The sequence below is a fragment of the Ranitomeya variabilis genome, chromosome 3 (genome assembly GCF_051348905.1).
Source record: "Ranitomeya variabilis isolate aRanVar5 chromosome 3, aRanVar5.hap1, whole genome shotgun sequence".
NCBI lineage: Eukaryota > Metazoa > Chordata > Amphibia > Anura > Dendrobatidae > Ranitomeya > Ranitomeya variabilis.
This window is the reverse complement of record NC_135234.1, coordinates 234308375-234452553: the sequence shown is the minus strand read 5'-3', so window position 1 is coordinate 234452553 and position 144179 is coordinate 234308375. Positions and strand designations below refer to the sequence as shown.

General features: G+C 43.3%; 1 protein-coding gene across 7 annotated transcripts; it reads left to right on the top strand.

The window, feature by feature from the left end:
* Positions 1–40996: 40996 nt before the first annotated feature.
* On the top strand, positions 40997–127914 carry FOXP4 (forkhead box P4). 7 transcript variants are annotated; one of them, XM_077295265.1, is made up of 18 exons: positions 41302–41440; positions 96085–96270; positions 96879–96968; positions 97053–97175; positions 103118–103204; positions 108368–108518; positions 108875–109067; positions 109750–109857; positions 110974–111061; positions 111187–111270; positions 111359–111560; positions 112426–112503; positions 112922–112998; positions 113100–113201; positions 115278–115399; positions 121275–121341; positions 124934–125088; positions 125200–127914. In XM_077295265.1, the coding sequence occupies exons 2-18, from the start codon at positions 96100–96102 to the stop codon at positions 125333–125335; spliced, it is 2034 nt and encodes a 677-aa protein (XP_077151380.1). In that variant the 5' UTR covers positions 41302–41440; positions 96085–96099; the 3' UTR covers positions 125336–127914. The 7 variants fall into 7 exon arrangements, with proteins under 7 accessions (XP_077151383.1, XP_077151381.1, XP_077151380.1 ...); XM_077295263.1 differs by having other exon boundaries at positions 108353–108518; XM_077295264.1 differs by lacking the exon at positions 41302–41440 and adding an exon at positions 91687–91824 and having other exon boundaries at positions 108353–108518.
* The last annotated feature ends 16265 nt before the right edge of the window (positions 127915–144179 follow it).

The following is a 144179-nucleotide window of genomic DNA, read 5'->3' as shown; positions in this document are numbered from 1 at the left end:
GGAACGCACATCCCGCGACAAGGAAGGCCACCAAAAAGACCTGGCCACCAAGTCTCTGGTACCAAATATTCCAGGATGGCCCGCCAACACCGAAGAATGAACCTTGGAGATGACTCTGTTGGTCCATCTATCCGGGACAAACAGTCTCTCCGGTGGACAGCGGTCAGGTCTATCCGCCTGAAACTCTTGCAGCACACGTCGCAAATCTGGGGAGATGGCAGACAAAATCACCCCTTCTCTAAGGATACCAGCCGGCTCTGAATCTCCAGGAGAATCAGGCACAAAACTCCTAGAAAGAGCATCAGCCTTCACATTCTTCGAACCCGGCAGGTACGAGACCATGAAATCAAAACGAGAGAAAAACAACGACCAACGAGCCTGTCTGGGATTCAGCCGCTTGGCCGACTCGAGATAAATCAAATTCTTGTGGTCAGTCAAGACCACCACACGATGTTTAGCTCCCTCGAGCCAATGTCGCCACTCCTCAAATGCCCACTTCATAGCCAACAGCTCCCGATTACCGACATCATAATTCCGCTCGGCAGGTGAAAACTTTCTTGAAAAGAAAGCACATGGCTTCATCACAGAGCCATCGGGGCTTCTCTGCGACAAAACAGCCCCCGCTCCAATCTCGGAAGCATCAACCTCCACCTGGAAGGGAAGTGAGACATCTGGCTGACATAAGACCGGAGCCGAAGAAAACCGACGCTTCAGCTCCCGAAAGGCCTCCACAGCCGCAGAAGACCAATTAGTCACATCAGAACCCTTCTTGGTCAAATCCGTCAAAGGCTTAACAACGCCAGAAAAATTAGCTATGAAGCGACGGTAAAAATTAGCAAAACCCAAGAACTTCTGAAGACTCTTAACAGATGTAGGCTGCGTCCAGTCATGAATAGCCTGAACCTTGACTGGGTCCATCTCAATAGTAGAAGGAGAAAAAATGAAACCCAAAAAAGAAATCTTCTGGACTCCAAAAAGACATTTTGAGCCCTTCACAAATAAAGCATTGTCACGTAGGACCTGAAAGACCATCCTGACCTGCTTAACATGAGACTCCCAATCATCCGAAAAAAACAGAATATCATCCAGATACACAATCATAAACTTATCCAGATATTCACGGAAGATGTCATGCATAAAGGACTGAAAGACTGAAGGAGCATTAGAAAGTCCAAAAGGCATCACCAAGTACTCAAAATGGCCTTCAGGCGTATTAAATGCAGTTTTCCATTCATCACCCTGTTTTATACGCACAAGGTTATACGCACCACGAAGATCTATCTTGGTGAACCAACTAGACCCCCTAATGCAAGCAAACAAATCAGTTAGCAATGGCAAAGGATACTGAAATTTGACCGTGATTTTATTCAAAAGGCGATAATCAATACAGGGTCTCAGGGAACCATCCTTTTTAGCCACAAAAAAGAATCCTGCACCAAGAGGGGATGAGGACGGGCGAATATGTCCCTTCTCTAAAGACTCCTTTATATAACTCCGCATGGCAGCATGCTCCGGCACAGATAAATTGAAAAGTCGTCCCATAGGAAACTTATTACCATGAATCAAATTTATAGCACAATCACAGTCCCTATGAGGAGGTAGAGAATTGAGTTTGGGCTCCTCAAATACATCCTGGTAGTCTGACAAAAATGTAGGGACTTCAGAAGGAGTGGACGAAGCAATTGACACCACAGGAGCGTCACCATGAATTCCCTGACAACCCCAACTTGACACCGACATAGCTTTCCAATCCAGGACTGGATTATGAGTCTGCAACCATGGTAGACCCAAGACGACGACATCATGCAAATTATGCAGTACAAGAAAGCGAATCACCTCCTGATGAACAGGAGTCATGCACATGGTCACTTGTGTCCAGTACTGAGGTCTATTCGTAGCTAATGGTGTAGAATCAATTCCCCTTAGTGGAATAGGGAATTTTAAAGGCTCCAAATCAAAACCACAGCGCCTGGCAAATGACCAATCCATCAGACTCAGGGCGGCACCTGAATCTACAAAAGCATTAACCGGGTAAGATGACAGGGAACAAATCAGGGTAACAGACAAAATGAAAAAAAAAAATATGGACACCCAGGGATACGTGGATATGTGCTTGACCATCGTGTCGGATAGGGATTCATATGAGATTCTTAGATGTGATCCAACTCGGGTACTTTTACAGGAGCTCTCAGGTATTTTGACATCAGCATTAGAACAGAGATTAATCTCCAGGAGTGAGTTTGACTTTCTTTTACCTAAATCACCCACTATTGCTACATTTTATGCTCTCCCAAAGGTGCATAAGGGCACCACCCCCTTGAGGGGTCGCCCTATTGTATCGGGGGTGGGTGCTTTGGCACAAAATTGTAGCATCTACCTGGATAAACTTTTGCGCCCCTTTGTGTTGGCCCTTCCCTCGTACATCAGGGACACAGGTGACCTCCTTACAAAATTGGAGGGGATTACAATTGATGATGACACCATCATTGCCTCGATTGATGTCGAGGCACTGTACAGTAGCATCAGACATCAAGATGGTTTAAGAGCTGTAAAACTCTTCCTAAGTGAGAGGGGTGTACATCTTGGGCCACACAATGGATTCCTGATGGAGCTCCTTAACTTTGTGCTGAAGCGGAATTTTTTTCTTTTTAATGGGAAGTTTTACCACCAGCTCAGGGGCACAGCAATGGGGAGCCCTTGTGCCCCCACGTATGCTAACTTGCTCCTGGGCTGGTGGGAGGACACTTTTGTCTTTCGAGATGAGGATGATCTATGGGGCCCCAGAATAGTTTTCTGGGGCCGTTACATAGATGATATTTTGTTTTTTTGGAAGGGGGACATTGAGTCCTTTAAAGGATTTATGCAGTACCTCAATACCAACATCAAAGGTATGGTGTTTACATACGAGATTGGGGTGGATAAGATCACCTTTCTTGATGTTCTCATCTCAAGACAGAGTGATGGCCTCTTGAGTACCACCATATTTAGGAAACCAACGGCGACTAATAGCCTCTTAAGATGGGAGAGTCATCACCCATGCCCCCTTAAGAGAGGGATTCCTAAGGGGCAGTTTCTTAGACTGCGTAGAAACTGCTCTAGGATGGGTGACTTTGAAACTAAATCCCTGGACCTTAGACATCGGTTTGAGGATAGGGGTTATCCCAGGGATATTGTTAATTCCGCTTACCATGTCGCACAAAATACTGACCGGACCTCTCTGTTGGTACGGAGAAGAAACGAGAATGTGGCACCGATTACACGTTTAATTGGTACCTATGATGACCAATCTGGTCGGATTTCTCAGATTTTGAGGAAGTATTGGCGTATTTTGAAATCCGACCCTGATATTGGCGAGCACATATCTTCCTATCCCTCGGTTACATACAGACGTGGTAGGTCAATTAGGGATATAGTGGTACGTAGCCATTTTGAACCCCCTAAGAGGCCAGGCACTTGGCTGGAGAACAGGTCCCTTGGAACATTCAGATGTGGACACTGTTCCTACTGTAAACACATTAGAGTTACAAATACATTCAGGAGTTCAGCAACTGGTAGAATTTTTCGGACCAGACAATTTGCTAACTGTAGAACGAAGGGGGTGGTGTATCTCTGTACGTGTGGGTGTCCCAAAGATTACGTGGGAAAAACTAAACGCGAATTTCGCATCCGTATTGGAGAACATTTGGGGGATATTAGACACAAAAGAGAAACCCCCCCTGGCTCGACATGTGAATACGGTGCATGGTGGTGACCCTGGGTGCCTGACTTTTATGGTCATGGAAGTCATCTCTCCGTCCATTAGATTGGGGGACTGGGATCAAAGAATTGTTCAACGAGAGACAAGGTGGATCTATCTGATGGGGTCGGTGAGCCCCTCTGGCCTCAATGAACAGCTGTCCTTTGTGAGTTTTATTTAACACGGTTTAAGTTATGTATTGGTAACTGCCAGGGTTAATTGTGGCCCTTTTCTCTGTTATTATTTATAATGTGAAGTATTTATAATTGGTATATTATAGTTCTTTTTTGTTTTTATGCTTTAGATTTGGTTCTCATCCACTTCATATATTGCGAGGGTATTTATATTTGGCTTTAGGTACTGCCTTTAGTATTATTTCCTGGGTGGTCAAATCCTGTTTGTACCAACTTAGGATTATTTTAAGTAACATCCTGGTATGTATATTTTTGGTGCATTCTTCAAAACCGGCACAGTTTGTATATTTGGTAGGCGAGGTTCTTCGGCTCCTTTTGGGTGCCGACCTCCGGGTTTTGTTGATTTCAGCAATCTAGCAGTTATATATGCTATACATTACATACTGGTTTAGGAGGGCCAAAATATGTTTAAGTATTCTTCGGTAGATGTAGTAAGATCGCCTCTCGGTTTTTCTGTTGAAGCGCAGATGCGGTCCATATGACGCATGCGCTGTCTGATATATTATCGTAGGACATGGATTCTTCACGGCGCTCTAACTTGAGGCAGGATGGTGCACGCCCTGGGGGGCGGAGCCTATTTTCAAACCAACTCTGATGGCTTTTACGTCATCTATGTGGACTGGAGCGCATTTGCGTTCCACTTGAATGTGCGGCGGTGAGCGCATACATCGGTGGGTGGAGACTTCTCCACGTGTAGTTGTAACCGGTATGAGGCTATTTATAGGAAGTGGCTGTGAATAGTATGGTTATCATCTTTGCACCACTTGGACGGTCGTACCCCCTGATGAACCCCCGGTCTTTCCACGGGGGGGAAACGTGTTGGGTACTATAGGGAAGCTTTCCCATGTGGAGATGTTTGCCAGTGGCCGGATCAATACTTGCAGTACGGCTGAAGGACTTTTGTACATCAGATGAACAGTGGATATGGCCGAGTGACTATCTTATGGAGAGGCCGACTGGTGGCTGAATGGATCTGAAATGCTACTGGAGGACTTCGACTAAGCAGATGAGTAAAAACGTTTGTTGCGGCATAATGAATATTGTAGCTGCATGGATTATGGCTGCCAGAGGATCTGGTTTTTGAAACTATTATTGAACGGATATCTCTAGTGCTTGTGATTAACCTATGAATGCCTTAGTTGCTGGGATGTGAATATCCTGAGGACGATTGGATTGATATCCACAACGGCACTGAAGGACTTTTTTGGACCAGAAGGCCATATTTTCATCTTCTCTCTCGGCGGACAAGTGCTCTATGTGGCTGAATAACTGTTTGAACTGCATAAGTTGAGGCCATCTAAATGACTATTAGTTATACATCTCCCTGGGATAAGAGATTTTTTTCTCTTTTTCATTACACTGTGGGGTTTCCACCCTATATAAACATAAATTAGCCAGTCTATTAAATTGGCTTTGAGTATCTAATTTTGGCTGACATCACCATTGTGTGAGATCTATATATCAACACTGCTGTCATTTGAGTGGCTCCCCACAACTGAGATTTATGCATAAATGGGACATTAATTTCTTTTTCTCTTTATTTGCCCTAAACAATATTTTTGAGTTCCTGACTAAGGACACAAAGGCTGTGGCTTATAAGACTATTTAGTTTTTTTGCTTGGTTTTGTTTTTTTCATTTTTTCATCTATGTTTTTCATACAGTTTTTTGCTAATTTTTTATGATATGTTATTTTTTCTGGATAAAAATTAGTAGGCCACCAAATTAACAGAGGTGGTTTGCATTGTGTTCTGAGTGGCTCTACTCGATGGATTTACTCTGTGTAAATGAGAGAATATCTTCCTTTTCTATATCTTAAATACTTAACATCTACAACTATCCTGGGCTTGTAGCCTCTTGGCTACATAATATATATCTTTTGTTTTTTGTTTCGTTTATTTTTTCATTTTTTCTGTATTGGTTTAAACTATTCTGCTGATTTTTTATAATATGTTGATTATGATAGTACTGGGATTTGCCCTTACGGATCTGTATGGATAGGATAATGATGATCTATCTTTGAAAACTATATATGATACATCAATTACTATATATGAATAGGATAATGATTTTGTTCTCTGTGTAACCATTTATTGTATATTAATACCCTATCAAGGGTCCTCAGCCTTTGGCTATACTACTATTTTTGTGTTTTTTTGTTTAGTTTGTTTTTTCTATTTTTTTCTTATCCTTTATACGAACTATTTTGCTAATTTTTTATGATTATTTTGGTTTTGGGTCAAATTATATCTATGAGACTACCTTAGAGGGACTGTAGGCTATCTGTAGGGCTAATAGGGCCAGTCTTCGTGGAACGGGGGCGCCAACCGCAGTAACTTAGGGTGCCTACCCCCGTAAGTAGGTAGTGGACAAGAGTAGGGTATTTGGTAGGGGTTATTTGTTCCCCCTGCTGGTTGTTTATTTGTATTGTGCTGTCCTCAATTTTAGAACTTTGTTATTTTAACTTTATACATTAAAAGTTATATTTTAGGAATCCTTGTGTCGTGGTTTGGTTTTGTAGTCTAGGATTCCGTTTATATTTGCTTTTGGTCTTAACAGACAAAATGAACTTAGGCTGTAAAGTACCAATGGTGATAGATTTATCAACCTTTTTTTTGCGCTTAGAGCATGCTGAGATAACATGAGCTGAGTCACCACAGTAAAAGCACAACCCATTTTGCTGTCTATAATTTTGCCGTTCACTTCTGGTCAGAATTCTGTCACATTGCATAGATTCAGGTGTCTGTTCAGAAGACACCGCCAAATGGTGCACAGGTTTGCGCTCCCGCAAACGCCGATCAATCTGAATGGCCAGAGTCATTGACTCATTCAGACCTGGAGGCGTAGGGAACCCCACCATGACATTCTTAATGGCTTCAGAAAGACGTTCTCTGAAATTTGCAGCCAGGGCACACTCATTCCACTGAGTAAGCACCGACCATTTCCGAAATTTCTGGCAGTACACCTCTGCTTCATCTTGCCCCTGCGAGAGGGCCAACAACGTTTTTTCAGCCTGGTTCTCAAGATTAGGTTCCTCATAGAGCAATCCAAGGGCTAGAAAAAACGCATCTACACTAAGCAATGCAGGATCCCCTGGCGCCAATGCGAAGGCCCAATCTTGGGGGTCACCACGCAAAAAGGAAATGATAATCTTAACTTGCTGAACGGCATCACCAGAGGAACGAGGTTTCAAAGAAAGAAACAACTTACAATTGTTCCTAAAATTCAGGAACCTAGATCTATCTCCAGAAAACAACTCCGGAATAGATATTCTAGGCTCTGACATAGGACTGTGAACAACAAAATCCTGAATACTTTGAACCCTAGCAGCAAGATGATCCAGACTGGAAGCCAAGCTCTGGACATCCATGTCAGCAGCTGAACTCAGAGCCACACTAAGATTAAGAGGAGGAGAGAAGCTAGCCACAGCAGCAAGACACACGGCAACAACAAACAAAAACAAAAAAAAATTTCTCAAGGCTTCTTTTCTCCTGCTTCTGCCATGCAATTAACACTTTAATGGCCGGCTGTACTGTTATGATCCTAGTGGCTGAGGATCACGAATAGACCAGCAAGTGAATAAACTAAGGACAAGCTCTAGGGAGATGGTAACTGGACTGATCGCAAATCTGAACCTATCCAAAACAACTAGAGGTAGCCGGTGAACGTGCCTAAGAAATTCCTAGACGTCTCGAGCCAGCCTGAGGAACTAGCTACCCCTAAAGAGAAAGAAAGACCTCGCTTGCCTCCAGAGAAATAATCCCCAAAGATATAGAAGCCCCCAACAAATATTAACGGTGAAGTAAGGAGAAGGCACATACGTAGGGATGAAATCAGATTCAGCAAAAGAGGCCCATTAGTACTAGAAAGCAGAAAATAGAGCAGGGGTCTATGCGATCAATAAAAAACTCTTACAAAAAAAAAACATCCTGAGATTTCAAGAACCCACACACCAACTAATGGTGTGTGGGGAGAAAATCAGTCCACTAGAGCATCCAGCAAGCGAGGGAATCACATTTTAGCAAGCTGGACAAGAAAACATGATAAACACTGCTGATCAAAAAAAATGAGCAAACAAAACTTAGCTTGTCCTGGATGGACTGGGAGCAAGGTAGTCAGAAGGAATCTGAGTAGCACTGATTACATCGACAGCCGGCAACAAGTGGAAGTAAAACAGAGCTATATAGGAACCTCCCAGAGGATAACGAACCAGCTGATAGCCAGAGACCAGCAGGATAACAAACAAAGCCACCAGGGGGCGCCCAAAGCAAAAGTCACACCATACCACCAGTGACCACAAGAGGGAGCCCGAAAACAGAGTTCACAACAGTCCTCGTTATTTACTGCGACCTGCACCGCACCACAACCTCATCACCATCCATACCCTTCATTGGACGCCCCTCAGCAGGGTCACGGACCGGGTCTAGCCACCGTGACAACCCCAGAACAGAGACTCAGAGGCCCGGTACCGGGTACCCCTCGGCCCTGCGGCAGTGGGGGCGCTCCAATGTCACCACTCGGCGCCCGCTGTCCGGAGATGAGCAGGAGCCTGGAGAAGCACAGGAACCAGGAGGAAGAGAGGTGAGTATTTATTATTTTTTAATGGGGCTGCATTATATTATAGAGGCTGCCTATGGGGGTACATTATAATACAGAGGCTGCCTATGGGGGTACTTTATAATTCAGAGGCTGCCTATGGGAGTACATTATGATACAGAGGCTGCCTATGGGGGTACATTATAATACAGAGGCTGCCTATTGGGGTACATTATAATACAGAGGCTGCCTAGGGGGGTTCATTATAATACAGAGGCTACTTATGGGGGTACATTATAATTCAGAGGCTGCCTATGGGGGATACATTATAACACAGAGGCTGCCTATGGGGGTTCATTATAATACAGAGGCTGCCTATGGGGGTACAGTATAATTCAGAGGCTGCCTATGGGAGTACATTCTAACACAGAGGCTGCCTATGGGGGTACAGTATAATTCAGAGGCTGCCTATGGGAGTACATTCTAATACAGAGGCTGCCGATGGGGGTGCATTATAATACAGAGGCTGCCTAGGGGGTACATTATAATACAGAGGCTACCTATGGGGGTACATTATAATACAGAGGCTGCCTATAGGGGTACATTATAATTCAGAGGCTGCTTATGGGAGTACATTATAATACAGAGGCTGCCTATGGGGGTTCATTATAATACAGAGGCTACTTAAGGGGGTGCATTATAATTCAGAGGCTGCCTATGGGGGTTCATTATAATACAAAGGCTGCCTATGGGGGTACAGTATAATTCAAAGGCTGCTTATGGGGGTACATTATAATACAGAGGCTGCCTATGGGGGTGCATTATAATACAGAGATTGCCTATGGGTGTACATTATAATACAGAGGCTGCCTATGGGAAGTGCAGTATACTATATGGAGACCTATGGGGAGTGTATTATACTATACTAGATTGTAGCCCGATTCTAACGCATCGGGTATTCTAGAATATGCATGTCCCTGTAGTAGATGGACAATGATGATTCCAGAATTCGCGGCAGACTGTGCCCGTCGCTGATTGGTCGAGGCAACCTTCATGACATCATCGTCGCCATGGCAACTATTATGACATCTACGTCGATACTGTGCCCGTCGCTGATTGGTCGAGGCCTGGCGGCCTCGACCAATCAGAGACGCGGGATTTCCAGGACAGACAGACAGACAGACAGACAGACAGACAGACGGAAAAACCCTTAGACAATTATATATATAGATATATATATACTAGACTGTGGCCCGATTCTAACGCATCGGGTATTCTAGAATATGCATGTCCCCGTAGTATATGGACAATGATGATTCCAGAATTCGCGACAGACTGTGCCCGTCGCTGATTGGTTGAGGCAACCTTTATGACATCATCGTTGCCATGGCAACCATTATGACATCTACGTCGATACTGTGCCCGTCGCTGAATCAGAGACGGGGGATGTCTACGTCCTTTATGACATCATCGTCGCCATGCTATGCCCGTCGCTGATTGGTCGAGGCCTGGCGGCCTCGACCAATCAGAGACTCGGGATTTCCAGGACAGACAGACAGACAGACAGACAGACAGAAAGACAGACAGACAGACAGAAAGACAGACAGACAGACAGACAGACAGACAGACAGAAAAACCCTTAGACAATTATATATATAGATATACTAGACTGTGGCCCGATTCTAAAGCATCGGGTATTCTAGAATATGCATGTCCCCGTAGTATATGGACAATGATGATTCCAGAATTCGCGACAGACTGTGCCCGTCGCTGATTGGTCGAGGCAACCTTTATGACATCATCGTTGCCATGGCAACCATTATGACATCTACGTCGATACTGTGCCCGTCGCTGATTGGTCGAGGCCTGGCGGCCTCGACCAATCAGAGACGTGGGATTTCCATTATGACATCATCGTCGCCATGCTGTGCCCGTCTCTGATTGGTCGAGGCCGCCACGCCAGGATTTCCAGGACAGACAGACAGACAGACAGACAGAAAGACAGACAGACAGACAGACAGACAGACGGAAAAACCCTTAGACAATTATATATATAGATTTAGACCTATGAGGAGTGCATTATACTATATAGAGGCCTATGGGGAGTGCATTATACTATATGGAGACCTATGGGGAATGCATTATACAATATAGAGTCTGCCTATGGGGAGTGCATTATACTATAGTGAGAACTATGGAGAGTGCATTATACTATATTGAGGACTATCTGGTGTATTATGCTATATGGAGGCTATGTAGGGGCCATCATACAGTGTGGAGATTACAGGGACGGGACCATCATACAGTGTTGGAGCCATTAAATAGTTTGGGGGATATTAAGGGGTCAGTATACTGTGTATAAGAGAGCATCATACTGTGTATGAGGGAGCTGTACAGGGGAGAGACTCGGGACATTATTAAATGTAAAGTGGGCACATATTGTTAAAGGGGAACTCAGGTTACTGTGACTGTCAAAGGGGCACACAGAGGGCATTATTGTTTTTTATGGGACAAAATGTGGGCAATGTTTTCTAGGGCACTTGCACACAGCATTACTATATTCTAGAGGGTTGCTTTAGAATTTAGAGGGCACATAGTACCACACAATAGGTGCAGTAATAGGGACATATATGGCAGCAGCGGCTCAGTATTGGGGTATCAGCAGGTTGAGAAATTTGTGCAGGTTGGGAATAGTCCCATTGGGGACAGTGCTGAAAATGTGAGATGTAAAATGTCTTTGTTGTAATCTCTGCAGCCGAGTCCTGGGTGAAAGAAGTTGTCATGTTAGTCTGGGCCAGATGGAAAAGACGGGAAAAGTGAACGACTCCATAAGAAAGAACGTCAGCGGTAAGTCATTACCTGTAACTGTGCTGTAATCTCTTATATGTTCTGTAGGACTGGTATCTACCACTGACCATATGGCAGTAATATCAATAGTGGTCTTTATATAGAGATTATTTTCAGCAACAACGCAGTCATCTGCTGAGGTTCTCCTCCACTATTAGGCCGCCGTCACACATGCGAGTTTTACGGACGTAAGAGCGCAGAAACCACGCGCGTAAAACTCGCATAACATACGGCACAATGCTTCTCAATGGGTCTCGTCCTATCAGCCGTATATTACGGATCCGTAATATACGGCGTTCTACGGCCGTACAAAATCGCAGCATGCTGCGTTTGTCAGCGTATTGCGCAAAAAAATCGCCAATGAAAGTCTATGGGGGCGAGAAAAATACGGATTCCGCACGGACCAGCAGTGTGACTTGCGAGAAATACGCAGCGGTGTTAGTGAAAAGTCGGTAATTCAATTGCCGGCTTTTCATTTCTCCTGCCTAAACCCGACAGGATATGAGACATGGTTTACATACAGTAAACCATCTCATATCCCCTTTTTTTTTGCATATTCCACACTACTAATGTTAGTAGTGTGTATGTGCAAAATTTCAGCGCTGTAGCTGCTGAAATAAAGGGTTAAATGGTGGAAAAAAATTGGCGTGGGCTCCCGCGCAATTTTCTCCGCCAGAGTGGTAAAGCCAGTGACTGAGGGCAGATATTAATAGCCAGGAGAGGATCCATGGTTATTGGCCCCCCCGTGGCTAAAAACATCTGCCCCCAGCCACCCCAGAAAAGGCACATCTGGAAGATGCGCCTATTCTGGCACTTGGCCATTCTCTTCCCACTCCCGTGTAGCGGTGGGATATGGGGTAATGAAGGGTTAATGCCACCTTGCTATTGTAAGGTGACATTAAGCCAGATTAATAATGGAGAGGCGTCAATTATGACACCTATCCATTATTAATCCAATTGTTTGAAAGGGTTAAAAAACACACACACACACACAAATGATTTAAAAGTATTTTAATGAAATAAACACAGCGGTTGTTTTAATATTTTATTGCTCTCTCAATCCATTTGCAGACCCTCGCTTGGCAAAACAATAAACCCACAATGTACATACCTTCTGCTGACCCGTCACGTCACACGAGGTAATCCATCTGAAGGGGTTAAAATAATTTACAAGCAGGAGCCCTGCAAATGCAGCTGTGCTCGTGCTTGTAATTCCCCGGCGAATGAAGGAAATGTAGGTCATTGACCTACATTTCCTTCAGTCGCGGTGATGCGCCCCCTGGTGGATGTCCTCATATGACCTGGAGCGTGGGAAAAAGTTCCCAGGCTGCAGTTCATGAGAACATCCATTGACATTGAGAGAGCAATAAAATATTAAAACAACCGCTGTGATTATTTCATTAAAATACTTTTAAATCATGTGTGTGTGTTTTTTAACCCTTTCAGACAATTGGATTAATAATGGATAGGTGACATAATTGACGCCTCTCCATTATTAATCTGGCTTAATGTCACCTTACAATAGCAAGGTGGCATTAACCCTTCATTACCCCATATCCCACCGCTACAGGGAGTGGGAAGAGAGTGGCCAAGTGCCAGAATAGGCGCATCTTCCAGATGTGCCTTTTCTGGGGTGGCTGGGGGCAGATGTTTTTAGCCACGGGGGGGGCCAATAACCATGGACCCTCTCCAGGCTATTAATATTTGCCGTCAGTCACTGGCTTTACCACTCTAACGGAGAAATTTGCGCGGCAGCCCACGCCGATTTTTTCCGCCATTTAACCCTTTATTTTAGCAGCTACAGCGCCCAAATTTTGCACATACACACTACTAACATTAGTAGTGTGGAATATGCAAAAAAAATGGGGATATGAGATGGTTTACTGTATATAAACCATGTCTCATATCCTGTCGGGTTTGGGAAGGAGAAAGGAAAAGCCGGCAATTGAATTACCGGCTGTTCACAGATATCGCGCTGTAGTAAATATAAATACAGACTATATATATATATATATATGTGTCTCAATGACATATATATATATGTATATATACTGTATATATGCTTTACCGAACATTTGAGCACATAAATCCATTAGATGTCGGTTTTGCAAGCCTGCGAGAAAATATCGCAGTACGGATGCCATAGGGATTACATACGGAGGATGCCATGCGCAAAATACGCTGACACACCCTGCCTACGGATCACTATTTTGGGAACATTTCTCCGTATTACGGCCGTAAAATACGGACCGTATTGTCTTACGCCGAGTGTGACGCCAGCCTCAGGGTGCGTAATCCAGTTATAATCAAGGTTACCTGGTTAGGGGCCCACTCAGAAGTTTCGCCCCCTCTGAACCAAAACCATAGCTATGCCGTTTTGCATGCTTCAAGTCCAGGATGAAATTTTTCTAACATGTAATTGAGATTTTGACAAAAATACAGGTACTGATTAAAGTGTTTTAGAATTAATTTGCATTTCACATATATTTTCACCACTGTAATGTAGAAGATCAGTTTAGTTAATTACATTATAGAAGGCAAACTTTGTGGCCACAGCTGGATCAGGGGTGGCGGGATAGTTAGTGTAGGTGTGTGTTTGTGTATATATATATATATATATATATATATATATATATATATATATATATATATATATATATATATATATAAATAAAATAATAATAATAATGGAAAAAGGAAAAAATAAATAAATAAATACTAAATTGAAAAAAAAAATGTTAATTTTGTACACTGTATTGTATTTAGGTTTGTTGTAGGGTGAATGTGGTGGTGTAAGGGGGTGGCTGCAAGGTAAGGCAGTGGGACCAGTAGGGTTTTGTTGTGTTTGCGGTGTTGTATAAATCGGTTTAGTGTAATATGTTTATAGTGTATATATTGTATATAGGACGGTGTGAATGTAGTTGGGGTTGTATATAGTAGTATGAATGAAGCTGGGCCGGGGGTCTTACATGGTTTTATACTATTTATTATTTATAATTTTACGGGGGTATTCATGTAAGTTATGAGTATCTTGTTTGTTGTCTTTTAGTTTTGTTTTATTTTATTGGATTTTTTCTTTCTTGTCCCTGATTTGTAGGTCATGAACTTTCTCCATTTTGGTTCCATTTCTGGTTTATTTCTTTGTGATTTTTGTCCTTTGTTGTCGCCTGATTGGAGCTTTGTTCTTATGTTTTGTTCTGTTGTGTTTTATTTGTAATGTATCATAGTTAGTGTCACATGAAGTTTTTTTTATTTAATAAAAGACCTACATTATATAAGGCAAAAGTGTATCAAATTACATTATTAGGGTGTAAGGAAAGACAAGTAAGATGACACACATAATTAATCCCTAACAGAGTGTCTGAAAGCGAACACCACCATCTGCTGGTCAATGGAGAAAGTGAAAGCAGGAAGAATTGCATTAGCAGGAACTCAAGGGTGACTTGCATGTTCCCTCGGGGAAAAAATTAAAGGACACACCAGGTCATGTGATAGCTGTGGCGCAGTTAGTAATTATAAAACGCCAAGGAGGGCATTGAAGGGCAGGAGCAGGCCTGTACCTGTAGCAGGACAGACGGGCAGCACAGCTGGCTTATAGCTGCCATTACGATACACCAGACCCGAGTATAGGAATTGAGAGACCAGACCTGAGTGAAGACCCAACAGAGACCGGAGCTGATTGAAGAATCAAGAGAGACCAGACCCAAATGAAGACCCGAGAAAGACCAGAGAAGTGAAAACCTGAAATAGACCAGAGCTGGGAGAGCTGAGCCAAGTGAGCAGAGTCAGTGCCGACAGATGACTACACTCCAGCAGAGGGACCTTTTGTGAGCCGATGCTTACAGTAGACGGTACAAAATGAGGACTGGGGCCGTGTTTCAGGAAATGAAGGCGGCCAGTGTGATAATGATAGCGTGTAGTATCATCAACCCCCGTTTGAGCCTGTGTGACATTTTGTGTTGCCTACAGAGTGATGATGGTGACAGGCCCAGTAGTGACAGTTATGCCCTATGGGTTGTGGTATTAGGACTAAGACGTGACTGACGATAAAAGTTATTTAATGGTAACAAATCTGGTATACGAGGTTTGACCTGCAGTACCAAGAGAAGCGACAGTACCACTCCAGGCTGATCCAGAGAATAGGTCAGAGGCTGAACCAGCAAGAGGATTACCAGAAGGCCTGAGCATTCCTGAAGAAAAAAAACAAGAGAGGCCTCACAGAACTGAGCATGCCACTGCCAACATTGGTGTTCCACCCACAAGGTGCGCGGAGGATGACTTTATTTGACCATAAATAATGCCAGGAAAGACAAGAATGTGCTTGGATACTAGCAACACTGAGACCACTCCTAAGAAGCATCTAGAGTTAAAGTGATCTTTCTTACCCAAGGACTGGCGACTTTAACGAGTGGAGGAATGTAAGAAGATAGACAAATGAGAAGATGCATAACAGAGTGTCTGCAAATGATCACCACCAACAGCTGGTCAAAGATGATAAAGAAAGTGAAAGCAAAAAGAATTGCATTAGCAAGAACTCAAGGGTTAAGGTAAAGTTACACTAAACGACTTACCAACGATCACGACCAGCGATACGACCTGGCCGTGATCGTTGGTAAGTCGTTGTGTGGTCGCTGGGGAGCTGTCACACAGACAGCTCTCTGCAGCGACCAACGATCAGGGGAATGACTTCGGCATCGTTGAAACTGTCTTCAACGATGCCGAAGTCCCCCTGCAGCACCCGGGTAACCAGGGTAAACATTGGGTTACTAAGTGCAGGGCCGCGCTTAGTAACCCGATATTTACCCTGGTTACCACTGTAAAAGTTTAAAAAAAAAAAAAACACTACATACATTCCGATGTCTGTCACACGTCCCCCGCCGTCAGCTTCCCGCACTGACTATGTCAGCGCCGGCCGTAAAGCAGAGCACAGCGGTGACGTCACCGCTGTGCTCTTCTTTACGGCCGGCACTGACAGTCAGTGCGGGAAGCTGACGGCGGGGGACGTGACAGACATCGGAATGTGAGTATGTAGTGTTTTTTTTTTTTACTTTTACAATGGTAACCAGGGTAAATATCGGGTTACTAAGCGCGGCCCTACGCTTAGTAACCCGATGTTTACCCTGGTTACAAGTGAACACATCGCTGGATCGGCGTCACACATGCTGATCCAGCGATGACAGCGGGTGATCAGCGACCAAAAAAAGGTCCTGATCATTCCCTATGACCAACGATCTCCCAGCAGGGGCCTGATCATTGGTCGCTGTCACACATAACGAGATCGTTAGCGGGATCGTTGCTACGTCACAAAAAAGCGTGACGTTGCAACGATATCGTTAACGAAATCGTTGTGTGAAGGTACCTTTAGGTGCATGTTCCCTCGGCGAAGAGATTGGAGTAGACACCAGGTCATGTGATAGCTGTGGCGATGTTATATAATACACTCAGGACTGCAGTGAAGGAGAGGAGTTGGCGCCTAAACCTATAGAAGGACAGACGTGTGTTACAGCAAGCTGGCTTATAGCTATCATTATGAGAGATCAGAACCGAGAAAAGGAATCGAGATACCAGACCCGAGTGAAGACCCAAGAGAGACCAGACCCAAGCCAAGACCCAAGAGAGACCAGACCCAAGTGAAGATCTGACAGAGACCAGACCTGAGTGAAGACCCTAGAAAGACCAGATCTGAGTGAAGACCTGAGAGATCAGAGTCGAGAGAAAGACAACTAGGGAACAGCGGAGGGATGTTTGTGAGAGCCGTCGCTTTCAGTGTATATGTACAGTACAAAGTGGACACCGGCGCTGTATTTCAGGGAACAAAGGTGGCCAGTACTTCAGGGAACAAAGGTGGCCAGTGTGACATGTGGGCTGAGTAAATCACCAACCTGGGACTCGCGGCCTAGCATGTATTATTGTTGACCCCCGTTAGGGCTTGTGTGACATTTTCTGTTGCCTAGACAGTGACAAAGGTGACAGGCCCAGTATTGACAGTGACGCTTTGAGAGTTGGAGTATTAGGACTAAGATATCACTGGCAATAATAGTTATTTAATGGTAATAATAGAACGATAGTGTGTAAATAGCATTGTGTCAATATCCTGTTCATCTGAATAACTGCAATTTTTCTTGTAACATAGCTTGCTTTATTTTCACCATTTGCGCTGTTCCCTGATATTGTGCTGAAGGCACCCCTTTGATTGTGCTAATCGAATAAATAGTTGTTGGTTTAAGTACCACAGTCTCCTCATTGTCTGCACAATTGCATCCGTGTACCTGTTAACAGAGGATCATGCATGGGATTGTGTTATTGCTCCATACAATCTATGTGTTTGTATAAGCTGAACAAAGCTGCAAACTTGGGCTCACAAGTCACAAAACTGGAAGCTTGGGCACCATATCTCAGGCATATTTTCTCTTAGTAGAAAGATATACCTTGTGTATGGTGACATATGACAGTGGCATATTGTGCTATGGCTTCCATACTGATATTGTGCACAGCAATCTGCCATGTAGCATACTCCATCAAAATCCTTGTAGATTGTGAGCCCTCGCGGGCAGGGTCTTCTCTCCTCCTGTACCAGTTGTGACTTGTATTGTTCAAGATTATTGTACCTGTTTTTATTATGTATACCCCTCCTCACACGTAAAGCGCTATGGAATAAATGGCGCTATAATAATAAATAATAAATAAATAAAATACTGTGCTGAAAATTATTGAGGTATTCTCCCTTCAATTCATTATCACAATATCATACCATATGGAGTACCATACAATGGCTTTTAGCTCCCTAGTAAAAATATAGAAATTGAAAATACAATGACTTGAGGAGATACTGAATTGGTACGTTAAAAACCTGGATAACGGACAAATCACAGGCTAACTGTAAACTGTATCAATGTAAAATGGACCATTATTAGAACTAGTAAACTAGCATCCACTGACTGTTCTTCTCTTCCTTAATCCCAACAAAGATTTCCAAACGCCCGTGTCCTTCATTCACACCCTGAGCTGTCATCAGGAATTTTTAGGCTGCATAGTGTCAAGGAATCTTGGTACCAAGTAGGGTATGTGCACAGAACATCTTTTAGATACATTGGGTATGGAAAGTATTTAGACCCCCTTACATTTTTCATTCTTTCTTTCATTGCAGCCATTTGATAAATTCAAAAAAGTTCATTTTTTTCTCATACTTTTTTCTGAATACTTATGACCATGTGATATTTCAGTTTTTCTTTTTTAATAAATTTGCAAAAATTACTACATTTCTGTCTTTTTATGTCAAGATGGGGTGCAGAGTGTACATTAATGAGAAAACAATCAACTTTTTTGAATTTAACAAATGGCTGCAATGAAACAAAGAATGAAAAATTTAACCCCTTCCCGACATTTGACGTACTATCCCGTCGAGGTGGGGTGGGCCCGTATGACCGCCGACGGGATAGTACGTCATACGCGATCGGCCGCGCTCACGGGGGGAGCTCGGCCGATCGCGGCCGGGTGTCAGCTGCATATCGCAGCTGACATCCGGCACTATGTGCCAGGAGCGGTCACGGACCGCCCCCGGCACATTAACCCCCGGCACACCGCGATCAAACATGATCGCAGTGTACCGGCGGTATAGGGAAGCATCGCGCAGGGAGGGGGCTCCCTGCGGGCTTCCCTGAGACCCCCGGAGCAACGCGATGTGATCGCGTTGCTGCGAGGGTCTCCTACCTCCTTCCTGGCTGCAGGTCCCGGATCCAAGATGGCCGCGGCATCCGGGTCCTGCAGGGAAGGAGGTGGCTTACCGAGTGTCTGCTCAGAGCAGACACTTGGTAAGCCTGCAGCCCTGCACAGCAGATCGTCGATCTGGCAGAGTGCTGTGCACACTGCCAGATCAATGATCTGTGATGTCCCCCCCTGGGACAAAGTAAAAAAGTAAAAAAAAAAATTTTCCACATGTGTAAAAAAAAAAAAAAAAAAAAAATTCCTAAATAAATAATAAAAAAAATATATATATTATTCCCATAAATACATTTCTTTATCTAAATAAAAAAAAACAATAAAAGTACACATATTTAGTATCGCCGCGTCCGTAACGACCCAACCTATAAAACTGCCCCACTAGTTAACCCCTTCAGTAAACACCGTAAGAAAAAAAAAAAAAAAAAACGAGGCAAAAAACAACGCTTTATTACCATACCGCCGAACAAAAAGTGGAATAACACGCGATCAAAAAGCCTGATATAAATATCCATGGTACCGCTGAAAACGACATCTTGTCCCGCAAAAAACAAGCCGCCATACAGCGTCATCAGCAAAAAAATAAAAAAGTTATAGCCCTGAGAATAAAGCGATACCAAAATAATTATTTTTTCTATAAAATAGTTTTTATCGTATAAAAGCGCCAAAACATAAAAAAATTATATAAATGAGGTATCGCTGTAATCGTACTGGCCCGAAGAATAAAACTGCTTTATCAATTTTACCAAACGCGGAACGGTATAAACGCCTCTCCCAAAAGAAATTCATGAATAGCAGGTTTTTGGTCATTCTGCCTCACAAAAATCGGAATAAAAAGCGATCAAAAACGGTCACGTGTCCGAAAATGTTACCAATAAAAACGTCAACTCGTCCCGCAAAAAACAAGACCTCACATGACTCTGTGGAGCAAAATGTGGAAAAATTATAGGTCTCAAAATGTGGAGACGCAAAAACTTTTTTGCTATAAAAAGCGTTGCTGGTTTCACACTTGCGTTTTTGTCTGCAGCGTTTTTTGCACAAAAAAACGCATGCGTTTTTTCCCTATATTTAACATTGAAAACGCATGCGGTTTTTTTGTACGCGTTTGGTCGCGTTTTCAAACGCATGCGGTTTTTTTCTGCATGCGTTCATTTTCAGAAATACAATCTGCAGTATTTTCTTGCGTTTTTAAGCACATGCGTTTGTTTGCGTTAAAAACGCATGCATTTTTATCGAAAAAAAACAGAAAACACACTGAAGCGCCACTCACCACCATCAAGGTGATAAAGGGATCCAAACCCTAACCCTAACTCTACCCTTAACCTCACCCCTAACCGTTTAATGAACATTTTCTGACAGTCATAGTGCCACGTATTTCAGTGCCACGTATTTCAGTGCCATGTATTTCAGTGCCACGTATCACGTATTTCAGTGCCACGTGTTTCAGTGCCACGTATTTCAGTGCCACGTATCACGTATTTCAGTGCCACGTATCACGTATTTCAGTGCCACATATTTTAGTACCACGTATTTCAGTTGCACGTATTTCAGTGCCACGTATTTCAGTGCCACGTATTTCAGTGCCACGTATTTCAGTGCCACGTATTTCAGTGCCACGTATCACGTATTTCAGTGCCACGTGTTTCAGTGCCACGTATTTAAGTGCCACGTATTTCAGTGCCACGTATCACATATTTCAGTGCCACGTATTTAAGTGCCACGTATTTAAGTGCCACGTATTTAAGTGCCACGTATTTAAGTGCCACGTATTTCAGTGCCACGTATTTCAGTGCCACATATCACGTATTTCAGTGCCACGTGTTTCAGTGCCACGTATTTAAGTGTCATGTATCACGTATTTCAGTGCCACGTATTTCAGTGCCACGTATTTCAGTGCCACGTATTTCAGTGCCACGTATCACGTATTTCAGTGCCACGTATTTCAGTGCCACGTATTTCAGTGCCACGTATTTCAGTGCCACGTATCACATATTTCAGTGCCACGTATTTAAGTGCCACGTATTTAAGTGCCACGTATTTAAGTGCCACGTATTTCAGTGCCACGTATTTCAGTGCCACGTATTTCAGTGCCACATATCACGTATTTCAGTGCCACGTGTTTCAGTGCCACGTATTTAAGTGTCACGTATCACGTATTTCAGTGCCACGTATTTCAGTGCCACGTATTTCAGTGCCACGTATTTCAGTCACGTTTAGGGTTAGGGTTAGGGGTAGGGTTAGGGTTAGGGCTAGGGTTGGAGGTAAAGTTAGGGTTGGGGCTAAAGTTAGGGTTGGGGCTAAAGTTAGGGTTAGGGTTTGGATTACATTTACGTTTGGATTAGGGTTGGGATTAGAATTATGGGTGTGTCAGGGCTAGGGGTGTGGTTAGGGTTACCGTTGGGATTAGGGTTAGGGGTGTGTTTGGGTTAGGGTTTCAGGTAGAATTGGGGAGTTTCCACTGTCCAGGCACATCAGGGGCTCTCCAAGCGCGACATGGCGTCCAATCTCAATTCCAGCCAATTCTGCGTTGAAAAAGTAAAACAGTGCTCCTTCCCTTCCGAGCTCTCCCGTGCGCCCAAAAAGGGGTTTACCCCAACATATGTGTTATCAGCGTACTCGGGACAAATTGAACAACAACTTCTGGGGTCCAAGTTCTCTTGTTATCCTTAGGAAAATAAAAATTTGGGGGGCTAAAAATCATTTTTGTGGGAAAAAAAAGATGTTTTATTTTCACGGCTCTGCGTTATAAACTGTAGTGAAACACTTGGGGGTTCAAAGTTCTCACAACACATCTAGATAAGTTCCTTGGGAGGTCTAGTTTCCAATATGGGGTCACTTGTGGGGGGTTTGTACTGTTTGGATACATCAGGGGCTCTGCAAATGCAACGTGACGCCTGCAGACCAATCCATTTAAGGCTGCATTCCAAATGGCGCTCCTTCCCTTCCGAGCTCTGTCATGCACCCAAACAGTGGTTCCCCCCTACATATGGGGTATCAGCGTACTCAGGACAAATTGGACAACAACTTTTGGGGTCTAATTTATCCTGTTACCCTTGTGAAAATACAAAACTGGGGGCTAAAAAATCATTTTTGTGAAAAAAAAAAAAGAATTTTTATTTTCACGGCTTTGCGCTATAAACTTTAGTGAAACACTTGGGGGTTCAAAGTTCTCAAAACACATCTAGATAAGTTCCTTGGGAGGTCTAGTTTCCAATATGGGGTCACTTGTGGGGGGTTTGTACTGTTTGGGTACATCAGGGGCTCTGCAAATGCAACGTGACGGCTGCTGACCAATCCATTTAAGTCTGCATTCCAAATGGCGCTCCTTCCCTTCCGAGCTCTGTCATGCGCCCAAACAGTGGTTCCCCCCCACATATGGGGTATCAGCATACTCAGGACAAATTGGACAACAACTTTTGGGGTCCAATTTATTCTGTTACCCTTGTAAAAATACAAAGCTGGGGGCTAAAAAATCATTTTTGAGAAAAAAAAAAAATTATTTTCATGGCTCTGCGTTATAATCTGTAGTGAAACACTTGGGGGTTCAAAGCTCTCAAAACACATCTAGATAAGTTCCTTAGGGGGTCTACTTTCCAAAATGGTGTCACTTGTAGGGAGTTTCAATGTTTAGGCACATCAGGGGCTCTCCAAACGCAACATGGCGTCCCATCTCAATTCCAGTCAATTTTGCATTGAAAAGTCAAATGGCGCTCCTTCCCTTCCAAGCTCTGCCATGCGCCCAAACAATGGTTTACACCCACATATGGGGTATCAGCGTACTCAGGACAAATTGCACAACATTTTTTGGGGTCCAATTTATTCTCTTACCCTTGGGAAAATAAAAAATTGGGGGCGAAAAGATCATTTTTGTGAAAAAATATAATTTTTTATTTTTACGGCTCTGCATTATAAACTTCTGTGAAGCACTTGGTGGGTCAAAGTGCTCACCACACATCAAGATAAGTTCCTTAGGGGGTCTACTTTCCAAAATGGTGTCACTTGTAGGGGGTTTCAGTGTTTAGGCACATCAGGGGCTCTCCAAACGCAACATGGCGTCCCATCTCAATTCCAGTCAATTTTGCATTGAAAAGTCAAATGGCGCTCCTTTCCTTCCGAGCTCTGCCATACGCCCAAACAGTGGTTTACCCCCACATATGGGGTATCAGCGTACTCAGGACAAATTGTACAACAACTTTGGGGGTCCATTTTCTCCTGTTACCCTTGGTAAAATAAAACAAATTGGAGCTGAAATAAATTTTGTGTGAAAAAAAGTTAAATGTTCATTTTTATTTAAACATTCCAAAAATTCCTGTGAAACACCTGAAGGGTTAATAAACTTCTTGAATGTGGTTTTGAGCACCTTGAGGGGTGCAGTTTTTAGAATGGTGTCACACTTGAGTATTTTCTATCATATAGACCCCTCAAAATGACTTCAAATGAGATGTGGTCCCTAAAAAAAAATGGTGTTGTAAAAATGAGAAATTGCTGGTCAACTTTTAACCCTTATAACTCCGTCACAAAAAAAAATTTTGGTTCCAAAATTGTACTGATGTAAAGTAGACATGTGGGAAATGTTACTTATTAAGTATTTTGCGTGACATATGTCTGTGATTTAAGGGCATAAAAATTCAAAGTTGGAAAATTGCAAAATTTTCAAAATTTTCGCCAAATTTCCATTTTTTTCACAAATAAACGCAAGTTATATCGAATAAATTTTACCACTAACATGAAGTACAATATGTCACGAGAAAACAATGTCAGAATCGCCAAGATCCGTCAAAGCGTTCCAGAGTTATAGCCTCATAAAGGGACAGTGGTCAGAATTGTAAAAATTGGCCCGGTCATTAACGTGCAAACCACCCTTGGTGGTGAAGGGGTTAAAGAGGTCTGAATACTTTCTGCACCCAATGTATGTGCAAACCCGACATACTGGTGTATTTTGTCCTTAAACATCTTTTTTTCTATAGTTCTGGTATACTGTAGAGATTGGATTCTAGATTTTCTAGATTCTTTTTATTTCCAGATGTATATTGACAGCTGTTAAGAAAAATCTTCTTTTAAGCAGTTTCATAAAACAGATTTCCCTCTATTCCCTCTAACATATAATGTCTTCAATGTATATTAGTAATTATATATATTTTGTCCATTGGCGCTCATAACAATATAGAGCTACAAAACTTGTATCACCTACAGCGGAATAGTATTTCCATTCCACAAGAATTGCAAAAAATATACAGTTAAAAGACTATTTGCACAAAAGGACATTACAGGCTAATACAATGTTAAGCACATAAGGTTAATAAACAGATTAAACCAAGGATTAACCAACCTGTTCACAGCCACAGATGTACCCTAGCTGTTGTGAGGTCACACAGGAACCTACAACTTCATTTTTGAAAGGACAATATTTGTGGAAGTGTTACTGGCCGGAGCGCCATCGGCAAACATTCTGTGGACTTCTAAGGCTGATTTCAAACTTTGGATACTATCACCAACCATACCATAATTCCTTTGGACACTTATTGGCTGTGAACAGCTTGGCTAATCCTTGGTTTAAGTGTTTATTAACTGTATGTGCATACCATTATTTTAGCCTGTATTATCATTTTGCACATGTAGTCTTTTAACTATATATTATAAATTAGTGTCCTCATTTTTATGCATTCTATTGACTGATCTGTCTTCTTCTTGTAAGATAAAAGTCTTTATATCGTTGTTTGTCTTTTTCATCAGCAGGACTAAATCTAGAAAGTGAGCAGAGTTCTGGGAACATCAGGCTGCCTGAATGACATGGTGGGATCTGTTTCCAGTAAGGATTTCCGCTGAATACGGCTCAGGGCAATTTAAATTACTTGCTAATTAAGGTAAGTGTGAGGCATGTTATTGAAGCCCCCGGTGCTCAACAAAGGATGCACAATGACTGGTTTCTCCAGGACTTCTTTTTGGCATCACATATTTTAGGGTGGACATTTCTTGCAAGACCTCTAATTCACCTCTCCAAATCTTATTTGAGGGAGCATGTGTTAGTAGCATGTTCATTGGCCGTACAGCTTTACTAAAGCAACTTCTTCAGTGTCACATAACCACAGCACTCCCCATTGGCTGCTCTTGACTCTGTGCGGTACCATCTCTCCTCACCACTTAAAAGACTCCTGAACCCCCTCGACTTCTGCTCCATCATTACACTTCTCATCTATGGTGAGTTCTTTGTTGTGTTGTTAGAAATGCAAATGATGCATTGTTTAGGCTAAATCATACCCATTAAATTTATTATGTGAGTTCTCATTAGTCTTTCACCTTCATCTAGTGTGGTTCTACCTGTATGTAAAACATCATAAATCATAAACTAGGCTTCAAATCATCAAAGGACTCCTAGCTAAGCATTTATATTAAGCTACAATATATAATAAATATTCAAATAACATAATAATAAACATCAGTGCTTAATCCAACAAGCAATACTGTTAGGTGATGATATAAATGACTTTTACAGGAGAACTTGTGCTTTCTTACAGTAGACAATTAGACTTATAATCATAATCCAGGTTTCTACTTCTCACACTGCTTCCAAAGAAATAAAGACGCTCTAACAATGCCTGCGGCTGCTCCCCATTACTTTGGGGTTCTGGCTGCTATAAGACTTTACTCATACAAAACCTGAGTGAAAACAAAACAACAAGCAGAAACTTTCTCCCACTCTCCCCCTTCTCTTCTCTTTTAAATGTGGAGCAGTAGGAGGCCAAGACACAAGAAAGGAGCACAAGAAGAAAAGCGGGAGAAGAGCCTTCCACAGGATCTAGCTGTGAATTTGCTGAAGTTGGTTTCTTATTCCGCCAAATTTTTTATTCACAAAACTTTTAACTTACTGTGGTTTAGGAAATGATGACACTGGGATTCGATAAAACAAGCAAGAAAGTATAACCAACCTGGCTTAAAGTGGTATTAGTAAAAAAATGGACAACAGATTAGGTTTTAGCATGATTGTAAAGGCATACGTGGTGAACACACCATATAAACATGTATAGGGAATGCAAATATACATTTCTGTTTATTACAGGCTGTCCTAAAGTAATTCTGCTCTATCAAATTAGTAGCAAAAGGGTTAGATGGGGCATTTTCAGTGATGTATTCAAAGGGTTAAACAATTTTGGACTACTAACCTCAAAATTCATACATACAGAACATTTGAGGATTTTGCATAGAATTTAGTAGGCTCTAGTATAAACCTTATTGATTCTTGTCTATTAATTTGGTATTAAGGTAGCATCTGCCATTGTACCTGGTCTTTTCAAAGGTTTGCATGGTGCTTTGTGCTGAATTCTCACTCTGTGAAGGGTAGACTTGTCATTGTCATTGCTCCCGGATCATCAAATGTTCACCATGCATCATTGTCATGATACACCTGAGATTAATGTTCTCTCTCCCTCTAACACTACTTTTCTGCATTAGGGTATCATACTAATGCAACAGAGTTTAGAATAATTTAATCATGCACCACATAGTCCCTGGTGGAAAGTGGGGACATATGCTGTATAGGTACCTTCACATTAAGCGACGCTGCAGCGATAGCGACAACGATGCCGATCGCTGCAGCGTCGCTGTTTGATCGCTGGAGAGCTGTCACACAGACCGCTCTCCAGCGACCAACGATACCGAGGTCCCCGGGTAACCAGGGTAAACATCGGGTTACTAAGCACAGGGCCGCGCTTAGTAACCCGATGTTTACCCTGGTTACCAGCGTAAAATGTAAAAAAAACAAACAGTACATACTTACATTCGCGTCCCCCGGCGTCCGCTTCCTGCACTGACTGAGCGCCGGCCCTAACAGCAGAGCGGTGACGTCACCGCTGTGCTGTACCTTCACTTTCACTTTACGGCGCTCAGTCAGTGTGGGAAGCGGACGCCGGGGGACGCGAAGGTGAGTATGTACTGTTTGTTTTTTTACATTTTACACTGGTAACCAGGGTAAACATCGGGTTACTAAGCGCGGCCCTGCGTTTAGTAACCCGATGTTTACCCTGGTTACCAGTGTAAAACATCGCTGGCATCGTTGCTTTTGGTGTCAAACACGACGATACACGCCGGTCTGATGACCAAATAAAGTTCTGAACTTTATTCAACGACCAGCGATATCACAGCAGGATCCTGATCGCTGCTGCGTGTCAAACTAAACGATATTGCTAGCCAGGACGCTGCAACGTCACGGATCGCTAGCGATATCGTTTAGTGTGAAGGTACCTTTAGTCTGATTTTATAAACACCCATAATTTGCCTATCAAATATACACCAATAGCACCCTGGAGTACTATCTTATAATATACAAGGATAAGCTTATATACTACTTAGTATTCTCATTAATTAATACTATTAAAGGGAACCTGTCAGCAAGATTGTGCACAATAGCCTACACACACTGTCAGGTCGGTGCCGTTATCCTGATTAAAATGATACCTTGTTTGGCCCTCAGTGACCTAATAATGAATATTATATATATATATAATTTTTTTAAATATCCTCCTGCAGCCAGGCACCTACGCTGCACCATGATCGCATATATAATGTGCATATACAGTGGGGAAAAAAGTATTTAGTCAGCCACCACAAGGAAAAAAAGCGCTATATAATGTACACATGAAATATTTATCTGCAAAAATTGCTATGAAAAAAGGAAGGTGCATCGCACATAAATTGTCCAATCTATGTGAGCCTAATTGCCACTTCAAGGCGTCCTTCATAATTGGGTCCCTGTCCTGTTTTGTCACCTCTCCTGGGCAAAACAGCCTACAATTTATGGGTCAGGAGTGGACCAGCTAATTAAAATCACCTGTGGCTATTGGGAGTGGGAGTGCACATGTCCAAAAAGGCTTAATACAAATAGAGAACAAGACCAGCACATCCAAGCTAGTGTGAATGCATTGGCCAATTTATGGCGAGGTACCTTCCTTTTTTCATAGCAATTTTTGCAGATACATATTTCATGTGTACATTATATAGCGCTTTTTTCCTATTTTCTATGGCAGTGATGCATTTTCAATGTTCTAGAGTAATCATTCTTGGTAAATCATAGTGCAACCTTTATCGTTTTTCAACTCATATGTTTTTTTGGTTGGCACCTGTTCACTCTAGCTTGGATGTTTTCAGTTTGTCTGATTTTTCTCTTTATAGGTATATTTTTTAGTAAAATGTAAATTGTTATTTTATTCTATAAACTACTGACAACATGTCTTCGAATTTCCAAGCACTAAATTTTGTATTTATTTTCATAAAATGAGAAATGGTCAAAATAACAAAAAAATGCAGTGCTTGCAGACCTCAAATAATGCTAAGAAAATAAGTTCATAATCATTCAGAAACAACAATACTAATGTTTTAACTCAGGAAGAGTTCATAAATCAATGTGTTGCGGAATAACCATGATTTTTAATCACATCTTTCATGCGTCTTGGCATGCTTTCCACCAGTCTTTCACACTGCTTTTGGGTGACCTTATGCCACTCCTGGTACAAAAATTTAAGCAGTTCTTCTTTGATGGCTTGTGACTATCCATCTTCCTCTTGATTACATTCCAGAGGTTTTCAATGGGGTTCAGGTCTGGAGATTGGGCTGGCCATGACAGGGATTTGATGTGGTGGCCCTTCATTCACACCTTGATTGACCTAGCTATGTGGCATGGCGCATTGTCCTGCTGGAAAAAACAGACCTCAGAGTTGGGGAGCATTGCCTGAGCAGAAGGAATCAACTGTTTTTCCAGGATAACCTTGTATGCGGCTTGATTCATACGCCCTTCGCAAAGATTAACCTGCCCAATTCCAGCCATGCTGAAGCATCCCCAGATCATCACCGATCCTCTACCAAATTTCACAGTGGGTGCAAGACACTGTGCCTTGTATGCCTCTCCAGGTCCCCGTATGAACTGTTCTTGCCGTGCACTTCACCCCAGCAGCCATTTGCCATTCCTTTTGTAGGTCACTTGATGTCAACCTGCAGTTGCTGAGTGATATTCGAATAAGATGACGGTCATCCTGGTCAGTGAAGTCGTTTTCGCCCTCTGACGGCTTGTAGCTTCGTTGTCCCCAATGTCTGCTGCTTGACCTTGTTGTAATGGACTAACATCTTAGAAATTTTAGGGATGGAGGCAACATGATGCTCACTGTATCTCTCTGCTAGTAAAGCCAGAATTGAGCCCTTCTTTTCCTCACTCAAGACTTTTCTTTTCAACTCCTTTGGCATGGTTAAAAGTTATTTTTTCATTCCTATTACTTTTGGGATATTACTAGCACTTGTTTTGCCATCCAGCTTGTCCTATTGCAAGAGGATTGTATACACCACAGCAGGGTTTTTTTATACTTTCCTTCGTTAAATAAGATTTGGTTCAGGTGATCACCTAATCAGAAGCACATTAAGTAGAATGAGGTGTCCTCTGGTTGGAATTCAACTGACACTGGAATGCAATGGCTGTCAGACATGTAGTGAAGCTGATTTTTAACAACTGTGCAGTGGCCTCTTAATTTTTGTCAGAGCTGTACATTCCTGGGTGTAACCACCGATATCCTTGTATTTCTGGCTGTTGCTTTATTACTTTTTAACATATTTTTATATGTATTTCTTCTAGTAAAAATTAAATATTTTCATTGATATATAGCTATCTGTAAAGCTTTTTTTCTGGGTGCTATGTTAAAACCTAGGTTAACAGCAAGGGGAAAAAATGCAATACATGTGAAGGCGACGACCATTTCGCACTAGTGCTTCTATTGGCCTGAATCTATATACATATACGATATAGCATCCAGTGTAAAAATATATAGATGGCCTAGTATCCAGTAGAAAGATATATAGATGACCTAGTATCCAGTGTAAGGATATATCGATGACCTAGCATCCAGAGTGAGGATATATCGATGACCTAGTTTCCAGTGGAAGGATGTATAGATGATCTGGTTTCCAGTTGAAGGATATATGTAATGCACTACAATTCGATTAATCCCCAATACCCACAGTTTTAAGCGTGCCCTAAAACCGCATTTCTTCAGACTGGTCTACTACCTCAACATATTTATCTAACTATCCCTGTATTGCCCATATAAAATTTTCTTGAAAACCTGGACCCTTGTATCATCTGTTCTCATGTTTTCACACTGTTAATGCAATTAATAGCCCTCTGTTTCTGTACTTTAACACATACTGGTAGGTTACCGGTACATATGCATTACATGAACACCCGATTTATTACACTGATGGCAAGGCAAGACAATACAAGCAATTGTTACCATCCACCTTTCGTGTCTCCCCTATTTCCTCATAGATTGTAAGCTTGCGAGCAGGGCCCTCATTCCTCTTGGAATCTGTTGTTTTAAGTAATTATTGTTATTCTGTAATGTCTTTTATTGTCTGTACAAGTCTCATCTAAAATGCAAAGAGCTACAGAATATGTTGGCGCTATAGAAATAAAACTATTATTATATGTATCATCTAGAATATATGTATCATCTAGCAAAAATATATATAATCTACAGTCCAGTTGAAGGTATAGAGATGACCTACTGTAGTATCCAGTGGAAGGATATATAGATGATCTGGTATCCAGTGCAAAGATAGTTAACTTAATCTACAGTGGAAGGGTATATAGATGACCTAGTATCCAGTGGAAGGGTATATAGATGACCTAGTATCCAGTAGAAGGTTGTATAGATGACCTAGTATCCAGTGGAAGGGTATATAGATGACATAGTATCTAGTGGAAGGGTATATAGATGACTTAGTATCCAGTGGAAGGGTATATAGATGACCTAGTATTCAGTGGAAGGGTATATAGATGACCTAGCATCCAGTGGGAGGGTATATAGATGACCTAGCATCCAGTGGGAGGGTATATAGATGACCTAGCATCCAGTGGAAGGACATATACTGTAGATGGCCTAGTATCCAGTGGAAGGGTATATAGATGACCTAGTATTCAGTGGAAGGGTATATAGATGACCTAGCATCCAGTGGGAGGGTATATAGATGACCTAGCATCCAGTGGGAGGGTATATAGATGACCTAGCATCCAGTGGAAGGACATATACTGTAGATGGCCTAGTATCCAGTGGAAGGGTATATAGATGACCTACTATCCAGTGGAAGGGCACATAGATGACCTAGTATCCAGTGGAAGGGTATATAGATGACCTAGCATCCAGTGAAAGGATATATAGATGACCTAGTAATCAGTGGAAAGATATATACATGCTTTTGGCAGACAATGTAAGTTTTGACAAAACATAGCCAGGCTTGGATATTTTTCTTTGTAAGAAAAGGTTTTTCGCCTTACCACCCCATGTAATAGGCCAGACATATGAAGAATATGGGTAACTGCTGTCACATGCAGTACACAAGCCGTACTTTGACATAAATTTCTGCAGCTCCTTCAGTGTTGCTCTCAACCTCTTGAAAGCTTCCTGGTCAATTGCTTTTCTCATGTTTTTTTTTTCAATTTTTGACTTATGCAACCACACTATTTTAGTTTTCCCATTTTTATTCTCCCCCCTCAAAATGATTTGTTTGTTTCTCAATGGATTTGTACAGATTATGGGTAAAATATAAGGTGGAAAAAAGTTTGGAAATTATTTTTCTTGGTTTCATTTTTTTATATGACAAAAACTTGGCATTTTGACAGGGTTGACTTTCTATATCTACTCTAATTATACAGGGGTTCGCTGTCAGCAGTGTGGTATCAGTAGTTTATACAAAAACTGTTGTAAATCAAACAACGACCTCTTTGCCAACTTATGAGACGGTTTAGGCTGAATTCACACACTGGTCAAGTTCCAGCTGAAAAACACTGACGCTTTCTGCCACAGGAGCATTATTACTGTCCCCTAAACAATCACTTAATTTTGCAGAGAAAAGCTGTTTCACCTGTAAGACTACACGGTTGGAAAATGCTGTGAGGTTTGTGGAGGAACAGTGAAAAGCACCCACTGCCACAAGGCTGATGCAGTTTTTGGCCTCACTGTGACTTCTGCATGTTATTGCAGCCTAAAAGACCACAATCACTTTGGTCCCATTTCATGTGTACTCAACTACATTCTGGGTGTCAAATCATGACTCATTTCACTGGATCTACTGTGGGCAAGCTGGAGTCCGAGCACCCTCCTATGTGTTCTTGCCATGTGAGGTCAGTGGACTAAAGCCATCCATACCAGGAGCCAGTTTGGTGCCAATTTTATGCCAGGAGTTAGTGATGACATTTGCTTGTTTCTTGAAATGTGCTGTCATTTTTCCAGTGTATTTGCGAGAAAGCAGCAGAGACTTTAGTTGTGCAGACTAATGAGGACCAGATTGTGAGACTTGTGGTGTACTTGTGAAGGGCAGAAAGTGAGACTTGTGGTGTACTTGTGACTGGCAGAAAATGTGTCTTGTGGTGTACTTGTGAGGGGCAGAGAGTGAGACTTGGGGTGTACTTGTGAGGGGCAGAAAGTGAGACTTGTGTACTTGTGAGGGGCAGAGAGTGAGACTTGTGGTGTACTTGTAATGGGCAGAAAGTGAGACTTGTGGTGTACTTGTGAGGGCCAAGAGAGTGAGACTTGTGGTGTATTTGTGAGGGGCAAGAGAGTGAGACTTGTGGTGTACTTGTGAGGGGCAGAAAGTGTGACTTGTGGTGTACTTGTGACGGGCAGAAAGTGTGACTTGTGGTGTACTTGTGAAGAGCAGAAAGTGAGACTTGTGGTGTACTTGTAAGGGGCAGAAAGTGAGACTTGTGGTGTACTTGTGAGGGGCATAAAGTGAGTCTTGTGGTGTACTTGTGAGGGGCAAGAGAGTGAGACTTGTGGTGTACTTGTGAGGGGCAGAGAGTGAGACTTGTTGTGTACTTGTGAGGGGCAGAAAGTGTGACTTGTGGTGTACTTGTGAACGGCAGAAAGTGAGACTTGCGGTGTACTTGTGAAGGGCAAGAGAGTGAGACTTGTGGTGTACTTGTGAGGGGCAAGAGGGTGAAACTTGTGGTGTACTTTTGAGGGGCAGAAAGTGTCACTTGTCGTGTACTTGTGAGGGACAGAGTGTGAGACTTGTGATGTGGTTGTGAGGGGCAGAATGTGAGACTTGTGGTGTACTTGTGAGGGGCAGAAAGTGGAACTTGTCTAGTTGTGAGAAGAAGAGAGACTTGTGGTGTACTTGTGAGGGGCAGAGTGTGAGACTTGTGGTGTACTTGTCAGGGGCAGAGAGTGAGACTTGTGGTGAACTTTTGAGGGGCAGAAAGTGAGACTTGTGGTGTAGTTGTGAGAAGCAGAGAGTGAGACTTGTGCTGCAGTTGTGAGGGGCAGAGTGTGAGACTTGTGGTGTGCTTGTGAAGGGCAGAGAGTGAGACTTGTGATGTAGCTGTGAGGAGTAGAGTGTGAGACTTGATGTAGTTGTGAGGGGCAGAGTGTGAGACTTGTGGTGTACTTGTAAGGGGCAGAGTGTGAGACTTGTGATGTAGTTCTGAGGGGCAGAACATGAGACATGTGGTGTACTTGTGAGGAGCAGAGTGTGAGACTTGTGGTGTACTTGTGAGGAGCAGAGCGTGAGACTTGTGGTGTACTTGTGAAGAAGGGCAGAGAGTGAGACTTGTGGTGTACTTGTGAGGGACAGAGTGAGACATGTGGTATACTTGTAAGGGGCAGAGAGTGAGACTTGACGTGTGCTTATGAGGGGTAGGGAGAGAGTGAGACTTGTCGTGTACTTATGAGGGGTAGTGAGTGAGACTTGTTAGAGGAAGTATGAGGGGCAGAGTGTGAGACTTGACGTATGCTTATGAGGGGTAGTGAGAGAGTGAGACTTGCCGTGTACTTATGAGGGGTAGTGAGTGAGACTTGTTAGAGGAAGTATGAGGTTTGTGAGAGGGAAGATTGTGGGAAGTGAGGGGCAGCGTGTGAGAGACTTGCCAGGGTTAGAGTGTGAGGCTGCCGTCACACTACCAGTATTTGGTCAGTATTTTACATCAGTATTTGTAAGCCAAAACCAGGAGTGGGTGATAAATGCAGAAGTGGTGCATGTTTCTATTATACTTTTCCTCTAATGGTTCCACTCCTGGTTTTGGCTTACAAGTACTGATGTAAAATACTGACCAAATACTGCTTGTCTGACGGCAGCCTGAGACTTGTGAATGGCAGTGTAAGATTCACACATTCAGTATTTTACCTCAGTATTTGTAAGCCAAAACCAGGAGTGGGTGAAAAATACAGAAGTGGTGACATTCTATTATACTTTTTTCGATTACTCCACACCTGGTTTTGGTTTATAAATACTGACTAAATACTGAACGTGTGAACGTGACCTAAGAGCTGTGATAGGCAGTGTGAGATTTTTAACTAGGAGCAGTGTCAGAAACTTGTGAGTGGCATTACGAGAAACTTGTCAGATGTGTGAGTCTCGTGTGGGGCAGAGTGTGTGAGACTGGTGAGTGGCAGTGTGAGATTTGTGATGTGCAGTTGGAGACTTGCCAAGGAAAAATTGTGAGACTCGTGGGGCAGAGCATGAGATCTGTGAGGGGCAGAGTGTGAGGCCTTTGAGGGGCAGAGCATGAGGACTGTGAGGGGTAGAGCTGAGGACTGTGAGGGGCAGTGTGTGAGGACTGTGAGGGGCAGAGTGTGAGGCCTGTGAGGGGCACAGTGTGAGGGGTACAGTGTGAGACCTGTTAGGGGCAGAGAGTGAGACCTGTGACGGGCAGAGTGAGACCTGTGAGGCGCAGAGTGAACCTTGTGAGGAGCAGAGTGTGAGACCTGTGAGGGGCAGAGTGAGAGACCTGCGAGGGGCAGAGTGAGAGACCTGCGAGGGGCAGAGTGTGAGGCCTGCGAGGGGCAGAGTGTGAGGCCTGCGAGGGGCAGAGTGTGAGGCCTGCGAGGGGCAGAGTGTGAGGCCTGCGAGGGGCAGAGTGTGAGGCCTGCGAGGGGCAGAGTGTGAGGCCTGCGAGGGGCAGAGTGTGAGGCCTGCGAGGGGCAGAGTGTGACGCCTGTGAGGGGCAGAATGTGATGCCTGTGAGGGGCAGAGTGTGGGACATGTAAGGGGCTGTGTGACACATCTAAGGGGCAGAGTGTGAAACCTGTGAGGGGGCAGTGTGAGACCTGTGAGGGGCTGTGTGAGACCTGTGAGGGGCACAGTGTGGGACCTGTGAGGGGCACAGTGTGGGACCTGTGAGTGGCACAGTGTGGGACCTGTGAGTGGCACAGTGTGTGGATAGTGTGGGGCTGTGTGAGACCTGTGAGTGGCAGACTCATGTGGGACCTGTGAGGGGCAGTGTGGGACCTGTGAAGGGCAGTGTTGGACCTGTGAGGGACACAGCGTGAGACCTGTGAGTGGCAGAGTGTGGTACCTGTGAGGGGCAGAGTGTGGGACCTGTGAGGGGCAGAGTGTGGGACCTGTGAGGGGCAGAGTGTGGGACCTGTGAGGGGCAGTGTGGGACCTGTGAGAAGCAGAGTGTGAGACCTGTGAAGGGCAGTGTGAGACCTGTGAGGGGCACAGCGTGAGACCTGTGAGGGGCAGAGTGTGGGACCTGTGAGGGGCAGAGTGTGGGACCTGTGAGAGGCAGTGTGAGACCCGTGAAGGGCAGTGTGAGACCTGTGAGGGGCAGAGTCAGAGTGTGAGACCTGTGAGGGGCAGTGTGAGACCTGTGAGGGGCACAACGTGAGACCTGTGAGTGTCAAGAGTGTTGGACCTGTGAGGGGCAGCGTGAGACCTGTGAGTGGCCGAGTGTGGGACCCGTGGGAGGCAGAATGTGGGAGCGCTGGTGAGGGGTACAATGTGAGACCTGTGAGAGGCAGTGTGAGACCTGTTGAGGGGTACAGCGTGAGACCTGTGAGTGGCAGAGTGTGTGAGCTGTGAGGGGCAGTGTGGGACCTGTGAGTGGCAGAGCGTGGGACCTGTGAGGGGCAGAATGTGGGAGCTGTGAGGGGTACAGTGTGGGACCTGTGAGGGGCAGTGTGAGACCTGTGAGGGGTACAGCGTGAGACCTGTGAGTGGCAGAGTGTTCGACCTGTGAGGGGCTGTGTAGGACCTGTGAGGGGCACAGCGTGAGACCTGTGAGTGGCAGAGTGGGACCTGTGAGTGGCAGAGTGTGGGACCTGTGAGGGGCAGAATGTGGGAGCTGTGAGGGGTACAGTGTGGGACCTGTGAGGGGCAGTGTGAGACCTGTGAGGGGTACAGCGTGAGACGTGTGAGTGGCAGAGTGTTCGACCTGTGAGGGGCACAGCGTGAGACCTGTGAGTGGCAGAGTGTGGGACCTGTGAGTGGCAGAGTGTGGGACCTGTGAGTGGCAGAGTGTGTGAGCTGTGAGGGGCAGTGTGGGACCTGTGAGTGGCAGAGTGTGTGAGCTGTGAGGAGCAGAGTGTGGGACCTGTGAGTGGCAGAGTGTGTGAGCTGTGAGGGGCAGTGTGGGACCTGAGTGGCAGAGTGTGTGAGCTGTGAGGGGCAGTGTGGGACCTGTGAGGGGCAGAGTGTGTGAGCTGTGAGGAGCAGAGTGTGGGACCTGTGAGTGGCAGAGTGTGTGAGCTGTGAGGAGCAGAGTGTGGGACCTGTGAGTGGCAGAGTGTGTGAGCTGTGAGCAGAGTGTGGGACCTGTGAGTGGCAGAGTGTGTGAGCTGTGAGGGGCAGTGTGGGACCTGTGAGGGGCAGAGTGTGTGACCTGTGAGTGGCAGAGTGTGTGAGCTGTGAGTGGCAGAGTGTGGGACCTGTGAGTGGCAGAGTGTGGGACCTGTGAGTGGCAGAGTGTGGGACCTGTGAGGGGCAGTGTGAGACCTGTGAGGGGCAGAGTGTGTGACCTGTGAGTGGCAGTGTGTGTGAGCTGTGAGTGGCAGAGTGTGGGACCTGTGAGTGGCAGAGTGTGTGAGCTGTGAGGAGCAGAGTTTGGGACCTGTGAGTGGCAGAGTGTGGGACCTGTGAGTGGCAGAGTGTGGGACTTGTGAGGGGCAGTGTGGGACCTGTGAGTGGCAGAGTGTGTGAGCTGTGAGTGGCAGAGTGTGGGACCTGTGAGTGGCAGAGTGTGGGACCTGTGAGTGGCAGAGTGTGGGACCTGTGAGGGGCAGTGTGAGACCTGTGAGGGGCAGAGTGTGTGACCTGTGAGTGGCAGTGTGTGTGAGCTGTGAGTGGCAGAGTGTGGGACCTGTGAGTGGCAGAGTGTGTGAGCTGTGAGGAGCAGAGTGTGGGACCTGTGAGTGGCAGAGTGTGGGACCTGTGAGGGGCAGTGTGGGACCTGTGAGTGGCAGAGTGTGTGAGCTGTGAGGGGCAGTGTGGGACCTGTGAGGGGCAGAGTGTGTGACCTGTGAGTGGCAGAGTGTGTGAGCTGTGAGTGGCAGAGTGTGGGACCTGTGAGGGGCAGTGTGAGACCTGTGAGGGGCAGAGTGTGGGACCTGTGAGTGGCAGAGTGTGGGACCTGTGAGGGGCAGTGTGAGACCTGTGAGTGGCAGAGTGTGGGACCTGTGAGTGGCAGAGTGTGGGACCTGTGAGTGGCAGTGTGTGTGAGCTGTGAGTGGCAGAGTGTGGGACCTGTGAGTGGCAGAGTGTGTGAGCTTTGAGGAGCAGAGTGTGAGACCTGTGAGTGGCAGAGTGTGAGACCTGTGAGTGGCAGAGTGTGTGAGCTGTGAGGGGCAGTGTGGGACCTGTGAGTGGCAGAGTGTGTGAGCTGTGAGGGGCAGTGTGGGACCTGTGAGTGGCAGAGTGTGTGAGCTGTGAGGGGCAGTGTGGGACCTGTGAGGGGCAAAGTGTGTGACCTGTGAGTGGCAGAGTGTGTGAGCTGTGAGTGGCAGAGTGTGGGACCTGTGAGTGGCAGAGTGTGGGACCTGTGAGGGGCAGTGTGAGACCTGTGAGGGGCAGAGTGTGGGACCTGTGAGTGGCAGAGTGTGTGAGCTGTGAGGGGCAGTGTGGGACCTGTGAGTGGCAGAGTGTGTGAGCTGTGAGGGGCAGTGTGGGACCTGTGAGTGGCAGAGTGTGTGAGCTGTGAGGGGCAGTGTGGGACCTGTGAGTGGCAGAGTGTGTGAGCTGTGAGGGGCAGAGTGTGTGAGCTGTGAGGGGCAGTGTGGGACCTGTGAGGGGCACAGCGTGAGACCTGTGAGGGGCAGTGTGGGACCTGTGAGTGGCAGAGTGTGGGACCTGTGAGGGGCAGTGTGAGACCTGTGAAGGGCAGAGTGTGGGACCTGTGAGTGGCAGAGTGTGTGAGCTGTGAGGGGCAGTGTGGGACCTGTGAGTGGCAGAGTGTGTGAGCTGTGAGGGGCAGTGTGGGACCTGTGAGTGGCAGAGTGTGGGACCTGTGAGGGGCAGTGTGGGACCTGTGAGTGGCAGAGTGTGTGAGCTGTGAGGGGCAGTGTGGGACCTGTGAGGGGCAGAGTGTGTGACCTGTGAGTGGCAGAGTGTGTGAGCTGTGAGTGGCAGAGTGTGGGACCTGTGAGGGGCAGTGTGAGACCTGTGAAGGGCAGAGTGTGGGACCTGTGAGTGGCAGAGTGTGTGAGCTGTGAGGGGCAGTGTGGGACCTGTGAGTGGCAGAGTGTGTGAGCTGTGAGGGGCAGTGTGGGACCTGTGAGTGGCAGAGTGTGGGACCTGTGAGGGGCAGTGTGGGACCTGTGAGTGGCAGAGTGTGTGAGCTGTGAGGGGCAGTGTGGGACCTGTGAGGGGCAGAGTGTGTGACCTGTGAGTGGCAGAGTGTGTGAGCTGTGAGTGGCAGAGTGTGGGACCTGTGAGTGGCAGAGTGTGGGACCTGTGAGGGGCAGTGTGAGACCTGTGAGGGGCAGAGTGTGGGACCTGTGAGTGGCAGAGTGTGGGACCTGTGAGGGGCAGTGTGAGACCTGTGAGTGGCAGAGTGTGGGACCTGTGAGTGGCAGAGTGTGGGACCTGTGAGTGGCAGAGTGTGTGAGCTTTGAGGAGCAGAGTGTGAGACCTGTGAGTGGCAGAGTGTGAGACCTGTGAGTGGCAGAGTGTGTGAGCTGTGAGGGGCAGTGTGGGACCTGTGAGTGGCAGAGTGTGTGAGCTGTGAGGGGCAGTGTGGGACCTGTGAGTGGCAGAGTGTGTGAGCTGTGAGGGGCAGTGTGGGACCTGTGAGGTGCAAAGTGTGTGACCTGTGAGTGGCAGAGTGTGTGAGCTGTGAGTGGCAGAGTGTGGGACCTGTGAGTGGCAGAGTGTGGGACCTGTGAGGGGCAGTGTGAGACCTGTGAGGGGCAGAGTGTGGGACCTGTGAGTGGCAGAGTGTGTGAGCTGTGAGGGGCAGTGTGGGACCTGTGAGTGGCAGAGTGTGTGAGCTGTGAGGGGCAGTGTGGGACCTGTGAGTGGCAGAGTGTGTGAGCTGTGAGGGGCAGTGTGGGACCTGTGAGTGGCAGAGTGTGTGAGCTGTGAGGGGCAGAGTGTGTGAGCTGTGAGGGGCAGTGTGGGACCTGTGAGGGGCACAGCGTGAGACCTGTGAGGGGCAGTGTGGGACCTGTGAGTGGCAGAGTGTGGGACCTGTGAGGGGCAGTGTGAGACCTGTGAGGGGCAGAGTGTGGGACCTGTGAGTGGCAGAGTGTGTGAGCTGTGAGGGGCAGTGTGGGACCTGTGAGTGGCAGAGTGTGTGAGCTGTGAGGGGCAGTGTGGGACCTGTGAGTGGCAGAGTGTGTGAGCTGTGAGGGGCAGAGTGTGTGAGCTGTGAGGGGCAGTGTGGGACCTGTGAGAGGCAGAGTGTGTGAGCTGTGAGGGGCAGTGTGGGACCTGTGAGTGGCAGAGTGTGTGAGCTGTGAGGGGCAGTGTGGGACCTGTGAGTGGCAGAGTGTGTGAGCTGTGAGGGGCAGTGTGGGACCTGTGAGTGGCAGAGTGTGTGAGCTGTGAGGGGCAGTGTGGGACCTGTGAGTGGCAGAGTGTGTGAGCTGTGAGGGGCAGTGTGGGACCTGTGAGTGGCAGAGTGTGTGAGCTGTGAGGGGCAGAGTGTGTGAGCTGTGAGGGGCAGTGTGGGACCTGTGAGAGGCAGAGTGTGTGAGCTGTGAGGGGCAGTGTGGGACCTGTGAGTGGCAGAGTGTGTGAGCTGTGAGGGGCAGTGTGGGACCTGTGAGTGGCAGAGTGTGTGAGCTGTGAGGGGCAGTGTGGGACCTGTGAGGGGCAAAGTGTGTGACCTGTGAGTGGCAAGAGTGTGTGAGCTGTGAGTGGCAGAGTGTGGGACCTGTGAGTGGCAGAGTGTGGGACCTGTGAGGGGCAGTGTGGGACCTGTGAGGGGCAGAGTGTGGGACCTGTGAGTGGCAGAGTGTGTGAGCTGTGAGGGGCAGTGTGGGACCTGTGAGTGGCAGAGTGTGTGAGCTGTGAGGGGCAGTGTGGGACCTGTGAGTGGCAGAGTGTGTGAGCTGTGAGGGGCAGTGTGGGACCTGTGAGTGGCAGAGTGTGTGAGCTGTGAGGGGCAGAGTGTGTGAGCTGTGAGGGGCAGTGTGGGACCTGTGAGGGGCACAGCGTGAGACCTGTGAGGGGCAGTGTGGGACCTGTGAGTGGCAGAGTGTGGGACCTGTGAGGGGCAGTGTGAGACCTGTGAGGGGCAGAGTGTGGGACCTGTGAGTGGCAGAGTGTGTGAGCTGTGAGGGGCAGTGTGGGACCTGTGAGTGGCAGAGTGTGTGAGCTGTGAGGGGCAGTGTGGGACCTGTGAGTGGCAGAGTGTGTGAGCTGTGAGGGGCAGAGTGTGTGAGCTGTGAGGGGCAGTGTGGGACCTGTGAGAGGCAGAGTGTGTGAGCTGTGAGGGGCAGTGTGGGACCTGTGAGTGGCAGAGTGTGTGAGCTGTGAGGGGCAGTGTGGGACCTGTGAGTGGCAGAGTGTGTGAGCTGTGAGGGGCAGTGTGGGACCTGTGAGTGGCAGAGTGTGTGAGCTGTGAGGGGCAGTGTGGGACCTGCGAGGAGCAGAGTGAGCCTTGTGCTGTGCAGCGACCTGTGAGGAGGCGGCCAGATCTCGGGCCTGCACACCAGCGCCGGGCTTTCTCGTGCTTTCTTTGCTCTCAGCCTCTGAGCTGGTGTCTTGCAGAGCAGGCGGGAGGGGAGCAGGGGGAGGAGGGGCCGGCACTGGATTGTCTGAGTGGGATTTGGGAGGGGAACAGATCCACAGAGGTGCAGCTCCGCTCTTGTCTTTGTAGTGTCACAGTGGGGGGGCGAGGAAGGAGTTTTTTTTTCCTGTTCCTCAGTCCAGTCAGTGTGCGCCTGGGAAGAGGCAGGGACAGGCTCTCGTTCTTCTCAAGTTTTCCTCCTCTCGGTGATATTGTTTTCTTCTTCTTCTTCTTCCCTCGTTTCCTCCCACAGTGTCTCTTCCACCTGCTCCTTCTCGTGGGACAGATATCCGGAGCTGCCCTGGCGGCGGATCAGCCAGGACTGTGACTAGCACCAAAACTTCTCCATAAACTTCTGCTGATCCTTCCTTTATCTGCATGGATCGTGGCGGATCACGCGTGGAAAGGCACTCTGGGCGCATCTAGAGGTGAGTTCACCCACTTTCCTTCCCGATCCCCCTCGCCCTTGTAACACACACGGTATACAGAAGCTAGCCCGATCTCCTGTGCAGCCGATCGCATTGCTGCCAGTGACCCCGATGGTGGAATCTGACATCTTGGCTCCATGTATGGGCAGCTTTCTAGTAATCTCACTTATCTGGAGGGAGTTTACTAACCCCTTTAGGTGGTAAACTTGCCTGTGATGTGTGGCTGAAGCTGCCATATGCTGGGAGCCCAGCCTGGCACAGATGGCACGTGTGGTCGTTCCTTTCTGTAGGTGGCAGACAAGACTTTCTCTGTAATTTCCCCAGTCTGGGAAGTTCTCAGGTTTAGTTCCCCTACATGTATATACATATATAAGGGTTGTGGATGGTCGGTCGCCTCCGTGCTCCAATCTGCTAATGATTCCAGTGCCATAATTGTATCTGGCGGATGTACGATGGGTCGTCTTGACTATGGCGACACGGGTGCGAATCTTAGGAGACTTGCCTGTCAGATTCCCAACATGCTAACGAGGTGACAGTAATCAAGAAATGATTGCTTCCATTATCTGTGTGGGTGTTTCGGAGTGTGTGCTTGCTATGTAAATATATGGAGATATATTGGGAATATAGATGCCAAAATCTCCTTGGTTATTAGTCCAAGTGCCAACATCATGTGCGATAACGCACCCTTTTTTCTGAAGTGGAATTCTGCTTTTCCTACGATTTACATTTCTAGGGCGTCTTTCAGGGCCCTCATCTGAGTGCGGCTTTGAAGGATCTTCTTTCCCACATGGCTCTTTTGTGTTGTGCTCCTCAGACATAACTTCTGTGATACTGAGCGCTGTCTTGGGAGTGGCATCTTCTGAACTTTTAGATACAGATGTGGGATTTAAAGGGTATTTGTACCCAACATTATTCCAAAAAAATTGCAAGGAATCGATTTCTAGAAGGAATAGAGGCACCCGAGTGGGACAGTTTTTTTTCTTGGCCACCTCTGTGTGACCTCTAAGGACTCAACCTAGGTTTATGATCCTGGTACTAAAGTGACTGTTCCTTCCTAGAAAGCCTCTTGTGTGGGTTTTTTGTTTGTGTACTGTCGTCAGGATGGCTAGTATGCGCACCTCTGTTTGTATATAGGTTAATGATTACATGTATAAGTAAGATAGAAAATGACACCATGAAACTGGAAAACAGCAGGAGAGAGACACTTTCATGTCTAATACAGACTTAATTATTTTTCCTATATGTGGAAATAGAAAAAATTCGGGAAACCCTTAAACATAGGTTAAAATGTACAGAAAACATATTATTTTTTAGATGCCAGAGTTTATTAATATTGCTAGTTACAAAAAACACAAAATTCATGATTGCGGCTTGTTAAGATTAGAAATATTTAGACTATATATAGATACACAGATGGACACATATAATGTATATGTGAAGCTTATAGAGACAGCAAAACTGGGGTGACCAAAGGTATAAATTCATACAAAAAAGTGGAAGAGCAAGAGTTCATAGTGTCCGGGATGGGCAGCGTGTTCCTTTTTAGCCCTGAACATATGACTGTATTTCTTAGATTTGCCTCCATGCACTTGTCTCCATATATAACAATACTGAGCTTTGTGCACCCAAGTTGGAGGACTTAACCCTCTATCGTATCGGGAAAACTCTAGAACTTGTTGAGCCTTTTTTTTTCAGTGGTTTCATTTCGAACGGAAATCCAAACTTTTTATTATTTTTTATTTAAGTTATCAATATTATTATTGTATTTAATATCATTTGTTTTCTGCTAGTTTCGATTACTTGTAACTTTGATTTCTTAGCTCACGTGCTTGCTTTACAAACTTGTGTTGTTGGGATATCATGCGGAGAGGAATCTAAATTTCCAGCTTGGGTCCGAATCCTGGGTTTCCCTAAATTACTCTCTAGACCAATATTTTATATGTCTCCTTTTCAGGACAGTAATGTTCTCTGGAAGTCGCGTATAATGATCCTGGAAAGTTATCTGTCTGGTATTCCCTTTATCGCACGATCTTCCTCAGGGCTGAGAGCATCCACGGCGTATAGTATCACAACACGTGTATGGATGGAGTATTTTTTTTGCCTTCTGTACTGTGGTTACTTATATGATGCCATTAGATCTTTCTGCTTATTTACAGTGTAAAGTATACGAAAAATAAGATATTTATAATATATACACAAATATATTAAATCAGGAAAATATGTAATTTACAAGTAGTGTTTGTTACTTTTTATAGATGTAAAGTGGAATTGAACATGTAACCTGGGATTTTCTTTTTTTCCTTGTTATAAAGAGCACAGGTGTCTTTGTTGCTTTTTATACAAATGTGAAAATCACAGTATGTTCAAAACATTTGTGCTAGTTTTGTTAGATGTATATGTAAGTAAGTGTGGATTTATGTGTACATAATAAATATATTTATATATATGTATCATACGCCATAAAAATTCCCAGTATCATACAAGATTTATATTTTTCACCATGTCATTCATTTATTCTTCTCTCGTATCAGGCTTTAACAGTTGAACTAATTCCCCTGGCTGCGATACAGTTGATCTCCCTTGCTCACTATTTCGGTTTTCTTAAATTTTTCCTTATGTGTTTGTAATCAATCACTTTCTATATTTTTACATCTAGCTGTTCCAGTAGAATTACGGATTTTGGTCCCCTCTTTGTGCCTGCAGAAAATACATTTTTTCTAAATATAAGGGGTAGAATTTTGCTGATTTTGTGTATTTCCTAATTTTTTCCAAACCTGTAGGCGAGAGGGCGCATCTAATTTTATGGAAGCAGGCATATGAAATATAAAATTGTCTTGGCGATGTTGACATTTAAAGAGTTAACTCCTTTTTATTGAGGGGGGGCATCAAGAAGCCGTTTGGAATTTATAGTTAACATTTGTTTTTTGCCGAGTTTGTTTTGTCAGTACGTTGTATGGCAGAAGTGCACGCCGCACGTATATATGAGCCACCTGTTTAGTTGCACGGATAAATATTTTTATGTGGGGAAAATAAATAACACCTGTTGAGTAATGCTCCGCTTTATGTAGCGTAGCGGGGGCTTTGTCTGAAAGTTTGCCCAAAAGTCTATTACAGCTGTAAAGTGAGTACCGAGATGATTCGTGGTCCTTACTACTGCGTATGAGGAATCATTTTGCTATAAAGTGAATTGATATTTGTTACAGATCAGTGGCTCTTGTTTTTTCCCTTTAGTCTCAAGTGATTACCTTCATTTTCAGTGTTTTTCTCAGCATCAATAGTTATCTATGCATCTTACAAATATACATATTAATAACATAGGTCTCTGTACTCGACACCGGTAGAGGCCAAAGTGATCGGCTCCATATCCCTTTCGGACCTGGAGGAATTTTAGGGGGTGAGGATGAGATGTTTACACAGCTGAGATCTGTAGGACGACAGGGAGGGGGCCATGATACTGCACAGTCACCCTACAGACCCCATAACTTTGGTGTGTAATGAAGCAGGAAATGTGCCATTAAAATCCAAGCGTGTGCAGGGAGGCCACCACAGTCGTGTCTTCTGCTGGCCTGTGTGAAATTGTGCGGGTGATCTTGTCTGTCCCACATATAATGTTTCCTGCAAGACTGTGCGACAGTGCTCGTTTTGTACTACTGTGTGGCACATTGTGTGCGGAGTTAACACTGCGAGTGCCCCTAAGGAAGAGCGTGACATCATATTTCCTTTCCTAACCAGGGTCCTGCTAGAGGGTCTCCTGCATGTACAGTAGCGTCGTCCTGCCCACACTGTCTGCCTAACAATGTTCTCTCCGTTTATTATATACTTGTGCGCCATCTCAAGATAAAAGGGAACTCCATTGATATTTCGTCACTTGTGGACCTAAACAAGTAGGCTTTTTAGTTTATCTGCTGCAATGATCGGAAATTGTCACTTTTATAGTAATACAACCTTAAACGAAGTCATGTATGATAAGAGTACGATTCCACCCAAGTTATCACCTGTCTCGGGGGGGGGGGGGGGGGGTTGGCGGACAAAGGTACAAAATGGTACTTGTAGGATCAAGGTGCGGGATGAAGAGAATTGGATTTTATTTTGTATTTTGACGGTGTTTGCAGCAGTTCCGTAGACACCATTCGGATGAATGTATGGTAGTGGGAAAATACTTTATAAGTTGTAAATCTATGTCCTTGTCTTTTTCATGTTAAGTGCCTGTATGCAGAGAGTGAGTGTTTTGCATGATCATCTAAGGTTATATTCACATGTTCAGTATTTGGTCAGTATTTTACCTCAGTATCTGTAAGCCAAGACCTGTTTCTATTATACTTTTCCCCTGTTTGTTCCTCTCCTGTTGTTGGCTTACAAATACTGAGGTAAAATACTGACCAAATACTGAACGTGTGAACGTGGCGTTAGTGTGATTGTGTCAGTGAGCACTGAACAGTGACAGATATCCTTGTACACCTGATTCTGTGTTCTATGTATGTGGATATTTGTAGTGCCTCCGCTTCATTGTCCTGCCCATGGTAATAACTTGGCTTGCATCCGGCATAGTTATGCGGGTCTGATGTAACATATCACTCATCCCATTAGTAGAACATATAGCTGGAAGATAATTATTTTTCTCCAGAGTGCAACATTAAACAAGAGTACAGCCAAAACAAGAGGATACAATCCTTAGTAAAATCCTGAACTTCCTTAGTGTTATTAATACTGTGGAGCATGATCACCATTTTAAATGATTACTGGGTATATGCATAGCGCTCTGTTCATTTTAGACAGGCCTTATTCTATTTGTCACTGTACTGACTTATTTGCCTATTCTTTCCATTTTATTAAAGCTGAAGTCAGTCATTTGGTACTCTAGAGGTGAGAATACTAAAACTGGATCACCAATGATGCCGACGTTAAATGATTTCATAGAGTAAATGACTTTGTACAGTGTCATAACACAACTGTTGCAGTAAAACTGCCGACCCCCTTTCCCCTCCCCCAGTTGCGACTGTATTTTTGGGTCGCAGTATTGTATTTTTAGGGCTGTCTAGTTGTGTGGCAATGTGCTTGAAAGATGTGAATAAAGCGCTCAGTCACAGAGCTTGCCATGTGTTTGCAGTGTCAGTGTGTCTCTGGAGTGCAGGGAGGAAGAAACATTGGCAGTCCTAGGTAAGTGCTGCTCAGTGGAGTGATCAGCTGTCTGTAGTACTGACATGTAGTCACCCATGTCAGTGCACTTCTCTGCCCCATGGCACATGTCATCTTAATAAACAGGGCATCTATGGGCATGTCTTATCTACGGTGGACGCCCAGTGTATTAGAAAAAAAAGATAAAAATCCTTACATAAAAATATTACAATGTTTAAAAAATAATTTTCTTTAATGTTTATCAGAATCCACAGACAGCTGAACTCTCGCACCTGAACCGGCTGATAACAGATATTAACAACTATCAGGCATCCGTCAAAAGAACAAACACACACACTCGAACAATGTAGCACTTTAAGGCTCTCTTTTAAGATTATCTCCCAGATTTTTCAAATATTTTAGTAATGTGAAAAACTTTGATTCGGAGTTTATTTTACTTGGCTGAAGTGGCCCTTTAGTCCGCCTGGAGTGGAGTCAGTGCTTTATTGCACATGTGAAGGAAGCCTGCCCTGCAACAGTATCTAAAGTGTTAATGACCCCTGTGTCCCGTGTGTCATTTCTTTCCATATAGTATCTATACATCTCGCTCTTATCGTTGTATTTTGTCTGTGTATACCGGCTGCACATCTGTTTCTCGTCTCCGCTTCTGGACTGTCCTTGTACATCATCCCTCTGTGTATTATGCATGTGCCTATTATATCTGTGTGTTGTGTCTGTACATCCCTGTCTTGTCTACTTTTATAACTTGTCTTTGCCTCATAAATACATAAGGCTGCTCTGGCGCAGATACCTAACATACCTCGTATAATCTGTATCACTCCTCACTTCATATACTGTCTGTTTTTTCTGCATTCGATGAACGGCAAGGTCTGAGCTGGGGATCAGGTTATATGATTAATACACGTACCTTTAAAGTGATGGGATCAATGGAGCCTTTATAATATGCAGGAGGAATTAATGTAGAAAATATGTACTCCGTTACTTTCTAACAAATGGAACAATGCTGAAAATGAAGTGTATGGCTGTTTGATACTACCTTAGTCACTTAGACTTGGTTCGTACATACAGAAATGCAGCAAGAAATGGCAGAAGGCTACCTTATTGCAGTCCACTATGTGTCAGGCCTCATTAACACATGAAAAAATGGTATCGATGTCATGGATCAGTGTATCATCAATGTACATGTGTCCGTTTACCATCAGTGTGTCATCAGTGTACGGTCCGTGTGTCTGTTTTTACCATCAGTGTGTCATCAGTGTACTTTCCGTATGTCCATTTACCATCAGTGTGTCATCAGTGCACGGTCCGTATGTCCGTTTTTACCATCAGTGTGTCATCAGTGCACGGTCCGTATGTCCATTTTTACCATCAGTGTGTCATCAGTGTACGGTCCGTGTGTCTGTTTTTACCATCAGTGTGTCATCAGTGTACTGTCTATGAGTCTGTTTTTACCATCAGTGTGTCATCAGTGTATGATCCGTGTGTGTTTTTACCATCAGTGTGTCATCAGTGTACTGTCCATGTGTCTGTTTTTACCATCAGTGTGTTGTCAGTGTACGGTCCTTGTGTCCAGTTTTACCATCAGTGTGTCATCAGTGTACGGTCCGTTTGTCTGTTTTTACCATCAGTGTGTGATCAGTGTACGGTCCGTTTGTCGTTTGTCTGTTTTTACCATCAGTGTGTCATCAGTGTACGGTCCAGGTGTCTGTTTTTGTCATCAGTGTACGGTCCGGGTGTCTGTTTTTACCATCAGTGTGTCATCAGTGTATGATCCATGTGTCTGTTTTTACCATCAGTGTGTCATCAGTGTACTGTCCATGTGTCTGTTTTTACCATCAGTGTGTCATCAGTGTACGGTCCGGGTGTCTGTTTTTACCATCAGTGTGTCATCAGTGTATGATCCATGTGTCTGTTTTTACCATCAGTGTGTCATCAGTGTACGGTCCGGGTGTCTGTTTTTACCATCAGTGTGTCATCAGTGTATGGTCCGTGTGTCTGTTTTTACCATCAGTGTGTCATCAGTGTACTGTCCATGTGTCTGTTTTTACCATCAGTGTGTCATCAGTGTACGGTCCGTGTGTCTGTTTTTACCATCAGTGTGTCATCAGTGTACGGTCCGTGTGTCCGGTTTTACCATCAGTGTGTCATCAGTGTATGATCCATGTGTCTGTTTTTACCATCAGTGTGTCATCAGTGTACTGTCCATGTGTCTGTTTTTACCATCAGTGTGTCATCAGTGTATGATCCATGTGTCTGTTTTTACCATCAGTGTGTCATCAGTGTACTGTCCATGTGTCTGTTTTTACCATCGGCGTGTCATCAGTGTACTGTCCGTGTGTCCGGTTTTACCATCAGTGTGTCATCAGTGTACGGTCCGTGTGTCTGTTTTTACCATCAGTGTGTCATCAGTGTACTGTCCGTGTGTCCGGTTTTACCATCAGTGTGTCATCAGTGTACGGTCCATGTGTCCGGTTTTACCATCAGTGTGTGATCAGTGTACGGTCCATGTGTCTGTTTTTACAATCAGTGTGTCATCAGTGTACGGTCTGTGTGTCCGGTTTTACCATCAGTGTGTCATCAGTGTACGGTCCATGTGTCCGGTTTTACCATCAGTGTGTGATCAGTGTACGGTCCATGTGTCTGTTTTCACAATAAGTGTGTCATCAGTGTACGGTCTGTGTGTCTGGTTTTATCATCAGTGTGTCATCAGTGTACGGTCCATGTATCTGTTTTTACCATCCGTGTCATCTGTGTATGGTCCGAGTGTCCATTTTTACCATCAGCGTATGGTCACTGTGTCCATTTTTACCATCAGTGCACGGTCCGTGTGTCCATTTTTACCATCACTTTCTCATCAGTGTACGGTCCATGTGTCTGGTTTTACCTGTGTCATAAGGTTACGGTCTGTGTATCCGTTTTTACCATCAGTTTCTCATCAGTGTACGGTCCGTGTGTGCATTGTATTGGCTTTTTTTACCTGAGATACTGGGGAAAAAAATGGACATGTCTCCGTAAGTTTTGCATGGACACACGGAATAGCACCTTAGATTATGATCAGTGTGTGTTCTATCTGTGAAAAACACTGATAGAACATATATGTGCAACACGGATGTCTGAATAAGGCCTTACTCTGAAATGCAGCATTTTGGAAAAGTTGGCAAAAAAGGACATGGCTTGCAAAACAGTGTCCACTGAGGGGTTCCTCTCTGGCCCCTTCCCACCCGGGTCTTTCCGTGCATACAGGGTGAGATACAATATGTATGTGGAAATCCAAAAGTAGTGGTTTGTCTGTTACAGGAAAGAAAAAGATTAAAGGAAAAAAAAGGTTTTGGTACCGTGTTACCCACTTGAAAAAAAATTGATTGTTTTTCAGTGGGAGAAACAAAATAATAATCTTGTAGTTATAACATCTTTTAATGGCTAACACAAATAAAATAAATGTTAAAAAAGCTAAAATGGAGGTGTATTTGGTGTAAGCCACAGTTTAGCGTCCATATTGCACCTACGTCACCTGGACCTCTTCTCAGTTCTACTTATAAGTCCTAGTCCTACATTTATAATACAGGCGCTAAACTTAGCTGAAATATAACCAGATTCTTTTACATAAATTCGTTTCATCCTATAATAACACAGCGTGGCACCGTCACCATGTGTACTGTTGAGTACTTATTGTAACTATTCACCTGCCTACTTACTACCGCAACACAATATCCTTCTCTATCATTTCTAGCACCTCTTGGATAATGCATTTTTGCGTCTTATCTTCCTGTTCAGCCTCCTCACCCACTAATTTTACAGTATAACAATGGTTATAATAATTTGAGAAAAGGCAAGGGATCATTGGATGTTGGAACCCAATTCAGAATCTTAGAAATCAGAGGTTGCAGGTTTGTTGCCTTGAGGTCACGTTCCCAAGTAGCGTGAACACTTTCGCTGTATTTTTTGGGGCAGAAAATCTCCTACGTTTAACTGTCCAAGCAAAGATGATGCTCATGCCCACGTGGGTTTAAAGACCTTGTTAAAATGGTGCATTATGTGTGTGCACTTGTTCTCTATGGGGGCCTTGAAAAAAGTATAGAATTCAAACTTTTTGTACGAAAAAAATGTAAGAAAAATGCTGCTTCAAAAAATATAAAATATAAAATAAAGCAGCAAAATTGCAACAATCAGAGAAGAATGTTATTTTTTATGCTGACCCCTGCTGAAAAAGTGGATATAAAGCTGCAGAAAAAAAATGGTGCATTTCGGCTACATGTGAACACGGCTTTATAGTTCTACTATCAGCCTTGATTTACAAGCCTAGTGTTTAATTTCCCCCATTATCTGTGTAATAAGAGAAAAAAGATCCTTCTACTATTCTAATACTTGAAAGAAATGTATCACAGTCTGCAGTATTTGGAAAACAAAGCGAGAGTGGTGAAGTCGGACTACATGAAGAGGCTACGCTCTGTTGGCAATCATTGGCAATGTGTATTTTCCTGAAAAATAGTATTTGGTGGAGGTGGAAGAGTTGCTTCTTTTTCTCTGAACTTTATAGACGCTAAGCAGGTCAAATTAGATAATTTTACTGGCTAAATTCCATCTTTCTACAAAGCCGTCATTTGCGAGCAAACTCATTTTTCAAGCCTCACGTAGGGAAGATTGGTAAATGGGGAGGGGTAAAAGAGTAGATGGAGAATGTTCTCTCTGCTCTGTTTGTTTCCCTCTTAGGACACCCATTCCAGGAATTTCTGCATTTAACCAGCTTATCTCTACCGAAAGGGAATGTATCACCTATATTTTACTAATTAAAACCAGATACTAAAAATATTATTTTCTATGTTTTTTTAAAATCCCATGTATATTTATTCGCATACTTCATTGGGGTCAGTCATCTAAGCCGAACAGAATTTCTCCTGTTAACAGTATTTAGATATGTACCATACTTTACAGCAGCCACATGGAGCATACAGAATTGCTGCATGTTGGTGACTATGTGAGAGTTTCCTCTCCATGCTCTGTCGTTGTGCAGTGAGGAAGAAGAGGTGAGCTGTGACTTTTACTTGTATCCAGTGGTGGAACCTGTGATACCTTTTTGCAGGTTTCGCGGAAAAAATTTGCATCATGTGCACAAAAATTGCAGAATGCATTCTAAATGATAGGATGCATATGTATGCGTTTTTTATGCGTTTTTCTCGTGAAAAAAACGTGAAAAAACCTGAATGTGTGCACATAGCCTTACATTAGAACCATTGCATGTTTGAAAATCCATGTGTGAACAAGTTGTAACTTAACTGGCTATTGCCATGTATAGGGTGAATTCACATGTATACAATGTCATTGATTGTAAGACTGCACTCACATGTTGCTGCCACAGTAGTTTTTTTTTGGCTGCATTAGCGGTAAAACCGCATCTGTTTGCCACAATGTTACAAATTTGTGAAAAAACGTTGCGGCAAAAATACACGTTGCTTGTGAACGCAATCGAAATCCATGTTGAAACCATTGCTTAATTATTTTATTTAATACTGTTCTTGGAGCAGTATTAGTATATCAGTACTGATATGTGTCAATGATTTCAATTTCTTTTTTTTATTATGATTCTAGACTACAAATGTATTTCTTTACTCAAGATCCAATTATGGCAACGTATACGACCATTATGTGTTAGGTGTTATTCAATTTTGGTGCAATGCTTAAAGAGTTTTCCACCAGTATGATATTTATGACCTATCCTTACCAGATCGATGGGGGTCTCACAATGGGCATCCCCACCGATCAGCTGCTACCGGATCCAGCAGTAATCGGATGTAAACTGTGTATGCTCCTTGACATGGGTTAGTGACCACTGGCAGGTACTACAGATTAGCTCTTACACAACTAAGAGGTGATCTGGAGTGCCGGCCGCAGCCACTAAACAGTGAGAAGGCGCAACGTCTAGATGCTGCGGGAGCTGGAAACAGCAGATTGGAGGGGATGCTCTATATCGGACCCTCACCGTTCTGTTATTGGTAACCTATTCTATGGATCAGTCATCAATATCTTGTTAATGGAAAACGACTTTAAAATATTTTCTTTTTTGTTAGCTAAAGCTATAAGTAATCTTAATCAAAGGAAACCTATCAACTTAAAACGTATGACATTTATACAGATGGATAAAAGTCGTCAGAAATGGCCGTCTTTTTATCGTTCAAAATAGCAATCAACAAAAATCCAACATGGTCAATGTAGTCTGAGATGGTTTTTTGAGGGGCCTCTAGGGTAAGATAAAAGACAATATAACATATCTTGTACTGAACGCATAGCAAAAAAAACCCCGCTGATTATGTTATTACCAATACTGATTGTGGTACAATTTTACATGAGAGCTGAATGAAAGTTATCGATCAGAATGGCAGGGGCCTATAGTGATGCTGTTCGTTGCACTGGTAGGGAAATTGGATTGTAAAGCACACCATACACATCAGATCCCACTGTAAGGCTTGAGTCACACTTACCGTATAAAAAATCGGTTCAATTTTGACGGCCGAGAATTGCACAAATGTTCCCGAACAGTGATCCGTATGTAATCCGTTTGCAATGCGAGGATGCGATTTCCTCGCATCTAGTAACAGTGTGACATCCATATGCATTGCGATTTTAATATGAGCTTTTACATACAGCAGTTCTCTCTATGTAAAAGCTCATGTTAAAATCACATTGTAAAACACAAATGTAAACATTGTTTTAATACCAAATAATCTTCAAAACATATATATATATAGATATATAGCTAGATAGATATAGCTAGATAGATTAAAAGCCGGCAAATGATCTGCCGCGTACAGTATAGAATAGAATAGGTTAGAATAGAATAGATATATACACATAGTATAGGTGTATGTATATATATATATATATATATATATATATATATATATATATATATATATATATATATATATATATATATATGTCAGTGACACACATATATACAGTATATGTCTTTATATTTCATAGACAGATAGATAGCAGAATACTGATAATTCACTTGTCGGCTTCTGTAAAATCATTGCAGAAGCCGACAGGATAGGAGACATGGTTTACATACAGTAAACCATTGCAGAACAGTCAGATTTATATGTCAGTGACTAATACTGTTATTAGTATGTGTGTGTAAAATTTGGAACCTGTATGTATTTGCTAAAATAATGTAGAAAAATGTTTAGAATTGAGAGTCCTCAGTGGTTGATACCTTTTAATGGCTAACTGAAAAGATGGTAACAAATTGCAAGCTTTCGAGACTACACAGGTCTCTTCATCAGGCATAGACTAATACAAATTCTGAAGAATCACATATTTATGCACAACATAGCACAGAAAAAAAAAACCATGGATAAGACAGGTGGCATGAAGCAGAATTACCATGAGTGATAAACAGTTATGTCCATAAATGTTGGGCCAGTTCTTAGATAAGGAATGTTTTGTTGTCCTCTGATTGGGGTCTGTGTTGTGATGACCCCTCATAGTCTGAGGGGCAAGTTCCTTAGTTGAGGTAAAAAGACATAAATCCATGCGACACATTCATTCCACCACTAAGACAGTCAAATAATGTACTCATATAAAAAACAGGCGTGGCAATTTCTGCGCCAGAGAGGGAAAGCCAGTGACTGAGGACAGATATTCATTATTCTAGAGAAGGAACCATGGTTATGCCCCCCCCCCCCAGCTAAAAACATCTGCCCCCGGCCACCCCAGAAAAGGCGCACCTGTAAGATGCGCCAATTCTGGCACTTAGCCTCTGTCTTACCACTGCCCTGAAGCGGTGGCATATGGGGTAATAAGGGGTTAATGTCACCTTTAATAGCCTAGAGAAGGACCATGGTTGTTGACCCCCCTGGCTAAAAACATCTGCCCCCAGCCACCCTAGAAAAGGGGCATCCCTGGCATATGGGGTAATAAAGGGGTAAATGTCACCTTTGTATTGTAAGGTGACATTATGCCTGACGTAGTAATGGAGAGGTGTCAATAAGACACCTATCCATTACTAATCCTAAAGTTTGTTAAGGGTTAAATACACACACATGCAAAATAAAGTATTTTAATGAAATGAAAGAACACACAGTTTTGCCATCTTTATTCTTCTGCCAACCAAATGATGCCCTCGATCTCCTGTAACAAATAAAATATAAAAAAAAACAACAATATACCCATACCTGTCCGGCATACAGTCAGTCCCACGACGTAATCCATATCTGGGGGATATATAGTTTACAACCGGGAGCGGTGCTAATTCGACTGGCCCGGCTGTAAACTACTGGGGAATGAATTAAATGCTGGGAACAGAGCTTCAGTGACTAGCGGTGACGTCACTGAAGCTGCGCTCCCTCACAGCCTGAACTCAGATGAATTCTTGAGTGTGGGAAAATGCCAGTGTTTATTTAAAGGGAACCTGTCACCCCCAAAATCGACGATGAGCTAAGCCCACCAGCATCGGGCTTATCTACAGCATTTTGGAATACTGTAGATAAGCCCCGATGTATCCTGAGAGATGAGAAAAAGAGGTTAGATTATACTCACCCAGGGTGAGGTCCGATGGGCGTCACGGTCCGGTCCGGGGCCTCCCATCTTCTTACGATGACGTCCTCTTCTTGTCTTCACGCTGCGGCTCCGCAGGCGTACTTTGTCTGCCCTGTTGAGGCAGGCGCCAGGAAAGGTCAGAGAGACCCGACGCCTGCGCACTGCAGTACTTTGCTCTGCCCTCAACAGGGCAGACAAAGTACGTCTGCTCCGGAGCAGCATCATAAAGACAAGAAGAGGACGTCATCCTAAGAAGATGGAAGGCGCTGGCCCGGACCGCGACGCCCACCGCAGCGGGACTGCCCCTGGGTGAGTATAATCTAACCTCTTTTTCTCATCTTTCAGGATACATCGGGGGCTTATTTACAGCATTACAGAATGCTGTAGATAAGCCCCTGATGCTGGTGGGCTTAGCTCATCATTGATTTTGGGAGTGACAGGTTCCCTTTAACCCTTTACAAACTTTAGGATTAGTAATGGATAGGTGTCTTATTGACACCTCTCCTTTACTAAGCCACGCTTAATGTCACCTTACAATACAAAGGTGACATTTACCCCTTTATTACCCCATACACCACAGGGCAGTGGGAAGAGAGAGGCTAAGTGCCAGAATTGGCGCATCTTTCAGGTGAGCCTTTTCTGGGGTGGCTGGGGGCAGATGGTTTTAGCCAGGGGGGCCAATAACCATGGTCCCTCTCTAGGCTATTAAAGCTGACGTTAACCCCTTATTACCCCATATGCCACCGCTACAGGGCAGTGGGAAGAGAGAGGCTAAGTGCCAGAATCGGCGCATCTTACAGGTGCGCCTTTTCTGGGGTGGCCGGGGGCAGATGTTTTTAGTTGGGGGGGGGGGGGCATAACCGTGGTCCCTCTCTAGGCTATTAATATCTGTCCTGAGTCACTGGCTTTTCCTCTCTGGCGTAGAAAATTGCGCAGGAGCCCACGCCAGTTTTTTCAGTGAATACATTCTTTTGTTAAATACATACAGGTCCCAAATTTTACACACACATACTACTAACAGTTTTAGACACCGACATATATAAATCTAACTGTTCTGCAGTGGTTTACTGTATGTAAACCAAGTCTCCTATCCTTTCGGCTTCTGCAATGATTGTACAGAAGCCGACAAGTGAATTATCATCTATTCTGCTATCTATCTCTCTATGAAATATATAGATAGATATATATATATGTGTCACTGTTATATACTGTGTGTATATATATATATATATATATATATATATATATATATATATATACACACACCTATATTATGTGTATATTTCTATTATAACCTGTCAGTGTGATCTTACTGTACACCGCACTGAATTGCCGGCTTTTCAAAGGAACCCGTAATTCTCGCGAGGCACACTGATGGTCCGTGTGGTGTGCTAGTTCTTCTCACACCCATAGACTTTCATTGGCGAGTCTCGGCCGATATACGGTGCAAACCGCAGCATGCTGTGATTTCACTCACACGTATAATATGGTCGAGAAAAAAACGGATGATGGGAGCTGCCCCATAGATTAACATTGGTCCGCGTTCTATGCGATTTTTTTCTCGCATAGCATTCGTCCGTATTCCTCTCTAGGTTGACTCCAGCATAATAGGAAGTAATGAGACAGCCTGATCACACCCCTAAAATCTCCTTTTGCAACAAATAATCAATGGGAATGTTTATATGTTCTGTTTGTGCAGCCAAGCGGGACCCATGGCGGATAAAGTGCCTTTATGATGTTTGCCACTGGTCTAAACTGACATAATCTCACACTGCATAGATAAGACCGTCTTTGTTATTTAGGTTGGCTCTTCGCATTAAGGATGATCCATTAGAATGGCTCAAACAGAAACAACTTTTTAGTCCGTTATTCACTAACTAATCTCTGCCGGGTCCATTTTTTTAACGTTGAAGTCAATGGGCAACAGATCCGTTAGTGCGGCGACCCTGTGTATTCAATACATTTTAGGTAATGCTGCAATACATTGTACTTCAGTGTTCCAGTGTCAGTCCTATGTTTTCCTACATATGAATACCCATATTTGTTTTGCTGGGACTTGTAGTTATTCTTCCCCGTGTTCCCTATTTAATTATGTATTACTAAGTTATGCCTTGATTTCAATAACTTCACTGTTTCAGTGTGTGGATATCCATCTTGGGTTATACTGGGCCTTGTAGTGCTTTAGTATGTCTTTCTCTTTCTGTATCCTTCGCATGTGGTGGTAAAGCAAGGTGATGAGAAACGAAACCATACAAGCAGAATGAGGGCTTTCCATGAAAAGATAGTGTTAAAGAGAACCTGTCTGCAAAATTTTGCAAGTTAAAGTAAAGCCATGGCCATAATGGGGCTGATATACAGATTAAATTGATAGTTTGGTGAAGAAATCCATTTTATTCTTCTTCCTTAATCATCATTTGAAGTTTTCAGCTAATTAGATTTCAGTGTATGTGGGCCGGACAGTGCACGGGGTCTTCTCCTCCCTGTCTGTGATTCCCTGGCCCCTCCACCATCTCTGGTCTCTGAATGACCTGCCTCCTCTGTTTGAAACCTCAGCATTGACCTGTCATTAAAGCAATGGTTTACACAAGGCAGAACAGGAAGACCTTAAAAGGAACCCAACGCTGCCCAATCCTTGGGCATCATGAATCAGGTACTGGTTGTTTAATCTCGGCCAGGCATATTTGACTCTGAAATGTTGTGGTATTTGTGAGAAAAATACATCCGCTGAGGACTGAGCCATACGGGAGACTAGTCGGAGTGGCGGGTCTCCGGCAACTTCTCCCCACCTGCTCCCCTGCAGTGACAGGTCTCATACGTACACTCAGGGCCGCAGTGTTTTAGAGTGAAACGTACCTGGCTGGCATCATACAACCAGTGTCTGATACATGCTTCCCTTTCATGGGGCATCATGTATCTGCTGTCAGGTTCACATTAAAGCTCCTAGGTCTGTAACAGTGCCCTCACCTACTATCTGACATTTAGGCCGGCCTCACACTGGGCGTAAGACAATACGCCACGTATTATACGTCCGTACTACGGCCGTAATACGGAGAAATGTTCCCAAAATATTGATCCGTAGTCAGGGTGTGTCAGCGTATTTTGCGCATGGCATCCTCCGTATGTAATCCCTATGGCATCCGTACTGCGAGATTTTCGCGCAGGCTTGCAAAACCGACATCTAATGGATTTATGTGCTCAAATGTTCGGGAAAACATATATACAGTATATATATATATATATATATATATATATATATATATATGTCATTGAGACACATATATATATATATTCTGTATTTAGATTTCATTCAGCGCGATATCTGTGAACAGCCGGTAATTCAATTGCCGGCTTTTCATTTCTCCTGCACAAACCCGACAGGATATGAGACATGGTTTACATATAGTAAACCATCTCATATCCCCTTTTTTTTTGCAGATTCCACACTACTAATGTTAGTAGTGTGTATGTGCAAAATTTCAGCGCTGTAGCTGCTGAAATAAAGGGTTAAATGGCGGAAAAAATTGGCGTGGGCTCCCGCGCAATTTTCTCCGCCGGAATGGTAAAGCCAGTGACTGAGGGCAGATATTAATAGCCAGGAGAGGGTCCATGGTTATTGGCCCCCCCTGGCTACAAACATCTGGCCCCAGCCACCCCAGAAAAGGCACATCTGGAAGATGCGCCTATTCTGGCACTTGGCCACTCTCTTCCCACTCCCTGTAGCGGTGGGATATGGGGTAATGAAGGGTTAATGCCACCTTGCTATTGGAAGGTGACATTAAGCCAGATTAATAATGGAGAGGCGTCAATTATGACACCTATCCATTATTAATCCAATTGTTGGAAAGGGTTAAAAAACACACACACACATGATTTAAAAGTATTTTAATGAAATAAACACAGCGGTTGTTGTAATAATTTATTGTTCTCTCAAATCCATTTGCAGTCCCTCGCTTGGCAACATAATAAACGCACAATATACATACCTTCTGATGTACTGTCAGGTCCAACGATGTAATCCATCTGAAGGGGTTAACTAATATTACAAGCAGGAGCCCTGCTATAATGCAGCTGTGCTCCGTGCCTGTAATCCCCGGCGAATGAATGAAATGTAGGTCATTGACCTACATTTCATTCATTCGCGGTGAGGCGCCCTCTGGTGGATGTTCTCATGAACTGCAGCCTGGGAACTTTTTCCCACGCTCCAGGTCATATGAGGACATCCACCAGGGGGCGCATCACCGCGACTGAAGGAAATGTAGGTCAATGACCTACATTTCATTCATTCGCAGGGGATTACAGGCACGGAGCACAGCTGCATTATAGCAGGGCTCCTGCTTGTAATATTAGTTAACCCCTTCAGATGGATTACATCGTTGGACCTGACAGTACATCAGAAGGTATGTATATTGTGCGTTTATTATGTTGCCAAGCGAGGGACTGCAAATGGATTTGAGAGAACAATAAATTATTACAACAACCGCTGTGTTTATTTCATTAAAATACTTTTAAATCATGTGTGTGTGTGTTTTTTAACCCTTTCCAACAATTGGATTAATAATGGATAGGTGTCATAATTGACGCCTCTCCATTATTAATCTGGCTTAATGTCACCTTCCAATAGCAAGGTGGCATTAACCCTTCATTACCCCATATCCCACCGCTACAGGGAGTGGGAAGAGAGTGGCCAAGTGCCAGAATAGGCGCATCTTCCAGATGTGCCTTTTCTGGGGTGGCTGGGGCCAGATGTTTGTAGCCAGGGGGGGCCAATAACCATGGACCCTCTCCTGGCTATTAATATCTGCCCTCAGTCACTGGCTTTACCATTCCGGCGGAGAAAATTGCGCGGGAGCCCACGCCAATTTTTTCCGCCATTTAACCCTTTATTTCAGCAGCTACAGCGCTGAAATTTTGCACATACACACTACTAACATTAGTAGTGTGGAATCTGCAAAAAAAAAGGGGATATGAGATGGTTTACTATATGTAAACCATGTCTCATATCCTGTCGGGTTTGTGCAGGAGAAATGAAAAGCCGGCAATTGAATTACCGACTTTTCACTAACACCGCTGCGTATTTCTCGCAAGTCACACTGCTGGTCCGTGTGGAATCCGTATTTTTCTCGCTCCCATAGACTTTCATTGGCGATTTTTTTGCGCAATACGCTGACAAACGCAGCATGCTGCGATTTTGTACGGCCGTAGAAAGCCGTATAATACTGAACCGTAATATACGGCTAATAGGAGCAGCCCCATTGAGAATAATTGTGCCGTATGTTATGCGAGTTTTACGGACGTAGTTTCTGCGCTCTTACGTCCGTAAAACTCGCCAGTGTGACGCCGGCCTTAGGCTGTGTGCACACGATGCGGATTTAGTGCGGATATGCAGCGTTTTCTTCCGCGCAGAAACGCTGCAGATCCGCACTGTGATTTACAGTTCAATGTAAATCAATGTAAAAAAAAATGCTGTGCACATGGTGCGGAAAAATCAGTGCGGAATTGCTGCGGATTTAAAAGAAGTGCATGTCACTTCTTTTGTGCGGATCTGCAGCGTTTCTGCACCCTTCCATAATAGAAATTCGCTGTGGGAAAAACTGCAGAAAATCTGCACAAAATCCACATCAATTCCGCATAAAAACCACGGCAAATCCGCAGCTGCGGATTCTGCCAGGAGATGCAGATTTTGTGCAGAAAATTCTGCACCCCTTTCCCTACGTGTGCACACAGCCTAATTTTAAATGCTGCTGGCCCTTTGGGCATTCTATATACATTAGATTGGCCATCCTGTGGCTGACTGCTTTCTCTCCAGACTCCCCCACACACAGTAATGCTCAGCAAGTCCATATGCTTCTTTGTCCTGTATGAGTGAGACAGTGCTAGATGAGTCTGGCGATAGTTATCTCCAGGGAGGACAAAAGATTGGATGCTGAATATCAGCAGGCCACATCTATCTCTCCCCGACATCAACTGTGATGGAAGAGTTGGGAGGGCCCCCATACACATTAGAATGTCAGCTGATCCAGACGATATTGGCAGGCTCGGACAACCTCAGTCTAGTATATGTGAGGGCTTCTATGCTTTAGGGACTTGGTGAGACTCCAATATAGTATCCACCTAGAGCTATACCCCTGCCGGGCAGTTTGGTGCAGTTTTCTATTTTTTAAGACAAAGGACATTACATTAAAACATTTGAATTCTCATTTTTACAAAAGAATGCATTGTCGGAACCAAGCCATAAAGAGACATCAGTTAATAGAGTACTTATCACCAGTCTGGGGCTACCTTTTTTTATATAGTGAAAGAGAGGACAGGACCAGATTGGGGATTTTTCTAAATATCACTTATTCACAAAAATGGCCAGAAATATCCCAAATGACCCCTTTAAAGAACCTGACTTTGTGGAAAAAATGGGGATCAAACTTACAAGTTGTGGCATCTCTGCATTCTTAGCGGGATTAGACAACCTCTGCAGCCCCCTGTCAATGAGTGAGGCTTCTCTCTTTACAATAACTTATCACTGCCACATACTTTACTAAACTGTTACCAGATGGAGCACCGTTTGGTAACCAGGGCTGTGAAGTCGTGGAGTTGGTGTCCATTTTGTGGGAGTCTGTTTAAAATGAATCAACTCCGATTCCTAAAATAAATATTAAATTGGGTGCAATAGTAGCTGTAAATGTTTTCGTACGAATTTGGGAAAGTTCTGCACTTTATGTACAGTATATGCTCAGTAGTGAGACAGTGCTGTGGAGTCGGAGCCGTGGAGTTCAAGTCGGGCGTCAGGGAAATTGAGGAGTCGGAAGTTTGGATTACCGACTCCACAGCCCTGTTGGCATCGGTTAGTAAAGTAGCGTTAATGTAAAGAACAAGATCATGATCTTTCACTGCAAGTGGGATCTTGGGGGCTTGTGGGGCTGGGATCTCCTAGCCCAAAAGCAAAAGTCAGGCCCTTTTTAGCAAAAGTTGTGTTATTTTGGTGGGCAAGATCTACTTCTGGACACTTTTGTTGATAGGTGATATTTAGAAAAATCACCAGTCGTAGGCTGCCCACTATTTTATTTAATAAAAAGAGCAGCCCGAGACTGGTTATGGTGTCGTAGGTACCTAATGAAGTTGTCTACTACTCCTCCCTTGCTTATGCCGTCTCAGTGGTGTCGGCACTTGCGCTCCCATTACTCTCTCATGCAGTTGTTATGACACGTGAGCCTGGTGCCCAATCAGCGCTGGCGTCACTGTCCCCACCGTTTGACAAATCGAACATCAAGAGGAAGCCAGGACTGCGGCTGCTCTCTCACTTCGTCTTGATTTTCGATCTATTCGAAGGGTGAGACAGTAGTGTCAGCGCTGATTGGACACCAGGCTTACGTGTTCACAGGAACTTGAGTGCCGATACTGCTGGAACGGCGTCAGCACGGGAGAAGAGTATAAGCTTTTTTTTATTTTATCGGCACCAAAACATTTAGACCAAGAAATGGTTGTCCTAATTGTGGACAACCCCTTTAAGGCTTTAGAAGAGGCACATTTATTTTGTTCCAAGCCTATCTGAAATGTGACATTTTATGTGACAATAGAGGCAATTTATTGTGTGGCGTTTCACACATATGTTTTCAGCCAAGTGCCCAGTTGTGTATCGTCAGCACATGTCTCCTAATACATTTGGCTCATCTTTGTGCTTTCTGAGCACCACAAAATGAAATCTACGCAAGCTCTGAGATTTCACCTCCAATTTATTAATATAATAGAAAAGTTAGGAGATGTACTAAAAGGGCAGAAAGTTCCACTTTTTGTACAGATACCCGTTACCCCAAATTTTGAATTTTTTTAATGCCATAAATCTGTCCTAGAGGGATAAACAATTTCCCCAATGTTCTCTTAAATCCACTACCATTGCACTCCTCTTCTGATTAACGCCCTCTTCACACGTCTGGGTTTCTAGTAGGTGTGACGTCTGTTTTCACACGAACCGGAAACACTTACACATGCACACCAATTATAATCTAAGGGGCTGCGCACATGTCACCCACGCGTAAACATGTCAGTTTTTTCCGGCAGCAGAGATGATAATACATACTGCACACGTTCACACAGATGATATATGTGTGTCATCTGTGTGACCCCAGAATCAGAGGTGTATCTAGGGTTTCTGGCACCAGGGCAAGAAATCATTTTGGCGCCCCCCCAAAGACATATGCCCTCCGTCAGCCCCATCATTGCCCTCTCCTCCACCATCCCCATCATTGCTCTCTCCCCGTCAGCCCCATCATTGCCCTCTCCTCCTCCACCATCCCCATCATTGCTCTCTCCCCGTCAGCCCCATCATTGCCCTCTCCTCCACCATCCCCATCATTGCTCTCTCCCCGTCAGCCCCATCATTGCCCTCTCCTCCCCCCCACACACACACCATTCACTTCTCTGCACATTCCCCTGCAGCGCGCCACACATACATACACACACACACACACCCCTCTCACCTCTCCTCGCGCTCTGCCGCAGCATCTCATCGCCTTCCTCTGACACAGCCGGCCGCTGAATGATGACGTTATCCAGCGGCGCGTCTGTGTGAGAGGAAGCAGGAAGACAGATTGCTGGGCAGCGGAGCTGCAGGGATTTCTCCCTGCCTGCCGCAGCCACCCTGCAGGGGCCCCCCTCCACCTCTGCACATGTTGGGAGCCGGCGCTCTGCAGCTTCTGTGTGCCGGCTGTCAGCTTGACAGTCGGCACAGAGAACAGCTGACTCCCAGACCGTGGGTGGCAGAATGCAGCCGCCGGGGGAGACACTGCGGACCGCCGAATTAGGCGGCCCGACTGCGCCCCACTGCCGGCTGCGCCCGGGACACATGCCCCGGCTGCCCCCCCCCTAGATACGCCACTGCCCAGAATAGAATGCAGAATAGAGATTTTTAGTTGTTAAATTTGTTCAAAGATATAAATATATATGGAGTAAATAGATAGATAGATATCCGTAAGATATATAATTAGTGCCCATGTAGTAACCTAATAACTAAATTGCAAAAAAATGAAATGGGGTCCCCCTATTTTTGGTAGCAAGCAAATGTAAAACACACAGCTGTGAGATGATATTATCAGGCTGGGAAGGTCCATTAATATTCGGCCCTTAACAGCCTAAAAATAACAGCCTGCAGCCATCTCAGAAGTGGTGTATCACATGATATGCTCCAATTCTGGCGCTTCGCCTGCTCTCTCCCCGATTGCCCTGGTGCGGTGGCAATTGGGGTAAGGCCGGCGTCACACTGGCGTTTTAAACGGCCGAGTGCAATGCGATAAAAAATCGCATTGCACTTGGACCAATGTTAAGCTATGGGGCAGCTCCCACCAGCTGACTTTTTGCTGCGATTGTCTCGGACCGAGGAAAACTCTCGGCTCACTCACACCCATATAAGCCTATGGGTGTGAGTGAGACAACGCACATCACTTGGAAATCATCCGAGTGATGTGCGTTATAAGCGGACCCCAGCAATGGAGGAGATGGAGAAATTAATTTCTCCGCCTCTGCAGCTGTGCTCCGATCCTCCATGTGCGAGAGAATAGGAGCACAGGCGCATGACACTCGGCTCCTGCTCTGCTGCGAGCAGGAGCCGAGTGTCATTAGCATATCGCATCCGATGCAATATGCCAGTTTGACGCCGGCCTAATGGTGCTTGCGGTTGATGTCAGCTGTAAATTGTCCAAAAACACAGCTTACATCAAGGCCTGGTGTTAGTAATGGAGAGGTGTCACTCAGACAACCCCATTACTAACCTAGTAGTAAAAAAAAACACATACACAAAAAAATACTTTATCTAAATTAACACCCCCCCCCCCCCCCCCCCAACACTTTCCGTGGTTTACCACTTTATTAAAAAAAAAAATCCCACGCAGGTCGCTGTAGTCTACCAAATCCAATGTAGTCCATCTGATAAGAACATACAAAACACATACAAATAAAATACAGGAACTTTCCCTCGGTTACCACATAAGTACAAAGAAAATAAGTTCCCACACAGGTCCGATGTAGTCCACCGAATCTGACGTAGTCCATGGGAATCTAGTAATGTCCATTGAATCTTCCATGCAAAGACTCTGAATCCTCGTTCTGAGGCTCCATAGTGTTTGCAAACAGCCACTGCTGGGTTACGCTTCGCTGCGTGAAACCCAGCGGTTCTGAACTACGGTGATGTCACTAACTTTACTGCTCATCAGAGGGCTGGATCACACTGCCCTCCACTTCCAGCTCACTCACAGAGTGTGCCGGATAGTCTGAAGAGCGGTGACGTCACTTGAAACAGGTTTATAAAGTCATTCTCACATGTAAAGCGCTATGGAATAAATGGCGCTATAATAATATACGGCACTCTTGAAATTGAGAGTGAGGTGCCCAAGTAGGGTATCCAGCCCGTAAATCACAATGTCAAAAAACTTGGCACTTAAAACAGAACTGATATGTGAAATGAAGTTCCTTTTATTTTTGCATTCAGTGTTAAACGTTTTCGGTCAGAACTGAATGCTGTGGAGGAGGAGGAACCCGGTGGGCTAGCGCTTAGAGCCGTGAGCGCATTCCATAGTGACCGCAGCTCCCTGCGCTAGCCCACCAGCTTCTTGCTCCTCAACAGCATTCAGTTCTGACAAAGGTGCCTATCAGGACCAAAAACATTTAACATTGAATGCAAAATAAAAAGGAACTTCATTTCACCTATCAGTTCTATTTGCAATCCAAGTTTTTTGACATAGTCACTTGAAAGAAGAGCAGAATGGTGTTGGATATCGGAAAAAACATTAATCGATGAGTCTATCAACACACTTACACTACAGTACACATATACACAGTTTTATGGGCAAAAACATTCATATTACGTTTTTTTAATTAAAAAAATCATTTTGAACATATTTTTTAAAAATTAGATTTTTTTCATGGCACTATGTTTAAAAGAAAGTCTTGATACCATGTAGTTTTGACTCAAGGCTATAATTATGACAGTAGCCTGATACTGATCTCTACAGAATAGGAAGTATCATTACAGATAGAATTAAACCAAAAGGCAACATATATAAACTTGTTTACTGTAAACGATATCTATAACTCTATATGTAACCCCCTTCTCATGTACAGCACTATAAGTCCCAGGCTGTTTTTAATTATTATACAATACTATAGGTGATTCATTCTCTTTAAAAGGCCGTCACCTAAATCCACTTTATTTTTGATATTCTACTGTATTTTATTGAATGTCTTTTTTTCTGCTAGCTGCTCGCATGTGCTCTCATATTTTACTTTGACAAATCTTATTGAGAGAAGTTTCGCCATCCAGTGTTTAATAATTAAAAGGGCGTGATTTTTTTCTTTAATTTCTTCATACAGACTTGTTTCTCACCCCCTCCCCAATTAAACGGTTGGAATGTACACGTTAAGCGAGGCGCCAGTGTCCTTTCGTGCCCCTGATGATTCAAAAAGGATATTCATTTATGCCTTTTAAACACCATGCCGATTAAAATCAGAAAGATTTTCTTCATCAAAATCTAACATCCTTGAAAAATTAATTTGATGCTTCTGTTATCAGTTAATTGAATCAGCTCAGGGACGAGGTTTGTGTGGAGGGTGATTAAAAGCGGCCTCTCTCCGGGCTTTCTTTTCCCTTTCTTATTTCAAACACTGCAACATTATGAAACCTTCCTTTTATTTTCCTATTTTAACACATTTTCACTAGAATACAAGATGAAGAAGGATTGTTCCTCTTGTCTTCCAAGCTTTAGGCAAAGAAAAGTCCCGTAGTTTCTGAGGTGTCCATAAGACCACTGAAAATTACGGAGAAGATCTAAGTCCAGTAATATTTGTACCCAGCCCGTCCTACCTGATTGCAAAAGACAATTTTATAGATCTCTTTTTTTGGTTTATAATTAACGGGACCTATTTATTAGAAGGGTACGCTATAACATTTACAGTATATGATGCTCCTTAAAAAAGGTGCTACCAGCTTTTAATGCTGTCCTTGGAATTGGATGGGAAGGCACTAGAATTTTAGTGTAAATTCACACGCGGCAGAAACTTCGGCAACTTTTCTATTCATCTGAATGAGGTTTGCAGGAATCCGTTTATTTGCTACCAAAATAACATAACCGCATTTCGATGTATGGAAAGGATTTTCAGCCACAGAAATGTATTTTTTTATTATTATTATTGCATTAACTATTAGTGATGAGGTGTTCTCTGAGCTTGCTTGTGTGCTAACTAGAGTGTTTTCGACGTGCTTGCAAATTATGTTCGAGTCCATGAGGCTGCATGTCTCATGGCTGCTAGACAGCCGCAACACATGCGGGCGCTTCCTGTTAGGAAATCCTTGCAGACATGCAGCTGCTTGGACTTGAACATATTTTTTGAGCATGTCGAATACACTCAGTTAACACCTTATCCGACCACTTACGCTCATCACTATTAACTATTAGTTCTTTTCACAATGTGACTTATGTCTGCAATAATACTGGCCGATTTTATGATACAATTTACAAAGGTGATATATACCACTCCAGTATAAATGAAAGGTGGCCACTCTGACTTGCTATTATCTTTAAGAAGCACAAATTACTGTGGTCCGACACTAAGGAGATGGATGACTGCCAAATCCTTTTAGATTTCAGTGCGGTGGCAAGAACACCAGACAATCAGGACCTATATCATGCTGTGGGTCGAACAAAAGGAAAAAAACGTCGCTGTCTGAATGTACTTTCTAAATGGAGCGAACAACAAAAATTCAACAAGTCCAATCCATCAGAATTTGAGTATAACACCAACTTCATAAAGGGCTCCTGTACTAACAATTACGTTTTTATCATTTGCACCTCACTAAGGGCTTGTGCACACAACCATATTTTCAGACCTATGTTATTCAATGGGGCAGTGCAAACAACTGTTTTTTCACTGACTGAATCTTCGTGTGAAAAAAAATCGCAGCTTGAAATTGAATTGAAGACTCACCCAGTTAAAGTCTATGGGTTTGATAAAAAAAAAAATCGGATACCATATAGAGCCACAGTATAGCATCCGATTTTTATGGATATATTGCAATTCTGTAACATAGGAAACTGTATATGGCCTTGTAAATGATTACCGTAATAGCCACTGCTTAAAAAACGGATTGCATACAGATGACAAGTGAGAAAAAAAAGTCCCACTTTTTTGGATGAAAATCGTGAGATGTTTTTTATACTGTCTTGTGACCCTAGCCTTAGGCTGGCTTCATACATCTGTGCAACACGGACCGTGCTTGATGCGGATCTTCTGATCTGACCTAATCGCTCTATAAGCCTAAATGCAGCAGTTAGCTGGGTTCGGTCAGGCTGGGTCTTCCAACCCAAGTATGGTCGTGTGATCGTTACATGGATGTGTGAATCCGACTTTGATGCCTGGAGTGGCTGCAGGTCTTCTTATCCAAACTTGACCGCTTCAAATATGCCTATGAGACTCATGTTCAGGTCAGATGACCAATGGCCTGTTCTTACATCACTCTAAATCTTCAGACCCAGAGACATGAATGTCTAAATGCAGGAAAAGGGAGGGTTCAGAAATAAAGAGGGTTTTTTTCTGCTGCAGATATACTTTTTGATAGTTTTCACTGTGGATTGTGGACATGTCACTCTTAGCAAAATAAAGTGCGTGCTGTGAATGTAGAAAAATTACAGCATGCTCCAATGGATCTAGAGCCCATATTCTTCCCTAATAACATGGTTTCAGCAACCAGAACATAAAATATGGTCTCATCTTGCTCAAGGTGGTGTGGGTCTAAAGCCCCCGTCTCACATAGCGACTTACCAACGATCACGACCAGCGATACGACCTGGCCGTGATCGTTGGTAAGTCGCTGTGTGGTCGCTGGGGAGCTGTCACACAGACAGCTCTCTCCAGCGACCAACGATCAGGGGAACGACTTCGGCATCGTTGAAACTGTCTTCAACGATGCCGAAGTCCCCCTGCAGCACCCGGGTAACCAGGGTAAACATCGGGTTACTAAGCGCAGGGCCGCGCTTAGTAACCCGATGTTTACCCTGGTTACCAAAAAAAACAAACAGTACATACTCGCCTTTCGGTGTCCGTCAGGTCCCTTGCCGTCTGCTTCCTGCTCTGACTGAGCCACCGTACAGTGAGAGCAGATCACAGCGGTGACGTCACTGCTGTGCTGCGCTCTCACTGTACGGCGGCACTCAGAGCAGGAAGCAGACGGCAAGGGACCTGACGGACACCGAAAGGCGAGTATGTACTGTTTGTTTTTTTTTGGTAACCAGGGTAAACATCGGGTTACTAAGCGCGGCCCTGCGCTTAGTAACCCGATGTTTACCCTGGTTACCAGTGAAGACATCGCTGGATCGGTGTCACACACCGATTCAGCGATGTCAGCGGGACCTCAACGACCAAAAAAAGGTCCAGGCCATTCTGACACGACCAGCGATCTCACAGCAGGGGCCTGATCGCTGGTACGTGTCACACATAGCGAGATCGCTACTGAGGTCGCTGTTGCGTCACAAAACTTGTGACTCAGCAGCGATCTCGCTAGCGATCTCGCTATGTGAGACGGGGCCTTAAGGCCACGTTTACACATTGAGTATTTGGTGAGGTTTTCGCCTCACTATTTGTAAACCAAAACCAGGAGGGTTTAAAAAATACAGAAGAGGTGACGTGTTTCTATTAAGCCATGTGCACACATTCAGTATTAGGTGCGTTTTTTTACCTCAGTATTTGTAAACCAAAACCAGGAGTGGAACAATCGGAGGAAAAGTATAATAGAAACATGTGCACCATTTCTGTATTTATCACCCTCTCCTGGTTTTGGCTTAAAAATACTGAGGTAAAAATCTCACCAAATACTCAACTCGTGCACATGGCCTTATAGTTTTCCTCTGATTGTTCCACTCCTGTTTTTTTTCCTCTGATTGTTCCACTCATGGTTTTGGCTTACAAATACTGAGGTAAAAATCTCACCAAATATTCAATGTGTGCATATGGCTAAGAGTGTGTTAACATGATGCATTTTTGCCATATTTTTCCTGCAAAAAAATTCCGCATGTTACTATACCAGTAAAGTAAATGTGATTCCTCAAATCTCATGCAGATGTTGGTTATTTTTTCCTTGCAGATTTGAAGCAGTTTCATATCTGCAGCATGTCAATTCTTTCAGTGTTTTTGACCCATTCAAATAAATGGAAATAAAATGCAGAAAGAAAACATATCAAAATATTACACACAAATTTTACGCAGCATTTTTCCTGCATTAGATTTTTTTTATTTTTTGCAATATTGAATGTGTGCACATACCCCAAACAGTTATGTGCATGAGACCTAACCTTTCATAGGGAAATACATACAGTACAGAAACTTGTACCATACATTTAAGGTTGGTTAAAAAAAAAAACTGCTCAAACCTTTTGTGGAATTTAACTGACAAAGGGTTGAAAAAGTGCACAACAGACTAAGGCCGGCCTCACACTCAGCGTATGTAAATACGGTCCGTTTTTTATGGCCGTAATACGCAGAAAAGTCCCCAAAATAGTGATCCGTATGTCATCCGTAGGCAGGGTGTGTCAGCGTATTTTGTGCATGACATCCTCCGTATGTAATCCGTATGGCATCCGTACTGCGATATTTTCTCGCAGGCTTGCAAAACCGACATCTAATGGATTTATGTGCTCAAATGTTCGGTAAAACATATATACAGTATATATATATATATATATATGTGTGTGTGTAATTGAGACACACATATATATATATTCTGTATTTATATTTAATTCAGTGCGATATATATATTCCACACTACTAATGTTAGTAGTGTGTATGTGCAAAATTTGGGCGCTGTAGCTTGTAAAATAAAGGGTTAAATGGCGGAAAAAAATGGCGTGGGCTCCCGCGCAATTTTCTCCACCAGAGTGGTAAAGCCAGTGACTGAGGGCAGATATTAATAGCCTAGAGAGGGTCCATGGTTATTGGCCCCACTGGCTACAAACATCTGCCCCCAGCCACCCCAGAAAAGGCACATCTGGAAGATGCACCTATTCTGGCACTTGGCCACTCTCTTCCCACTCCCGTGTAGCTGTGGGATATGGGGTAATGAAGGGTTAATGTCACCTTGCAATTGTAAGGTGACATTAAGCCAGATTAATAATGGAGAGGCGTCAATTATGACACCTATCCATTATTAATCCAATAGTACTAAATGGTTAATAAAACACACACATTATTTACAAGTATTTTAATGAAATAAAGACACATGTTGTTGTAATATTTTATTAGACTCTTAATCCACCTGAAGACCATCGTCCTGAATCAAAGTTAAAAAAACAAACACCAATATTCCATACCTTCCGTCGTTATGTCCCACAAAGCAAATCCATCTGAAGAGGGCGCATCACCGCAACTCAAGGTAACTATAGATCAAACTGCTTTCCATTCAGTACCCGGGGATTTACAGGCAGGAGCGAGTGCTTTAGCACAGCTCCTGGCTGTAAAATGATTTTACCCCTTCAGATGGATTTACTTCGTGGGACGTGACTGATCATCGGAAGGTATGAGATATTGTTGATTTATTATTTTTACTTTTTCACAGAACGAGGGTCTTCAGCTGGATTAAGAGAATAATAAAATATTACAACAACCTGTGTCTTTATTTCATTAAAGGACTTTGTAATAATGTGTGTGTGTTTTATTAACCATTTCGTACTATTGGATTAATAATGGATAGGTGTCATAATTGACGCCTCTCCATTATTAATCTGGCTTAATGTCACCTTACAATAGCAAGGTGACATTAACCCTTCATTACCCCATATCCCATCACTACACGGGAGTGGGAAGAGAGTGGCCAAGTGCCAGAATAGGCGAATCTTCCAGATGTGCCTTTTCTGGGCTATTAATATCTGCCCTCAGTCACTGGCTTTACCAGTCTGGCGGAGAAAATTGTGCGGGAGCCCACGCCAATTTTTTCCGCGATTTAACCCTTTAATAGCTAGAGGGCCCAAATTTTGCACATACACACTACTAACATTAGTAGTGTGGAATATGCCAAAAAAAAAGGGATATGAGATGGTTTACTGTATGTAAACCATGTCTCATATCCTGTCGGGTTTGTGAAGGAGATAGCAAAAGCCGGCAATTGAATTACCGGCTTTTATGATATCTAGCGCTGTATGAAATATATATATATATCTCACTGACATATATATATATACAGTACAGACCAAAAGTTTGGACACACCTCATTTAAAGATTTTTCTGTATTTTCATGACTATGAAAATTGTACATTCACACTGAATGCATCAAAACTATGAATTAACACATGTGGAATTATATACTTAACAAAAAAGTGTGAAACAACTGAAATTATGTCTTATATTCTAGGTTCTTCAAAGTAGCCACTTTTTGCTTTGATTACTGCTTGATGAGCTTGAAGAGGTAGTCACTGGGAATGGTCTTCCAACAATCTTGAAGGAGTTCCCAGAGATGCTTAGCAGTTGTTGGCCCCTTTGCCTTTTCTCTGCGGTCCAGCTCACAGCAAACCATCTCGATTGGGTTCAGGTCTGGTGACTATGGAGGCCAGGTCATCTGGCATAGCACCCCATCAGTCTCCTTCTTGGTCAAATAGCCCTTACAAAGCCTGGAGGTGTGTTTGGGGTCATTGTCCTGTTGAAAAATAATTGATGGTCCAACTAAAAACAAACCGGATGGAATAGCATACCGCTGCAAGATGCTGTGGTAGCCATGCTGGTTCAGTATGCCTTCAGTTTTGAATAAATCCCCAACAGTGTCACCAGCAAAGCACCCCCACACCATCACACCTCCTCCTTCATGCTTCACGGTGGGAACCAGGCATGTAGAGTCCATCCGTTCACCTTTTCTGCATCGAACAAAGACACGGTGGTTGGAACGAAATCTCTCAAATTTGGACTCATCAGACCAAAGCACAGATTTCCATTGGTCTAATGTCCTTTCCTTGTGCTCTTTAGCCCAAACAAGTCTCTTCTGCTTGTTGCATGTCCTTAGCAGTGGTTTCCTAGCAGCTATTTTACCATGAAGGCCTGCTGCACAAAGTCTCCTCTTAACAGTTGTTGTAGAGATGTGTCTGCTGCTAGAACTCTGTGTGGCATTGACCTGGTCTCTAATCTGAGCTGCTGTTAACCTGCGATTTCTGAGGCTGGTGACTCGGATACACTTATCCTCAGAAGCAGAGGTGACTCTTGGTCTTCCATTCCTAGGGCGGTCCTCATGTGAGCCAGTTTCTTTGTAGCACTTCATGGTTTTTGCCATTGCACTTGGGGACACTTTCAAACTTTTCCCAATTTTTCGGACTGACTGACCTTCATTTCTTAAAGTAATGATGGCCATTAGTTTTTCTTTACTTAGCTGCTTTTTGCTTGCCATAACACAAATTCTAACAGTCTATTCAGTAGGACTATCAGCTGTGTATCCACCAGCACAACACAACTGATGATCCCAACCCCATTTATAAGGCAAGAAGTCCCACTTATTAGACCTGACAGGGCACACCTGTGAAGTGAGAACCATTCCCGGTGACTACCTCTTGAAGCTCATCAAAAGTGTGCAAAGCAGTCATCAAAGCAAAAGGTGGCTACTTTGAAGAACCTAGAATATAAGACATAATTTCAGTTGTTTCACACTTTTTTTTTAAGTATATATTTCCACATGTGTTAATTCACAGTTTTGATGCCTTCAGTGTGAATGTACAATTTTCACAGTCATGAAAATACAGAAAAATCTTTAAATGAGGTGTGTCCAAACTTTAGGTCTGTACTGTATATATATATATACCGTATATATATATATATATATATATATATATATATATATATATATATATACATCCTATGTGTAGACATTTATTCTACCTATTCTATTCTGTCAGTGTGATTTTACTGTACACCGCATGAATTGCCGGCTTTTCTCTATAACACCAGTGCGTACTTCTTGCAAGTCACACGCATGGTCTGTATGTAATCCGTATTTTTCTCGCCCCCATAGACTTTCATTGGCGATTTTTTTTTTCGCGCAATACGGTGACAAACGCAGCGTGCTGCGATTTTCTACGGCCGTACAAGACCGTATAATACTGATCAGTAAAATACGGCAGATAGGAGCAGGGCCATAGAGAATCATTGTACCGTATGCAATCCGTATTTTCTGCACCTCTCATACGTCCGTAAAACTCGCTAGTGTGACGCCGGCCTAAGGATATAGCGCCCCCCAGTAATGGAAAATCTCTGGGGTCTCACCTACCTGAGGTAGGTGAAACCCTGGAGAATATGATCAGTATCGTTTTCACGATCCCCTGTCACAAGATCGCCATTATTCACCGAATAACGGCGCTAAAAAAAAAGTTTGATTCAAAATTCATTTTTCGCTCTTCTGATATGATCTGACATAATAGAAGAGAGAAATGGGGTCCTCCGAACCCACCCGGTACCCCCGCCACACTCGGGTCCTCCTGTTCTGCCCCCTGGTCCTCCACGTCATCTTCCTGTAAAAATCGTGGACGCATACGCAGTGCGTCCACAAAGATCTGCCGGCCTGTACCCAGCAACAATAGAGAATTTTTCCTATTATTATTATTATATTATTATTTATTATTATAGCGCCATTTATTCCATGGCACTTTACATGTGAGGAGGGGTATACATAATAAAAACAAGTACAATAATCTTCAACAATTCAAGTCACAACTGGTACAGGAGGACTTCACTGTGATAGATCTCTTCATAGTGATCAAAAAAAAAATTGTAAATCAAATTCCCCTTTGTCACCTCCTTAGTTACATAAAAATTATAAAATAATTATTTACATTTTTTCCATTCTTTGCAGTTTGGGATGGAGTTAGTGTAGGGGTTGTGTTGGGGTTAGGGATGTGGTTAGTGTTCTGTTAGGGTTGGAGTTAGAATTGGGTTTTTTTCAGTAGTAAACAAAAATAAAATGATTGCGATAAGACAGCTAGTGTTGAGCGCAAGTGCATGCTACTCAAGTTTGCATCGGGTGCTCAGGTATGCACGGAATATCGCGGATCCCCACTTTTTTTTAACAGCCGAAAAACATGCGGGGCAGGGAATTGAGCCTGTCACTCGAGCACCCGCGATATTCAGTGCATACCCGAGTACCCGATGAAAACTGGAGTATCGAGCACTTGCGCTCAACACTAATAACAACATATTCAATATTAGTTACATAGGTTGAAGAAAAACCTAGGTCCATCAAGTTCAACCTTTCTCCACCAAATTTTTTTTCGTCACTAAACTATAACCCGCAATGTTATGTATATTGAGGAAATCATCCAGCCCTTTTTTAAAAGGATATTTTCAAAAAGATATTTAGTGCATACTCGAGCACACGATGCAAACTGGAGTAGAGAGCACTTGCTTACAACACTAATGGCGACATATTCAATTTGACAACCTAATGTTATCAAATTCTGTGTAGTACCTGTGGGTTCAAAATGCTCACTATACCCCTGGATAAAATTATTGAAGGGTGTGGTTTCCAAAATGGGGTTTCTTGTAGGGGGTTTGCACTGTTTATACACTTCAGGGGCTCACCAAATGCGACATGATGCCCGCTCTCGATTCCAGCCAATTTTTACTTCAAAAAGTCAAATGGCGCTCCTTCCCTTCCGAGCCCTGCCGTGTGCCCAAACAGTGGATATCCCCCACATAGGGGTATCAGCATACTCAGGAGAAATTGCACAACACATTTTGTCATCTATTTTCTCTTGTTACCCTTGTGAAAATTCAAAAGTTTGGGTCTAAAGTAATTTTTGTGTGAAAAAAAGTTATTTTTTCCTTCCATATTGCTTCAGTTCTCGGGAAGCAACTGAAGGGTTAATAAACTTCTTGAATGTGGTTTTGAGTACCTTGAGGGGTTCAGTTTTTAGAATAGTATAACTTTTGGGTATTTTCTATCATATAGGCCCCTCAAAGTCACTTCAAATGCAATGTGGTCCCTAAAAAAATTTTGTTGTAAAAATTAGAAATCGTTAGTCAAATTTTAACCCTTCTAACTTCTTAACAAAAAAAATGTTTAAAAAATTGCTCATGTAAAGTAGACATATGGGAGCTGTTATTAATAAAGTATTTTGTGTGGCACGACTCTCTAATTTAAGGGCACAAAAACTAATAGTTTGAAAATTGCCAAATGTTCAAAATTTGTGCCAAAATTCCATTTTTTTCATAAATAAATACAAGTCATATCAAATAAATTTTACCACTATCATGAAGTACAATATGTCCCGAAAAAAAGTCTCAGAATCAGCGGGATCCGTTGAAGCGTTCCAGAGTTATTACCACATAAAGTGACAGTGGTCAGAATTGCAAAATTCGGCTTGGTCGTGAGGGTGAAAATTGGCTCTGTCAATAAGGGGTTAAAATATTGCTTTGACACTTGAAATATGCAAAAAAAAAGTGCAGAAAAAAACCTGGCAAAATGGCATGTGGATAAGTCCTAATATTTGTAAATCTGTATTCATGAGGGGAGAGCTGGCTGCACTACATAGCGCAATATATGAAGTTCTGCTTTAACTGCTTTGCCCGCCCTCATGGCACTGTTATGTTAGTGCGTAACAGTAGTTCCATGACAAAACCAAGAACTTTCGCATGACTTGCTGACGCACGACTATTTTAGAGCTATGATTTTGCTGTGAATAAAATAGCCAAGTTAAATGAAACTTGCATCGAAGTCTATGGCATCAACAACCATCAACAGATGCAGCTTGACACCAGAGGAAACTTTGCATGCAATTTCAGTGTAGCCTGACAACTGCAATTGCAACAGTTGTCAGCGACACTTTTCTTCTCAAAATAAGGAAAAACCTTGGTTCCGATACACAGCAGGGTGTCGGGGAATACTGGTTGGGAAATGTTGTTCTAAAGTTTCAGATTTTGCATTTTGATAGTTTAGAATCTAAACATTAAAATGCTAAATCTGAGTTTCTTTACAAACTATTAAAGCCACATTTGATTATGTAATTCATTGCGTACTTTTATGCCAGGTATGAATTAATCAACACTTCATTGTACTGAGGATGGAGGTGAGCTTATCTACCAAACGTTATTAATGGTTGGTGACCTGGTGTAAAACCCTACTCCCTACTTGTAGGCCCAGGCGTTTGTTAGACCCAGGAGCTGGCACTCTGCAAACACGTGCCGTTATAGTACTCAAGACCTCACCATGCAGTCACACGTCACAATTTAATTAGGCGACCCTAATTAACAAAACTTGGCACTCGCCTCTCTCCTGCCCTTGTCTTCTCTGGCTCAGAATCAATGGCTTTGATATGCTAATTAGGGAGTAATTTAATTTCAAAGGCCACAATTAACAAGGGTGTTGTGGACATGCTGTAGTTAAGCGCCGTAATCTAATTTGCATTAGTAACAAGCAGGGACTAATTAGAAGCTTAATTAGACACTTAGCTGGCTCTTATGTTTACCTTTTTAATGAGATGGAGAAGAGAAGCCTCCTCATCTAGTACAGCATTGCTTAACTTTCAAGATCTAGTGGTATCTGGCTATGCGGGCCATTGAGCAGGAGCTACAGGACTATGGAGGTATTTGACCTGCAGAATATCACATGGGCTCCTTCACCTCTCAGGATGGACTCCAGGCAAAATACTTTACTAACTAGTCAGATAATTGATAGATTATTTTTGTATTTTCTCAATTACTTTTGTAATAGCTGTTTTTAGAATTAGTGCCGTATATGTGTGACAGACAGGTCAAAAGGGATCAAGATCGGGATAGAATGGACACAACACTGATAATTAATTTTTTTCCAAGAATAACGCCTCATGTGCTCACATTTTATTCAATTCATTCCCACACCAATATAGTATTTAAATAGGATTGTGGTCACATGATTTGTTTTTTTTTTATGTTCCAAATTGTCTATATTCCTGACAACACCACTGCAGTTTTGTGACAATAACAGAAAATTGCCATAAAAAATAGTCCTCTCTTCCTGCAGGTATCCATGATACAGAACCATGGCCTGGAAACAGGTCTCTTAAGGGGAATTCACATATCCATTGAATGAGGCTTGAAGAAATAAATATGCTTACTGCTATTTATGGCAGGATTTTTTGGTGCAGAAATTTCTATAACAAATCTGCTACATTTGAATACACCCCTAAATTTGTCACCATGGTTTTGCTGTAACATCTGAGAGCAGCATGATGTAGTGGCAGAGACCCTGATTCCAGCGATGTATCACTTATTGGACTTCTTGCTGCAGTTTTAATAAAATAACTTTTATTTGCTACAGACCTACCAGTTCTCTGACTGTGAGCCCAGCATAACCCCGCCCACACCACCGATTGGCAGCTTTCTGTGTACACTGTGCATAGGCATAAAGCAGCCAATCAGTGGTGGGGGTGGAGTTATACAGAGATCATGAATATAGAGGGTGTACTAGTCCTCTTGTGATAATCACCTGCTGATCTAAAAGTGACAGATTTCTGGAATCGGAGTCTTTGTATCTACATTATGCTGCTCTCCAATTAGGTGGCAAAACCTGGTAACAGATTCCCTTTAAACCCACTTATCCAAAGATGCTGGCCTTTGCTTTTAGGTGAAGCACACCTAAAGTGGCAAACTATGGCATTCTATTTGCACCAATTGAATGTGCTTTAAAAATAAAAGCTTGACTATTATTCACGCCTATGGGAAGAATGGCATACAGATTTTTTGCATACCTTTAGTGTAAAAATCTGCAGCCTTGTTTTCGTTAAATCATCATGATACATTTAGGTTTCCTCGGTGCGGGACTTGTGGCTCAATGACGAGCCGAGGTCTCATTCTGCACATGATCCACCTCTGACGCCATTTTCCTGAAGACCGCCAGAAGTCAGTCTGCGCATGCACCAGCGTCATTTTCATGAAAACCGCAACCAACGAGAGCACTGCCCACAGCTAAGACGGCCCAAAATTTAAATGAATGCATGGAGATGATTGCAAAAGAGGTAGTGGAGGGGCCGTCTGAGGCGAAGTATGAAGAAACCAAAATTTATCATGAAAATTTAACGAAAACCAGGCTGCAGATTTTTACACTAAAGGTATGTATTAAATCAGTATGACAGCGCCATTCTGCCCATACCTTTAGTTTAGCATGGATGATTCCGACGACAGGTTCTCTTTAAATTCTGTCACTTGCTCCCAAATACAAAACTTTTTCATCGTTCTTTACTGCTTAAAACATACCAATTATAGATGGCTGCTAAAAGGAGCAGCTGACACATTTTTTTATGGTATGTGGCAAATCTCACCAAGACTGAACATACACCTTAAGGGTATGTGCACAAGTTGCGGATTTTGCTGCGGATTCGCAGCTGTTTCATGTAAACCTATGGAAAACAAAATCCGCAGTGCACATGCTGCAGAAAAAAACGCGCCGAAACGCTGCATTGTTTATTCCGCAGCATGTTCATTCTTTGTGCGGATTCCGCAGCAGTTTACACCTGCTCCATTATAGGAATCCGCAGGTGTAAAACCACAGGTGGATTTCTGAAAACAGTTGCGGAAAAATCCGCAGAGGATCCATCTACGTGTGCACATACCCTTAAGGTACAGCTCTGGCAAAAATTAAGAGACCACTGCAAAATGTTCAGTTTCTCTGATTTTTCTCTTTGCAGGTATATTTTTTGAGTAAAATGTAATTTTTTCATTTATTCTATAAACTTCTGACAACATGTCTCCGAATTTCCAAGCAATAAATTTTGTATTTTTTTTCTGAAAAGGAGAAATGGTCACAATTAAAAAAATGCATTGCTTTCAGACCTCAAATAATGCAAAGAAAACAAGTTTATAATCATTTAGAAACAACAATACTAATGTTTTAACTCCGGAAGAGATCAGAAATCAATATTTTGTGGAATAACCATGATTTTTAATCACAGCCTTCATGCGTCTTGGCATGCTTTCCACCAGTCTTTCACACTGCTCCTGGCACAAAAATTTCAGCAGTTCTTTGTTTGATGGCTTGTGACTATCCATCATCCTCTTGATTACATTCCAGAAGTTTTCAATGGGGTTCAGGTCTGGAGATTGGGCTGCCCATGACAGGGTTTTGATGTGGTGGTCTCTTAATTTTTTGCCAGAGCTGTATATCTCCATTGCTTTGGTTGCACTTTTACTCGCAGCCTTTTTTTAAGAAGTTTCTTTCAGATCCACTAAAAGCTGAATATGATTATGCTTTTTTGCTTTTTATTGCTCCTGATTTTTTTTCCACTGTTTTCCCAATTTTTTTTCTGACTGCAAGATGATTATTAAAACAATTACAGCTCTTTTATGCACGTGTTCATTTTGTACATCTGTATGTCCGGATTGTACATCAGTATGACATAATTTACATAGGTGAAGTCTTACACCGAAGAACAGCGCTATTGCAGTGTTGGTGAGTGATCAGAGAACTACTTGCTACTTTGTGTCAGTATATCACATAAAATCCCAACAAAAAACATTTAAGCTTATGGGTGTAACGTGAACAAATGAGGAAAAGCTCATGGGACATGTACCAGTGTCCAATGGGATTTAGATTCAGACACATTGCTGGCTACGTCAGAACTCTCCAGAGCTTAGTTTCCTTCCATTTCTGAATGATTTTTGAAGCATCTTTGGGGGGGGGGGGGGGGGGGATCATTGTCCTCCTGTCAAGGCAAGGCTCCCAGTGGCAGCAAAACAACCCCAAAACATCTTTGAACCTCCACTATATTTGACTGTACTGTGTTGTTTTCTGTGTAGGCCTTATTCCGTTTTCGGTAAACTAGTAGAATGATGTTGTTTACCAAAAAGCTCTATCTTGGTCTCATCTGTCCACAATACTCTTTCCCAAAAGGATTTTGGCTTACTCATATTTTGGAAAACTGCAGTCTAGCTTTTTTATGTCTTTATACGAATAAATAAAAAAACAACTCTGTTTGGGAGAGAAGAACAGAGAAAACGTGGCGCCCTAAGTGCATAAACACAATATACAGTATAATAGTCTTTGATGGGTGCACATCTTCATGCACTCACCTGGTGGAAGACTGATATGGCTTTAGATCTTGTATCCTCAAAAAATTCCTCTGGGATACTTTTCAATGGACAGGGCTTGCAGCTTGCATCGAGTGGATCCAAGTGAAAGAGCCAACCATAGGCTCACACAGGACAAGTAAATCAAAACGAGCACATCCAGCCCATGAACGGCAGGTCTTCCCAGGACTCACATCCATAGATGTTATTTTGAATATTTTCTTTTTTATTAATTTATAGAAGAAGATACACCACGTTTCGGATATAGTATATATCCTTAAGGTATCATAAAAGCACACATTTCAATTCCTATTGTAAAGAAAATATTCAAAATATCATCTTTGGATGTGAGTCCTGGGAAGCGCTGCCATTCATGGGCTGGATGTGTTTGTTGTTTTTTTATGTCTTTGTCAGCAGTGGGGTCGTCCTGGATCTCCTGCCATAGCATTTAATTTTATACAAATGTCGACGGATAGTTCACTGACACTGACTCACTCTGAGCCTGCAGGACAACATGAATTTTTTTGGCACTTAATTGGGGCTGCTCATCCACTATCCAGACATTCTGCGTCGCAGCCTTTCATCAATTTTTTTTCTTCCGTCCATGTGCAGTGGGATTAGCTACAGTGCCATAGGTTGTAAACTTCTAGATTATGTTGTGCATCGTGGACAAAGGAACATCAAGATCTCTGGAGATGGACTTGTAACCTTGAGATTGTTGATATTTTTTATCAATTTTCATTCTTAAGTCCTCAGACAGTTCTCTTGTCCTCTTTCTGTTTTGCATGCTTAATGTGACACACAATGCTAAAAATTGAGTCAACTTCTCCCCTTTTTATCTGATTTCAGGTGTGATTTTCATATTGCCTACACCTGTTACTTGTAACAGGTGAGTTTGAACAAGCATCACATGCTTGAAACAAAAGTTGTTTACCCACATTTTTGGAAAGGTGCCAACAATTTTGTCCTGCCCATTTTTGAGGTTTTGTGTGAAATTATGTCCAGTTTGCCTTTTTTCTCTGCTTTTTTGTGTAGTTCCAATACATACAAAGGAAATAAACATGTGTATAACAAAACATGTGTAATTGCAATAATGTTTTAGGAGAAATATTTAGTTTTCTGAAACAATTTAACAGGTGCCAACACTTTTGACCATTACTGTTTGTAATTGTGAAGTGTAATGGAAATTATACATGGTTTAGAATTACATAATTAGTAACTTCAGTCCACCTGTGTGTGATTTATTCTCAGTATAACTACAGCAGTTATGTGAAGGCCTCAGAGACTTGTTTGAGAGCATTAGGTATCAAACAGCGTCAGGGATAAAGTTATGGAGAAGAGTAAAGCAGGGTTAGGTTCCAAAAAAATAACATCTGATGGAGCACTGTTCAGCATCGAAAAATGGAGGGAGTTTGGCACAACTGCAAACCTTCAAAGATATGTCCATCCACCTAAACTGACATCCCAAGCTGGGGATGTACTAAATAGAGAAGAGGCCCATGGTCACTCTAGAGGAGCTGCAGAGATTCAAGCTCAGGTGGAAGAATTCGTCCACTGGACATTTATTAGTTGTATATTCCACAAATTTGACGTTTATGGAAGAGTGGCAAGAAGAAAGCCATTTTTGAAAGCAAGCAATAAAAAGTCATGTTTGCAAAAAACATGCAGGTTACACAGCTAGAATGTGGGCTAAATGCAAAACCCTATGTGTGGCGGAAAACTAACACTTCACATTACCCTGAAAACACCATTCTCATTGTCAAACGTGGTGGCAGCATCATGCTGTGGGGATGCTTTTCTTCAGCGGGGACAGGGAAGCTGGTCAGAGTTGATGGATAGAGCTAAATACATGGCAATCCTGGAGGAAAACCTGTTAGGCTTTTTTCCCACAATGAGCTTTTATCATGTTTTTGACACCACGTGTTTTCTCTAAGTCAAAACCGCAGTTCCAGCAAAGTGGATGGGATTTCTAGGAATCTCATGCCCACTGTGCTTATTTATGCTAGGTAAACTCAACTGCAGTGGTTTTTTCCAAATCCGCAGTATGTCAATTTCTCTTGTGGGTATACTGAGTTTTCTGTGCAGATTTTCTCCATAGACTTACATTAGATGCAAAAAATCTGCAGGTAAAAAACACATGCATTTTTAGTGCATTTTTGCTGCAGAAACGCATCAAAAACGCATGTAATCCACACCCACGTATGTCAAGAAACTTCAGCGAAATTAAAATACCAGAAAGTCTAAAAAACAAAGCAGCTTTATGTAAAGAATGACACACCAAACGAACACAAAAAGTGCGATAATAACGCATGTTTAAAAAATGTATACAAAAAGCGCAAGTAACCTACGGTAATTTAAATAATAGGTAAAAAAACGCACCAAAAGTGCATTGTGGGAACATAGCGTTAGAGGCTGCAAAAGACTGAGGTGTAGGTTCACCTTCCAGCAGGACAATGACTCTTAACATACTGCAAGAGCTACAATGGAATGGTTTAGATAAAAGCATATTCATGTGTGAATGAACCAGTCCAGACCTAAATCCTACTGAGAATCTGTGACAAGAATTGAAAATTGCTGTTCACAGCCGCCTCCATCCAATCTCACTAAGCTAGTTATTGTTAGTTTGTAAAGAAGAATGGCCAAAAATTACAACCTCTAATGTGCAAAGCTGGTAGAGACAGACCACAAAAGACTTGCAGCAGTATGGCAACAAAAGGAGGTCCTACAAAGTATTGACTCTGGGGGGAGGGGGTGTATACAAATTTCCTATATATAGGTTTGATTTATATGATTTTGGTAAATCTGCAGGTAAACCGCACTGCCGATTACCTGAGGAATTACCGTGAATTTACCGCTTTTTTTTGCGGTTTTAGTGCGGATTTCACATGCGGTTTTACACCTGCAGATTCCTATTATGGAGCAGGTGTAAACCGCTGCGGAATCCGCACAAAGAATTGACGTGCTTTGAAATAAACAACGCTACGTTTCCGCGCGTTTTTTTTCCGCAGCATGTGCACTGTGGATTTTGTTTTCCATAGGTTAACATGGTACTGTAAACTCAGGGAAAACAGCTGCGAATCCGCAGCAAAATCCGCAACTTGTGCACATAGCCTAACACCTCACAAATACGTTCTACTATATGTGTTTTTATATCACATAAAATTCCCCAAAAATGCATTTAAGTTTGCGGGTGTAACTTGAAAAGACATGGAAAAGTTCACAGGGTATGAATGTTTTTCAAGGCACTGAAGGTAATGCATCATTTATATTGATTCCTGTTTTGTGATCATGTAAATATATTGGGTTGGTCTCTCTTTACTGTATACAGTCTACATATATCATAGACTAATAATCTTCTCCCCTCTGTACTCAGCATAGACAAATAAGCAGCAGCTTGTCAAGTGATACGGACTTCCTACCGGAGAAACGTTGCTCAAAAAGTTTCTGCATATATACTGCATGTTCTATTAGCCCTGCATTGGCCTCACACATTAAACTTACGCATATTATATATCTCCAAAAAATGGGGGCAGCGCTCTGAAGTCAGTAATTAGCCTGAGCAATGTTTTAGCTGAAAATAACCGAGTCTTTCTTAAGCCTTACATATATATACATGCATAGCGTGTGTATACACATATATATATATATATATATATATATATATATATATATATATATATACATACATATACATATGCAATACAGACCAAAAGTTTGGACACACCTTCTCATTTAAAGGGACTCTGTCACCCCCTCCAGCCATTAGAAACTAAAAGAGCCACCTTGTGCAGCAGTAATGCTGCATTCTAACAAGGTGGCTCTTTTAGTTATTGGTGCAGTCAAAGCAGAAACAAAAAGCGTTTTATAATTTCGCAAAAATACCTGTCTTTAGTCCTGGAGGCAGGTCTTAACCCCCCTGCTGCACACGCCACACTGCCGTCACTCAAGGCTTCTTCGGCGCCAGGCGCCGCCCCCTCCGCGCTGTTTTCAAATCAAATCCGGCACCTGCGCTGTTTTGTTCTGCCTGGGGCAGGCGCAGTGAGCGCTGCCCGTCTCACCTCAGATGCAGTCTCGATCAGCTGAAGATACACACGCTGTAAGGCGGGGGACCTGGGTGAGTGGCTGACACGCGGTGCGCATGCCCAGGAATCCCAGCCCCGCACTGTGCATAATGCATAACACACTGCGGGGCTGGGATTCACAAGCTGGGTGGCTGCACAGGCGCAGTCTGCGAGACTGCATCTGAGGTCAGACGGCCAGAGCTCACTGCACCTGCCCCAGGCAGAACAAAACAGTGCAGGCGCCGGATTTGATTTGAAAACAGCGCGGAGGGGGCGGCGCCGAAGAAGCCTTGAGTGACGGCAGTGTGGCGTGTGCAGCAGGGGGATTAAGACCTGCCTCCAAGACTAAAGACAGGTATTTTTGCGAAATTATAAAACGCTTTATTTCTGCTTTGACTGCACCAATAACTAAAAGAGCCACCTAGTCAGAATGCAGCATTACTGCTGCACAAGGTGGCTCTTTTAGTTTCTAACGGCTGGAGGGGGTGACAGAGTCCCTTTAAAGATTTTTCTGTATTTTCATGACTATGAAAATTGTACATTCACACTGAAGGCATCAGAACTATGAATTAGCACATGTGGAATTATATACTTAACAAAAAAGTGTGAAACAACTGAAAATATGTCTTATATTCTAGGTTCTTCAAAGTAGCCACCTTTTGCTTTAATGACTGCTTTGCTCACTCTTGGCATTTTCTTGATGAGCTTCAAGAGGTAGTCACCGGGAATGGTCTTCCAACAATCTTGAAGGAGTTCCCAGAGATGCTTAGCACTTGTTGTCCCTTTTGCCTACACTCTGTGGTCCAGCTCACCCCAAACCATCTCTTGGGTTCAGGTCTGGTGACTGTGGAGGCCAGGTCATCTGGCGTAGCACCCCATCACTCTCCTTCTTGGTCAAATAGCCCTTACACAGCCTCGAGATGTGTTTGGGGTCATTGTCCTGTTGAAAAATAAATGATGGTCCAACTAAACGCAAACCGGATGGAATAGCATGCCGCTGCAAGATGCTGTGGTAGCCATGCTGGTTCAGTATGCCTTCAATTTTGAATAAATCCCCAACAGTGTCACCAGCAAAGCACCCCCACACCATCACACCTCCTCCTCCATGCTTCACGGTGGTAACCAGGCATGTAGAGTCCATCCGTTCACCTTTTCTGCGTCGCACAAAGACACGGTGGTTGGAACCAAAGATCTCAAATTTGGACTCATCAGACCAAAGCACAGATTTCCACTGGTCTAATGTCCATTCCTTGTGTTCTTTAGCCCAAACAAGTCTCTTATGCTTGTTGCCTGTCCTTAGCAGTGGTTTCCTAGCAGCTATTTTACCATGAGGGCCCGCTGCACAAAGTCTCCCCTTCACAGTTGTTATAGAGATGTGTCTGCTGCTAGAACTCTGTGTGGCATTGACCTGGTCTCTAATCTGAGCTGCTGTTAACCTGCGATTTCTGAGGCTGGTGACTCAGATAAACTTATCCTCAGAAGCAGAGGTGACTCTTGGTCTTCCTTTCCTGGGGTGGTCCTCCTGTGAACCAGTTTCTTTGTAACTCCTGATGGTTTTTGCAACTGCACTTGGGAACACTTTTAAAGTTTTCCCAATTTTTCGGACCGACTGACGCTCATTTCTTAACCCCTTCCCGACCTTTGACGCATACGCTGCGTCATGAAAGTCTGTGCCAATCCGACCTATGACGCAGCGTATGCGTCATGGAATGATCGCGTCCCTGCAGATCGGGTGAAAGGGTTAACTCCGATTTTACCCGATCTGCAGAGACAGGGGGAGTGGTGCTGCAGCCCAGGGGGGGTGGCTTCACCCCCCCGTGGCTACGATCGCTCTGATTGGCTGTTGAAAGTGAAACTGCCAATCAGAGCGATTTGTAATATTTCACCTAAAAAACTGGTGAAATATTACAATCCAGCCATGGCCGATGCTGCAGTATCATCGGCCATGGCTGGAAATACTCAAGTGACCCCCCCCCACACCCACCGATCGCCCCCCCAGTCCTCCGTTATGGGGTCCGGTCCCCTCCGTCCGCCTGCCGGCTCCCCCGTCCTCCTGTCTGCTCCCTCCTTGCTCAGATCCACCCCCCCTGTGCTCCGATCACCCCCCCTGTGCTCCGATCCACCCCCCCACCACCCCTTCATACTTACCGATCCTCCCGGTGTCCGGCCGTCTCCTCGCTGGGCGCCGCCATCTTGGAAAATGGCGGCCGCATGCTCAGTGCGCCCGCCGAATCTGCCAGTCGGCAGATTCCTTACAAGTACATTTTGATCGCTGTGGTAGGTTCTATCACAGCGATCAAAATAAAAAAAATAATAAATAACCCCCCCCTTTATCACCCCCATAGGTAGGGACAATAATAAAATAAAGAATTTTTTTTTTTCTTTTTCCACTAGGGTTAGGGTTAGAACTAGGGTTAGAACTAGGGGTAGGGTTAGGGTTACGGGTAGGGTTAGGGGTAGGGTTATGGCATGTGCACACAGAGCGGATCGGCCGCGGATCCGCAGCGGATCGGCCGCGGATCCGCAGCGGATCCGCAGCGGATCGGCAGCGGATCGGCCGCGGATCCGCCGCGGATCGGCCGCGGATCCGCAGCGGATCGGCCGCGGATCCGCAGCGGATCGGCAGCGGATCGGCGGCGGATCCGCAGCGGATCGGCCGCGGACTTGCAGCGGATCGGACGCGGATCCGCAGCGGATCGGCCGCGGATCCGCAGCGGATTGGCCGCGGATCCGCAGCGGATTGGCCGCGGATCCGCAGCGGATTGGCCGCTGCGAATTCGAAGCAGTTTTCCATCAGGTTTACAGTACCATGTACACCTAAGGAAAACCAAATCCGCTGTGCCCATGGTGCGGAAAATTCCGTGCAGAAACGCTGCGTTGTATTTTCCGCAGCATGTCAATTCTTTGTGCGTATTCCGCAGCGTTTTACACCTGTTCCTCAATAGGAATCCGCAGGTGAAATCCGCACAAAAAAACACTGGAAATCTGCTGTAAATCCTCAGGTAAAACTCAGTGCCTTTTACCTGCAGATTTTTCAAAAATCGTGCGGAAAAATCTCACACGAATCCGCAACGTGGGCACATAGCCTTAGGGTTAGGGTTGGAATTAGAGTTAGGGTTGGAATTAGGGCTAGGGTTTGAAATAGGGTTAAGATTAGGCTTGTGGTTAGGGTTACGGATAGGGTTAGGGGTGTGTTGGGGTTACAGTTGTGGTTAGGGTTGGGATTAGGGTTACGGTTGGGATTAGGGTTAGGATTAGGGTTGGAATTAGGGTTACGGGTGTGTTGCGGTTAGGGTTGTGGTTAGGGGTGTGTTGGGGTTAGGGTTGTGATTAGGGTTATGGCTACAGTTGGGATTAGGATTAGGGGTGTGTTGGGGTTAGTGTTGAAGTTAGAATTGAGGGGTTTCCACTGTTTAGGCACATCAGGGGTCTCCAAACGCAACATGGCGCCACCATTGATTCCAGCCAATCTTGCGTTCAAAAAGTCAAATGGTGCTCCCGCCCTTCCAAGCCCCGACGTGCGCCCAAACAGTGGTTTACCCCCACATTTGGGGTACCAGCGTACTCAGGACAAACTGGGCAACAACTGTTGGGGTCCAATTTCTCCTGTTACCCTTGCAAAAATAAAAAATTACTTGCTAAAACATAATTTTTGAGGAAAGAACAATTATTTTTTATTTTCACGGCTCTGCGTTATAAACTTCTGTGAAGCACTTGGGGGTTCAAAGTGCTCACCACACATCTAGATAAGTTCCCTTGGGGGTCTAGTTTCCAAAATGGAGTCACTTGTGGGGAGTTCCTACTGTTTAGGCACATCAGGGGCTCTGCAAACGCAACCTGACGCCCGCAGAGCATTCCATCAAAGTCTGCATTTCAAAACGTCACTACTTCCCTTCCGAACCCCGACGTGTGCCAAAACAATGGTTTACCCCCACATATGGGGTATCAGCGTACTCAGGAGAAACTGGACAACAACTTTTGGGGTCCAATTTCTCCTGTTACCCTTGGGAAAATAAAAAATTGTGGGCTAAAAAATCATTTTTGAGAAAAGAAAAATTATTTTTTATTTTCATGGCTCTGCGTTATAAACTTCTGTGAAGCACTTGGGGGTTCAAAGTGCTCACCACACATCTAGATTAGTTCCTTGGGAGGTCTAGTTTCCAAAATGGGGTCACTTGTGCTTGTGCTGGAACTCCAATGTTTAGGCACACAGGGGCTCTCCAAACGCGACATGGTGTCCGCTAATGATTGGAGCTAATTTTCCATTCAAAAAGCCAAATGGCGTGCCTTCCCTTCCGAGCCCTGCCGTGCGCCCAAACAGTGGTTTACCCCCACATATGGGGTATCATCGTACTCAGGACAAACTGGACAACAACATTTGGGGTCCAATTTCTCCTATTATCCTTGGGAAAATAAAAAATTCTGGGCTAAAAATAATTTTTGAGGAAAGAAAAATTATTTTTTTATTTTCACGGCTCTGCGTTATAAACTTCTGTGAAGCACCTGGGGGTTGTAAGTGCTCACTATGCATCTAGATAAGTTCCTTGGGGGGTCTAGTTTCCAAAATGGGGTCACTTGTAGGGGAGCTCCAATGTTTAGGCACACAGGAGCTCTCCAAACGCGACATGGTGTCCGCTAACGATTGGAGCTAATTTTCCATTCAAAAAGTCAAATGGCACGCCTCCCCTTCCGAGCCTTGCCATGCACCCAAACAGTGGTTTACCCCCACATATGAAGTATCGGCATACTCAGGAGAAATTGCCCAACAAAATTTAGGATCCATTTTATCCTGTTGCCCATGTGAAAATGAAAAAATTGAGGCTAAAATAATTTTTTTGTGAAAAAAAAGTACTTTTTCATTTTTACAGATCAATTTGTGAAGCACCTGGGGGTTTAAAGTGCTCACTATGCTTCTAGATAAGTTCCTTGGGGGGTCTAGTTTCCAAAATGGGGTCACTTGTGGGGGAGCTCCAATGTTTAGGCACACGGGGGCTCTCCAAACGTGACATGGTGTCCGCTAAAGATTGGAGCCAATTTTTCATTCAAAAAGTCAAATGGCGCTCCTTCCCTTCCGAGCCCTGCCGTGCGCCCAAACAGTGGTTTACCCCCACATATGAGGTATCAGCGTACTCAGGACAAATTGGACAACAACTTCCGTGGTCCAGTGTCTCCTTTTACCGCTGGGAAAATAAAAAAATTGTTGCTAAAAGATCATTTTTGTGACTAAAAAGTTAAATGTTCATTTTTTACTTCCATGTTGCTTCTGCTGCTGTGAAACACCTGAAGGGTTAATAAACTTCTTGAATGTGGTTTTGAGCACCTTGAGGGGTGCAGTTTTTAGAATGGTGTCACTTTTGGGTATTTTCAGCCATATAGAACCCTCAAAATGACTTCAAATGTGAGGTGGTCCCTAAAAAAAATGGTTTTGTAAATTTTGTTGTAAAAATGAGAAATCACTGGTCAAATTTTAACCCTTATAACTTCCTAGCAAAAAAAAAAATTGTTTCCAAAATTGTGCTGATGTAAAGTAGACATGTGGGAAACGTTATTTATTAACTATTTTGTGTCACATAACTCTCTGGTTTAACAGAATAAAAATTCAAAATGTGAAAATTGCGAAATTTTCAAATTTTTTGCCAAATTTCCGTTTTTTTCACAAATAAACTCAGAAATTATCGACCTAAATTTACCACTAACATGAAGCCCAATATGTCACGAAAAAACAATCTCAGAATCGCTAGGATCCGTTGAAGCGTTCCGGAGTTATTACCTCATAAAGGGACACTGGTCAGAATTGCAAAAAACGGCAAGGTCATTAAGGCCAAAATAGGCTGGGTCATGAAGGGGTTAAAGTAATGATGGCCACTCGCTTTTCTTTACTTAGCTGCTTTTTTCTTGCCATAATACAAATTCTAACAGTCTATTCAGTAGGACTATCAGCTGTGTATCCACCAGATTTCTGCACAACACAACTGATGGTCCCAACCCCATTTATAAGGCAAGAAATCCCACTTAATAAACCTGACAGGGCACGCCTGTGAAGTGAAAACCATTCCTGGTGTTTATTTCTTGAAGCTTATCAAGAGAATGCCAAGAGTGTACAAAGCAGTCATCAAAGCAAAAGGTGGCTACTTTGAAGAACCTAGAATATAAGACATAATTTCAATTGTTTCACACTATTATCTATTTATATGTACATGTTTTTTCTTCTCTAGTCTTTTCTTGTAAGGTGTTGGGGGGTTGCTAACACAAGCTATGGGTTGAGCAGGTTTTTCCTATCTGAGCGGGGTGTGGGAGGACAGAGTCCAAGACCCTTCACCCGGCTACTTGTGTGAGGTATACAGGTAAAACAATAAGTGTGCCTCCTCCTTGTCCTTTTCTTATCGCAAACACCCCCTCCCTGCAGAGTACGTCCTGTGCGGCAGAATGTGGATTGGCCACTTTCGAGTGTCGGCTGTAAACTAACGCCCTGTAATGTTTACTTGCTCTGAGGGGCACTGATACCGTGAGCTGTCCCCACCAGTTCCACCGGTGCCTACCTGAGCAATGAGCTGACATGAATTCCTCATTTCGGACCTGCTGTTTGCTTACAATTCCAGGGTTTGCTCTCCACCTGTGAGTAACGTAGTATTAAACTATATCTTTGTCATAGTGCAAGTTTTTGCCAATTCTCGTGAATTCTAATTTAAGCTAGAAGAAGTTTAACTCTTTGTATTGACCTGTCCTACAAGACTATTTGCATAACAGCCTTTCTTCTTTACGCTTAATTCACATTTGAGGTTGCAGAAGTAATAATACATTGGCAATGCTGTTTTTCTAGAAAATGTTCCTCCATGTGTAAACCTAGTAAGGGCAAGTAGATAAGTCAGGCAGTGGTTGGAAAAACTCTAAAATCAGGTTGGAAAAACTCTAAAATCAGCATAAGGTGTGAATGGGATCTTGTAAAATCTTGCTGACTATTGCAGCACGTCTGGCTGCCTCAGTAATGGGCTACATGTGGCCTGCAGAGGTTTTATGGCAGCTTTACACTCGGCCCACTCAATACATTTACCAATATATTCCTACGCACGGACTGCTCAGATTATTAGTGCAGGGTAGTAGAATCTCTGATACTATGTAGATGAAGATAAACCCATAATTGTGTGGAATATATTACCGTTTATAATAGACTGATGTGCGTCAATGCTAGTTGTGGAATAATAGATGAGAGCGTAACATCTGTCCCGTATAACAATTATACCACAGAGCTGTACTCCGCAGCCGAGGCGCTATATCAACTATAAATTACACATGACTATTCAGAAAGCTAGGATCTGCTTCACACCCAGGCTTGGACTGGCCCGCAGGAGGACAGGGGAATCCTCCCGTGGGCCTCTGTGCAAGAGAAGGCCATCACCTTCTTATATGAGCAGTACTTGGCACGATATACTCTAATCACTATGTACAGACAAAGGCGGCATTTTATTCATTTACCAATCTACCAGTTCACTGTTAATTACATTTGTTATTGAGATATTGTCACGTTTGTCACATTAGTTGAAAAGTGGGGCCCTGGAGTTGGATACTGGTGGGCCCTTGGCACCCCAACCCGACACTGTAATCACACCACATTTTTTGTGATGCTCTTGATGTACCATTTCTATTATAAAAAAAAGTATCTAAATGTATACATTTCAATTTACATAGAATATAATGGGAAAAAGAACGTATGTCAGATTGGTATCCTAGTGTGCACATAACCGTTTGAGTCCTTTTTTTTTTTTAAGGCTACTTTCACACTAGCGTTAACTGCATTCCGTCACAATGTGTCATTTTGCCGAAAAAACGCATCCTGCAAAAGTGTTTGCAGGATGCGTTTTTTCACCATTGATTAACATGAAGCGACGCATTGTGACGGATTGCCACACGTCGCACCCGTCGTGCGACGGATGCGTCGTGCAGTGGCGGACCGTCAGGAGCAAAAAACGCTACATGTAACGTTTTTTGCTCACGACGGTCCGCTTTTTCCGACCGCGCATGCGCGGCCGGAACTCCGCCCCCACCTCCCCGCACTTCCCCGCACCTCACAATGGGGCAGCGGATGCGCTGGAAAAATGCATCCGCTGCCCCCGTTGTGCGGCGGAGACAACGCTAGCGTCGGGAACGTCGGCCCGACGCACAGCGACGGGCCGAGCCCGACGCTAGTGTGAAAGAAGCCTAACAGGTTGCAAATAACTCAGTTTACCATACTTTATCATCCTTTATAAATACTGATTCATTTTTATAACATTGCAGTCTGTGGAAGACAGATGTAAATATATTGTCATACATTTGCATTTGCTTGTTCTTCCTTTATTTCATGTGTTACTTTTTTTCCCAGAAAAAACTGAGATTCTACTGCATGTCAATTAAAAAAAAAGCATCAGTTTTTAAGGAAAACAGATACAATTGTAGATGTTAAAAAAAGATGATTTTTTTACATCAGTATTTATTTGTAAGCTAAAACCAGGGGTAGAACAATCAGAGAAAAGTATAATGGCAATACGTCACCACTTCTGTGTTTTTAGAAGAAGTAAAGACGCAATGAAAATGACCACTGGCCAATTAAAGCGCTGTGTTCCCATACCTTGCTCACGGTGTCTTTTTTGAAGGATTTGGAGCAGAAACTAAGAAGAAATTCAAAAACTTGGGAATTTCTGCTCCAAAAACTCTGCAAAAAGATTCTGTGTGCACACTGCTATTTTTTTTTCCAGAATGCAGCATGCTTGAAGTGTGGAGTGTTCCCATCTGCTTAGCTATAGGACTTGGAAAACGCTAGAACAATGCAAAATAAAAAAGAGACTGGAAATACTTGTTAAACAATCTTGTAATATCGCTTGTGTTGCATGTCATTTTGTTCATGTGTTTTATGGCACTGAAAAAATGTTTGTTTTGAAAAGTCTTGGGTGAGCAAATGCGTGAAATGTAAAAAGTGTGGTTTGTTGGAGCGACTAGTGATGAGCGAATGTGCTCGGGTATGGTGTTATCCGAGCATGCTCAGGTGCTAGCCCAGTGTCTTCGGCGTTCCCAAAAAATGTGTTCCCCGTCCTGCATGTCTCGCGTCTGCTCGACAGTCGCAACATATGCAGGGATTGCCGAACAAACAAGTCATCCCCGCATGTGTGGCGCCTATCATACAGCCACGAGACTTGCAGGCGTGGGGACTCAATCACATTTTTGAGCAAGAAATGGTAAACTGCTATTGTATAAAGAAAACTGCTGCAAGAGGTTTTAAAAATCTCTCTATGCTCCAACTCCAATTTTCAGTTGCCTCTAAGCCAATGGGGAGAGATTTAGCCGCTATGTAGTTTCCAATACACAATGTACCGAAAAGTGGAGACATTCCTGCTCGCCTATCTCTGTGTAGCATATGTTAAGAGGAAATGGAGGACATTACACAGCTGTAGAGTTGAGTGAATTTTTCAACATCCGGTTCGGATTACGATCGCCGGCGAATATTGTATTTGTAATATTTGCCGAACGCCACTGGAGTCAATGGGAGAAGGAATGAACGAATATGTTCGGAAACAACTGATAAACATACATTCGACAGGAATAGGGTACCAATATGGCAAAATAGGGTTCGGTGATCGTTTCCGAACATATTCGCTCATCTCTACACAGCAGTACAGAGCAGTGTGGCTGTAAATCCAGCACTGGGGGAGGGAGATAAACACATGCAAGAAAGCTGCAGCACTGTCTCTTCCACTCATTCGGTGCCCTTCTCCATAGTCTTGCTTAAATTAAAGGAGTTTCCCGCACAGTTGTGATCACATAACTAGATTCTCAGTCTCTTCTCTCAATGTTCTATCGAGAGAAGCAGGTAAGAATCCAGTTATCACATACCCACAACTATATAAATTGCAGACATGCAGTCTTGTGATTACCACTCGCATTGTAAATCCAGTAGATTGCACAATGTCACAATTCAGCAACAGAATGCCTGCAGACTCTCCAAACCAGAACCCAACCCACCGCTTTTTTTTTTAAAGTCGGATCTTAATTGAAAATTTTCAAATTTAAGGACATTTACAGAGAAAAAGGGAAAAAAAAACTCCAAAGAAGCCCTTCCAATCTCTTCCCCCAAGACAGTATAAGGCTACTTTCACACTGGCGTTAACTGCAATACGTCGCAATGCATCGTTTTGCCGAAAAACGCATCCTGCAAAAGTGCTTGCAGGATGCGTTTTTTCTGCATTGACTAGCATTTGCGACGCATTGACACACGTTGCAACCGTCGTGCGACGGTTGCGCTGTGTTGTGGCGGACCGTCGGGAGCAAAAAAGTTACATGTAACGTTTTTTGCTCACGACGGTCCGCTTTTTCCGACCGCGCATGCGCGGCCGGAACTCCGCCCCCACCTCCCCACACTTCCCCGCACCTCACAATGGGGCAGCGGATGCGCTGGAAAAATGCATCCGCTGCCCCCATTGTGCGGCGGAGACAACGCTAGCGTCGGGAACGTCGGCCCGACGCACAGCGACGGACCGAGCTCGATGCTAGTGTGAAAGTAGCCTAACAAGTCATATCAAAGTGCAAAAGCTGAACCACAGTTCGATAGAAGGTGCAAATATTGTTGGTTACTGTTAGGAAAGGTAACAAACAGATAAGTACGGGTAGGTTGGAAAAAGCGGCTTGGAAAATCACAAATCACATTTTTCCATTCATTTGCATTTCTCATTCCTAGCAGATTAAAATGGGATCATTTTGGTATTAATAAAGACTGGTTATTAATAATCGAGAACAAATCTTAATTTAAAGTGGTGTTTTATGTCCTCCCTTGTTATGTAAATATTTGCAGGAAACAGTAATATTTGTGTACTGTACACATGACTGATATCTCGCTGTCTTACACAGGCTGTGGAAAACGTCATGATGGTGGAATCTGCATCTGAATCGATTCGATCAACTCCAACCAGTCAAAACGGAGTTGGCAGTATTCCTAACCAGTCAGATGGAGGTGGTGCAAGGGAAGGCAGCGCCAGTGGGGAGACTAATGGAGAGTTAAGCACAGCAGAGCTCCTGCATTTCCAGCAGCAACAGGTAAAAGGAAACAAGACAATTTTTTTTAAAAAAAATTGCATCATTTTGTGTTCACTTTTTTTTTTTTTGCATGGGGAAAACTAACATAACTGGGGTGGAGATCGATGGAAAACAAGCAGGTGGGAATGTGTATATAAATGATGATGCACTTGGTGTGAGCAGTCATCCAGTGCTGACAGGGTCCCTTTAAATATTCCAATCCTCCCTATTCCAGTGCTGCTCGGAGCCAATCCTGTAGTGATTAAGTCACTTCATTAATTCACGTGACCGCTGCAGCCAATCACAGGTCTCTGTAGTCACGTGTCATAAATGCCAACTAGACTTCTGAGGACAATGACTAGATGCAGTAGTCACATAAATGATGGATGTGACTTAATTGCTGGAGGATCCATTAATGAAAACGTTTGAATAAGTGAGCAATTCTTCATTTTACACTTTTTATTGGTATTTTGAAAAGGAGGTACTTGGAGAAATTATATAAACCGATCAAATACTCTTGGCCTCCAAATGGCAATGACACTTTGGGAGGAGCAAAAGCCAGAACAGATGAGAAACTGCATGATTTCAGAATCCTTGTCTTCTATGTTCTTCTATCGTTCTTCCTGTAGGCTCTACAGATGGCGCGGCAGCTTTTGCTCCAGCAGGCGACGGGACTGAGCACTCCTAGCAGTGCAGAGAACAAGCAGCCTTCAGTACAGGTGAGACCATAGCACGGGTTAGAAGAGAAGCCATGTCTTCTGATAAGGGTATAACAATCTTATTGATCTGCTTCTTTACCACAGGTCCCAGTTTCAGTCGCTATGATGTCTCCACAGATGATCACGCAGCAACAGATGCAGCAGATATTGTCTCCGGCCCAACTTCAGGCTGTCATGCAACAGCAGCAAGCTCTAATGTTACAGCAGGTAAGGTAGGAAGTAGGAATTATAGCTTGGCATCTGTTAACAGGCAGAAAGAATTCATACAAAAATGCCAGTGTAATGATCACGGGGAGAACACTACAAATGCTTGATCTTACTTTTCACTTTCGTAAGGCTACGTTCCCACCTTGCAGTTTTTTTTTACCTATTATTTAAATTAAGTTACTTGCGTTTATTAACATGCGTTAATATTAAGTTTATAGCGTTGTTTTTTTTTGTCTCTTGTTGGTGTGTCATGCTTTAAATAAAGCTTCTTTGTTTTTTGATACTTCATTGTATTTGGCTTTGACAAAACTTTACTGATGGGGCTCACTCACACTTAAAAGTCGGATTGCATTCAGACCAATGTGATTCAGTGCATACTCATCTGCAATTTTTTTTCAGCTCAGATCGAGATCGGACTGAAAAAAATCGCCAATGCAAGTCAATGGGTGCGAGAAAAAAATCGCACAGCATACAGACCATGCGTGTACCTTTCGATTTTTACTCATCCATCTCCTAGAAAACCCGACATTTCATCAGCCAAGTAAAGTAAAATCACAGCATGACGAATCAGAATAGAATAGATCGAATATATATATATATATATATATATATATATATATATATATATATATATATATATATATATATATATATACAGTATGTCCGTAAAGTCATGGTGCACTTTTGACCAGTCACATGATCTATTTATAGTTTACATTTTGGCGCCCTTTCTCTGGCCCAATCATATCAGACCTGTTTATGAGGAGAGATAACAAGAACCAATCAAACAACACAAACTCATTTAAGCTGTTGCTGAGCCCCTAGTCAGATTAACCCCTGATAAATTGAACTCTGATTAATACACTGCCAGGTCTGTGACATCATGCAGCCACAAGCTTATGCCAGCTGTGGGGTTTTCCATGCCAGTCGAGATGTGGACGGTACAGAGGAAAGTTCAGTGTGTTCTGTGGCTCGCTAAATTCAAATCCGTGACCAAAGTGCTACGTGAATATCGGCGCATTTATAACAAAGCGCCACCACATAGGAATAACATTACTCGGTGGGATAAGCAGTTAAAGGAAGCTGGCAGTTTGGTGGAGAAGCCCCGTTCTGGTAAGCCATCAGTCAGTGACAAATCTATATAGGCTATACGGGATAGCTACCTAAGGAGCCCTAAAAAATCTGTACCTGCGTGTGCTCGACAATTACACTTAAGCAAGACTACAGTTCATAAGGTGTTAAAGAAACGTCTCTGTTTTACGGGGAACAAATTGCGGCTGTTACTCGCTAGACCCAAACGATGCGTGTTTGCTACAGGTATGCTTCATAAGATCAACAATGATGCAAGATTGTTGCAAAAGATTGTGTTTAGCGATGAGGCGACCTTCCATATCTGTGGACATGTTCATCGCCATAACGTCCGAATATGGGCTGCTGAACATCCTCATGCCTACGTTGAGTACGAACGTAATACCCCTAAAGTGAACGTGTGTGGCCTGATGCATGATAAGGTAATGAGCCCATTTTTTTTCGCGGAGCGGTCTGTGACAGCAAACACGTATCTTGACATGTTGGAATTGTCTGCAGTGCCACAATTTCCAGAAGGTGTCATCTTTCAACAGGACAGCGCTCCACACTACGCCGCCATTGTTCATGAGTTTCTGGATAGAACATTCCCCCGGCGGTGGATAGGCAGGGGTTCTGTCAAGACATCTGTAGGGTTTTTTTTAATTGTTTTATTTTGATTGGGGCGAAAGGGGGGTGATTTGAACTTTTATATTTTTTTTATATTTTTAAACACGTTTTTTTTTTTCATTTTGGCATGCTTCAATAGCCTCCATGGGAGGCTAGAAGCATCCACTACTCGATCGCCTGTGCTACATAGAGGTGATGCACAGATCACCTCTATGCAGCAGAATTACAGGCTTACTATGAGCGCTGTTATGATCCGGTGACCCTGGAGCCGCATGAGACAATCTCTGGAGTAGGTGGTACCTGTACTGACCGCAATCCTAATACTGACACCGCAACTAGAAGTAGCCGTGGGATGTGCCTAACCAGGCCTAGACACCTCGACACAGCCGGAGGACTAAATACCCCTAAAGATGGAAATGGGAAATCCTATCTTGCCTCAGAGCAGAGCCCCAAAGGATAGGCAGCCCCCCACAAATACTGACTGTGAGTTTAAGAGGAAATACGTACACAGGCAGAAAAGACAGAGTTTAGCAAAAGAGTCACTTCTAGCTAAATAGAAAAGGATAGGACAGAGTTCTAAGCGGTCAGTATTAAAACACTAGAAAAACCCACAGCAGAATATACAATATACTACATCTAACTAAAGACATAGGATGTATATCTGCATCTCCAGAGAAACCAGCATGATAGAAAAATCAAAACAAAGTCTAAGCTGGACAAAAACACAATAGATTGCACTGCACATAAAAGCACACTGCATGCGTGCTACAGAGAACCAAAACAAGACACTTATCTTAGCTGAAATGACAGCAGGGCAAGTGGAGCCAGACAGAGATGCAATCCCTCCAAGATACAATGGACAACTGGCAGGGATTGATGGATCCTACAAACCTAAATACCTAATAGAGCTGCAATAAGCAGAAACACCTGCCCGGCCTATAATCCAGAGACCACTGCACTACCACTAACAACCACTGGAGGGAGCCCAAGAGCAGAATTCACAACAGAGCGCCGACCACAGGGTGGCGATCAAAGCAATCTGCCATCAACAGCCATAGAGGTGTCGAGGAGACCTCTGGTTGTGATGACAACGCACCGATGACCCCCAATCACGTGACTGGGGTCAGCGGTGCACGTACTTCCGGCCGCGCGACCGGCAGCGCTTGTTAAATGCCGCTGCCAGCGTTTGACAGTGGCATTTAATTAGTTAATGGGCGCGGGCGGATCGCGATTCCACTCGTGCCCATTGCGGGAACACGTCAGCTGTTGAAAACAGCTGACATGTCGCGGCTTTGAGGTGGGCTCACCGCCGTGTGTGGCAAGAACTTCACTCTCGTTTTGATGTTTGTAGGGCAACAAATGGAGCCTACATCGAACTGCACTGAATAGGTATGAAACTGGGAGAGTTTTTCTTTTATTTGGAGCAGATTTCACATTTCTATAGTTTTTTGTTGCTTTCCAGTGACTGGTGAAAAGTGCACCATGAGTTTACGGACACACTGTATGTATGTATGTATATATATATACACTGCTCCCACATCCTAGATATCACTGAATGAAATTTTCCAGTTGTAAATCGTTATTCATTTTATAGTAGAATGTGTTGAGAACAATAAAACCTAAAAATGATCAACTAAAATCACAACTAATATCCCACGGAGGTCTGGAGTTAAAATGAGTCTCAAAATCAAAGTGGAAAATGAAGTTACAGGCTGATCCAACTTCAGTGGAAATGCCTCAAGACAAGGAAATGATGCTCAGTAGTGTTTGTGGCCTCCGTGTGCCTGTATGATCTCCCTACAACGCCTGGGCATGCTCTTGATGAGGAGGTGGATGGTCTGCTGAGGGATCTCCTCCCAGACCTGGACTAAAGCATCCGCCAACTCCTGGACAGTCTGTGGTGCAACGTGACATTGGTGGATGGTGCGAGACATGATGTCCCAGATGTGTTCAATCGGATTCAGATCTGGGGAACTGGCGAGCCAGTCCATAGCTTCAATGTCTTCATCTTGCAGGAACTGCTGACACACTCCAGCCACATGAGGTCTGGCATTGTCCTGCATTAGGAGGAACCCAGGGCCAACTGCACCAGCATGTGGTCTCAAAAGAGGTCTGAGGATCTCATCTCAGTACTTAATGGCAGTCAGGCTACCTCTTACGAGCACATGGAGGGCTGTGCGGCCCTCCAAAGAAATGCCACCCCACAGCATTAATGACCCACTGCCAAACTGGTCATTCTGAAGGATGTTGCAGGCAGCAGATCGCTCTCCACGGCGTCTCCAGACTGTCACGTCTTTCACATGTGCTCAGTGTGAACCAGTGGCGAATTTGCCAATCCTGGTGTTCTGTGGCAAATTCCAAGCGTCCTGCACGGTGTTGGGCTGTGAGCACAACCCCCATCTGTGGATGTCGGGCACTCAGACCATCCTCTTGGTGTTGGTTTCTAACCGTTTGTGCAGACACATGCACATTTGTGGCCTGCTGGAGGTCATTTGGCAGGGCTCTGGCAGTGCTCTTCCTGTTCCTCCTTGCACAAAGTCTGAGGTAGCGGTCCTGCTGCTGGGTGCTGCCCTCATACGGCCTCCTCCACGTCTCCTGGTGTACTGGCCTGTCTCCTGGTAGCGCTTCCAGTCTCTGGACACTACGCTAACAGACACAGCAAACCTTCTTGCCACAGCTCACATTGATGTGCCATCCTGGATGAGCTGCACTAACTGAGCCACTTGTGTGGGTTGTAGAGTGCGTCTCATGCTACCACGAGTGTGAAAGCACAACCAACATTCAAAAGTGACCAAAACATCAGCCAGAAAGCATTGGTACTGAGATGTGGTCTGTGGTCCCCACCTGCAGAACCACTCCTTTATTGAGTGTGTCTTGATAATTGCCAATAATTTCCATCTGTTGTCTATTCCATTTGCACAACAGCATGTGAAACTGATTGTCAAACAGTGTTGCTTCCTAAGTGGACAGTTTGATTTCACAGAAGTTTGATTTACTTGGATATATATATATATATATATATATATATATATATATATATATATATATATATATATATATATATATAGCCCTTATTCACATCTACATCACTTTTACATATAGTAAAGTTTTAATGCTAGAGGTTAGGACCGTCCCGAATAGGGTCACCTTGATGTGGTGGGATGGCTTTTACATTTTTAGCTCAAAATTATGTTAACTAAGCACCCTATATCATTTCCGTGCATTATTGTTATTTAATTATTTACTGCAGGGTATTTGCTCACTTTGATTTTATCTTAGGTTTTGTCTGTTTAGTGGCCAGTGTGAATATGCGTCTACACGCTGTATGTACACCAACTTATATTCCAGTTCATCTCTTTAGGTTTTTTGTTTGTTTCCTTATATGGTTCTGGCAGCAAACAATAAAAAGGTTCAGAATATGGCAAAAACATCTTTTTTCTAAAACATAAATCTTTATACTCACCTCACCGTCCTGACTCTTTACTGTCACCTGTCCCGGCCTCCCTGCATCTTCTGATCCCCCGCTGTTCACAATAGAATCCCTGTGCGCAAAAGTGACGGTGCACAACATCATGACACCGAGATCTTTTATGTGCTTGCGCAGAAGCCTTCTGAGCTTAAAGAAAGCCAGATGATTCCAGCGGCGGGGGATCAGACGAGGACCAGACGGGTGGCAGTGAGTAGGTAGTGGCGAGAGAAGTACGTATAAGGATTTTTTAATTACAAGAATGAAAATAATATTTTTCAAAAATTTTGCCAAATTTTATGATATTTTTTAATGAATAAATGCAAATCCTATTGACCTAAATTTACCAAACAAAATCTCTAAATCCCTGGGATTGAGAGGAGTATTCTAGAGTGGCATATACAGACTTGTATACCATACAATGCTCCTCTGGGAAATTAAATATGCAAATAGATTCTTCAAAGATGAAGAGGACAGGAAGTCTAGTACCACATAATAGGTATAGCAACCCTAAAAGTCCATGTCGACCCTTTAACGAGAATTGCAACATGACCAATTAAACCAGACACTCTACTGCAGACATGTGTTTCGGGGTGTTTACTCCTCATCAGTGGAAAGCTGGAAATCTGGATTTGATGGTGAGGGGTTAAATGGACAATTAGAAGTGACATCAGTGGATTATAGAATGATTACCGTATACATTTTAATACTTAGCATGGGGATAAGAAGTTTCCAGTCACTGCTTCCTAGTAGTTATTCTGCTTTCTTTTTCTTTTGGCAGCTTCAGGAATATTACAAGAAGCAGCAAGAACAGCTACACCTCCAGTTAATTTCCCAGCAACATGCAGGGAAACAGCAGCCTAAAGAGGTGAGCAGCAGCCAAGTCCTTTGTGTTCCTAATTCTGATCCGTCCATTATTCCAAATGAATTATTTTTCCACAAGTCCAGATGACCATGGGTGTCTGGTGGCATTAGACCCTATGATGAGATCAGGACCTTGTTGACTGTAAACAAAAGCATAGGAGCCAACCCCCCTGCTGTGTTCTCCATGAAAAAAACCCCAAACAGATACATCCAGTGCCGTTGCAGAGGTATCTATTCGGGCTCTCCCAGAGCTCATGTCCCATGTGAGTTCTGTAGCCAATCAACTGCTGCTAATGGATTGCAGTCAGCAGCCACATAGCATAGTCCCTGTAGTGCAGTGATCACTGCAACAGTGCCGGAGGTATCTGGATTTTTTTTAAAGGTTTTTTTTTTCCATCGGCATTTAAGATGTGATTGTCCAAGTACTGGACATCCCCTTTAATGCATTGCAGGCAGTTAAATGTGCAGTTTAATCACACCATTTTGCAACTAGGAATTTACCACTGCCGATTCCACTGTGGTAGGTGTGCAGGTATTCTTAAAGGGGTTATCAGTCTAAAATTAAAAGTCTGCAGTCACTCTGTGTGGCTGCAGACTTGTCACTACTCTCAGTGCACGCACTGTGCACTGCGAGGATTCCCTGGAGGTCAGGTAGGCGATTTGCATACTCCCGGGCAGAATTCGTCTAGTGGGCGCAGCCCCTCTCAATACATTTGTATGGAGTGACGCTGCGCCCACTAGACAGGTTCTGACCATGACTAAGGCACTCTAGCTGAAACGCGTTGTTTTTTTCTGTAGTGATACACTATGTCATGCTGACATGTTGGACTTTTAATATCTACTGTATAATTGTCTAAGGGGTACTTCCGTCTGTCTGTCTCAGATATTCATTGGTCGCGGCCTCTGTCACGGAAATCCAACTCGCTGATTGGTCGTGGCAAAACAGCCACGACCAATCAGCGACGGGCAAAGTCCGGCGCCAAAATGGCCGATCCGTCCTCTCCGCAGTCAGTGCCCGCTCCATTATCCCCTCCAGTCAGCGCTCACGCAGGGTTAATGGCAGCGCTAATGGACCGCGTTATGCCGCTGTGTAATGCACTCCATTAACGCTGCTATTAACCCTGTGTGACCAAATTTTTACTATTGATGCTGCCTATGCAACATCAATAGTAAAAAGATCTAATGTTAAAAAAAATAAAAAATCATTATATACTCACCTTCCGCCTCCTTTCCCGCTCCTCGCGACGCTCCGGTGACCGCTCCATGCAAGCGGCAGGTTCCGGTGCTAAGGATGGTATGCGAGAAGGACCTGCCATGACGTCACGGTCATGTGACCACGACGTCATCACAAGTCCTGCGCTCATACCAAACCTGCGGCAGGTTCCGGTGCTAAGGATGGTATGCGACAAGGACCTGCCATGACGTCACGGTCATGTGACCGCGACGTCATCACAGGTCCTGCGCTCATACCAACCCTGGGACCGGAAGCTGCCGCGTGCACCGCACACAGGGCCAGGACTTCAACGGGCCTTCGGAAGGTGAGTATATGTTTATTTCAAGTCTGTATACTACGTGGCTCTGTGCTGTATACTCCGTCGCTGTGCAATATACTACGTGTCTGGGCCATATACTACGTAGCTGGGCAATATACTACGTCGCTGGGCAATATACTACGTGGCTGGGTAATATACTACGTGGCTGGGCAATATACTACGTGGCTGGGCAATATACTACGTGGCTGGGCAATATACTACGTGGCTGGGCAATATACTACGTGGCTGGGCAATATACTACGTGACTGGGCAATATACGTGGCTGAGCAATATACTACGTGGCTGGGCAATATACTACGTGGCTGGGCAGTATACTACGTCACTGGGCAATATACTACGTGGCTGGGCAATATACTACGTGGCTGGGCAATATACTACGTGACTGGGCAATATACTACGTGGCTGGGCAATATACTTCGTGGCTGGGCAATATACTATGTGGACATGAATATTCTAGAATACCCGATGCGTTAGAATCGGGCCACCATCTAGTGCTTAAATAAATGTGAAGTTTTATACTTACCTGTTTTTCCATCACAATTGTTTCGGGGCTGCTGGTAGTTCACAATTGTTTGTGCAAAATATAAATTTATTTATTTCACAGCATTCCTATATGCCAATAATACAGCCATAGCTCACCATCCCCTCTATACAATAGACTGTATGATGGTCAGTATTAACTGTGAGCGTTAACTCTTTTCCTGCTTAATGTAGAAAAATGCAAAATGTCTTTACTGACTATTGCTTCAGTATAATTAAACTCTTGGACAATTCCTCAAAGAAAGCCACTTAAAGGGAACCTGTCACCCCCAAAATGGAAGATGAGCTAAGCCCACCAGCATCAGGGGCTTATCTACAGCATTCTGTAATGCTGTAGATAAGCCCCCGATGTATCCTGAAAGATGAGAAAAAGAGGTTAGATTATACTCACCCAGGGGCGTTCCCGCTGCGGTCCGGTCCGATGGGCGTCGCGGTCCGGGGGCCTTCCATCTTCTTACGATGACATTCTCTTCTTGTATTCACGCTGCCGCTCCAGCGCAGGCGTACTTTGTCTGTGCTGTTGAGGGCAGAGCAAAGTACTGCAGTGCGCAGGCTTCGGGAGGTGTCAGGAGAGGTCAGAGAGGCCCGGTGCCTGCGCACTGCAGTACTTTGCTCTGCCCTCGACAAAGTCCGCCTGCGCTGCAGCGTGAAGACAAGAAGAGGACGTCATCCTATGAAGATGGGAGGCCCCGGACCGCGACGCCCATCGGATCGCACCGCCCCCCAGGTGAGTATAATATAACCTCTTTTTCTCATCTTTCAGGTTACATCGGGGGCTTATCTACAGCATTACAGAATGTTGTAGATAAGCCCCTGATGCTGGTGGGCTTAGCTCATCTTCGATTTTGGGGGTGACAGGTTCCCTTTAACCCCTTAATGACCGCCAATACGTCTTTTAATTGACCTGAGACATAAGAGAATAGCGTCCCCATACAGGTGACAATCCAGCAGCCGTCAGTTGTGCACTATAGCTGACAACTTGCTGCATTAGCCACGATCAGTATTTGCACTGTCCAAATCTGTTTAACCCCTTAGATGCTGCTGTCAAAAGTGACTACATCATTATAAATGGCTAACAGAGTGTGGGGGGTTCCTATTTATCCCAATTGGTGCCCTCAGATCATGGTTGTGTGGTCCTGATGTTTGCCATGGCAATTCACTACCAAATAGCGGCCTTAGAGTTTGCTGGCTGTTGTAACCTGTTCAGAAGTTAGAGACATTTAGGTGGTAAAAATCGACTTTTTCATTTCTTGTCATACCACTTTGCATTAATTCCTGAAAAGCACCTGAAGGGTTAATAAAATACCTGACAGCAGTTTTCAGTATGTGAGGGGGTGCTGTTTTTAAAATGGTATAACTTTTGGGGGTTTCCCAATATATCGGACCACTAAAGGCACTTCAAACATGGATAAGTCCCTAAAAAAAATAAATTTTGTAAATTTCCTTGAAAAAATAAAAAATTACTGCTACATTTTTAAACCTCCTAAAATGCTAACAAACTAAAATAACATTTTACAAATGGTGCTGATGTAAAGCAGACATGTGGGAAATATTAGTTATTAATGTTTTGCTGTGGTATGACTATCTGGATTAAAGGGATAATCATTCAAAGTGTGAAAATTGCTAATTTTTTAACATTTTTCTCAAATTTCTGATATTTTTTATAAATAAACACAAAACATATCGACCTAAATTTAGCATTATCATAAAAAATAATGTGTCACGAGAAAACAGTCTCAAAATCACTGGGATTTGTTGAAGTATTCCGGAGTTATTACCACATAAAGTGACACTGGTCAGATTTCAAAAATTTGGCTCCATCACTAAGGGGTTAATAATCTGATCTCCCAGGTTTTCTGCAATGACTCCTTTTAAACACAAACTTTCAAAAGTGTCTCAAGCAACAAAGTATCACCCAACCTGATGGTGAGAAGACAAATGGCCCTTCCTCAGGGCGGAGATATACAATATGGATACATTTGGGGAAAAAAGAGACTGCTAGTGGATTTCTGCTTCTTTAACCTATTGCACACCATCCATAGACTTTAATCATCTGGACAGTCCTTTTTTTTACTCTTTAGTGACATTCTGAAATGCGACTGCTTAGGATCGCAACTATATATGATTGTGTAGCTACAGATGTTGGGTTTTTGCTGCCAGAGACAGAGTTCCCACCGAGAAGGCAGAGTTAGTTTATTACCGTCTCTGCCCTTTCTATAGCTGTATATTCAGTAATGGGAAGCGCTGACGGTGCGTCCTCCTCCATACACAGCTGTCATGTGATCGCTGTGTACAGAGAGTTATCAGGAGCTGCAGGGTCATAGGAGACCCAGACAGCTCTGCAAAATAAATCCAATATATAAAAAATACTTTTTACAAAATTTAAGTACATTTTCAAATGTATTTTAGTGGTCCTGTGTGGTCATGAAAAATAAGTGATTCACCCTGTATTAGAAGAAAAAAAATATGACGGTGAGCTAATTTACGGCGGTAAATGGCTTGGTCTTAAACTGGTTTAATAGATCTACTTAGCCAATGCATTCCTGGAGAGTTCTATCAATCTGGGTAGTCACCTGTCATTTATTTGCAATTAACCCTTTATTTTGTTACGTTCTAAGTAGCAAAAATGTTCACAGTGATAGGTGCTGTGTAATAATGTTCTACCACGTAGGCCGATGTATGGAGGCGATGGTGAGCTGCTGACTCTTAGTATAAAGCAGAGGTAGTGGTCATATTTTGGCAGCATCCATTCAATCCTCTTAGCTACAGTATATCATAAGGAAAGCAAAGTGCATTGTATTTCCCAAACACAATGTCCATATGTCAGACTATGTGCACTGACCTGCTTCTATGCAGATTTTGTGTCCTCTGCTTTCTTGTTCTATAGATCATTCTTCTGATCTTCTTCTCTGAATGTACTACATTTAACTCGTGTTCCTCACTGTACGAAGGACTGCCTGCTCTGTGCACAGCCCTCTGAATCCCTGCCTGCTTCCCATATGTTGGCATAGCATTGTACTGTATAAACCCTTGTTATTGCTCATGTAATTCTTCCCAAGATATCTGATTTCCAGGCACCACTGGGGAATAAACAGCTAGCATTCCAACAACAGCTATTACAGATGCAGCAGCTACAACAGCAGCACTTGTTAAATCTACAGAGACAGAGCCTGGTAGGACTGCAGCCAGGCCAAGGACAAGTGACATTGTCAGGCCTGCCACAAGGTTAGTAGTAATAACTGGATGCATATAATGAAAAAATGGGTATTATATTTGGCAGAATGTTTTTACACTCTTGTGAACACAAAAGCCTGCAATGTCCAATGCGATGTGCAAAGCAGGAAAGGACTATTTGTAAGGTCACTCACATAGCACTTGGTCAGTATGTTGGCATTGATATTTATAAGCCAAAATTTCGAGTGAATCCAAAACACAGAAGAAGTGTGAATCTTTCCTTAAGTTGAATTCCTGGATTTAATCTTCACATACTAGTACAAAATACAGCCATGTGAAAGCGACCTAAAGATAGGAAGCCTTGGCCTTGAGTGTTTCCTAACATATGATTTTGGAATCTCCACTAGCGGTGTCTCCATCAGATCTCCAGCAGCTGTTGAAGGAGATGAGTAACAACCAAGAGGATTCCAACAAACAAGATCCTGCCGAACTGAGCAGCACAATTTCTACCTCATTCTCAAGCAACAAGATGTCTCCTCCCACAATTCACCCTTCTTTACCTAATGGTCAAAGTGCCATGCAGAATCCACGGCGGGACAGGTAATGGCAAGCTGCTAATTAAATAGCAGCTAAAGCAGTAGAACATGTCCACTGTTTTTTGATATATCTTTATCCAAGAAGTATCGTTTCTCCTAGCGGAGATTGACATGCTAAGCATGCCAAGATGAGGAGACTTAAAGCCGCAATGCTCCTCTGGGAAACCAATGATGTTGTTCAAAAGTACAACTTGTCCCGCAAAAAATAAGCCCTCACATGGCCATATTGACGGAAAAATAAAAAAGTTATGGCTCTGGGAAGGAGGGAAGCGAAAAACGAAAACGCAAAAATGGAAAAGGGCAAGGTCTTGAAGGGTTTAATTGTCCTCATCTTGGCATGCTTAGCATGTCAATCTCCGCAAAGAGAAACGATACTTGGATATCGGTTGGACGCCTCTCACACAGCCAAACCAGATCTCCACTTTGCACTGACGAGGGGCAGTACCCCGAAACAGTGTCTGCAAATTGAGATTCTGGTTTGGCTATTATCCTAAGTCAGTCATGTGACAAGGCTCGTTAAAGGGTCGATATTGACTTGTAGGATTGCTACTTCCAATAGGTGGCACTAGAGTTCTAGTTCTCTTCCTCTCTGAAAAGACAATTTGCATAATTTGATATATCTTTGTAACTTTTCATGCATTATTTTTATGTATAATTATTATTGTATACCTTATTTCTACCCACAGCTCTTCACATTATGAGGTGCCTCCTAGTTCACACCCACTATATGGACATGGTGAATGTCGGTGGCCCGGCTGTGAGGCCTTATGTGAAGATATGGGACAATTTATCAAGTTAGTATGAAAAGTTACTTATTTAAAGAGAATTTTCAAACAATCATGCTTGATTATATTGTTAAAGGGCTATTCTCAAGTTGTGCCTTGAGCAGCATAGAGCTTTCCAGTCTCCTAACTTCCTTGTTGCTGGAGGAAGGACACTCTTCCTTGAGTGACAGTTCTGGTTTGGTGCAGTAGCTTTGTCCTACTGCTGAGCTTATGCTACATAAATGGTCTGTCAGTGCTTGTTCTGAATTCTAGACTGTTATCACTGTATTTTCATAGAGAGGCAACAGGTGAACAAGTGCGGAATTCAAGTGAAAACTGCAGGAGTGTGGATTGTGATTTTGCAGGACTGATAACAGGTCAGGAGATGAACAGCTAACTGCTGTATAAAAATCCATGGAGAAATGATTGGGATCTCATGAGTTATGTCCTCAGCCTGGTGCACAACTACTGCCCATACTTGACCAGGCTCTGGTGGCTGATCTCCTTTATAACATGCATGTACACTATGTAACATAAAAGCTTTCATAGCAGGAGAATGACAGCAGATAAAAAAAAGTTAACTTGCTTATTTTATTTGCCTACTGTCTAGCTAAAGCAATTTCATCACATGAAAATACCCCTTTAATGTGAATTGCCTTCTTTATTCCATATTGTTGTATGGCTTACAGTGCACCAGATACACATCCACACATGTGTAATAAAAATTCTGTAATTTGCTCCTTAGCAACAGACTACAAACATGTTGTCACCTTGGACTGTTACTAAGCAAGATACAGCGTGAAGTCTGTCGCTGAGGAGCAAATGAGAGCAGTAGATTCTTATTTGGGAAGTCTTGGGAACATGAAGCTACATTGTGAAATCTAAGAACATCGGCCATGTCTTCTCATCCATATTATGGCTCCAAGTCCTGTCACAGACACAGGTTTCATTACTCAAACTATCTGTATCATAGAATTATATGACGCTGTAAGTTCAGGCCACGAGACGTGTATACGGAGAATATTTGGGGCTGTAGTTTTAATCTTTGCCAATTCTAAACTGAATTATGATGGGTAAAGCTTTACATTGGAGTGCACCACTTCTACTTGGCGTCTCTTATGATATCATCTTTTGTGTGGTATGAAGGCATCTTAATACAGAACATGCGCTGGATGATCGCAGCACAGCCCAGTGCCGGGTACAGATGCAGGTGGTCCAGCAGCTGGAGATACAGGTAAATGGCAGAGAAATCCATTGTCCTCTAGTGTATCATTTTTTTCCCCCAAGAATCTTTAGCAGTCATTTTCTGTATGGCCATACTGTCACATTTTTTACGATCATATATAATTTTCATGTTAGCTGGCAAAAGAGAGTGAACGATTACAAGCAATGATGACACATCTGCACATGAGACCATCAGAACCAAAGCCCTTCAATCAACCAGTAAGTCCGTCTGAACCATTGTCCCATTCCCTCTCCTCTTCTAGCTGGGTGCTCACGTTCTTAAATTTCCAATGTTTTTTTTTTCCAGCTCAATTTGGTCTCCAGTGCAACACACACCAAAATGTCTCCAGACAACTACCCAGATGGCTTACCTCAACCTCCAACCTCTGCAACCGCCCCCATCACTCCCATGAGAGCAGGTACTTCGGTGATCAGCTCGTCAAGTCTACCTAGCATGGGTCCTGTACGGAGAAGGATAGTGGATAAGTTCTGTACTCCAATATCTTCAGGTGAATGCCGCTTACTTGAAGCCTTCAGTGTCGCACAGTTTCTTAGCATTTCCATTACATTTTTTGCTGTGCTCTAAGTTGTATATTGTCTGCTATTTGTCGAGCATTCAGAAAGCTCGTGTATGTCTTCCTTGTACTTAGTATATCGTAAGCATAGACTCATTTCTGTTTGCTTTGATGTGTGAACTCTATGAACCCCCAGGAAATAGCCTTCTGAATCTACAAATAGAAGATGGGAGGTTTCACAATAATACTTAAAGCACACTTCTAACCACAAAAGCTAAGATTTCAGTTTCAATTGTAGTTGACCCCAATCTCTTACACCCCCATTACCACCTTCCGCACACATCTATCCTTCCTGATCCCTCCATAGACAGAGCGCTCACTCTACTCCAGTGTTCTTTATGAGACAGACGCTACTTGACTCCTCTGGCGGCAGCTTATCTAACCGAGAACAAAAGGATTTGAAGTTCAGAATTGGGCATGCGAAATCCTTCTCTCTCTGTCGGGGAAGAGTCGGATGCTCCCATGCACATTAGACTGTTGGCCGAGCCTGCTAATATCGCTGGGATGGTCAACGTTAGTTTAGTGAGTGTTGAGACCCCTCAGAAGCTGAAATCTGAGCTGTTGTATGAAGGGTATTTGCATGTAAGGGCTGCTTTGTCTGTATTTGAGCCTCCCTGTTACATGGAGGGAAATAGTAGTCACCAGTGAATTTATTTCCCTGACTATAAGTGACTCTGCAGGGCTGTGTAGTTAGAAATAGACTGCTATCATTAGCTTTTATTCGTAGAGCTCCAACATCAGAGTCAGCATTTTGATAGAAATAAAATTCACTGGGACTAGCTTGTTCCATCCATGTCAGTTCTGCAGGCACAGAAACAGCTGTACAGTGTGAGGACCCCCGCATACATCTCCACATTCCACAGCATTCTGGACCCCGGTAAGTATGACATGGGTGTGGGATATGAACATTGACTACAGTCGAACTGGAATTTTAAAGAGATTATAAAGCACCATCCACGTCCACACAGGAGATGGGAGGCACTGCTGACGTGGTGACCGAGGATCGCTTGCCAGGTCTCCTGCACACCAAGAAGGTATCATGGACCTCTCCTATGTGCATGATGCTTGCTGGGCGTGTATGAGACCTGGTATGTGATCCTCGGACACCACGTCAGCAGCGCCACTCATCTGATGTGGACTGAGAGGTGCTCGATAACCCCTTTAAGGTTGACTGAAAGTGTGCTAATAAGAATAAAATGATGTCCAGAAGAGAACCTTTGTTTCTTACTCTTATTATTCACTATGAACGCTTACAGTATCGACAGTTACAAAGGTGTTTTTCTTTTTCTTTCTAGAGCTTGCTCAGAATCATGAGTTTTATAAAAATGCTGAAGTTCGGCCACCCTTCACATACGCCTCTCTTATCCGACAGGTAAGAGCATGGAGAAGAGCAGTGCAGCTAACGGGGATTAGGACGCTAACGTCTGTAAGCATACTTGAAATACTTATCTCTTCTATCACGCATCTTCACAGGCTATTCTAGATACACCAGACCGGCAGCTGACTTTGAATGAGATCTACAATTGGTTCACTCGCATGTTTGCCTATTTCAGAAGAAACACAGCCACGTGGAAGGTAAGTGAAAAAGTCAAGCTCATACGTGTATGCATGAAGTTTATCTATGATTAATGTACGTTTTTATATATAAAATACAATTAATTCTTTGCCCCTTTTTAATAACTGCTGCTAAGAAATTCTTTACTTGTAGTTTGTGAGTTGCAGTAAAATCGCAGTATTGATGCAACCTCAATATTTTTCTATAATGCACAAGATGTCTGCCTTGTAATGATACCATGATGTGTAAGTGACCAAATGTAGCCCTAGATTGAACCTATCTGCATGTAAGAGCCTGTACATGGAGGTGCACCGTGTGTACTACTACCATATGGTGCTTGGAGATAGTTCTGTAATATGATAATGCATAATCATACACAATCTGAGGCCTGTATACTTTGGAGTCATGGAGATATAGAAATGCCCTGTATACATTTATGGTTGCCTGTCATACATGATACTCTTGTGTGCAGGAGTTTTTAGAGCTCCATGTGCCTGCCATACAGACGCTGTTTCTTGGGATAATGCATAGGTGCATTTTAGAAACATACGGAGGTACAGCACTTCTACATTTGGCCTAATATGGCCATGTGTATGAGCCCCTATGGCCCCCATACACATAAGGCTAATGTTGTCCAAACCTGCCATTATCCCTGGACTCGGCCAATATTCCTCCTGACTCTCACCTGACCGATGATGTTGGGCAGATAAGTAGCTGGCGTGTCCGATTTTGGACTTGTGATTCTCCTGTGTTCCTGGTGGTAGTGGTTCTTTCATAGAGAATACAGCAGAGCGAGCACGCCTGTGTATGGGAGAGATGGCCAAGATAGCCGTCAGCCAAATAATAGCAATAGCTACCTATTGAGTATGGGACCCCTTGGGAAGATTTGATTACTTATCTGATCTATCACTTGTACCAGTCTGTCTGCAGCTTAATTTCTACAGCTCAGAATTGGTTGCGGCTGTGTAAATCTCATAGTTTTATACAATGTCGGTCTGAGGTGCCAAGGGCCCACCAGTATCATAGACTCTGAGGGCCCAATTTTTATCTACATGCATTTATTGAAATATAGCACTGGAGGTAAGGGGAGCCACTTCCACCTCAAAAGCAGCAAGCAACTTCCGTTACACACATTATTGGGCTGCAAAGTATGTTTTTGCACAGGCGCCCTCTTGTGTGTGTGTCCGCCCCAGCAAATGATAAATTGCCCTCATATACAAAATGACCTATGCTTCTATCTAATGATGAGCTGAGTAGTTTGTGAAATCAATATTGAGATGCTGCCCTCAAGTGTATTTTGCCTTCTACTGTTCATATGGCCACACGTGCACAGCGGGCCACCTGGGAGTTCCCCTATTCTCCGGTGGGCAGTCCGGCCCTGGGTGTATACATGTTGGTGACTCTTTTCTAGCAATGTTCCATTTTCTAGCACTAGATTTCTCCCATTGTCCTTATCTCTGCCCTGTATTCATGTTCCTCCCTTCTCTTTCCTCCTGGCTCTCATTCTTCCTATAGCCCACTCCCTCCCGTCTGTCTGCGCTCCGGTTGCCTGACCCCTTTCTGACCTCTCAAATTGCTGTTAATGTTTTAGCCTAACGAATTAGTCTCTCATCTCCAGCCAGGGCTTAGAATGAGAGAAGGGGCGCTGCTTTGAAATTGGGGTCATATCATTTGAGTGTGGGAGTGTCAGGAAAGGGTGGTGATATGCACGTGTTGCCATCTTTGCCCTGCTATTAACTCCTTGGTAATCAGTAATGGCAGCTTATGAAACTCTAAAAAATGGGCTGTGTTGATTAGAGGCAAATTAGTTTGAGCAAAAAGAAAGCAGAATCTTTCATATCAGCCACTTGCTCCATTAACCCATGGCTGCCGAGCTGTACAGTTGACTTTCTGAACGGCACACAATACATTTTTGCAGAACTTCAGAACCATGCAAATTGGATTTCTTGGACATTTTTTGGATGTCTTTTTGTGTTTGCAATATATTATTTTGGAGCCCCATTAGGGCACATACCAATATACCAATATTATTGTCTCACAGTTGTATATCTTGTATATAGGTGCTACATTTGTCACATTGTTTCACCTTTCTGCAGAATGCCGTTCGACACAACCTTAGCTTGCATAAGTGCTTTGTGCGTGTGGAGAACGTGAAAGGGGCCGTGTGGACGGTAGATGAGCTGGAATACCAAAAGAGGAGACCGCCAAAGATGACAGGGTAAGATAATGATGAGCAATACGAGATGGTAAATATGACATAAAAGGTTCTACTACAAGACTAGAGCTTGCCGATGGCCTGGGCTGCATTGCCGCCTTCTAAGGAGGGCGACCTGTGGTGAAGGGAGGTATGTGGTTTTGCTTTGATCTTAAATTTGCATTACATCTTCTTTCTGACATATATTGTAAATTATATTCTGGATGTGATGGTTGTTGTTCCTGTGAAAACCCCTTTAAGTAATTTTTTAAAATGTTCTAGGGGTTCTTATATGCTGCTGATCCAGGTCCTGAGACCTCCACCAATCAGTGAAAACACTGCAATGAAGGGCGCAAATCCTTGCTGGTGCACAGAGCAGTGTATGAGTTCAATAGAAAGTCTATGGGTCCAGACAGAGCTTTTTTTTTGAGTGAGGTGTATGGACTCATAGGCCACATTCACACAGTCAGTATTTGGTCAGTATTTTACCTCAGTATCTGTAAGCCAAAACCAGGAGTGGGTGATAAATCCAGAAGTGGTGACATGTTTCTATTAGACTTTTCCTCTGACTGTTCCTTTCCTGGTTTCGGCTTACAAAAACTGATGTAAAATACTGACTGAATACTGAACGTTTGCACATGTCCATAGCATTACTATTGCGGCCATTCAGCAATCTGTACTTGTAGCTGCGCTTTTCAGGGAAGTGTTATGAATAATTGTTTGTGATCTCAAGACTCTTACCTCCCACCGATCAGCAGCACATGGCAGTACCTTTAGCATATAAAAAATGTATTAAATAATTATTACTTTTTTACACTTTTAGTTTGAAAAAAAAAAAGTATTTCATATATTGTAGATGGTAGAGAATATTGTAGATAATACAGTATAGAGTGGATAAGACCCACAGAACTATGGAATTGTTTTACTCAGGCTCGAAAACAATTGTGCAAAGTTCTAATGGCTACAAAAATAGAAGTGTTTAATAGTTTATTTATATCAACAAAAAGCAAAGTGAATGAACAAAAGAGAAATTTAAATCTAATCTATCGTTTGTGTGTATGTGAACCTTGAAGAATTGATGCTGTTCTGAAGACAAAGTCTGGCATTTGGTAGGATTTATAGTCAGGTGTATGGCTAGTAGTATTTATATGAAATAGGTGATAATGATCATTATTTTCATACGTAGGTTGAAACACTGTCATTAACTGAAACATAAACTGCTGTGTAGAAGGCTAAACACTGGGTGAGGAACATACAAACTCTGCTACAAAGAAGAGGTTGTGGAGGACAGGTTCATACACCATGACAAGACTGAGCACATCTGTCATGATCCAGGCCGGGGTTTGTTTCTTTTTATTCTCTCCCTGGTCTGATCATGTGGGGGTTAACCTCTGCCTTGTTTTGGGTTCTGTGTGGCTATTTCAGTCTGCTGTGGCCTGCAGACCAATGTCAGTGTTAGTTCATTCTCCCAGGCTAGAGCAGCTGACCCCTTGATACCATGTTTTGTCCTCTGCCCGTTTACTCAATTCATGTGACTTCCCTTTCCTGCCAGCCCGCTTGTCTTAGTGTTCGCTCCCTGTGCTTGGACCTTTTGGTATGTGACCCAGCTTGTCTTCTGACCTGTTTAACTGTCTCTCGTCTCGGTTATATCTGCTCCTGTCTGGCTCTGACTTCTGGCTTGTTTTTGACCACGTGCATTGCTGTGACCTCTGGTACTTTTTGTCTTGTTTTTGCCTCAACTCGTCTGACCACTCTTTCGCCACCAGGTGGCGCTTGTGCTGCTGCTCAGTGGTGTTACACTTTCTGTGCAACCTCTCTTCCCTCACCAGCATCCCCTGGTGGACGTTGCGCTATACTGCACTGCAGCAGCATTACAACATCAACAAGACACAAGGTTTTTACACTGCATAAGCAAGGTCTCTCCCAAGCAAATATTTCAAAGCAGACTGGGGTTTCAAGATGTTGTGTTCAAGCACCAATAAATAGACAACATTGAAGACTGTAGAAGCAGTGGTTGGCTAAGGAAACATAAGGGACTAGATGAAATATACAACATGGTTACTTCCCCTCTAAATCAGAAGATGTCTAGTGATGCCATCAGCTATGAAATGGCAGCAACTGATGGAGCCCAACTACAAGCATCTGCTGTTGGGAGAAGTCAGACTAGAGTGGTCTTCATGGAAGGACTGCTGCCAAAAAGTCATACCTTCAACATGGAAACAAGGCCAAGTGACACAACTATGCACGAAATCATAGGAACAGAGGAATGTGCAGAAGAATGTCAGCAGGTGCTCTGGACTGAGGAGACAAAATGTAAAATATTTGCCTGTAACAGAAGGCAGTTTGTTCGCTGAAGGGTTGGAGATTGGTACAATAATGAGTGACTGCAGGAAACAGTGAAGCATGGTGTAGGGCACTTGGAAGTTCTAGGCTGCATTTCAGCAAATAGAGCTGATTTCAATGCTGAGAAATACAGAAAGATACTTATCCATCATGCAATACCATTAGGGAGGCCTCTTTATTGGCTCCACATTTATTTTACATCACTGCAACGACTCCAAACATACAGAAAATGTCATTAAGAACTACCTTCAGTGTAAAGAAAAACAAGGAGTCCTGGAATTGATGATATGGCCTCTACAGAGCCCTGATTTTAAAATAATGGAGTTTGTCTGGGATTATATGAAGAGACAGAAAGATTTGTGCCAGCCTACATCCACGGAAGATTTGTGGTTAGTTTTCCAAAATGTTTGGAACTATCCGCACCAAGTTTGAGTTTCTTCTAAATCTGAGTGCCAGTGTGCCTAGAATAATTTATGCTATTTTGAAGGCAAAGGGTATTCACACCAAATATTAATTTGATTTAGATTTTTCTTTTGTTCATTCACTTTGCATTTTTTTAAATTGAAAATTAAACGATGAACATTTCAATTTTTAAAAGCATTCTTACTTCACAGTACTTGTTCCACACATGCCTAAAACATTTGCTCAGTACTGCAGGTTTCTTTCTAAATAATCTGGACAAACTGTACTGGTTATTCCTGAAGTATTATCTGTAATTTACATGCATTCAGTTACCGAATCTTTCACAAATGCTTATTTTGCAGCTATAAATTACATTATTTGAACATTTAGAGTTCAATTAAATAGTTCATTTTTCATTGAAAAAGTCATCTGGAATTTTAATAACAAGATTGTAGTGCCAGTAATAGCAGATTGTGCTGTTTAGCCTGCCACCATGCTTCACGGTGCGCTTGTTTTTAAATTCCAGACAACTTTTGCGAGGAAGGCCAAAACAGGTTGAAACGTTTTGAACATTTAGTTTGCTATTTAAACATATATCAATCAATTTGATGCACCCTTCTACAACTACAAAAAAAATCAGAATTATTTTCCAAAACCCGTGATATTTTCATTTGACATTGATGGAGTTGGAGTTGTTTGAGAGCTTTTTGACTTTTTTGTTAATATTTTGGGGTAGATTATAGCTATTTGATCGTACTCACTGTCAATCTCGTTATGTCAGAGTGACAGTGGCAGTTCAGTGGTTAAATGCCATCTATGTATTACAGCCTTATGCCTTAGCCCACTCCATACATAGTGACCCAACATAAGACGTTCTATTAGGTTTTAGATCGGCAAGAGGTTAATCCACTATTGGCTTTGACCTCAAAAGCTTGGTAAAAACAGCATGAAATTGGCAGGTGTGAGCGCATCCTCAGAGTATAAACAAAATTTTGCTTGCAAAAACTGTACTCGGCCCCAACACCTTGCGCAGGTCAGTTTAGATATACAGCACAGTTACTTTCCAAGAAAACAGAACTCAGACATCAAGTCGCCTCCTGAACTTTCCTGCATTTTTGATGCAGTAGGCTAGGTGCACACAGAGTCTTTTTGCTGGATTTTTGAAGCAGAAGGTGAGAAGAAACCCTAAAATTTTTGAGATTTGGTTTCTGGTCCAAAACCTCAAAAAAAAATCTGTGTGCGCATACCCTAAGGTTGTGTTCCCATGATGATTTTTTTGTGAGTTTTTGACGCTGTGTCAAAAAGCTGCATCTTACAATTGCAGCAAAAGTGGATGGGATTTTTTTTTAGTTTATTTAAAGAATGGCATACCAAAAAGAGACAAAAAAAACAAATAACAAACGCCATAAAAATGCAAGTAAAAAAACAATGCAATGAAAAAAAAATACAAGTGACCTAATTTACCTAATATGTGCAGAAATGCTCCAAAAAATCTGCGACATCAAAAACTCACTAAATACTCATCGTGGGAATAGCCTAAGGCCGGCTTCACACTGGCGTATTGCATCGGATGCGATATGCTAATGACACTCGGCTCCTGCTCGCAGCAGAGCGGGAGCCCAGTGTAATGCGTCTGCTCCGATTCTCTCGCACAGGGAGGATCGGAGCACATCTGCAGAGGAGGCGGAGAAATGAATTTCTCCATCTCCTCCATTGCTGGGGTCCGCTTATAACGCACAGCACTCGGATGATGTCCGAGTGATGTGCGCCGTCTCACTCACACCCACAGGCTTATATAGGTGCGAGTGAGCCGAGAGTTTTCCTCGGTCCGAGACAATAGCAGCATGCTGCGATTGTCTCGGACCGAAGAAAATGGCCGACAAAAAGTCGGCTGCTGGGAGCTGCCCCATAGCTTAACATTGGTCCAAGTGCAATGCGATTTTTTATCGCATTGCACTCGGCCGTTTAAAACGCCAGTGTGACGCCGGCCTAACGGTGTTTTCTCACAGTTTTTTGATAATGAAATTTGCAGTGGATCTTCCACAAAATCCACATCAAAATAAATTCCTTTTGCTGAATATGTTTTATATTGATTTCAGTGGGAAATCTGCTGTACATAGCTGTTCTTAAAAACAAGTTTTTAGTCGTGACAATGTCTTGAAAACCTCGCCACTAAAATAAGAGTGGCATATCACTCCTCCGAGGAACTTGCTGCAAAATTGAAATTCTCAAGTCAAAAAGCTGCAAAAAAAAGTAGGCAAAAAAAAAACCGCTTCCAAGATCGGGTCAATACGGAAAACCATTTGGCGCCTGCTGTGTATGGAAAAACTTTACAGATGTGTGGGGCCCACAGTTTTTAGTAGGCTGCATTCACAAGACGTTGATCTGACACAGATTTTCGAGAAAATCCCTAGCAGAATTCTGAAGCTGATACGCAGCTTTCTTTTCCAGATTTGTAGTTTACATTTATGCGGTTCTGTGTGTGACTAAGGCCCACTCAGTAATTTGCATGGGACTACCTGCCTCAGAGGAAAGTGCTTCAACAAGTGTTTTTTTATCTGATTTCTATGTTGTTTCTGAGGTTTACTCAAAAAATTCTATAGTCATTAACAAAAAAGAATCAGTCAACAATCGGTTTTAGGGCTCATACTCACTTGCGTGAAATACGGCCGAGTCTCGCAGGTTAAAACCCGGCTCTGCCGCCGGCACTCCAGAGCGGAGCGTGCGGCCGCACAACAATACATGGAGCTGCAAGTGGCGGCGGCAGAGCCGGGTGTTACCATGCGAGACTCGGCCGTATTTCACACAAGTGAGTATGAGCCCTTAATGATGTATCGGACTACTATGCCAGCTGTGTGTGGTCCTAATTTGGGGAATACTTCCATTTAATTTACTGAAACAGATGCTTCAGAGGAAATCAGCGTTAAGGTGTAGCACCAGGCGTTGTCAGCAGATGGCAGTAGAGATGCATTACGTTTTCAAACTTGCACATAGAAAAGTACTGAGCCTTGAATTGATATTATTAACATTGAGAAATCGCTACTCTATCACTCTACACTGGATACTGATCAATCGTTTTTACTGATTTTGTTAGTTTTTACAAGCATTGTTTCTCAAATACTCATTTTGTTTTTCCTACTTTGAATTATTGCAGGAGCCCGACCCTTGTAAAGAATATGATTTCAGGCCTTGGCTATGGAGCCCTCAATGCAAGCTACCAGGTGAGTGAGATGAAACCTTTGTGATGAAGGTCCAGCTTTCTAGTCCTATCGATTTTGCAGGTGGTCAGAGCAGTGATTTTACCTCTTCCCTGCCATGGCCAATTTTCATTTTTGTGCTTTCATTTTTTTATGTAGCTTCTTCTTTATTTTTCTATTGACATAGCCGTATGAGGGTTTGCTGTTCATGGGACGAGTCGTAGGTTCAAGTTCAACACTCACGTTACAATATTATGTAAGGAAACGATTAATTTCCTCATCAAAGAGGTTTAGGTGGGCTTGTTTTTTTGTGTTGTAACTGACATTATTATTGATACCAATTTGTGGTATATACAACGGTTTGATTGCTTATTATTGCGTTTTTTAGGGAGGTGTGGAGACTATCAAACCATCTCTCTGGCATTTAGATTTTTTTTTCTTCTCTTTACGGTATTTTTCTTACAGATTGATTAAAGTTAGGTTTCGATACATCAAATGTTCACAGAATTTTTAGCTCCTAAATTATTTAAAAAAAAGAGAAAAGTGACAAATGATTGGATATGATCATCCACCATCACGAAACACAGGCAAATGCTAAAAATCCATTATGGCCGATCACCTTGTCAGCAAATATCAGTGGTCAGCTGCATATTAGTTTTAAGAGATCATCAGTGGGTATTAACACTCCCTCGCTTCATTCAGTTTCTTTCTGTATCTTGTAATATTGTGGTATTGTTTTTACATTTTAATTTCAGGGAATGCAAGTTAACTTACTTTTAACTTGATTTGCTAAAACAAATGATGGGCGAACCCTTGGATGTTTGGGTCATGTCGGTTGGCCGAACATCCAATAAAACTTTGGTTCGAGTACTACCACGGTACCCGATCCCGGACACCATTCAGATGAATGGGCCTGCACATCCGTTGTTTGCCATGCTGTCATCTGCCTGACAGCACGGCAAACACAGGCTCTGATCTTCGAAAGTATGATTACCGCCTGTCAGAGAGCTGCGGTTCCCATGCTGTCAGAAGACAGTGTGAGCCAGCAGCTGAGACCGGCAGCAAAAAGGTTACCTCCTGTCAGAGAGGTGTCGGATGATGAGAGAGTACTACTTCCATCAACCTACGCCTGTTGTTGCTAATAACAGCGAGAGCAGATGCCGCTGATGGGAGTATTTATCATCCGGCGCCTGCACTATAAATATGTAAAAAAAATGACTTGGGGTCTTTTCTATTAGTTGATAAACAGTGCAGTCAAAACTGACAGCTTCGGGCTGCAACCCTCAGCTGCCAGCTTTATCATGGCTGGTCATCAATAATAAGAGGGGGGATCCTGTGCCATTTTTTAAAATTACATAAAGAAATAATTTTTTTAAAAAAACAGCGTGGCGTCCCCCCATTTTGACAGCCATCCAAGCTAAAGCAAACAGCTGTGGGCTGGTATTCTCAGACTGGTAAAGGACCATAGATATAGCCTGCCCCTCCCAGCCTAAAAATAGCAGCCTGCTGTCAGGCCCAGAAAAGGCACATTTATTATGCCTAATCAACCGAACATCGGGGAAACACCCAAAGCACGGGCTCCCAAACAGTAACAGAGACTTCATGGACAAGCCCGTGTTTGATGCAACCCCAAACTTTACTGTCTTTACTGTCTCTATTTAAAACCTATATTTTCAAGAACTATTACATCTCAAATAAAAAAGACCAGTCAATCTGACAGTTCTGTGTGAGGACACTGGAGTATACACTACCGTTCAAACGTTTAGGGTCACCCAGACAATTTTGTGTTTTCCATGAAAACTCATACTTTTATTAATCAAATGAGTTGCCAAATGAATTGAAAATCTAGTCCAGACATTGACAAGGTTGGAAAAAAAGATTTTTATTTGAAATAATAATTTTCTTCTTCAAACTTTTTCTTTCGTCAAAGAATGCTCCCTTTGCAGCAATTACAGCATTGCAGACCTTTTGCATTCTAGCAGTTAATTTGCTGAGGTAATCTGGAGAAATTTCACCCCATGCTTCCAGAAGCCCCCCCACCACAAGTTGGTTTGGCTTGATGGGCACTTTTTGCGTAACATGCGGTCAATTGCTCCCACAACAGCTCAATGGGGTTGCGATCTGGTGACTGCGCTAGCTACTGCATTACAGATAGAATGCCAGCTGCCTGTTTCTTCCCTAAATAGTTCTTGCATAATCTGGAGGTGTGCTTTGGGTCATTGTCCTGTTGTAGGATGAAATTGGCTCCAATCAAGCGCTGTCCACAGAGTATGGCATGGCTTTGCAAAATGGAGTGATGGCCTTCCTTATTCAATATCTCTTTTACCTTGTACAAATCTCCCACTTTACCAGCACCAAAGCAACCCTAGACCATCACATTACCTCCACCATGCTTGACAGATGGCGTCAGGCACTCTTCCAGCATCTTTTCAGTTGTTCTGCGTCTAACAAATGTTCTTCTGTGTGATCCAAACACCTCAAACTTGGATTCGTCTGTCCATAACACTTTTTTCCAATCTTCCTCTGTCCAATATCTGTTCTTTTACCCATATTAATCTTTTCCTTTTATTAGCCAGTCTCAGATATGGACTTTTTCTTTGCCACTCTGCCCTGAAGGCCAGCATCCTGGAGTCGCCTCTTCACTGTAGACGTTGACACTCGTGTTTTGCGTGTACTATTTAATGAAGCTGCCAGTTGAGGACCTGTGAGGCGTCGATTTCTCAAACTACATACTCAAATGTACTTATCTTGTTGCTCAGTTGTGCAGCGGGGCCTCCCACTTCTCTTTCTACTCTGGTTAGAGCCTGTTTGTGCTCTCCTCTGAAGGGAGTAGTACACACCGTTGTAGAAAATCTTCAGTTTCTTGGCAGTTTCTCACATGGAACAGCCTTCATTTCTAAGAACAAGAATAGACTGTTGAGTTTCACATGAAAGTTCTTTTTTTTGGCCATTTTGAGAGTTTAATGGAACCAACAGATGTAATGCTCCAGATTCTCAACTAGCTCAAAGGAAGGTCAGGTTTATAGGTTCTCTAATCAGCCAAACTGTTTTCAGCTGTGCTAACATACTTGCACAAGGGTTTTCAATGGTATTCTAACCATCCATTAGCCTTCTTACACAGTTAGCAAACACAAAGTACCATAAGAACACTGGAGTGATGGTTGTCGGAAATGGGCCTCTATACACCTATGAAGATATTGCATTACAAACCAGACGTTTGCAGCTAGAATAGTCATTTACCACATTAACAATGTATAGAGTGTATTTCTGAATCATTTAATGTTAGCTTCATTGGAAAAAACTGTGCTTTTCTTTAAAAAATAAGGACATTTCTAAGTGACCCTAAACTTTTGAATGGTAGTGTACATCTGTAAAAACCTGCCAAATGGTGAATAACATTAGAGGTAAAATATGGGCTCATACCAGTCTGAGTCCCATAAAACCCTGGTCAGCAATATGGCAAAGTCCTTACAGCTTGGCTATACAAACACATGACTTTCAGTACTCTCTACTTCAATACTGAATATGGATATGAACAAAAATAGTGTAAAAGTCAGTTGTTGTAAGTGCTGTTACATTTCTACCCTTACACATATCTGTCTTTGTTCCAACCCAGGCTGCCCTGGCAGAAAGTAGTTTCCCTCTGCTGAACAGCCCCCCACTGCACAACAGTTCAGGCAGTGGAATCCATGGTGGACATGACGATGTCACCAGCACCGGGGAACCTGGGAACAGTAATGGGAGCAGCCCGCGCCTTTCTCCTCAGTACAGGTAATTCCGCTCAGGCTGTGGTATTCCCCATCATCTTGGAATTTTAGGAAATTGTAATAGTTGTACATCACAATTTATGTCTTACTAAATGTTTACCTTTTGCCATTGTAGTCAGTCTGTTCACGTCAAAGAAGAGCCGACTGAAGAAGACGTCAGACCGGCCTCTCTCTCTGCTACTAACCAGAATACAGTGCTACCAGAAGACCATGACTTGGAACCAGAGACAGCTATGGAAGATTTGTCCTAATAGCTTTAGTGCCCATGTGTTACCTCCCTTGCCCCAAAGTCCAGCACTTCCATCAGAGACCAAGTTGACCCTTCCCCCCAAACGTTGTTCAGTTAAAACTGAATGAGACTTGAACATGACTATTTCCAACCCCCAGGGTCTTCCTCAGTCTGGCAGCACTTCAGTGACTTATGGACAGAAGAGGGATATCCCACAATCCTTTTCTCACCAAGCAGACATGGAATGGGCACTGACACTATATGGCCAGATATTATAACCAAGGGACACTCCTGTTTTCTTATCCCTTCTGCACATTAAGGGAAGTTTGGACACTTTTTAAAAATGGCTCTGAAGAGCATGCCTGGACTTCTCTCTCCGTCCCACTGAGCATTTAGGACTGGGTGTCCCTAATCAGATTTTCCTTTCTAGCGCTTTTGTCTGGTCACTTCTAAAGGTACCAAAAACCCAGACTTTGTTATTTATTTTCTGTGCTTCTTTTGGATCAATGTTACTCCTGGCATTCTTCACACAAACATGTGAGCATATGGTACGTACACTAAGAAATGAGTCCAGACGCATCCAGAATACCAACAATATGCGTATCGAATTCACCTTTCACTTGTAGACAAATGCACATGTAGAGGACTGTCAGAAGCAGTGCTGCCTGTGCCTTTAAGGAACATGTGCACCATAAAGTAAGATAAATGTTTCTTCTGTCTACAAAAAAAATGAATTCCTGGACTTCCCATCTCTTCAAAAACTTTTCGAATATTTTTTTATACTAGTTAAATATATTGCTCCAGTAAAGGTGCAACAAGTCATAAAGGTGATTACATCACTTCTGCTGGAAAACAGCTGATAATCCCCTTTTACAGTACAACCCATGGTCTCCATTCATAGGCGGCACCCGCAGTACTTAAAGGTCTACATCGCTGTCTGATAAGTGGAGTATGGTGCTAGTTACTTTTGTATAAAGATTGTTTATTTGTTAGTTGACTAGAAAAATGGCATCGGTGAGATCTGTAGCACAAAGGTATCTAGCCTCATACAGTTTGGATGGGCCTACATACCAGGTTTTTTGCCCCAAATTTGAGAGCAGCATAATGTAGGAAAGAGACTCTGATCCCAAAGATGTATCACTTACTGAGCTTCTTGCTGCTGTTTCGATAAAATCACTGTTTTCACATGCAAATCTACCTTTTCACTGAATGCTGAGCTCTGTGTAACCCCGCCCACACCACTGATTGGCCTGCTTTCTGTGTATATGGGCAGAAAGCTGCCAATCAGTGGTGGGGGTGCGGTCATACAGTGTTTAGGAATATGGAGGACTACATGGCAGCAGGTTTACTAGTCCTCGTGATAATCTCCTGCTGATAAAACAGTGATTTTAACCAAACCACAGCAAGTAGCCCCATAAGTGACACATCGTTGGAATCGGGGTCCCTGCATCTACATTATGCTGCTATCGGATAAGGTGCTAAAAATCTGGTAACAGATTCCCTTTTAAAGGAATATAATTCTGATGTTACATTCAGGAACATCAGATGATCTGTCTTCATACGAAGAAGTTTACTTTATTTGGGACCAATTATGTTGCGTATGGTGAACACAACCCAACTCTACCATTCATTATTTTTTCTGTTGTCTTACACGTGCAGTACATGTACATATGAAATCCCTGTTATTTTTCATCCCTGTCGAATTCTGAAAAAAAAACTTCTTCCTTTTATGTGCATGTGGCAAAATTTCCCACAGCTCCGATATAAGCGAAGGGCTAGTTGGACCCTTCCTCGTGTGTGCTGCATCCTCCTTTGCCTCCCTGACCAAAGATACCTCTTCATGCCAAATAAACCAAAACCACCTCTTACTTTGGCTTTTATGGTCCTGGTACAAGTATGGAGGTTACCCTAAGCCAAAGGTACTTGTGTATCAATAACAGATAACGAGACTGACTCTTCATCGTGCCCCCACACTCCCAATGTTGGAGCCCAAGCTCACCTTGCGCTTTATGTCATTGACCTGCATTCACACATTGTGAGGCCTGGGGTCGCATCAGTTGTGGCCATCCTGCACTTTGTGCAAACATTTGTTGATTGTGGTAACATTTGTTGATTGTGTATGTTTGTAGACAGACTAGAAGAAGTACTAATTTTAATCATATAGAAGTCATCGTAGCTGAAATGTGTGTTACACACTGATAATGTTGTGCCCAGATACACTATGTGTGCAAGTTGTTGGATGCATTTTTTTTTTACATTGAAAAACTATTTCTGTTCAGTGTTTAAAGATGTAATTGGCATTGTGTGTCCCCCGCCATGGGTGAGAGGATGTCTACTCACTACAGTCATTCCCTGTGTCCTTCCCCATGGAAGTGCCCATATATTGTGTCACTATGCTGCTGGCGGTGGGAGGAGGAAGAGGAGAGAAAAGGCAGGAATTGTTACCTCAACAGTGCAGAGGTCTCTGTATAAAGGATCCAACACTGTGCCGGCATCACGTGTGCGCCTGGTACAGAATCCTCGTGTACAATAGGTTCTAGGTGCATGAGACAAATATGTATGGACATTGGCATATAAAATGCAATAAATATAATTCTGTCACCTATCTGTTACTTGAGTAAGCAACGAAGCATGACACATTTCATATCCTCTTGAATTTAATTGAAGTTTCTCAATGTAGCAAACCCTTTCCGCAGTCCACAGTCCGTGAATATTTACACAACGGTACATGCAAATCCACAGTCACTCAACTCGCAATATCCAAAATTAGATGACTGCCTGGGAAATGACAGTTACTCAGACTTGCTCTTATAGTCGTGTATATTATGGAAATATTGTTCTTACACCAGTTAGCCATCACATAAAACCACTTGCCTTGTGACCTATTGCGGCATAGACTCCCCGAGATCGTTGGAGGCGTCTAAATGTTACAAGGTTGGATCAGACTTTTTTCATCACATCTCACAAATACTCGATTGCAATATGATCTGGGGAATTTAAAGATCAAGTCAACACTTTTAACCAGTTTGTCCAGTTCCTCCAGATACCGCTAAACAGTTTTTACAGCTTGGCTGAGTGCAATAGTCTCTTGGAGGAATGCCATTGCCATATAGGTGTATTCTTTGTTTGCAACATTGTGGAGGTGGTATGTATCACTGTAACATCTACAAGGATGCTAGCAGCCAGTGTTTCTTAGCAAAACTTTATCCAGAGCATCACGCTGCCTCTGTATGCTTGCCCTTTTCCCATAGTCTATCCTGGTGCTTTCTTTGTTCCCCAATTAATGCACTCCCAGTTGAATACTGTAAAGCCAAGTTTACATAATCAGAATTGTTGCTCCATTTACCACCTTTTTAAGAGGTTTAATTCCTAGAAAAGAAAGTTATCCCTTATCCATAGGATCGGGGTAGCTTAGTGATCAATGTACCCGACTGCTAAGACTGCCAGTGATGCAGAGAATGGGGCTCTCGATCCTCAAAACCAGTGTAGTTGTACATGCTCAGTCCAATCTCTATGGGACTGCCATAACAAGCCAAGTGCAGTGTTTATTTCCAGCAGTCCCATAGACAATGAACGAAGCAGAAGTTGAGTAGGCCCCCTCCCAATCTACCAGTATTCAAAAAGGGACTTTGTTAAAGCCTCTTCTGGCTGTTGGAAACCCAGCCAAGAGAACACTCTGAAAGCGCTAAGATATATGTAAACATTGAATATATGAAATTGGAACTGCATTACTGCTATGCTGAATATATAAAAAAGTGAAGGTACTTCATGAAAAAATTGACCAATTCATGTGAGCCCATCAACCATGGCAAAGTGTCCTTTTTCATTGATGGGACCCTAAATCTAATATTGATCAATCATGCTTCTCCCAGGCTATAAGCCTACAAATTTAAAGGGCAGGTAGGACCCAGCATTAATTAAAAACAGCCTTAGGCTGATGGGAAGAGTGCACGGTCAGAAAAGGAGTCAGTCACAACCTCCAGTAGTAAACTACCAAAAAAAAAACTGACCACCTCCGAACAGAATAAAGCAAGTGAACAGGAGCAAGCTACCATGACTGCAAACAGGAGAATACAAACAGGAGAATACAGCTCTGTTATTTCTAAGATGTATGCAAAGATTGAATATATTAAATTTTAACTTCATTACTGCTATATACAGTATACTTAGTATCTATTGTATGTATGTATATATATATATATATATATATATATATATATATATATATATATATATATATATATATATATATATATATATATATATATATATTACACAGTCATGGCAGCTTGCACTTGTTCACACTTCTGTTTGGAGGTGCAGATCATTTTTTTTAGTTTTATGCACTCCTCCCATCAGCTTAATACTGTCATGGCAGAAAGTCCAGATAGCTCTTTAAAATTACCATTACCACCTACTTGTTTTCCATTTATCTCCTCCCTTTTCTAGCTTTATCGAAATCCCTAGTAAAAAACTAACTGTTTTGAGGGCAATGCAGATATGGATATCTGTGTGTATCTACTGTGTCCACTGAAAGTAGGAGGCAAAGCTAACTTCAATGGTTATAACAGTTTTTCATTGGGTAAAAATAAGATACATGAATGTAAAAACCTGCTTCTTCAGGTGTATACAGTTAGGTCCATATATATTTGTACAATGACACACAAGTTGTGGCATTTTAGCTGTTTACCAACACATATTCAAGATACAGTTATATAGTTCATATGGGCTTGAAGTGCAGACTCTTAGTTTTAATTGTAGAGTATTCACATCCCAATTGGACTAAGGGTTTAGGAATTGAGGCTCTTTAATACGTAGCTGCCTTTTAAAAAAGGTACCAAAAGTAATTGGATTATTATCTCAAAAGGTCTTTAATTGACTGCATGGGCTATTCCCTTGTTAATCCATCATCAATTAAGCAGGTAAAATATCTGGAGCTAATTCCAAGTGTGGCATTTGCATTTGGATGCTGTTGCTGTGAACCCACAACATGCGGTCAATGGAGCTCTCATTGGGAGAGAAACAGACAATCCTTAGGCTGAACAAAAAGAAATTCAGCTGTGTAAGATCAAAGGATCCGTTCCATAATGAAGAAAAACTCCTTCACAACATTCACACGAGTGAAGAACACTTTCCAGGTAGCAGATATGTCAGAATCTAAGTCTACTATAAAGAGAAGACTTTGTGAGAATACAGGGTTCACCACAAGGGACAAACCATTAATCAACCTTAAAAATAGGCCAGATTAGAATTTGCCAAAAAGCATCTAGAGAAGCTAGCCCATTTCTGAGGAAGCATTTTTTGGACAAATTAAAATAGGATCAGCCTGTACCTGAATAATGGGAAGAAGAAAGGAGAAGGCATGTAGCGAGTCATGATCCAAAGCATACCACATCCTCTGTAAAACATGGTGGCGGCAGTGTGATGGCATGGGCATGTATGGCTTTCAATGGCACTGGGTCACTAGTGTTTATTGATGTGGCTGAAGACCGAAGCAGCCTGATGAATTCTGAAGTGTACAGGGCTATACTTTATGGAAAAAAGGTAGAATTTCCAGCTCTTGGTTAAAATCAGTAGAAAAACTTTATTTCATCCAGAATTCAATAAAAGTGTATCTCTTCAGACAGACATAAAGTTTGTCTACTGATTTTATCCAGGAGCTGGAAATTCTACCTTTTTTCCATATATCACACGAGCGGTTGGATTGTGGTTTTCCGTGCCTACTGGACCTTATGCAGTGAACGGGCAATTTTTCTATTTTTTGACTATACCTTCTGCACAGATTCAACCAAATGCAACAAGGTTGATTGGATGAGGCTTCACAGTCCAGATGAACATGCTGCAAAAGCAACCCCATGGATCACGCATTTCACATGCTTAAGACAAAACTTAAGGCAGAGAGACCCACAAACAAGCAGCAACTGAAGTCAACTGCCGTAAAGACCTGACAAAGCATCACAAAGGAGGAAATCAACGTTTAGTGGGGTCCATGACTTCCAGACATCAGGCAGCCATTGCCTGCAAAAGATTCTCTACAAAGTATTAAATATGACTATTTTATTTCTGGTAATGTTAATTTGTCCAATAACTTTTGAGCCCCTGACATGAGGAGGCTTTCTAAAAAATGGTTGCAATTCCTAAAAGTTTCACAGGATATATTTGTTCAACCACTTCAATTAAATCTGAAAGTCTACTCTTCAATTGTGTCTCCGTTGTTTCATTTTAAATCCAAAATAGTGGCCTGCAGAGCCCAAATCACAAAGATCCGGTCACTGTCCAAATATTTCTGGACCTAACTGTATATCCATAGAGAATAATGGCTGTTATATACAGAGGAAGAAGATGGCACCAAGAAATAAGAGAAGTCAAAGGAAATGTTTGCATAAATATAGGCTCAAAAATGTAATAATATAACTAGTTGATTGGCCATCAATTTCCAGTGTTATACTTTTCACCATATGCATTTGTTGGCAGCAGCAGTCATCTGTTCAGCATCATTGTGGAACACTGGGTACAACTTCATCAAGTGAGTCGTTCACCTGTAATTGTTATTCCTTCACTATATCAGATGATGCCCTATGTGCATGGGTTTTCTTTGTTATAGACTTCTCTAGCTCTATAAAGTCAGAGCTGTCAATGAAAGATGTGGGGGAAAAGATAGAGGTAAATCAAGTCGGTGGAAAGGTGCACTTATAAGGACTCTCGGCGCAAAATGACTGTTCAAACCAAGCACAGCGACGCTCAGTGCACCATGGTGTGGCCAAAAATTTGAGTGCACCTTCCCACTTGCCTGTTTTCCGTCTATCTCTGACCTTTTTCTGGCTCTATCAAGCCAAAACTGTCAATCAAAGAAGAGCGAGATGCTGGAGATAGAGTAAAATAACAGGTGTGAAGGTTGACTTAAATGCTTCACCACTACTACTTGATTTGAAAAGTCATCCTGTTTTTCCCAATCCATAGGATGCTAGTGAACCTACTGTTTGTAGGTTTTCTGATAACTGAGACAACCTGCGATTCTGAGAAAGCTATAAATGCAGGGCTATAGAGAGCTTATCTTGAATGGAGCAGAAATGTGCTGCTGTAAACGCAAGTGCCGGTATGGCAGCACGCTGGCGCAGATAGAGCATCTGCTAGCTCTATCTGCGCTAGCAGTGACGGACCCGGAAACGCTGCAGCCCGCGTCTCTGGGTCCGTCACTCAATGACGGCACATCGCTAGCACACGCCCATTGTGGGCGTGCGCTAGCGATGCGTCCGACATTGCAGTCAATGGCGGCCGTAACAGACTACGTTGCACCGCGTTTATGCCGCGGTGTAACGTAGTCCGTCTAACGGACACCATTAACGCAATGTGAACCCAGCCTAAATAATACTTTACACTATGGATAGGGGATACCTTGATATTTTGGGAGTACCCCTTTAACCTCAATTGATTTCACTGTAGAATGGAAAACTAAATGTAAAAACCCACATGGAGGTACTAGAGTTGGCCAAATGAATGCTCATCCAGGGGTTCATGTGTTTTGAATGGGCAGAAGGGAGAAAACCACAGCAAAACAACTGTAGCAGATGGTCGGATGACCAGTGAGGTGTTTGCAGGTGGTTGGGTAACTGGTCCATTTCAATAACTAATAAGTCGGCTCCCTTCTCCTCCACAGCTGATGCCTACCATGCACGGAACACGACAGTCCTGATGGATGATGCACCAGTAGGGTCTTATTTGATAAAATATTCAAAGAGAAGAACTTGACACTCGGATACAATGCAAAGTGAAGTATCTTTTATTCTATTTTAGTCAATCCAAATAAAGTACATTTCAGTCCTAAACGCTCAGATGTAGGGATTGTGGAGAGATGAGAATGCAGCTGGAGAAGAGGTCATGCTTCTGGAGAAGCTGGATAGTGCTTAACCCCTTCACCACCTTGGGTTTTTCCAAATTTGAGTTTTAATTTTTTTGCTCCCCTTCTTTCAAGAGCCATAACTTTTTAATTTTTCCATCAACATGGCCACTTGAGGGCTTGTTTTTTGTACTTTTGAACTACACCATTGATTTTACCATATAGCCTACTGGAAAACAGGAAAAAAAAAGTTCAAAGTGCGGTAAAATTGCAAAAAACAGTGCACATCCACCATTTTTTTTTATTTTTTTTGCCATGTTTTCTAAATGCTAAAACTGACCTGTCATTATGATTCTCCAGGTCATTCTAAGTTTGTGGATACCAAACATGTACAGGTTCTTTTTTATTTAAGCGGTGAAAAAAAATCCAAACTTTATTAAAAAAAGAAAAAAAAGTTGCCATTTTCCGAGACCTGTAGCGTCTCCATTTTTTGTGATATTGGGCTGGGTGAGTGCTTAATTTTTGTGTGCTGAGCTGACGTTTTTATTGATATTATTTTGGTGTAAATACGATCTTTTGTTCACCAGTTGTGGCATTTTAATACAATGTTGCGGCAACCAAAAACTTATTTTTTATATATTGATATATCGGGTGATTCTGAACTCGGCAATACCAAATATGTGTTTTTTTGTTTTATTTTGAATGGGGGTTGATTTAAACTTTCATTTTTTTAAATATTTTTAAAAACTTTTTTTTTACACGCTCCCTCTTCCATCATTCCCCCTTTGCGTCTGACGTCAATGATGCAGATGCTGACAGCGGGAGTGATGACAACAACACGTGGAGTCTACTGTCCTGTGATGTGCAGGTGCTTGGAGAAGCAGGGAAACGAGGAGGAGAGGTGAGTATTGTATGTTATTTTGTGGGGAGTGCATTTTGCTTCATAGAGACCTATGGGGAATGCATTAACTACATAGGAACATTTGGGGAGTTCATTATACTGCATGGAGGTCTTTGGGGAGTGCATTATACTATATAGAGCACTGCACCTTTGCAGCTCTGGGGTCCTGCGTTCAAATCCCACAAAGGACAACATCTGCAAGGAGTTTGTATGTTCTCTCCGTGCATGTTTATGTGGGTTTCCTTCAGGTTCTCCGGTTTCCTCCCACATTCCAAAGACATACTGATAGGGATTCTAGATTGTGAGCCCCATTGGGGACAGTGCCAATAATGTTTGTAAAATGCTGTGGAATTAATAGCGCTATATAAATGAGTAAAATAAATATAGAGGCCTATGCGGCGTGCATTGTACTATATAGAGGCTTTTGTAGTGCATTATACTATATAGAGGCCTATGGGGAGTACATTATATTATATAGAGGCCTTTGGGGAGTGCACTATACTATGGGGACTGCATTATACTATATGGAGGCCTTTGGGGAGTGCATTATACTATAGAGGCTTATAGGGAGTGCATTATATTATATATACGAGAGAGAATCAGGGAGCTTACACGTAACGGTGATTATGTTCAACTGAGGCTGAATCTGATGAACCACAGGTGCGTGCCATTCCTTCTAGTGAAGCAGATGTAACAATTGAAGAAAAGGATCTTTCCCGCACACAGAAAGGGAAAATTAAAAAAAACTTTATTTAAGCACAATTAGGCCATGTTTAAAAAGAAAACAGTGAGTTTAAAAAGACCTGATGCATTTCTGATGCGGTTAATGTGCCCTTAATTATATGAGGATGATTATGATTAAGGGCACACTAACCATGCCAGAAAAGCGTCAGGTGTTCTGAAACTCACTGTTTTTCTTTTTCAACTTGGCCTAATTATGCCTGAATAAAGTTTTTCCATTGTACCTGGTCGGTGTGCTGGAATAATCCTTTCCTTGAACTATATTATATATAGAAGCCTTTGGGGAGTGCATTATACTATATAGAGGCCTATGGGGAGTGCATTATACTATATTAAGGCCTTTGGCTAGTGCATTATACTATATAGAGGCCTATGGGGTGAGCATTATACTATATAGAGGCCTATGGGGAGTGCTTAATACTATATAGAGGCCAGTGGGGAATGCATTATACTATATAGAGGCCTATGGGAAATGCATTACACTATATAGAGGCCTATGGGGAGTGCATTATGCTATATAGAGGCCTTTGGGGAGTGCATTATACTAGAGAGGCCTATGGGGAGTGCATTATGCTATATAGAGGCCTATGGGGAGTACATTATACTATATAGAAGTTAATGAGGAATGCATTATATTATATCCCTTTGGTTAGGCAAAAACTGTTAAAAGAAGTTTTGTTGGGTTGGATGGCGGGCTCTTTTTTGGACCTGACTTTTAAGAGTGTCCTCCTTAGAGCTTGTCTCGTCTGATTCATCATCGATTTTTCCAACAAGGTTCATTGGTTAATGACTACATTTCTAAACAGGATGCACTTTTTATTATTTATTTCTTATATAGCTGTGATGGATGTATCAGGCTGCAGACCGTTGCACTGCATCTGCAGTTTGCTTTGCAGACTTTTGCCTGGTCCTTCTGATGCTAGGACCCAGTGATCACCTCCCCCAGTGTTGTGAATTAGACGTTTTTGGCTCCCTCTTGTGGTCACTAGTGATATGACTCTGGGATTGTCTTTCCTCAGTTTGGCACCCACCTGGGTCGATAGTCCAGGGGTGTTGCTATATAAACTTCCTGGATTCTCAGTCCTGTGCCTGGCATCATTGTAATCAGTTCCTTTCTGTTTGCTCCTGTCTGCTGGTCCTGGATCTTGCAAAATTAAGCTAAGTCCTGCTTCCTTGTTTTTTTGGTTATTTGCATAGCTCTTATTTTTTGTCCAGCTTGTACTAAATGTGATTCCTGATTTTGCTGGAAGCTCTAGGGGGCTGGTGTTCTCCCCCCGGGCCGTTAGACGGTTCGGGGGTTCTTGAATATCCAGCGTGGAAATTTTGATAGGGTTTTTGCTGACCGTATAAGTCATCTTACTATATTCTGCTATTAGTCAGTGGGCCTCTCTTTGCTAAATATCTAGTTCATTCTTACGTTTGTCTTTTCTCCTTACCTCACCGTAATTATTTGTTGGGGGCTTGTATCCAACTTTTGGGGTCTTTTCTCTGGAGGCAAGAAAGGTCTATCTTTTCCCTTCTAGGGTTAGTTAGTTCTCCGGCTGGCGCGAGACGTCTAGAACCAACGTAGGCACGTTCCCCGGCTGCTGCTATTTGTGGTGCTAGGATTAGATATATGGTCAGCCCAGTTACCACTGCCCTAAGAGCTGGTTTTTTTGTGTTTGCAGACTTGGTATGTACTTTTGAGACCCTCTGCCATTGTCTGAACCTAAAATACCTATTCCTGAACTGTTCTCTGGAGACCGATTTAAGTTTAGGAATTTCAGGAATAATTGTAAATTGTTTCTATCTCTGAGACCCCGTTCATCTGGAGACTCAGCTCAGCAAGTAAAAATTGTTATCTCTTTCTTACGGGGCGACCCTCAGGATTGGGCCTTCTCGCTAGCGCCAGGAGATCCGGCATTGGCAAATATTGATGCGTTTTTTCTGGCGCTTGGATTGCTTTACGAGGAACCCAATCTTGAAATTCAGGCAGAAAAAGCCTTGCTGGCTATTTCTCAGGGTCAGGATGAAGCTGAAGTGTATTGCCAAAAATTTCGGAAATGGTCCGTGCTTACTCAGTGGAATGAGTGTGCTCTGGCCGCAAATTTCAGAAATGGCCTTTCTGAAGTCATTAAGAATGTGATGGTGGGTTTCTCCATTCCTACAGGTCTGAATGATTCCATGGCGCTGGCTATTCAAATTGACCGGCGTTTGCGGGAGCGCAAAGCCGCGAATCCTCTGGTGGTGTTGTCTGAACAAACACCTGATTTAATGCAATGTGGTAGAATTCAGACTAGAAATGAACGGAAAAATCATAGACATCAGAATGGGTTGTGTTTTTACTGTGGTGATTCTACACATGTTATATCAGCATGCTCTAAACGCCTAACTAGGGTTGTTAGTCCTGTCGCCATTGGTAATTTACAACCTAAATTTATTTTGTCTGTGACTTTAATTTGCTCATTGTCCTCCTACCCTGTTATGGCGTTTGTGGATTCAGGTGCTGCCCTGAGTCTTATGGATCTGTCGTTTGCCAAGCGCTGTGGTTTTGTTCTTGAGCCGTTGGTAAATCCTATCCCTCTTAGAGGTATTGATGCTACGCCATTGGCGGAAAATAAACCGCAGTTTTGGACACAGGTAACCATGTGCATGACTCCTGAACATCGGGAGGTGATTCGTTTTCTTGTTCTGCATAAAATGCATGATTTGGTCGTTTTGGGTCTGCCATGGTTACAGACCCATAATCCAGTCTTGGATTGGAAGGCAATGTCTGTGTCAAGTTGGGGCTGTCAGGGAATTCATGGTGATTCCCCGCCGGTGTCTATTGCTTCCTCTACTCCTTCGGAAGTTCCTGAGTATTTGTCTGATTACCAGGATGTATTCAGGTCCAGTGCTCTTCCTCCTCATAGGGACTGTGACTGCGCTATAGATTTGATTCCAGGTAGTAAATTTCCTAAGGGAAGATTATTTAATCTGTCTGTACCTGAGCATACCGCAATGCGTTCGTATATCAAGGAATCTCTGGAGAAGGGGCATATCCGTCCATCCTCTTCCCCTCTTGGTGCGGGATTCTTTTTTGTGGCTAAGAAGGACGGATCTTTGAGACCTTGTATTGACTATCGGCTTCTGAATAAAATCACTGTTAAATTTCAGTATCCTTTGCCTCTGTTGTCGGACTTGTTTGCCCGGATTAAAGGTGCCAAGTGGTTCACCAAGATAGATCTTCGTGGTGCGTACAACCTTGTGCGCATTAAGCAAGGAGATGAATGGAAAACTGCATTTAATACGCCCGAAGGTCATTTTGAGTACTTGGTGATGCCTTTCGGGCTCTCTAATGCTCCTTCAGTGTTTCAGTCCTTTATGCATGATATTTTCCGGAAGTATCTGGATAAATTTATGATTGTTTATCTGGATGATATTCTGTTTTTTTCTGATGATTGGGACTCGCATGTAGAGCAGGTCAGGATGGTGTTTCAGGTTTTGCGTGAGAATGCTTTGTTTGTTAAGGGCTCAAAGTGTCTCTTTGGAGTACAGAAGGTTCCCTTTTTGGGTTTTATTTTTTCCCCTTCTGCGGTGGAAATGGACCCAGTCAAGGTCCGAGCTATTCATGATTGGACTCAACCCACGTCAGTTAAGAGTCTTCAGAAGTTCTTGGGTTTTGCTAACTTCTACCGTCGTTTTATCGCTAATTTTTCTAGCGTTGTTAAACCTTTGACGGATATGACCAAGAAAGGTTCTGATGTTGCTAACTGGGCTCCTGCAGCCGTGGAAGCTTTTCAAGAGTTGAAGCGCCGGTTTACTTCAGCGCCTGTTTTGTGCCAGCCTGATGTCTCACTTCCCTTTCAGGTTGAAGTGGATGCTTCTGAGATTGGGGCAGGGGCCGTTTTGTCGCAGAGAGGCCCTGGTTGCTCTGTAATGAGACCATGTGCTTTTTTCTCTAGGAAGTTTTTGCCTGCTGAGCGGAATTATGATGTTGGCAATCGGGAGTTGTTAGCCATGAAGTGGGCATTTGAGGAGTGGCGTCATTGGCTCGAGGGTGCTAAGCATCGTGTGGTGGTCTTGACTGATCACAAAAATCTGATGTATCTCGAGTCTGCTAAACGCCTGAATCCTAGACAGGCCCGCTGGTCATTGTTTTTCTCCCGTTTTGACTTTGTGGTCTCGTATTTACCAGGTTCAAAGAATGTGAAGGCTGATGCTCTTTCAAGGAGCTTTGTGCCTGACTCTCCTGGAGTCGCAGAACCAGTTGGTATTCTCAAAGAGGGAGTTATCCTGTCAGCCATTTCTCCGGATTTGCGACGTGTGTTGCAGAGATTTCAGGCTGGTAGACCTGACTCTTGTCCACCTGACAGACTGTTTGTTCCTGATAAGTGGACCAGCAGAGTCATTTCCGAGGTTCATTCCTCGGTGTTGGCAGGGCATCCGGGAATTTTTGGCACCAGAGATCTGGTGGCTAGGTCCTTTTGGTGGCCTTCCTTGTCACGGGATGTGCGGTCATTTGTGCAGTCCTGTGGGACTTGTGCTCGAGCTAAGCCTTGCTGTTCTCATGCCAGCGGGTTGCTCTTGCCATTGCCTGTCCCGAAGAGGCCTTGGACACACATTTCCATGGATTTCATTTCAGATCTTCCGGTGTCTCAGGGCATGTCTGTCATCTGGGTGGTATGTGATCGCTTTTCCAAGATGGTCCATTTGGTATCTTTGCCTAAGCTGCCTTCCTCTTCCGATCTGGTTCCTTTGTTCTTTCAGAATGTGGTTCGTTTACACGGCATTCCTGAGAATATTGTGTCTGACAGAGGATCCCAGTTTGTTTCCAGGTTCTGGCGATCCTTTTGTGCTAAGATGGGCATTGATTTGTCGTTTTCGTCTGCCTTTCATCCTCAGACTAATGGACAAACGGAGCGAACTAATCAGACTCTGGAGGCTTATTTGAGGTGTTTTGTTTCTGCAGATCAGGATGATTGGGTGACCTTCTTTTTTGCCCTTAATAATCGGGCTAGTTCCGCTACTTTGGTTTCGCCATTTTTTTGCAACTCTGGTTTCCATCCTCGTTTTTCCTCGGGACATGTGGAGCCTTCTGACTGTCCTGGGGTAGATTCCGTGGTGGATAGGTTGCAGCAGATCTGGAATCATGTGGTGGACAACTTAAAGTTGTCACAGGAGAAGGCTCAGCGTTTTGCCAACCGCCGCTGCGGTGTGGGTCCCCGACTTCGTGTTGGGGATTTGGTATGGCTGTCTTCTCGATTTGTTCCTATGAAGGTCTCCTCTCCTAAATTTAAGCCTCGCTTCATCGGTCCTTACAAGATATTGGAAATCCTTAATCCTGTGTCCTTTCGCTTGGATCTTCCGGTGTCGTTTGCCATTCACAACGTGTTCCATAGGTCTTTGTTGCGGCGGTACGTTGTACCTGTGGTTCCTTCTGTTGAGCCTCCTGCTCCGGTGTTGGTTGAGGGCGAGTTGGAGTACGTGGTGGAGAATCTTGGATTCTCGTCTCTCCAGGCGGAGGCTTCAGTATCTGGTCAAGTGGAAGGGCTATGGTCAGGAGGATAATTCCTGGGTGGTTGCCTCTGATGTGCATGCGGCCGATTTAGTTCGTGCCTTTCACGCTGCTCATCCTGATCGCCCTGGTGGTCTTGGTGAGGGTTCGGTGACCCCTCCTTAAAGGGGGGGTACTGTTGTGAATTAGACTTTTTTGGCTCCCTCTTGTGGTCACTAGTGATATGACTCTGGGATTGTCTTTCCTCAGTTTGGCACCCACCTGGGTCGTTAGTCCAGGGGTGTTGCTATATAAACTTCCTGGATTCTCAGTCCTGTGCCTGGCATCGTTGTAATCAGTTCCTTTCTGTTTGCTCCTGTCTGCTGGTCCTGGATCTTGCAAAATTAAGCTAAGTCCTGCTTCCTTGTTTTTTTTGGTTATTTGCATAGCTCTTATTTTTTGTCCAGCTTGTACTAAATGTGATTCCTGATTTTGCTGGAAGCTCTAGGGGGCTGGTGTTCTCCCCCCGGGCCGTTAGACGGTTTTGGGGTTCTTGAATATCCAGAGTGGAAATTTTGATAGGGTTTTTGCTGACCGTATAAGTCATCTTACTATATTCTGCTATTAGTCAGTGGGCCTCTCTTTGCTAAATATCTAGTTCATTCTTACGTTTGTCTTTTCTCCTTACCTCACCGTTATTATTTGTTGGGGGCTTGTATCCAACTTTTGGGGTCTTTTCTCTGGAGGCAAGAAAGGTCTATCTTTTCCCTTCGAGGGTTAGTTAGTTCTCCGGCTGGCGCGAGACGTCTAGAACCAACGTAGGCACGTTCCCCGGCTGCTGCTATTTGTGGTGCTAGGATTAGATATATGGTCAGCCCAGTTACCACTGCCCTAAGAGCTGGTTTTTTTGTGTTGCAGACTTGGTATGTACTTTTGAGACCCTCTGCCATTGGGGTCATAACACCCCAGTGCTAATGGCCACACCTGGACCCTAGTGTTGATATACTTCCTGCTGGCAAGCATGGGTGATATTTCCATTTGCATTTCCCTGTTGAGGCTTGGAGCTGTAGCAGTCTGCTATCATCCTTTTTGCAGTTTGGAGGACATTGGTGTTTCTCTCTGAGTCTTCTCAAGCTAAGTGTTCCCTTGTTTCATTGTCTCTCCCAGTTGTCATTAGCGGTAGTTAGGATTGACTGGCGCTTATCCTGTCCTTTCCGGTGCAGGGCTTGTCACCAGGGTCAGGCAGGGATTAGGTATCCTGCTTGGCGATAGGTTCAGAACCTATATAGGGACAATAGGACAGACATTAGATCTGTCTAGGGGTCTGACACATGTGTTTTTTTTTTTTGGTGTGTACTTTCTGTGGGGTTTTTTTTTCTTTTGCTGGGTTCATGGATCCCATTGCTGTGCTTGCAGAGCAGTTGCATAGGTTGTCACTGGAGGTGACTGACCTTTGTCTTGAGGTTCAGCAGCAACGGCAGCGGCTGCAGGCTCCTATTGTGGGAGACGTTGCAGGTAGGCGGGTCCAGCTTGAACCCAAAATGGCCCTCCCAGGCAGGTTTTCTGGGGGTAGGGACAAGTTTTTGTGTTTAAAGGGACAAGCAAATTGTACTTTAAACTGCATCCTTACTTCTCTGGAGATGAAGAGCAACGAGTAGGAATTGTTATTTCACTGTTGCAGGGGGAACCTCAGTCCTGGGCTTTTTCTCTATCATAGGATTCTATGTGTCTGCAGTCTGTGGTAGAGTTTTTCACGGCCCCTTGCCCTTATCTATGATGATCCTGACTTTATTCTCTTGGCAGAATCCGGGCTGTGTCGCATTCAGCAAGGTCCTGCACGGCTGCCCACTGCCACCACCAGTAGGCTGCCAGAAGTACCTGCATGGCTGTCCACCGCCACCACCAGGCCGGGTCGAGGAGATACACGCTCTGCTGACCCCACCACTCCCACCCTCCCAAGAAGAAACAAAAAAAGGAGGATGTCACAGAAAAGTGGGCATAAATTAAAAAGGACTAAAGGCAGAAGTGTCATGCTACCTCCACCTTCACCTCCCAATGGGTCTGTGTTGTCCCGTTTTTCTCTCCCTTCCAATGTGTCTCTCCCATCCCAATCTTACACTCCTAATGTGTCTACTTCCATCCTTGACCTCCCAAACCCCACAAGTTTAGTTACCCCTTCCCTGGAACCCCTTCATCGTCCACCCGTAGCGAATCCTCCCAGCTCCACACCCTCCAGGTCCATTACCTTTCCCCTCAGTTCATGAAAGTTAATTTGTTTTTTTTGTAAATAAATTTGTGTTGTTTTCCCCAAATCACTGCTTGATCTTTGTCTCTATCGTCGCCGGCAACACACACCATGCACCGTCAACACACATGTCGCCGTATACACACACTGTATTTTTGCCACCTCATATCGCCATGACACACAATCTACAGCTCCTCTTCTTTTTTATTTGCTTTACACAGCAGCATTGCTTCTTGTGTGTGTAATGGACCTATGAGGTGGGAAAAACACAGAGGAATGACAATCCTCAAAAAATATATATTAATATGGCAAAAAAGGTCAGTGATCAACAATGCTCACCTGCCCAGGTGTCAGCACTAGTGCACTCAGGATGCAGTGATTCTGCATCCTGAGTGCACTAGTTCTGACAAACGGGCAGGTGAGTAAAGATATGAGGTGGATTAGCTCCATCATCTCCAGTCTGCAGTAATATATAGAAATAGAGCAAAGCAGACTGAAGAGACAATGGAGCTAATCCAATGTCACCTACCATAGCACTGACCTCAGAGAGAAGAGGTGTAGTGTAAAGCATGGGTTACATAACCCAATTTGGTTATAATCCAATCCCTGTCTCGTGCAATCTGCATGAGACAGCGAGTGAACTATATAAAAACTGTAGTTGTGAACCAGTGATCACCTTATTAACCTCTAAAAATTATTATTTTAATATAGAGGACACTTCAAACAGATGTTTAACTATAGGTGTTTTATTGTCAGCAAACATTAAAGTAAATTTTAATAATTACAGGTACATAACATTGCACAACATTACAAGAACACTAAACCATGTCATCTTGCCAGCACAGACGTCCACTCTCAGAAACAAAGTAGGATGCAAATGTATCCCTCATTTGGGCAACTTCAATGGTTGTCTTGAAAGAGTGATGATGGTAATCTGGCAATGGGTTAGAAACAGGTTCATCACGTTCAATGTTGGGTCGCTCTTTAGCCATTATATAGTTGTGCAGCACCACACACGCCTTGACCACCTCATCGACTGTCTCAATTTTTAGATTAATGGCTATCCTTAAAATTCGCCATTTTGAGACAAGGATACCAAAGGCACACTCAACAGTTGTTCTTGCAATGGTCAGTCTGTAATTAAAAATCCTTTTTGTGTGGTTCAAGTCTCGACTGGAGTATGGTTTCAGGAGGTTTCCACACATCTGAAAGACCTCATCGTCAACCACAACAAATGGCATTGGCAGGCCTTGAGTGTTGGGAAGAGGTTGTGGCAGGGGGAAATTAAAATGATTCCCATACAACCTTTGGCCCATGTCCGAGTTTTTAAATGTCTGGGAGTCATTACCACCACCAAAAGATCCAATGTCCACAGCGACAAACCTACAGTCCGCAGCTGCAATCGCCATGAGCACTATGGAAAAATATTTTTTATAATTAAAGTACTCTGATCCAGTTCCAGCCGGTTTTGTAATCCTGATATGTTTAGCAAGGAAATTGTTCAGTAGAGTTGTATAGCTCATAACACCCCAGTGCTAATGGCCACACCTGGACCCTAGTGATGATATACTTCCTGCTGGCAAGCATGGGTGATATTTCCATTTGCATTTCCCTGTTGAGGCTTGGAGCTGTAGCAGTCTGCTATCATCCTTTTTGGAGTTTGGAGGACATTGGTGTTTCTCTCTGA

Coding starts and splice junctions, on each gene's coding strand:
- FOXP4 (XM_077295263.1), top strand. CDS start 96,100: ATGATGGTGGAATCTGCATCTGAATCGATTCGATCAACTCCAACCAGT. Junction 113,202..115,277: donor GAAACACAGCCACGTGGAAG/GTAAGTGAAAAA, acceptor ACCTTTCTGCAG/AATGCCGTTCGACACAACCT. Junction 125,089..125,199: donor CGCCTTTCTCCTCAGTACAG/GTAATTCCGCTC, acceptor TTGCCATTGTAG/TCAGTCTGTTCACGTCAAAG.